Consider the following 141,718-nt stretch of genomic DNA (forward strand, 5'->3'; position numbering starts at 1 on the left):
ATAACATAGGAAAAACGCACAATAAGAAGGTTCTGTGTACTTCAAACAATAAATCAACAAACGAGATCAGAGACGACTGTTATGATTACAGCCACATCCACCAATTCATTCAATGCAAAACATTAAGTGACGTTGGTGAATATCAGTCGTCGCAGTGAACCCACCTGTCTGATAACGTTATGTTTTACCAGAGGTTTATGCATCATTGTTGTAAATCCATTGAACCTCTTTTGCAATTTTAACCATTACTATTCAGTTGTAAGTTTTAAGAGAATACCTTTGATTACTACTTATCCCCGTCGTCGTGAATCCACACTGATAGGTGATAACCAGTGGCGTAACCAGCGGAGGGTTGTGTGGCAGGATGGGAGCTCTCAGTTGATATGTCTTGCCCCCCCCCCCTTCACTCACTTGACCCTCCAAATTACATTTGGTGCGGGAAAATAGTAGACGACACTTACAAAATGCATTTAAAAGTATAATATGTTTTAATATTGTTAAAACTTGCGGTTATTTTATCAGATTATTACATTTGAATATTAATTGAACTGTAGTATACTTTCTACTCACTATTTGCAATTTGGCTAACAAGATTTATTAAACTTTCGTTTATATGTTCAAAAGTCAGATATTTCTTTATAACTTGAAGACGTTTCCACTGTTTGTTTTTAGATTGACTTAGTTAATGCAATCGTTTTGGCAGCCTTTACTTCATCGAAGAGTACTACACTTCATGTGAATGTCTATAAACGTATTCACTTCTTAATTATTTTGATTATTTTACTCTAAGTCAACAAATTAAAATGTCTTACCAAGGTCGTCTATAGAGAAACCAAAAGTTTAAAATATTATCTTTACTTGACGTTATTGAAGTGTGTATATCCAAACATTACAACAATTCTCTTGTTAACGAACTCAACATGCAGGAGCAGAGTAACTTTATGAGTACAGCAAGAACATTCAGCTATTTATTTAATGCAAAGAATTAAAGTCTCAATACGTGATTGCTGATGAATCTCGGAAAACAAACTTCCGAAGCATATTCAATGTTTCTTATTCTAAATGCACTCTGACCGGGTGGGTTTAATGTCGAAAAGCTGTCGCAATCGACAGGAAGCCATTTATTTTGTTGCCCTTGTGGCGCGAACGATTTACCGTGAAATCACTGTGACCGCCCATATGAGCATGTTCATTACACAAATGTAACTATATATACTCGTATCGTTCAATTTTTTTACACATGAAAACACCTGTTCATTCATTGCAATGGAAAGAAATGACACAATTTCGCAAGATACATCGAGATACTATTCAAGTGAAGGGACCTAACACAGGCTAGCCACGAAAATTCAAATTTTCCTAGGCCTAACGATCGTAAACAAAACAGAGAGATTTGATTGATGTATGGTCTGTTTGGCGGAGCTTGCAAATTTGATTGAAGTATCTAGTATCCACGGACTCGTTAATATATCTGGCGAATTGTATGCAGCACAAAATGTTTAACGACAGATAACTCAATACAAATACTGAATACTGATATGGAAATTGTATAGAACAGTGTCATTTTCACTTAGCATTCATTGCAATAAGCTGGAAAGTTCGAAGCTTAACTTTGGCGAACACGTACTTAGACTTTAAGTGACGTCGGTATATTACCGCCGTCGTACAGATAGGTGATAACCGTAATTACATGAGTGTACATTATCGTTTGTATCATGATTTCCGGGGTACTTTCACATATCGTCTACTCAACATTATAACTTTAGTTTAACAATTCAATTTTGGCAGCATTTACTTCTTCAAGGGGTGCTTCACTTCATGGTCATGTCTAAAGAAATCTTATTTCTTAATATTGTGTGCGACTTAAAATTAAATTGCTTACCTCCGACTTCAATAGAGAGACAAAAAGAAGTCAAAATATTTGATTTGAGTTTACGTTACTGAAGTGTATATTGTTTTATGGTACTGCAAGTCTATTGTTAAAGTACTCAACATACCAGAGCAGAGTATAGTGCTATGAATACAGCCACAACAATTGACTGTTCAGTCAGTGCAAAGCATTAAGTGACATGTGTATTTTAACCTAGTCGTCGTGAATCCTCACATATAGGATATTATTATAGCAGAATATCTTATTTTAGTAATCGCTCAACTTTAGTATGCTTTCACTTTCTACCTTCATAATTGGCTAATAATATTTGTTAACATTGGAGATATATGTGCACAACTCATACGTTGTTTTATCTCATGGAGCCATTACCATTGCTTGTTTATAAATTGACCTAGTTTAACAATTACAATTTGGCAACATTTACTTAATCGAGGGAGTCTTCACTTTATGTGAATGTCTATAGACAATTTAATTGTTTATATTGCCTTTATTACTATACAACTTCAAATTAGAATAACTTACCCCAGGCTTCAATAAGGAGAAAAAATTCAAAATATTATCTAAATAACATCAACTGAGGTGTACATTTCTTTATGGTAAAACAAGTCTACTGTCTAAGTACTCAACACGCGAGAGCAGAGTATAGTTTTTTGAATACAGCCAGAACATATGACTGTTCATTTAATTGGAAAGCATTAAGTGACGTCGGTATATTTCTCACGTTGTGGTACATGCTCACAGATAGGAGACCCCAGTCAGAGGTGGCTGCCTTATCTTATGGAACTGATTGCCGGTCTAACCGCACCCATCATCTGCAAACCATTCTTATTCAGTTGTATAACTTTAAAGAGAAATTCTTTTTTTTCCCTTTTCACACCGTTATCTTATGGGGAAGTACATTCGCAAACTCTGGTTCCTGACATATAAAACATTAACTTCATCAAAGAAATTTTCAGTTCATGTGCATGGCTATACACTTAACACTTCTTAATTATTTTGATGATATTACTCTAAGTCAAAAATATAAATGTCTTACCAAAGTCATCTATAGAGAAATTAATAGAAGAACATATTACCGTAAATTAACTTTACAGGAGTGTATATTTCCACACGTTACAACAATTATCTAGTTCACGTACTCAACATCCAAGAGCAGAGTAATTTTATGACTACACCAAAACAATCAGCTATTTGTTTAATGCATAGAATAATGTGACGTCGGTATATTACCGCCGTCGTCGTGAATCCATACAGATAAGGTGATAACCTTAACCACCACAGGTGTATACATTATCGTTTGGATCCTGATTTCCGGGATATTCTCACATACCGTATACTCACCATTCTAGCTTTAGTTTGACAATTCAATTTTGGCAGCAATTACTTCACGGCATGTTAATGTCTATAGACATATTATTTCTTAATATTTAGATTTTCAATATTCAACTTCAAATACAAAATCTTAATCTTCGACTTCAAAAGAACATCAGGAAGAAAGAAAATAAAGGTGCCAAAATATTATCCTGAATTAACAATATTGAGGTGTATCCCTTAATGGTACAACAAGTATATTGTTAAGTACTCAACATGCCAGAGCAAGAGCACATTGTTATAGATACCGCAAGAACAATTGACTGTTTATTCAATGCAATGCATTAAGTGACATTGGTATATTAACCCCGTCGTCGTGAATCCTTACAGATAGGAAGTTATTATAGCAGAATATCACATTTGAATATTCATTGAACGGTAGTATACTTTCTACTTACTGTTTTGCAAGTTGGCTAACAAGATTTATTAAAGTTTGGTATTTTTGTTCACAAGTCATATATCTTTACTTAACTTGTAGACGTTTCCACTGTTTGTCTAGAGATTGACTTAATTAATGCAATCATTTTTGCAGCATTTACCTCATCGAAGGGATCTTTACTTCATGTGAATGTCTATAAACGTTTAACTTCTTGTTTGTTTAACTTTAAGACAACAAATTAAACTATCTCACCATAGTTTGCTATAGAGAGTCAAAAGAAGAACATATTATCTTAAAGTTACATCACAGAAGTGTATTATTCCACTCGTTACAAAAATTATCTTGTTTACGTACTCAACATGCAAGAGCAAAGTATTTTATTTATAAAAAGACAGATTAATCGGCTGTTCAATAAATACAAGGCATTAACTGACGTTGGTACATTATTCCCCGTCGTAGTGAATCCACACAGGCGATAACTTTATTCACAGGTGATACATCATCGTTTGGATCCTGATTTCCGGGATATTCTCACATATCGTATATTCATCATTCTAACTTTGTTTAACAATTCAATTTTGGCAGCAGTTACTTCATGAATGGGGGTCTTCACGGCATGTTAATGTCTATAGACATATAACTTCTTAATATTTAGATTTTTAATATACAACTTCAAATACAAAATCTTAATCTGTGACTTCAATAGAACAAAAAAGAGAAACAAAATAAAGGTGCCCTTATCATATTAAATATATATAAAATATGTATATTCTTTTTGGTAAAACAAGTCTACTGTCTAAGTACTCAACATGCGAGAGCAGAGTATAGTGTAGTGAATACAGCCAGAACATATGACTGTTCATTTAAGTGGAAAGCATTAAGTGACTTCGGTATACTTCTCACGATGTGGTACATCCTCACAGATAGGAGATCTCAATCAGACATGGCTGCATTATCTTATGAAACTGATTGCCGGTCTACCCGCACCCATCATCTGCAATTATTCAGTTGGATAACATTAGAGAGAAATTCTTCTATTTTCCCTTTTTCACACCGTTATATTATGGGGAAGTACATTCGCAAACTCTGGTTCCTGATATATAAAACATTAACTTCATCAAAGACATCTTCATTTCATGTGCATGGCTATTCACTTAACACTTCTTAATTATTTTGATCATTTTGATCTAAGTCAACAAATATAAATGTCTTACCAAATTCATCTATAGAGAAGTTAATAGAAGAACATGTTACCGTAAATTAACGTTACATGAATGTATATTTCCACACGTTTAATGCATAGAATAAGGTGACGTCGGTATATTACGGCCGTCCTCGTGAAGCCGTACGGATAGGTGATAACCTTAACCACCACATGTGTATACATTATAGTTTGGATCCTGATTTCCGGGATATTCACACATATCGTATACTCACCATTCTAGCTTAAGTTTGACAATTCAATTTTGGCAGCAGTTACTTCATGAAGGGGGTCTTCACGGCATGTTAATGTCCATAGACATATTACTTCTTATTATTTGGATTTTTAGTATACAACTTCAAATACAAAATCTTAATCCGTGACTTCAATAGAAAATCAGGAAGAAAGAAAATAAAGGTGCCAAACTATTATCCTGAATAAACACAAATGAGGTGTATTCCTCTTTGGTACAACAAGTATATTGTTAAGTACTGAACATGCCAGAGCAAGAGCATATTGTTATAAATACCGCAAGAACAATTGACTGTTTATTCAGTGCAATGCATTAAGTGACATTGGTATATTAACTTCGTAGTCGTGAATCCTCACAGATAGGAAGTTATTATAGCAGAATATCACATTTGAATATTCAATAATTGTAGTATACTTTCTACTCACTGTTTTGCAAATTGGCTAACAAGATTTGTTATCGGTTGGTATTTTTGTTCACAAGTCAAATATCTTTAAATAACTTGAAGACGTTTCTACTGTTTGTCTAGAGATTGACTAAGTTCATGCAATCATTCCTGCAGCATTTACCTCATCGAAGGAATCTTTACTTCATGTGAATGTCTATAAACGTTTAACTTCTTGTTTGTTTAACTTTAAGTCAACAAATTAAATTGTCTCACCATAGTATGCTATAGAGAGTTAAAAGAAGAACATATTATCTTAAAGTTACATCACAGAAGTGTATTATTCCACTCGTTACAAAACTTATCTTGTTCACGTACTCAACATGCAAGAGCAAAGTATTTTATTAATATACAGACAGATTAATCGGCTGTTCAATAAATACAAGGCATTAACTGACGTTGGTACATTATCCCCCGTCGTTGTGACTCCACACAGGCGATAACTTTATTCACAGGTGATACATCATCGTTTGGATCCTGATTTCCGGGATATTCTCACATATCGTATATTCATCATTCTAACTTTGTTTAACAATTCAATTTTGGAAGCAGTTACTTCATGAATGGCGGTCTTCACGGCATGTTAATGTCTATAGACATCTAACTTCTTAATATTTAGATTTTTAATATACAACTTCAAATACAAAATCTTAATCCGTGACTTCAATAGAACATCAGGAAGAAAGCAAATAAAGGTGCCAAACTATTATCCTGAATTAACAATACTGAGGTGTATTCTTTTATGGTACAAAAAGTCTATTGTACTCAACATGCCAGAGCAAGAGCATATTGTTATAAATACCGCAAGAACAATTGACTGTTCATTCAGTGCAATGCATTAAGTGACATTGGTATATTAACCCCGTCGTCGTGAATCCTCGCAGATAGGAAATTATTATAGCAGATTATTACATTTGAATATTCATTGAACGGTAGTATACTTTCTACTTACTGTTTTGCAAGTTGGCTTACAAGATTGATTAAAGTTTGGTATTTTTTTCCACAAGTCATATATCTTTACTTAACTTGAAGACGTTTCCACTGTTTGTCTAGAGATTGACTTAGTTAATGCAATCATTTTGACAGCACTTACTTCATCGGAGGAATCTTCACTTCATGTTAATGTCTTAAGACGTATTCACTTCTTTATGATTTTGATCATTTTAGTATGTCTTTAAATTAAAATGACTTAAAACTGATATCAATAGGGAAAACATAAGAAGAAAACTATTATCCTAAATTAACGTTACTGAAGAACTTATTTCCGCACATTAAAACAATTATGTTGTTTAGGTACAAAACATGCAAGAGGAAATTAATTTCATGGACTTAGTTAATGCAATCATTTTGACAGCACTTACTTCATCGAGGGATCTTCACTTCATGTGAATGTCTATAAACGTTTTAATTTTTTAATTATTTGATAATTTACTCTAAGTCATGAAATTAAACATGGCTTACCACTGTCTTCTATAATAGAGAAATCAAAAGAAGTACATACTATCGTGAATACATTACAGATGTGTATATTTCCACACGTTACAACAGTCATCCTGTTTACGTACTCAACATGCAAGAGCAAAGTATTTTATTAATATACAGACAGATTAATCGGCTGTTCAATAAATACAAGGCATTAATTGACAATGGTACATTATCCCACGTCGTATTGAATCCACACAGGCGATAGAATTAATCACAGGTGTATATATTATCGTTTGGAGCATGATTTTCGTAACATTCACACATAACGTATACTCACCATTCTAAAGTTAGTTTAACATTTCAATGTTGGAAGCATTGACTTCATCAAAGTCTTCACTTCATGTTAATGTCTATAAACAAATTACTTCTTAATATTGAGATTGTGTACTATACAACTTCAAATTAACATATTTTAATCCGTGACTTCAATAGGAATGTAGTGTTATGAATACAGCCATAACAATTGACTGTTCATTTAGTGGAAGCATTAAGTGACATTGGTATATTAACCCCGTCGTCGTGAATCCTAACATATAGGAAGTTATTACAGCAGATTGGTATGTGTTTTGCAAAAGTCATATATCTTTTAATCTCATGAAGACATTACCATTGCTTGTATGTACATTGGCATAGTTTAACAATTATATTTTGGCAGCATTTTCTTCATCGAGGGGGTCTTCCTTCATTTGATTGTGTATAGACATATTACTTGTTTGTATTGTAACTTTTTACTATATAACTTGAAAATAAAATATCCTACCCCTCACTGTAATAGAGAGAAAAACACAAAATGTTATCTTCAATTAACATTACTGAGGTGTTTATTTCTTTATGGTACAACAAGTCTCTAGTTTAAGTACTCAACATGCAAGAATAGGAATGTAGTGATGTGAATACAGCCAGAACAATTGACTATACATTTAGTGGAAAGAACAGGGCGACGTCGAAATATTTCCCACGTTGTGGTGAATCCTCACGGATAGGAGACCATAATCAGGGGTGGCTACATTATCTTTGGAACCAATTCCCGGTATACTCTAACCCATCGTATGTAGATCATTCTTATTTAGTTGTATCACTTTACACGGAAATTAATTGTTCATACCGTTACCGTCTGTGGAAGTCCACTTGTAACTCTGGTATATGAGATATACACTATATCACTAATTAACGTTTTATTTAGACAATACCTTTCGTTAAAACTTGAACCTTGTTTTGTCAGATTATTACATTTGATTATTCACTGAGCTGTAGTATACTTACTACTAACTATTTTTGCAAGTTAGATAACAAGTTTTTTTGAAAATGTGGTATATTTGTTTCTTTTGTTTCTTAAGTATTTTGATCAGTTTACACTAAGTCTTCAAATGAAACTGTCTTACCAAAGCGGTCTATAGAGAAATCAGTAGAAGAAAATATTGTCGTAAATTGACATAACTGAATTGTATATTTCCACATGTTACAACAATTCTCTTGTTTACGTACTTAACATGGAAAAGTAGTTTTATGAATACAGCAAGAACAATCAGCTTTTCATTTAATTCATAAAATCAAGTGACGTTGGTACATTATTCCCCGTCGTAGTGAATCCATACAGATAGGTGATAACGTTAATCGCAAGTGTGTACATTATCGTTTGGAGCATAATTTCCGGGATATTCTCACATATCGTCCTCTAACCATTCTAAAGGTTGTTTAACTAATTAAATTTTGACAGTAGTTACTTCATCAAGGGGTGCTTCACTTCATGTTAATGTCTATAGACGTATTACCTTTAAATAGTGTGTATAATTAAATTATGTTAATCATAATAAATTTAATTATAATAATATGTAACTTTTACAATACAAATAAAAATAAAAATATCTTACCCCAGGCTTCATTAGAGTAAAAAAGAAGCCAAAAGATTATCGTGAATGAACGTAAGTGAGGTAAATATTTCTTTATGGTACAACAAGTCTGTTGTAAAAGTACTCAATATGCGAGAGCAGAGTATAGTGTCATGAATACAGCCAGGACAGTTAACTAACTGTGCATTCAGTGCAAAGCATTAATTGACATTGGTATATTAACCCCGTCGTCGTGAATCCACGCATTTAGGAGATTATTACAGCAGAGTATTATATTTGATTATTTGCCTAACTGTAGTATGCTTTCCACTCACTATTATGCAAGTTGGCTAAGAATATTCGTTAACATTGGGCATATATGTGCACAACTCATACATCGTTTTATTTAATGAAGACATAACCAATGCTTGTATGTATACATTGAACTACTTTAACAATTCAATATTGGCCGCATTTACCTTGTCGAGTGGATGTTCCCTTCATGTGAATGTCTATAGTCATAATATGTCTTAACATAGTAATCTTTTACTATACAACTTCAAATTAAAATATCTTACCAATGGCTTTAATATAGAGAACAAATCCAAAATATAATCTTCAATTAATATAACTGAGGTGTATATTTCTTTATGGTATAACAATTCTACTGTCTATAAGTACTCAACATGCGAGAGCAGAGTATAGTGTTTTGAATACAGCCAGACCAATTGACTGTTCATTTTAGTGAACAGCTTTAGGTGACGTCGGTATACTGCCTTCCGTCGTCGTGAATCCTCAAAGATTGGGGACCTTAATCAGGGGTTTGCACACCATTTTATTTAGTTTTAAAGAGAAATGTATCTTTCTCCTTTTCACACCCGTTACCGTCATGAGAACTCCATTTAAAATAACTATGTATCATGAGATATACAATATATCACCAACGTTTTACTTACACAATATCTTTCCCAACTATTTATGTTACTACTATCTTTAAAACTTAAGCCTTGTGTTATCAGAATATTGAATTTGATTATTCACTGAACTGTAGTATACTTTCTACTCACTATTTTGCAAGTTGGCTTACAAAGTTTGTTAAATTTGTGTATATTTGTTCACAAGTCATATATTTTTATATAACTTGAAGACGTTTCCACTGTTTGTCTGTAGATTGACTTAGTCAAAGCAATAATTTTGGCAACATTACTTTATCGAAGGAATCTTCACTTCATGTGAATGTCTTAAGACGTATTCACTTCTTTATGATTTTGATCATTTTAGTATAAGTTTTTAAATTAAAATGACTTACAAATGTCATCTATAGGGAAAACATAAGAGGAAAAATATTATCGTAAATTAACGTTACTGAAGAAATTATTTCCTCACATTAAAACAATTATGTTGTTTACGTACAAAACATGCAAGAGGAAATTAATTTCATGGATACAGACAGAATAATCAGCTGTTCATTAAATACAAGGCATTATCTGACGTTGGTGCATTACCCCCGTCAAAATGAATCAACACAGATAGGTAATAATCTTCATTGCAGGTGTATACATTATCGTTTGGAACCTGGTTACTGTCAACTCTCATATATTGTCTGTGAATAATTCTGACTCAGTTGTATAAACTTTAAGAGGAATTCATATTTCTCCTTTTTACACCCGTTACCGTCTGGAGAAGTCCATTTGTAACTCTGGATCATGAGATATACAATAAAACACTAATAAACGTTTCATTTACGCATTACCTTTCCCAACTATTTATGTTACTTCTATCTAAAAAACTTGATCCTTGTTTATTCAGATTATTGCATTTCACTATTCGCTAATTTGTAGTATACTCTCTAGTTAAACTCACTTTCATTTTGCAAGTTGGTTAACAAGATTTGTTAAAGTATATATGTTTTACAAGACACAATTCCTTTTATAACTTGAAGACGTTTCCTCTGTTTGTCTGTACATTGATTTAGTTAATGCAATAATTTTGGCAGCATTGACTTCATTGTAGGATGTTCACTTCATTTGAATGTCTATAAACGTTTTCCCTTCATAACTATTTTGATCATTTTACTATAGGTTTTCAAATTAAAATGTCTTACCTTTTTCTTCTATAGAGAGAACAAAAGAGGAAAACTATCATCATAAAGCGACGTTACTAAAGAGCATATGTCCATACGTTACAACAATTATCTTGTTTACGTATTAACCAGCAAGAGCAAAGTAATATTATTAATACAGACAGAAAATCGGTTGTCCATGAAATACAAGGTGACGTTGGTACATTATCCTGATTATTATTTATCATTATTTGTTGAACTGTAGTATACTTTATACTAATTATTTTGCAAGTTGGCTGAGAAGACGTTTAAAGTTATGTTTATATGTTCACAACTCATATATCGGTTTATCTCATAAAAAAATTAATATTGATTGTCTGTACATTGACCTAGCTAAACAATTCCATTTTGGAAGCAATTATTTTATCGACCGGGTCTTCCCTTCATGTTAATATCTTTAGACATATTACCTCTTAATATTGTCATTTTTACTATACAATTTTAATAAAGATATCTTACCATAGACTGCATTAGAGAGAACATTAGAAGCCAATTTAGTATAGTTAATTAACGATACTGAGGTATATATTTCTTAATGGTGCACGTTTATAGTTAAAGAACTCAACATGCGAGAGCAGAGTATACTGTTATGATTAAGCCATAACAATTGCCTGTTCATGTAGTGAAAAGCATTAAGTGGCATCGATATATTAACCCCGTCGTTGTGAATCCTCTAGGAAAGGAGATTATTATAGCAGATTATAATATTTCATTATGCGCTGAACTGTAGTATGGGTTTTAATCATTATTTTGCTAGTTCACCAAGAAGATTTGTTTAAATTTGGTATATATGTTCAAAACTCATACATCGGATTATCTCATGAAAACATTACCACGCCTTGTCTGTACATTGACATAGTTAAATAATTCCATTTTGCCAGCAATTATTTCATCGACCGGGTCTTTCCTTCATGTTAATATCTTTAGACATATTTCTTCTTAATAGTTTCATTTTACTATACAACTTTAATTAAGATATCTTACCATAGACTGCAATAGAGAGAACATTAGAAGCCAATATATTATAGTTAATTAACGATACTGAGGTATATATTTCTTAATGGTGCGCGTCTATTGTTAAAGAACTCAACATGCGAGAGCAGAGTATACTGTTATGATTAAGTCAGAACAATTGACTGTTCATTTAATGAAAAGCATTAAGTGGCATCGATATATTAACCCCGTTGTCGTGAATCCTCCAGGGAAAGGAGATTATTATAGCAGATTATATCAGATTATAATATTTCATTATGCGCTGAACTGTAATATGGGTTTTAATCATTACTTTGCTAGTTCACCAAGAAGATTTGTTTAAATTTGGTATATATGTTCACAACTCATACATCGGATTATCTCATGAAAACATTACCACGCCTTGTCTGTACATTGACATAGTTAAATAATTCCATTTTGCCAGCAATTATTTCATCGACCGGGTCTTTCCTTCATGTTAATATCTTTAGACATATTTCTTCTTAATAGTTTTATTTTACTATACAACTTTAATTAAGATATCTTACCATAGACTGCAATAGAGAGAACATTAGAAGCCAATATATTATAGTTAATTAACGATACTGAGGTATATATTTCTTAATGGTGCGCGTCTATTGTTAAAGAACTCAACATGCGAGAGCAGAGTATACTGTTATGATTAAGTCAGAACAATTGACTGTTCATTTAATGAAAAGCATTAAGTGGCATCGATATATTAACCCCGTTGTCGTGAATCCTCCAGGGAAAGGAGATTATTATAGCAGATTATATCACATTATAATATTTCATTATGCGCTGAACTGTAATATGGGTTTTAATCATTATTTTGCTAGTTCACCAAGAAGATTTGTTTAAATTTGGTATATATGTTCACAACTCATACATCGGATTATCTCATGAAAACATTACCACGCCTTGTCTGTACATTGACATAGTTAAATAATTCCATTTTGGCAGCAATTATTTCATCGACCGGGTCTTCCCTTCATGTTAATACCTTTAGGCATATTACTTTTTAATATTTTCATTTTACTATACAACTTTAATTAAGATATCTTACCATAGACTGCAATAGAGAGAACATTAGAAGCCAATATATTATAGTTAATTAACGATACTGAGGTATATATTTCTTAATGGTGCGCGTCTATTGTTAAAGAACTCAACATGCGAGAGCAGAGTATACTGTTATGATTAAGTCAGAACAATTGACTGTTCATTTAATGAAAAGCATTAAGTGGCATCGATATATTAACCCCGTTGTCGTGAATCCTCCAGGGAAAGGAGATTATTATAGCAGATTATATCAGATTATAATATTTCATTATGCGCTGAACTGTAATATGGGTTTTAATCATTATTTTGCTAGTTCACCAAGAAGATTTGTTTAAATTTGGTATATATGTTCACAACTCATACATCGGATTATCTCATGAAAACATTACCACGCCTTGTCTGTACATTGACATAGTTAAATAATTCCATTTTGGCAGCAATTATTTCATCGACCGGGTCTTCCCTTCATGTTAATATCTTTAGACATATTACTTCTTACTATTATCATTTTTACTATACAACTTTAATTAAGATATCTTACCAAGGACTGCAAGAGAGAGAACATTAGAAGCCAAAATATTATAGTTAATTAACGATACTGAGGTATATATTTCTTAATGATGCACGTCTATTGTTAAAGGACTCAACATGCGAGAGCAGAGTATAATGTTATGATTAAAGCCAGAACAATTGACTGTTCATTTAGTGAAAAGCATTAAGTGGCATTGATATATTAACCCCGTCTGCGTGAATCCTCTAGGGAAAGGAGATTATTATAGCATATAATATCAGATTTTAATATTTCATCATGCGCTGATCTGTAATATGGGTTTTAATCATTATTTTCCTAGTTCGTCAAGAAGATTCGTTTAAATTTGGTATATATGTTCACAACTCATACATCGGGTTATCTCATGAAAACATAACCACGCCTTGTCTGTGCAATGACCTACTTGAGCAATTTCATTTTGGCAGCAATTATTTCATCGACCGGGTCTTCCCTTCATGTTAATACCTTTAGACATATTACTTTTTAATATTTTCATTTTACTATACAACTTTAATTAAGATATCTTACAATGGACATCTGTAGAGAGAACAATTAAAGCCAAGATATTATAATTTATTAACGATACTGAGGTATATATTTCTTAATGGTGCACGTCTATAGTTAAAGGACTCAACATGCAAGAGCAGAGTATAATGTTATGATTACAGCCAGAACAATTGACTGTTCATTTAGTGAAAAGCAGTAAGTGGCATTGATATATTAACCCGTCGTCGTGAATCCTCACAGATAGGAGACCTTAACAGTCAGTCCCCAGCGATGTGAAAAGTGCTTTCTTTTCTTACAGAATATGCACGACTTTTCATGACCTCACACCTAACTAATATATAATTAGGTATAACGTGCCATTTCCGAAGATCTATTTCGCAGTCATTTACCATTTTTTATGTATGGTAATAGTTGAATTTGATAACCGGAAGGTGTAAAATCCAATCCAATATCCAAAAATTAAGGAGTGGAATGGGAATTTCGCCCGTATATTCCGAACGTAACTTAACCACTTTCGAACTTTCTTATTCAGTTATATAACTTTGAAGTGAAATTAATTTTCTCTGGTTCACACTAGAGTCCAGTTGTAACTCTAGATCATGAGTATACAACGTAACACTATTAACGTTTTATTTACACAATTCCTTTCCCAGCAATTTATGGTACTACTATCCTAAAAACTTGAGCCTTATTTTATCAGAATATTAAGTGTGCTAATTCACTGAACTGTAGTATACCCTTTTCTCACTATTTTGCAATTGGCTAACAAGCTTTGTTAAAATTTTGAAAACAAGTTCACATTTTATACATTTTTCCAAAACATAAAAACCTTTCCATGCACTGTTTGTCTGTATATTGACTTAGTAAAAAAAATCATTTTGGCAGCATTTACTTAATCGAATGGTTCTTCATTTCATGTGAATGTCTATAAACGTATTCACTTCTAATTATTTTGATCATTTTACTATAAGTCGTCAAATTAAGATATCTTACCATCGTCTTCCATAGAGAAAACAACAGAAGAAAATATAACGGTGAATTAAAGGTTACTGAAGAGTATATTTCCATAGGTTACAGCAGTTTTCTTGTTTACGTACTCAACGTCCAAGAGCAAGGTAATGTAATGAATACATCCACAATAATCGACTGTTCATTAAATACAAGGCATTAAATGACGTTGGTTCATTACCCCCGTCGTAGTGAATCAAACAGATAGGTGATAACCTTAATCACAGGTGTATTCATTATCGTTTGGAACCTGATTTACGGTCTACTCTCACATATCGTTTCACATATCGACGGGATCGCCACTTCATGTGAATGTCTATAAACGTATTCACTTCTTAATAATTAATCATATTGCAATAAGTCGTCAAATTAGATGTCTTACCGGTCATTCCTATAGAGAAATGTTTCCGTAAATTAAAGTTATTGAAGTGTTTATTTCCTTATGTTACAATAATTCTCTCTTTTAAACTACACAACATGTGATAGAAGAGGATACTTTTATAAATACAAGCAGAAACAAGAGGCTATTTATTTAGCGGAAAAAAACATTACGATACGTTAGAACATTACCGAGTAGGTGCACTTTTCCTTTCCTATTTATCGCCTGTATCTTACATCAGAGACAACTGAAGTTATCTACATTCTTCCTACTCTGACTTTAAGCTGACATCTTTGTATTACTATAAACCTTTAGTGTCATATACGATGAGAGGAACCTTTCTAGGTCTGAATAAGTGAATAAGTCGAGGTTCTATGCGACTGCCGCTAGCTTCGTGTGCGTGATTCATTTTAAAACCTTGTGCAATGTTTCAGCAGATTATTACATTCGCTGAACTGTAGTATATACCTTTTGTTCACTATTTTGAAAGTTGGTTAAGACTATATTTAGTTTTATAACAATTTTCTTGTTCAAGTGGTCAACATTTGATATCAAACAGATACCGTTATAACAACAGCTAACACAATTAGCCATTCCGTCATAACAAAGCATTGACAACAGTACCTTAAAGCTGAGGTTTATACATACTTGGTGTTTGAATATATGGTGAGAAAATCTACAATAACTTTGCTTTGTCCATGTTTTAAGGTATTTTCATTACCATTAACACAAATTATTCACAAGCCTGCACAAGCCTGCACAAGCCTGCACATCCCTGCACGATGTCATAAACACAATCCTGGACAATGCCCTGAGAACAGTGCTTCACCATCATGCGCAATCCTGTGCAATGCTATGAAAATAATCCTGCACAATGCCATTAACACAATCCTTTACAAAGCCATGAACACAATGCTTCAAAATGACGTCAAATAAAAGCCAGCATATGACCTTTGTTAACTTACTGCAAGATTCCGGAGCTGTAGATAATCCGAAAAGAGTTACATCGTTATATTTTCATTATGAGGTCACAGTGCATTGTTACAAGACCAACGACGGAAATATAATTTAAAACAATTAATATGAAACGTATTCAATACAAATATAAAAGACATTTCGGGGCGCCTTAAAGCATTATTTAAACTTTCCAAACATAGTTCAATGCATTATATCATTAAGTATCCAACATTCAATAATCGAATTCTCACACAATTTAATATGATCTTGTTTTATTAACTAAAAATACGCACATATTTCGCAGAGTTGACGGAAATCTAATTGGAGCAAAGAAAATATAAGAATGGCAAAATAATCATTCCAATTTACTTTCCAAATATTCCATATAGTTATTACGCCGTGTAGACCATTTTCTGTTTTTTGCTCAACATAATGAACTTTTGAAAATAAATAGGATCGTAGAACTGTATTTCAGGGTTTTGCGCAGCTGAGACGTGACATCACAAACAGAGCCAGCAAACTGAAATACCATTAAGTCGTGTGATAGATCCAGGAATTCTTCAACATAATGGGTCCTTTGAATTAAAAGTTCGAAACGCTGTTTTTTCCTATCGACATTATTAGCATCATTGCTTGGAATCTTAACAGTGACATTGTCAAAATATTAAATTATATGGAATGTGGTATGAATAAGAAATGCTGCAATAAAATATTTGCTTATTATTTCATCTCCCTACTTTAATGTATAGGGAGAAAAGATATTGTACTTCACCCCACAACACTAATGTGTGGAAGTGTGAGTGGGTGGGTTGGTGCGCGCGTATCTGTGAGTGAGTAAACCTGTGTTGTCAACTCCGCCTAGACCGTAAGTCAAATCATGTACAATCTCGGTGGGTAGCTACTTGACCATGTAAAATCGTGCTTTTGTGATTGATGACGTCATAGGTCACACGCCCAGAGGTCAAAGATGAAGACACATAAAAATTGGTTTTTAGCCATTTCCTGCTTGTCAACATATATGTAAAATGCAGCAAACCACACGAAATGTAGAGAATGATGAAACGAATATTATAATATAACAGATTTAAGTGTTTAGGTTCGATAACAAAGGTCAGTTGAGGTGAAAGGTCAATTTGGCCTAATAATAGCAACCAGATGCATTCAGAAGAAACCCAACAATCACAACCGTCATTGAAGGGTGAGATCTGCAACTCCATCGATTGCCCTCTCGTTTCTTATTATTTGGAATTCCTGAAAGCGACAATAAATACTAACTTCATGAGGAAATGAAAAAAAAATACATTGATATTTCTGAATTCATTCTTTGTTATGAGTAGGAGGTGGTAAGGTTTTTGATTTAATATAAAGTGTAGTTTGGTATTGTCACAAAGACAATTTCCATTACAATCGATGTAACTTTTTTAGTGAACTTGTAGCTGTAGTGTCGTCGTACTATCGTAGGAATGGATGAAAGCACCATTGGATAGAAAAAATAAAAGACATAATCATGAGTAACATACCACAACCTGCACCTGTAACGAAGGCCGCAATGAAAAAGAACACAAACGTTATAGTTTTATCGTTATTGTTAGAGCTACCGTAAGTAATATTACGCTAAACTTTTAAGTGGAAACATTTAATTGACTTCACACATTAAGAAAAATATGTGGTAAACGTGGTACCAGAGTAAAAGGGTGCCCCGTGGTAGGGACTTCACAACTTAAGTATAAAAAAAAACATGAGCAATGACTGCAACGTTAAGTTCAAGGGTTACAATGACAAATATTGTTTCGTTCAATGCGGGGTAATGAATGAAGGGTGTACGTGAATATTACAACTGTTCAAGAATAGTATTTGCGACTCAATTCGTGTGATGCCGTCTTAAATATTCAATTTAATGAAAAATCTGATTACCTGAGCATGGTCCGCAACTTTCATACAACTCTGTAAGGACCAAATTAAACAGGTGTCACCATCATCATCGTCATCGTCATCGTCATCATCGTCGTCGTCGTCATCGTCATCGTCGTCATCGTCATCGTCATCGTCATCGTCATCGTCATCGTCATCGTCATCGTCATCGTCATCGTCATCGTCATCGTCATCGTCATCGTCATCGTCATCGTCATCGTCATCGTCATCGTCATCGTCATCGTCATCGTCATCGTCATCGTCATCGTCATCATCATCATCATCATCATCATCATCATCATCATCATCATCATCATCATCATCATCATCATCATCATCATCATCATCATCATCATCATCTTCGTCGTCATATTCTTCATCATTTACCTTTACACCAACGGGGATCTGCGAGAATCACCGAAAGAGATAGAAAGAACGCAATATTACGATGTACCAATTTAACTTAAAGGAATTGTCTTCTGTAAGATTCTGATACATTGTCCTCATAGTTCCTATTTTTCATTTTCTAACCTTGTGAAAATTGTCCCCATTAGACGTTCTCTTCTTGTAGACATCTGTTTTTTCAAATTCACCAGCTTCTCACCAAAAGCGCCGTTTGTTCGAACGCATCAATTTGGTTATTGACGTAGTGTAGGCAAAAATAGGCAAAACGAGCGACTTGAAGTTAGCCCTCCCATTTCCTCAGCAAATAAACTCTCGCGTGTTAACGCACAGGTGTTTGCCTATTATATATTACGTACACATCGCGAACGTATACAACCTACCATGCCCATTTGGTATACGTACATAGCGTTGCACATAATACACTCTCACACTCAAACCACAGTTTATTAACTGTTCTTCGAAATCACTGAAATAAAATTCATGGATCAACTTTACAGTAAAAAGAAACTTGAAAAGTATTTAAGTCACCGACAAATGAAACTTTGCGGAATCGATAGCAGAGCAGAATGTAGTATCGAGAAGCTTAGGCTTCGCAGAACTGTCAGATTGTAAACGTTAGAGTAGCCACCTTTCGAACAATCTTTGCGTTGGAGCTGGACAGCGCGATGTATAAACAACAAAGAGTCTGCTGTTCAAACTTATCCTGTGTTACACAAAAATCACGAAATCCCAGATGCACTACATATATGACGGCTTAACGATTTTTTAAAACGTATATAATTTATAAGAAATTTAACCGAAAATTAGGGAAGAAATTAATCTGTATTCAAACGCGGTTTATATTGTGATCACTGTAGGAACTCCATGGAGCGTGGGTTATGTCGCAATCTGCATTTGCGAAAATGACGGCACGTTCTGTACTGTTGAAAGTATACTTGACATATCCATCCTACACGAAAAAATTCTCTGTCAAACGCAACATAAGCGTTCTCATATTTTGAAAACATGTTTGAACTATTATTTATCGTTTTCAAGGTTACTTCTAAGGGCTACCAGACACTTCTTTTATGGACATTAATTTAAATACGTATCAATATTTGGTTTATCGCTCGTACAGACTATGTATACAAGTATTACCTTTGTCATGAATTCAATATCATTATTTTACACCACCTTAGAAGATGTGTTAACATTCTATCCAGGAAGGAAATTCACAATATAATATTGAAAAAGATAATATATATATGCAAGACTTGAAATTTAATAACATATTTAGCAATGTTATATATATATATATATATCTTTTGTTTTCGAATCATCAAACCGTCTACTTTCAAATGATAAATTTAAATATCTATACTAATAATAACATTATTAAAAAGACTTAACGTACTTAAGTCACAGAGTTTGTATATGTCTGTCAGAATCAAGAGGAAAACAAATTAACAATTAAACCATAACAAATAGTATTCTTTTGAAACATTTCAAAATTATATTAGATTATATATTGGAGGGTGGGGTGGATCGGGAGAGGGTGGGGTAAGGAAATAAACCATTTGATTGAAGCCTCCAACGTTTAAGTTTGCGAGATTTATATGAAAGGCAACATTCGAATTCGATATCCATTGCTTCTCCTGCACTACGCCCAGCCACACACATGGAGCACAAGGTATTATTTAGTAAATTTACATAATAAAAAAATGTGAACTGCACATCAACCCCGACTCCATTCTGCAGAATTTCCCAATAGCAGACTGACTAAATTAATCGATTTGGTTTTTACTCTTTGGCTACTTCTAATAATAGCGTCCTTGTGTTTAAAATTTACTGCAGAGCTTCTGATTGGTTCGCAACCTTTTAAATTCATATTTAATGAACCGTTGGGTATTTCGTTTACTAGTGTAGTAGAATACAGTATGCTTAAAGGCACGACATTTTCCAACACGACAATGTCATATAGGTTGAGTCACACTTAACGTATGATTACTTTAGGCAAAATTTAAATCTTCATACGTTATAGAAAAGAAAAGAAAAAGTTAAGAGATAATATTTTTTGGCGCAAGCTGTTGCATATTTCACAATATTTAGTTTAATAAATTCTAATTCTCTGGTGGTCCCTTAAGGCTAGATTGATAATGACGTCGGGAAGAGCATGTCTGAAATTTGATAGTGAAGCCATTGTTTTACAAATTCTAATAGCCTAACGAAAATATGTTCTTTTGACATTATACATAGAACACCCTCTAGTGATATCCAACATAATAGTTCTTGAGTGCATTGTGGAATGTTATTTGAGTTGATGAAAGCCTTATGTTTTCCTTTTGAGCTTTGTGTTGCATCTGAGAAACTGACCTGATGATCTGTTAGACTAAATATACCAGTTACTTTAATCGATGATCCTCGTGATTTTTAGAGGCATATTTTTAATTAAACAGTGCACAGAAATACAACATGGAGTGACAATGGAGCTTTTTAACGAACTGTAACCTATCAACATGAAATATCTGCCTAAAGTCATTTTTCAAACAAAGAAAGCGACTACAAATACCATCAATTGATATTAACATACCGCATTCCTCCTGCGGACCTGTAGACAGTTGGAAAAAAAAACATGGAAAAGGGAATGTTTTGAAGTCATCGCTATACAACTATGCAATCACATTGCTAATACAATTCAACAAAACCTACTGTTCATTATAAATTATACGACATTAATTTACACACAATGCAAAAAATACTTGTGGAATTAAATTGAAGTAAAGAAATGATAAGCTTATTATTGTGAATTCATACTATTCAGGGTGAAGAATACAAATGAGGAAAAATAGCTGTGGTGGGGGTAGATTTAGATGATATGTAACGAATATAACGGTTACCGAGGTTATTACTATACTAGTATACGGCGGACACAATTAACAATTAAAGTGGGTATCTACATGTACGCTGTGTAATATGATTGCACATTTTTCAAGCATCTCTACTTTTCTACTTTTGAATATTTTTCATAAAAACCGCCAAAGCAGCACTTTATCAATACATTTTTTCTACTGTTCAAGAAAATGGTATACTTTTAACTGTCATGATTTATTTCTCAACAAACGCATTTAGCAAGGAAAGAAAATGAAAGAGTGGACCATTTATTGACAAGAACAGCACTTCTCATTTATTTGCAGGAGGCTCTTTTCCTTCTCTTTGTTAAGAAGGCTTTGGGTGGGGTGATGTGAATTACCAAACTCATGTCATGAATGAAAACATATACGCAGATAATATACGCACTTTTTAGGCAGCTTAATGGGAACTCTGTTAGGATCAAGACAAAGAGTGATACAGAATAATTGTAACAGTTCACATTTAAAATATTTCATTCTCCACTTTCATGCTATCATGTATGTTATTATTTTGAATATTCTAAATACCAAAATTTATATTAAGTTTTCCAAAGTTTTAATATCAACTTAAAACAACTGCATGATCGGCTATCAATGGGTTTCTATAGAAGCCATTTTCCCACGTTGGTATGCTCGTAATGATCAAAATGACCCCTGACCTTTGAACCTATGTAGGCACTAGATCCAATGACCGGGTACATACTAAGTGTTTGAAGTTAACCGATGGTGAAGGAGTAGTTCGCGAAACGACACTTCTCCCTAATGTAGGCCATACGTTGTTATGACAGTATAGGTACAAAATCATTGGTTAGACGTGAAACGTTAATAAAAAAAAACATCTATTTGGTCATGACACGTACACCAAAATGACCGAAATCCTCAAACCCATCTACGATATTGGAGTATAAACGTTTACATAACAATAACACGTCGAAAGCCACATGATCAATGGAGTGATCAAAGATCAAGGTAGGTTAGATTCATGCAAGAAAGAATGTGGCGAACTACTCCTCATTTCTAAACCTCAACCTTGATTGTTGAGTGTATGACAATCGATGTGTCCCCAGATGGAAGTGGTCACATACCCAACTGTGGCCTGCAACTCCATGGATTACCTATTTCTTACAACCTTTTAAAATGATGAGAATGTTAGCAAGGCATACCCTAGTGAAAGTGAACAACATCATCCACCATTCCCAACCACACCCCACACCTCCCTTTTCACTTTCGTCCCTCCATGTTCCGCCTGTCTCCACCTCTCTCCACCTCTCCACCTCTCGCACCACCCCTCTCTCTCTCTCCACCTTGTTTATGTCCTAGCACGCTTCCTTTTTCACAATATTTTAACATATGACTTCGTATCCTGACTTGGACAAACTTGTGTGTATAGTATATAGTGGAAGATCACCATATACTGTTATATCAAAGGAGCGTTTACATTTTTAACTTTTAAATATTGACGTTTCACTGACTTGTCAACTTGGCAACGAAAATAATCAAACCAAACGAGCATACGTGAGCAAAAACGGTTTTTATGTAACCATTACATACATTGCATACATACGATGTGTAAGTTGTAATCCATAAACCCTTGCGGGTGTCTCCCACAGTTGTGGTCGCTTAAGCGTCGTAAAACATAACTGCTGATTATTATCATTAGTATGAGAATAATATAGAGAATTAAGTGAATACGTACTTATGCAATCACTCGCATAGCAGCCAGTCAGTGTGATCCATAAGAACGCGTACAGTTTCATGATTGGTTTTGTCGAATAGTACGTCGACCTGTAATAAATCAAAAAATAAATCAAAAGTGGAATCCGAATGAGAGATAAAGAGTCGGTACCAAGAAATTTGAAAGGAGAATGTCTACAAATAATGATAATTAATAACTTAGTCTACTGATTAATCAATGCAGATCAAGCAATTAATATGAAAAATATTATCCACGTCATATTGAAACAAACATACATCAGGCATATTAATTTGTCAAGTAGAAAACCACAAAATTTTACATAAAAGCAAAGAAGGTATTACTAGTATGTAACAAGTGTTTTGAAAGACATATAAGGAAAAGTGAATCTGTATTTGAGTGTGTGTGTGTGTGTGTGCTGGGGGGGGGGGGGGGGGTATCTGCGTGTGTCCATGTCTAAGCCTGACAAGTGGCGATATGGGAAATTCTTGTCACCAAACAATAGCGAACAATAGTCATGGGGTTGTATATTTAAAGAGTTGTATAAGAAAGTAAATGGCATTGCTTGTATAGCTAATTCAATACAAAACATGTTTTGGTTTGAATGTGTATGGAGAGGTGGGGGGGGGGGGGTTCGTTTGTATGTGTGTGGAGAGGATGGAAGCTGGTGGTGGTGGCAGGTTGAACTGGTCACATCATTCAAATTTAATGAGGACTTAGATTATGATCTTTCATGGGCAAAACATCGACAGGAAAGCCCACATGGCTCAGTGTATTAATTTTAGCCTATACTACGACGATTGTAATCCACCAAGTAAAGGATTTCTCAAAAAGTAGGGAGAAGATATATTCGGGTGCCAATTCATTGAATTCACTCGAAATATTAATAAATAATAATAAAAATGACGTTTGGCAATATATGTTGAATTGTTTGTAGTATATGTGATGGGAAATGTGCAAATATAAAACCACACTGCATTTGAGAACCTCGTGTAAATTGTTAATCACTGATCAGTGAATGTTTGAATTCACTGATCGAAAGATCTATATAGCTGCTGTCCTATCTAAATATCTACTGTGTTGGTGGTGTATGTTTGCGCAATAAGTATCACCTAATACGATGTTGCCAACAGTAAACATACTAAACTATTGGAGACCGTCCTTAAGTTAAATGGATTCTGATATTATGGAACAATACAGATGATTTATTTACAAACTTGAAAACACCTGGTGTAACTTCAATCAACCCGTGTAGTATTCACATAAATGTATCTGACGGAACAGATGGATGCAGCTGTATACCGATTTCGCTTATGTCAGTAAGCCTTTAGTACTTACTTCAAACAGTCTTGTCTCAAGAATTGAATGTTAAAATGTTTTGTTGTTTTTCTTCATTTACAATCATTTGTAGTTTATTACACATTTCAATTTACCTTATTGGTGAAGACTATATTATACAACCTGTTTGCCTAACAAATACTACACAAATATAGGTTTAATAAGTGATCGTTACCATGGATAGCTGTAAACTAGTGGAATGCGATGTTTCTCTCATCACCTCTCCTTTAACCCCCAACCCCCTCTTCACTCTCTCTGATTAAAAATTAGATGATTTTAAGAATTATTAATACACTTTTTACACTATATTATAGCCTACAACCTGTTTGCCTAACGAATACTACACAAATTTAGGTTTAATTAGTAATCGTTTCCATGGATAGTTGTAAACTGTCTCTATAGTGGAATGCAATGTTTCTCTCATCACCTCTCATTTAACCCCCCCCCCCCTCTCCCTTCTCTCTGATTAAAAATTTAATTTAATAATTATTTAATACATCATTCCTATTACTATTGCCTACTATTTATAATTCATAATATTCACTAACTATAACTTTGATGATTGTTAATATATCATGCATCATTATTATTACTATAGTCTACTATTTAGAATTCATGGGATTCACTAATTATAACTTTGATGATTGTTTATATGTCGGTTTAATGCATCATTCTTATTACTATGGCCGACTATTTATAATTCATAAGATTCACTTATTATAACTTTGTTGATTGTTAATATTTCTGTTTAATGCATCATTCTTATTACTATGGCCTACTATTTATAATTCATAGGATTCAATAATTATAACTATTAAGATTTGTAATATGTCGGTTTAATGCATCATTCCTATTACTAAAGCCTACTATCTAAAATTCAAAAGATTCACTAATTATAATTTTGATGATTTTTAATATGTCGGTTAATGCATTATTCTTATTACTATAGCCTACTATTTAGAATTCAAAGGATTCAATAATTATAACTTTGATGATTTTTAATTTGTCGGTTTAATGCATAATTCTTATTACTATAGCCACTATTTAGAATTCAAAGGATTCAGTAATTATAACTTTGATGATTGTTTATATGTCGGTTTCATGCATCATTATTATTACTATGGCCGACTATTTATAATTCATAAGATTCACTTATTATAACTTTGATGATTGTTAATATTTCTGTTTAATGCATCATTCTTATTACTATGGCCTACTATTTATAATTCATAGGATTCAATAATTATAACTATTAAGATTTGTAATATGTCGGTTTAATGCATCATTCCTATTACTAAAGCCTACTATCTAAAATTCATAAGATTCACTAATTATAATTTTGATGATTTTTAATATGTCGGTTTCATGCATCATTCCTATTACTAAAGCCTACTATCTAAAATTCATAAGATTCACTCATTATAACTTTGATGATTTTTAATATGTCGGTTTCATCCATCATTATTATTACTATAGCCTACTATTTAAAATTCATAAGATTGAATAATTATAACTTTGATGATTGTTAATATGTCGGTTTCATCCATCATTATTATTACTATAGCCTACTATTTATAATTCATAAGATTGAATAATTATAACTTTGATGATTGTTAATATGTCGGTTTAATGCATCATTCATATTACTAGTCTACTAGACGATTGGAAATATGTTCGTATTATTGAAAAATAGCGTGTTTCAAGTTTCAACTCAAAATGTCCAAGTCATATTATTCTTTTGTTGATGTTTGTACTGTGAGTATTTGGAAGTTTAATTATAAAAACTATATATGCCAATTCAGCGAGAATCTTACAATGTCATGTTAAAGCCATCTCTTCGATCTGAAATGTCAGTTAAATTTATAATCATAAAAGACAATACAGAAGAAGTGCTTTTCGTCTGTGTTATTTACTCAGAACAGTAATGCTTACGAAAATAGTGTCGTTTTTACAGTGATTTAATATTACTGGTACTTTGATATTATAAAAGGGATATTTAACAAGTACATAAAGGCAAACGTTTCTAGTTGATATAAAAAAGTGAGTCGTAATATTGCCATCAAAAATGTTTATATCGATTAAGAAGTGAATAATTTGTGTGTTTTGTTATACTGCCTATTTGCTTCTTGAAATTCAAGTTCAATTCTTACAATTTATGCAGGATCATTTCCCCTGTTCCTACTTACTATATGGAATGAAAATATTGATTTATCAACTCCTCAAACTATTTAATAATCACATTTTGTTGCTAATTTTATTTAATCTTTATTTAAATTTTTAAAACTTACCTCAAATATAAGGAGCTGTAATTTCTAGGTGAAGGAAAGTCACAATTTGCTTAATTCCAAGAGTATTACGCAGTAAGGTTTTGTAAGTTCTGTAACGTATGCTTGTTCTTTAATATATATCTACTATTACCAAATCTATTTATAACCTGTGTCGTCAGCAAAGCAAAGTAAGAACGTCAAATTAGATTGGCAAATAGCCTAATCATACGATTATGAAAATATGATTTGGAAATGAAACAATATTTGTTTTTCCGTTACCATAACAAAAATTTAAAAAAAATATTTGGAATAAATATACAAAGTGTCTGTCAAACTTGGTAGGTTAGGGTGCAGTAGTGGGTGAGATCACATGACATACCGCGATAACACGATGTGTACTTATCATGAGGGTCAAATATGTATGTAAACGTCTCTCTATTTGTGTATGTATCATGAAAGACCATGAATATTAGGGGAAAATCAAAGTTAAAATATCAGTTGTCAATGATTATTCTAATCTAACAAATGGACTAAATTCATCAATCCCAATCAGTTCCTGCCACTACTGTAAGTCTTACCTTTATATAGATAAAGATAGATAGATAGATAGATAGATAGATAGATAGATAGATAGATAGATAGATAGATAGATAGATAGATAGATAGATAGATAGATAGATAGATAGATAGATAGATAGATAGATAGATAGATAGATAGATAGATAGATAGATAGATAGATAGATAGATAGATAGATAGATAGATAGATAGATAGATAGATAGATAGATAGATAGATAGATAGATAGATAGATAGATAGATAGATAGATAGATAGATAGATAGATAGATAGATAGATAGATAGATAGATAGATAGATAGATAGATAGATAGATAGATAGATAGATAGATAGATAGATAGATAGATAGATAGATAGATAGATAGATAGATAGATAGATAGATAGATAGATAGATAGATAGATAGATAGATAGATAGATAGATAGATAGATAGATAGATAGATAGATAGATAGATAGATAGATAGATAGATAGATAGATAGATAGATAGATAGATAGATAGATAGATAGATAGATAGATAGATAGATAGATAGATAGATAGATAGATAGATAGATAGATAGATAGATAGATAGATAGATAGATAGATAGATAGATAGATAGATAGATAGATAGATAGATAGATAGATAGATAGATAGATAGATAGATAGATAGATAGATAGATAGATAGATAGATAGATAGATAGATAGATAGATAGATAGATAGATAGATAGATAGATAGATAGATAGATAGATAGATAGATAGATAGATAGATAGATAGATAGATAGATAGATAGATAGATAGATAGATAGATAGATAGATAGATAGATAGATAGATAGATAGATAGATAGATAGATAGATAGATAGATAGATAGATAGATAGATAGATAGATAGATAGATAGATAGATAGATAGATAGATAGATAGATAGATAGATAGATAGATAGATAGATAGATAGATAGATAGATAGATAGATAGATAGATAGATAGATAGATAGATAGATAGATAGATAGATAGATAGATAGATAGATAGATAGATAGATAGATAGATAGATAGATAGATAGATAGATAGATAGATAGATAGATAGATAGATAGATAGATAGATAGATAGATAGATAGATAGATAGATAGATAGATAGATAGATAGATAGATAGATAGATAGATAGATAGATAGATAGATAGATAGATAGATAGATAGATAGATAGATAGATAGATAGATAGATAGATAGATAGATAGATAGATAGATAGATAGATAGATAGATAGATAGATAGATAGATAGATAGATAGATAGATAGATAGATAGATAGATAGATAGATAGAGCTTGGGTATAAATCAAAATGCAGTTTTGACATATGTTACTTATGATAGTCACCGCCTATTTCTATTAAGAATCTTTTAACTTTACACTATCATTCACTTAACCAAAGTTAACGTATTGAAGCTCTGATCAAATATCCCTTTTTCATGTAATATTATATTACTTTAGCTGGTATATTGCTAACACACAAATATTAACCTAGCTAAGACTTGTCTTCCTTCTTGAAGATATACTTGATATGATAGGTCAGAGCTGGCATAAACTTTTGTGTGTTGTTTTGTATTTTATTAAAATTATATATTTCCAAATATATCTTAATATATAATATTTTGCTTTATTTGAACCGTATTCAGATTTCAGGAAATGAATGACTATATACGGGTCTACTACATACAAAATTAACCGTTATTCTTTTCCTTCTTGAGATCTCGTTGAGCAAATACAGCATGCAGTGCTGGCATAACATTTGATGGAATGTCTTTACCTTTTTTTCACTTTATCTTTTTGACGACATTTTGGTTGGTTTATAGTACGTAAGAACTGCAGGAAGCATGCGACTGTGTTTCAGAATTGATGTAGTAATCCATTCTATTATATCCTAATATATTAAGGTTTTTCTTTATTATAAAAACAGCTTTGTGTGATGCAACTAAACCATACGTAGGCTTTATCATTTCATGACCTCGACCCATTCAACCTTTTTAGCTTAATCATATTATGGAGCATGTGTTGATCATGTACGCATTGGGCGTGTGTTGAACATAATTTTGTTCATGGATTGAGCACATATTGATCATGTTTGCCTCTTAAAATGTACAATCAGAACCTGATTGTAAACCAAAACCATTGTCTGAGTTTGAAGTAGCCAGGCTGGACTGGAAGGGGTCTAGGCGCTTCATGATCGGTTTGGAGGACCAGATTAGTATGGGAATAGGAAATAATGTATTCTGATTTTCATACTATACTTGAGAAAATTAATTAAAAATGAGGCGTCGTGACATATAGCAGTTATCCCCAGGCCCCAACCTGGCTCTCGGTGCCCTGGAAGGAGCTGGTCGTGATTTATTATTCTTTGGCCCTGTTTAGCGTTCAACTGGTTTTAAAACTACTATTTCACTAGTTTGCCACTTTCTTAAAAATAATGTTGAAGCCTTCACAGAATAAGGGGGATGGTTGGTGTGAAGGTGGGGTTGAATAAAATATTTACTCTACAAATTTGGTACTCGCCCCCCCCCCCCTGCCACCCATGTATTTATTTCTCCAGTAGACTTCAGTTGACTTGAGTTAGCTCCCAACATTGCAAGTGGTTGGGTTGCGCAATAGTAGTACACATATAGTAACCATATAGTTTTTCCCAACGTAACCAATTCCTACCCGCAAGGATCACATTTCTTTTGCATACCCACGTGTACAAACATAATTCGTCACCACGATGATATAGCAACTGCTGTATACGAACGCTATACCTACCAGATGGGGTGGGTCAGTAGGACTGTTATAAAAGCCACAGAATATATGCGGTTACGTGAGCCTAACGCTGTGCGGTTAACGTTTTCATTTCGAGTAGTTTATCATATACAGCTTTGGTGTATTCTCCAAATCTCTAAGAGACAGAGGATATATGAAACGATTACAAAAAAAAATGATCAATTAAATTGTCTGCCGATCATTTTGCATATTCAAAGGATCCAGCTTTATGATTAAATTAACCGTCAATTAGACCCATATATAGAAAATTAAGGGGCATACTCCCCCCCCCCCTCACCCTGATGCTGTCGCTGTAGCTGTACCATCCATTGTTCTTTCCCTCGATAGGTCCCTCAGATACTCACTAAAGAGACCAGTCCTAGTTCTAGGAACCTTTGCAGCCACTGAAATGAATCCCTTTAGTCCCACCTCTTTCATAATGGCCTCCCTTCGAACCGTATTTAAAGCAATCGCAGTGATTGACAGGTGATGTGTTTCATTAGCTCATGGGACAAAGACCCTTTTTCCAAATGATGGAGCATGAGGCTGAATGGGCCTGCCACTTCAACATAGTTCCTTAATTGATTTTGCAGATCAGATTCTATTGGACGCCGTTGTTTGAGTTGGTCACTATTACCAAGGCACTGAAACAACTCTTCATATTATATCTTGTGCAGTACCCTTTGTATCATTCCAATTTTAATGGCAGTTACAAAGTACCTTGTTTAAATTGGATTTGTGTTTACTATATTGTTGTAAGTGAACGTAAAGCGAGATGTGGACAACAAAAAAAAGCTCTAATTTGTTAACAAGCAATATCGAATTGCCATAATTGCGAAATGTGCCACTAAAATAGACTACACAGAAGCAGGTATCAGAAAGCAGTAAATATAATCTGCCTGATTCGATTATATGACGCGCGGTTTAACATCTGTGAAGACTCAACTGCCGGATATATTGCTGGCCATCGTTTTAATTATTAACAAATCATCATTACAGCCAGTTTTTCTTCCTATTCGCTCACGGATGCTCCATGCTTGCTCCACTAGTGCCCCGCTTTTGTCCTTTTGTTGCCTTTAAATGAGATAAGCAGATCAATCAAATTTGGTACAAATATATCCGGTGTTTGTTTATTTGGATCGAATGTAAGAACCTTAAAAAATACTCCTTCGGAATGACTTAATTAAACTTAAATGTAATCTGTGATGCCGATTCATCCTGGCATCAATCAAGTTGTTTCCAAAACCAACGAATATCACAAATAAACCTCACTTCTCAATTCACAAATCAAAAATACCACAAATCCACGAAAGAGGCCCCTCGACCCATCTGTATCATGCCTCCACGGTCTAATCGTAGAAAAATTTTCACAAATATTTACAAATTTAATTGATTTGGCAATATATGGATATTTTAGCCAAATCGGAAAGAAACCGTCGGTCGCCGGTGTAAGAAATTATAGTTTGTCAGAATATATAGACCTTGTAGAATACAAATGGTAGTTACCCTCCCCCTCCCCTCTCTACCCCATTAGGACATACTTTTTTATCCGTAACTGCTTGTGCCACCCTGATTAAAATTCCTATGTGATAGAATTTCTTTCGTTCTTGTAGTGATCAGAGATTGTCATATATCATTTACTACAAGGCAATGAATCCAAAAGGGGTTGTGGCCGTCAGTTCTTTGAAGCCGATCCACAAATTGGGGGCGCCCCTCAGAAAAAAATGTGGGCGTAAAATGGCTGAATGATGCATTCTAAGGTATACTTAAACTACATACACTAGGTATATAATTTGGTCTAACCGCAATATTGAGGGTAATGATCACTGTTTAATTTTGTGGGGTGAGGGTGTGTGGTGTGGGGTGCGGGGTGCGGGTGTTCACAATTTCCTAACGAATTATTTTATCTAAACTGTGCGTAACACCATTGTTGCACATTTTGTTGGGGGAAAAAAAAGGTCAGATCATCAATCTTCTGGAAGTAAGATAGAATACAAGCAAAATCTTGTTTGGAAATAAATATTTAATTCTGACGGCATCACTGAATTGTTCGATATCATAGTCCCACAAACAAAATATCCTTGTTTTATATATTATTTTGAAGAAAATGCAATTATCGTTTAATATGGTCATAAGTGTCGAACATGAGGGCATTTTAAAAAGAATTATGTCCCATCCCGCAGCCCCCCACCCCCTCCCAACCGAACTGGCCACCATCAATTCCACAAAAATAACGTTTGTCATAATATAAAATAGTAGCTATAAGTGAGATAACTAAATATTGAACAGTTAGAGGACGGTTAAAAGAACTAAATCACCCTGAAATCGCATATTGATTATCTTTTTGAATAATCTATTTCTGGGAGGTGACAGATGCGGTGACATTATATAAAGTTTCCGTCCCCTGATTAGAGCAATACGTCGTATTCGTTCCATTTTTAATTGTTATTTAGACAATCGAGAATTATGTATTACAATGCCTTTCTAGCTTTCTGTTGTGTGTGTGGGGGTAGGGTGGGGGTGGGGGTGGGGTGGACAGTGCTTAAGATGTAAAATGCGAAACCCAATAGTGTGCGAATTTAATTATAGTTATACTATGATGATATATTATTATATTAAACCACAACTAGCAAGAGTTTTCGTGTCATTGAAACTTGATTTCATAACCTCTGCCGAACAAAAGAGAGGAAGGGGATTTGTTTCTCAACTTATTATTTAATTTCCGTTAACTCATAACTTATTACACTTTTGCCCACATAGTAAGAACAAAGGACCTGAAACATACACATTGTCATTTTTTTTTTCCATATTGATCGAACACAAGTCTTGCTTTAAAAAAGAAAAACTTGTAACTATATTGACTTGTACTATTTTACTTTAAAAGCACATTGGAAAAAAATTGGTAATTTGCAGGGCTGCGTCAAATTCTGTTTTTTGTTATTTTTTACGATATTTTATATCCTTACGCCACTGAATATTCTTTAACGATCTTATTTGGCTTTTTAAGAAAGTTCGACAAATAACTTTGAGCAGTACAGTTTTAAATGTCACAAATGAATCATATGGCAAATTGTCTAAAACAACAGAACCTAATGAGGTCCTCAAAGAGACATGTAAGACATCATGTGAAGAGGAACATTTAAGGTTCTTGTCTCAAACAGTAATTAACGAGCAGATAAAGGAGAGTTTAAAATACAACCTAACCCTTCTATAAACATTGCTACTGCAAGCTGTGCGAACATCTCTGCATGAATTTACCCTTGACCAAAACAAATACCCACTTCTTGAACATTTTAACTTTCAAGAAACGATCGTTACAATATTATGATATCAATTAAACATATACCGATCAAGTTATTATATTTGTAGTTTACAAGGTATATATAAATAGACCATAGCAAAATGAACGTATATCAATTATGTATTCATGCAATGTCTAGAGAAATATGAACTGTAAGAAAGCCGCTTTATGCTTATTTAGTGGTCAATACAACAAAACGCAAAAGGAAAAAGACAGACAAAAACTATTACAAGTGTACTCGCCGAAGAAGATCAAAGAGTTCGCTGATAATCATTTCATATAAAGACTTCTTTGGATGTGATCATTCATGGGCTTTAATAATTTGATAAGGATGGGATGTTTGTCCACGGGAGATAATACATAGTTTCCTTATAGACAAATATGGAAGAAATTGATAATTCATCAGGAGGAAAGCTGTCTGTAAAGCCTTCCTTAAATTACAAATAAATAAGTTATAATCATCCCGGTGCCAATTTGGTGACAAACGTGGTTTTGTAATCGAGGCAACAAACAGTACTTAAATATTTGTGTTATTATTACAAACTTAATAGTGGGTCAGCTCTTTTTGGATTTCAAACGGTCTTAATCTTAGATGATATGAGGGAGATAATGATTAAATCGAAAACTCTTTTTGAGGACTTCTTTGCACGACTAGATATCATAAGGAGATCTTTCCTATTCATCTTGATCTTTTAATAGTTGTGTTGAAGGAGAAGTCACATGTAAAGTCAATATAACTTTGCAAATACACAATAAATGCTGGTATTCTGTCCAACGTCAAGGGCTAGATTTAGCACAGCGTCATACGAAAATTCTAACTTACAGAAATGGTTGGTAACGTGTTAGAGCAATCATTCAGGAAAAGTTCGTATGTCTAAATTGGCGAACAAGTATCCAATTTCTTCAACTCGCGATAGCATATAGTCTACGACGCATTAGTGGCTAAATTCACATCAGACTTAAAAAGGCATTGATATAACAATACAAGTGAATGTTACAGGGTTACGTAGTTTAATACTGGTGTGAGGGAGCTGTTTCCGTACAGTAAAACACTGAATATTGAGATCGTAGACGACAACATGTGGTGAAAGATAACTAACAAGAAGAGCTGCAGGTCGAAAAACTGCTGGAGATTTCAACGGGGTGTATGTTTAACCAAAAGCTTCTAACTTATAAGGAAATATGTTGACGGAAATGTTCCATTAATTTTGCAAATCTACACAATGGAATCTGTGGCGACAAAAATTATATATTATTACTGGAGCGTTTCGAAGCTGTAAGCAGTTGAGATGTATCCAGACAGGCCTGGGTAAATTTAACCACAATTTGCGTGAAGCAGCTCATATGACATGATAGAATATGCGTCACTTTTATAGACCCTGGTCCCCAGTCGTTGGTTATACGTCACTTTTATAGACCCTGGTCCCCAGTCGTTGGTTATAAAGGTCTATTCTTCACTCAGAACGATGCAGTTAACCGGTCAGTGTAGATATCAGCGGCTTTCTCGTATAATATCAACAATGAAGAGAAAAGACGGTAGAAAGTACGTATGCCTGTAAAATAATGAGAAAATATTTTCTTTACACACTCTTCTTCCTAATTCTTATTAGATAGACTTTTCCCCTAATTATGATTGCCTCACTACCAATTTCATTAACAAGGATACTTGTCTTGTATAAGTGTCACACGAAGAAATTTTACTTTCTGTTGAAATATTTCAGCATCAGATCTGCATATCTCAACCCCGTAAAAAAATCAAACAAACCACAAAGGTTATAAGTGAATTTTCCTATGTTCACCGATCAAGGCTCCTTATCCAAGTTATAAGTAACAAAGTATTGAAAAGGTGTGAATTTTCATTAGTACGTAATAAATATTAAACACAATCAACAATTTAAAAAACAAAACAATGCATTGCTTTCGGTGGTTGCCAATTTGGTGCGATGACCTATTAATTGCAGATAAATGGAGTTTATCTAACGATTTTGATGGATGGTTATTGGTAAATTATTAAAGTGGATTCCCCTTATTTCATGAAACGTGAAATAATTATGTATTTCATTTAATAGGTTTGTTATCTCTACCTGTGGTATGTTTTGTTTTTAAAAGTTAAGATAATATAACATATTTATACTTAGAAATTCAGAATTATGACACTGTGGGTTTGGATTCCAATTCCAACGGATAACTTTGACAGTTTCGATATGTTGCATAAGATTCGTAATCTTTGATTATACAGTAGGGTTTTATTTGTGAAAAGGATATAGGTTTCTTTCTGTCCCAGAGGAATTAAGTGTAACCCTCTCCCGGGTGATTCTCCTTGATCTTCGTTAGTTTGATTCGATTTAAATTATTTTGAAGATCAAAAATATTTCTTGTGTAATATGTACATAATGTACATAACGTACATTTAGATATTTAATGAAGTCATGACTATAATGTTTTAATACTTTTACTTATTATTTTATTGAGCATGGATTCTGTTTATTAACAAATGTTTTTATAGTCATTATTATACGAGCACTCATTACTGACCTAACTAACTGAGTTATGTAATTGTTACAAATCCGTCATAATATCAGTCATTAGTAATGAAGTTTCATTTGAAATAACGAAGTAAAAGAAACACTTATTGACAATACTACCAATGTGAGAATGTTTTTGGGCGAAATAGTTCACTCATTAATGTTCCTTTGTCTTAGTTTGATCATTTCTAATTTAATTAATAACATTAATTTGCTAATAGTATCTTTACTCTGTAGGTTGGACAAAAATCATTAAAGTTGTAGTTGTTGTTTCTGTATGGGAACATTCACTCCATGATGTGGTCTTTTTAAATGATTGAGTCTGACGTCTTTTGAAACATTGTTCCCATATACCGGTTTTTGATATGCCTTTCTAATGTAATATTGTGACGAGCCCGGCTCCTCCGATGGTAATACTACATCGGGACTCGCGATAGAAAGGTACTGGGATATCTTGATGCCGTTTTTATGCTTCTTCAGGAGATGTCTCGAACGGGCGAAAACAATGAGTTCACAGAAAAACAATTTGACAAGATCGGATTTGATTAGTGATTCGGTATAATTTCTTCTCTGTCGATTCTCTTTACAAATAAAACTAAATTACAATGATTTGACTTGACTCCGTCAATTACGCAATTAGAGGGAGTGATGAACTTTCGGCGGAGTGATAAATTTTCTGATCAAGTGATAAACTTTCGGCCTCCTTTTCCTTTTAAACCTTACTTCCATAAAATCCCACTGCGCACAATCAAAAGGCAGCCAATAAACTGACCATCCTGTATTAACTTAACGATATAAAAATAAGTGCACTGGCACTGATCTGCCCTGATTGGTTGGGAGTTTGGAAGTCCATCCCCTTTTCTATGGAAACTTCCATACCACGTGAGAGAACCTTCTCGAATGTTCCACAGACATAATGGAATCTATTTTAGGAAAAGGCCCTGTACCAAGATTCAATAAGATAGTTAAACACTTCTCGTGGGAAAACTGAATCCATGACCTAGATAAATACATGAGGCCCTGTAAGGTGTCTCGATGGAGTGTTTCGGTAACATCAAAGAGATGGTATCACTATTTCATAACATCCCCCTCAATCTTTTAAAATTTTTGGATACTCCAAAATTTTAACATCATACTGCTTTAACTTATCATTATTTCAAGAAGGTAGTGTACTGTCAGCACATTCACTAATATTCATTGACTTCAATAAATGGTCTTCATGTATCTCAAAGGTTAACATCTTGGTTACGAATTATTAAAATGATCATATGGTATATACATTGACACTATCTCCATGACTTTGAAATTGAAGTGTACCTCTTCAATATTGATGACATCATATGATGTAATCTATTAAAAAAAAAAAAAAAAAATGTCATTAAGATATCTTAAAGTTACATGACACAGCAAAATATGCAGTATCTCTTACAAAATACATTTATGCTTTTCATACATCAATAATACATTTATATCAAAAGTGAAATCATGCCGTGATTTGGGGAGAGATCAGAGAATACTAGACTTAGTTATCTTTTAACTGAACGGAACACCTTGGCGTTCCATAAATTTTCGTACACAAAAAAAGAACGTTAAAATATTACAAACTCATTTACAAAACCTCCTCTTTAATGAAGGCATAGTCTCAAAACTGCTTTGAAACCTTGTGAATCATATACATTCACCTCAAGAAAATCAACAAAATGTGACTCGATAGCATGGTGACCCTAGGTATGCACTCCGAATTGATAGTCTAGTAAAGTACCAAAGTACTAGATATTCGATACCATAAAAGAGACCCCATAGACTATGACATCAACAAATCTTTCTTCAAATTTACATAATACTTAACATCTTGTCTTTTCAACTTCATGATGAAATTTACTTTTGCATGAATAATTGAGGAAAAGAAAATATATACACATAATTTCATCAAAACATCTATACTTTCATTTGCTTCGATAACTGTTGCTGTAAGTAAAAGTTGCACATCACCAATGCTGTCTCTGAATAGCCTTCAATATAACATAAATGATGCAATGTAAATATCCTTAAAATATTTCTCAATATATGAAAACCCATGTTGCTAATATTCCGGATATGTTCTAATTGCCGGGTAAACGTTTGAACGAATTCATAAAGAGAAATAAGGTATACTCATTACACATTTGTCATAAAAGATGAAACTAGGTCACTTGGTGGCGTTTTTAACAATAAAGCTTATATTGTTACACCATACAGTACAATGACTTCCACTTAATAGGTATGCAGGTAATTGCCATGACGCATTCCATTCATACAATCGTGGGTAAAACACCTGTTCGTCTGAACTTAAAGCAATATGCAGTTATACTGTACATACTAACCATATAATGTTTGCAACATCCTGCCTGGATTGCCTGTAATGTTCAATCCCTTTTCATGGAGAAAATTTATTATTTCCTCTGTGTTGGAATATTTTCCTACATTCCACCAAAAATCATGACTCTTAAAGCCTGTTGGAAAACATGGTGTCTGATAGGTGACCAGAACTTGTAATTCACCCAATTTGTATCGAGCACGTTGGACTTTCATGTCTCCTTGTGGAGCATTTGCAAAAACTTTCTTTTGCCTTAATATGCTATCTTTCATGGAAGGATATGGAATTGCTAATCCTTCATTATGTGCTCTATTCTCTAAAAAGGATGCAACATTCATTGGCTTAGTGCTCATAAGACACATGACATGATCTGAAGTTACCCCTGGCAAAATGTTACCAAACTCATCATGAAACTCAATATGTGCATCTTGCATGACATTAACATTTTCTGCATTAGAAGTGTTACTACTCAAAACATTTCTCATTCGAGCAAGCTTTTCACTTGATGAACCCTTTGTTTTCAAGACCTGACGCAATTTCTGAATGTTGGTGATATTCTTAGTTTCAGAAGATGCTCTTACAAAACATGGTTTAAGTCTGTTATAATTGAATACATCACTAAGAATTTCTCCTTTGAGAGTGGCCAACAAATAATGAGTCCTATCCAAAACTTGATGGATCACTAATGGTCCACACCATTCTGCAGCAATTTTGCGAGAGTTCGCAGTCAAGGAAGAAGACGTTGGCTTATATAGATACACCAATTGACCCGTTGAATAAATTGCACCCTTGTCCAGTTTTGCACTTATCTTAACATTTTGAGCATCTTGTTGCTTCTTTTGTAAGACTAACATTACCCTTGACAAATGATCAAATCGTTTCTTTAACAATGCAGCATATTCTCCATGAGATTGTGATAATCCTGCCATTGGATTGAATGATAAATTTGTAAGATTTGGTGGCTTACGTCCAAATGCAAGTTCAAATGGGCTATAGTTACCTAACTGAGGAGAGGAAAATGTGTTATATGCATAGGCTGATGTTGGGACAAATCGTACCCAATCCGTACCAAACTGATTTAAGTTCACTTTGAGGAAATTTGAAAGAGTCTGAATGTGTCTTTCAACCTGTAAGCTTCCATGATTGCTTACACTGATGAACTTTTGTTCAATGCCCAAAGCTTTACTTAAGAGCTCCACTAATTTTCCTGTAAGAGAAGCTGCCGCATCACTTATGATACAAGACGGTGGACCAAAAGTTGTGACTACCCTCTGCAATAATGCTTCACATATCGTTTCAGCATCAAGAGTCTTAAGAGAAACACATACAACAAATCTAGTGATCTCATCACAAACAACCATCAAATGTTTAAATCCTGTAGCCGTTGTGGGCATAGTCTTGAAATCCAGACTAAGTCTGTCAAAAGGACGATAAGAATCAGGAATGCGAGCATGATATTGTCTCAATTTGTCCGGTTTCTTACGGAATTCTTGACAACGGAGACATGCCTGAATATAATTACTGATGCGTTGAAACATATTGCGCAGATAGAAATGCTGTCTAATGGTCAAATATGTACGCATTACACCCTGATGATTACTTAACAAGTCATCATGATATCGAGATATTATTTGTTCTACCATAGTCTCAGGTACGACTAACTGAAGAGTCATCTTAGCATCATTAGTCTCATGCAAAAATATCCTGAATAACAAACTATTACATAACAAATAATCCTCTGCTTGAGAACGAACAGTTCTAGCATGCTTAGCATTACTTGGAATAATGTCATGTGCAAGAAAATCATAAATTGGTTTGTAGTAAGGACAAGTTTGTTGTTGAATTTGCAACTCCTTTACATCAATCGGTAGATCATAGTTTTTGATCAGCTTTCCTTGAATTGCCTTCATGACTTTATTCAATTCCTTTTGTTTTGGAATGTGTCCTGTAACCAAATGATCAATGTTTGTTATGACTGGCTTTGGCTGAGAAAATAATTCTGGTGGTGGTTCTCTGATTACCTCTGGCACTCTATGTCTACTCTGATCCACTAATCTTGGCTCTGTAGGTTGAGAAACACTTGTAAAATTTGGCACAACTAACATGTCAGGACTATATGTATGTCTATTTTCACTCGGCATAGAAATAGTAGGCCTTTGAATATATGTTTCTCTCTTATCAGTAGAAATTACTGGTGTAGTCGTCTTTTGTGACTCAGATTGTGGTCTCTGCGTAACATGATCACTAGAATGTGTTGCCTTGGGAACGGATGTCCTTTCAACTCTATTTGTCGATACTTTGGCTGTGGAATCCTGCTTGGACTCCTTTGTGACTTTATTCGGAAATAAATCTGGAACTTTGATTCCCATTGACCTTGCCTTTGACCTTGTCATGATTGGATTAAATGTCTCCTTAGGTGGAGTTGAAATATCCTCATAAGAACTGACCTCTTGAGCAACCTGATCTATTTCAGAGTGAAATTCCTGTGGTGCTCTAGACAAATAATCTGCCAAAACCAATTCTGAACCTTTCTTATAACCAACCTGAAATGTATATTCTGACAATTTGAACAGAAGCTTACGTAAGCGTGAAGTTGCTGGTTCTTGTTTCGATTTAAACAATTCAACAATGGCTGAGTGATCAACATATGCCTCAAATTCTACATTTTGCAATAAATGTTTGAATGCTGTCACATTAATAAATAGACCCATCATTTCTAATTCAGTTACACTATACCTCTGACATGCTGGTGGTAATATCTTAGAGTAATATGCAATAATATTCTCTTTGCCATTAACTCTTTGTGTCAAATATGATCCTGTTGCTACTCGTGATGTGTCGCTATATAATACAAAACGACCATATTTCTGTGGCATATGCAGTATAGGTGGATTACACAACAACTCTTTAATACTTTGAAATGCACACTGATGTTCCTCTGTCCATTTAAATACCTTTCTCTTACGACTCAAATGATGTAATGGTCTCAATAGTGCTTGAATATTTGGAAAAAATGAAGCCACATAATTAACTGCACCTACAAATCGTCTTACTGACTTAACATTGTGTGGTTTCGGTGTGTTCCTAATCGCTGCACATCTATCATGCAAAGGTTGGATACAAGCCTCACCTTCTGGGGTTATTGAGAGCAAATGTCCCATATATCGGACTGAATTTTGAAAAATGCTACACTTTTTCGGAGAGATTTTCAATCCGTTGTCCATTAAAACCTTAAAAATTGCCTTTAGGTGTTGTTTGTGCGATTGTTTGTCTGCACTGTACACAATTATATCGTCATGATGAGCAATACAGAACTTATTTGAATTTGGGATCGTTGCCAAAATATCATTAATTTGCGACTGAAAGATCGCTGGAGATAAATTCAATCCCTGTGGTAAGCGTTTATAATAATAATGCTTTCCTCCATGAAATGAAGCAATACCTGTATATTGTTGTGCATGAACACTGAGTGGCAGACAGAAGAATGCAGACTTTAAATCAAGAACACCCAAAATTTTGGCTCCAGAGTACCCTATGGTACGTATAGTCTCATTCAGTAATGGAAATGGGTGATTGAGACGTTTTATCCTACTGTTCAAGTAGCGAAAATCTGTGACAACCCTTTTGTCTTTTGTTCCCTTCTTTGGAATGAGGAAAACCGGTGAGGTATAAGACTGATGTCCTACTGCTAAGATTCCTAATCGCACTAATTTGTCAAGCTCACTGGCGACAATGACTTTGTCCTCATCTGAAAGTCTATAGGGACGTATGTAAAATGGCTCATCATTAGTAAGCGTAATATCAGCCTCATAATTTGGACAGTGAGATAATTCACCATAAAGAGAAAATGCATCTCTATGTGAGTCTAGAAATTCATAAATGCTTTCTGTTTCTGAAGCATTTAGAATACTTTGTTCCAAATTAATGTTATCTCTCATGATTTCCTGTTCGGATTTGGAAACCAGGGGATCATCGGCTGTCAAATGTGGATAACGATGTAAATTATATCGTGTAATTTCATCACGATTCTCTTTAGAGTTAGAATTGGTTTGAAAAAGAGACGGTTTTTCGATGTCTCTCATGACATTTAGAAAATCTAGAGAATCAGTAGGTATGTCTTCTGTGACCGTAATGATATCTGCTAAATCTAAATGAGCCACTGTGCGAGAAGGATGCAGACAAAATTTCTGGTTACCCATGTTCCTTAGTAGAATCTTTGTTCTACCTTTATGCATTTTCACTAACATTCGTGATGGACACATACGAGATATTAGAGGAAACGGTTTAATAACCACATCTGCATTTCGTGCATATAGTGGAAGATGTCCCTGTACAGTAATGTATCTCTGCTGACCTGGGTAAATAACAAATCTCTGCACTGGCCTAAGGAAAACTTTGGCTTGTTTAATTCTAAAACAGTTTGTGGTAAAGTCCAAAGAACCATTCAATTCCTTGAGAGTTTGACTACCTAATATTAAGTCAATACCTGTCAGGTTTGCAGCAATTAAAGCAGAAAGCTGAAATTCATGACCCTGAATTTTGACCTGAAATGGTGTCGTGCTATACGCATGAATAAACTGACCATTACCCAACTTTAGGTTTACTACATCAACTGAGACTGGTTGTATAGAGGATAAATACTTTGAATTTTGCACTGTAGAAGAAGAAATGATAGAGCGTGTCGCTCCACTATCAAACAACAATGAAATTCCTTTACCATCATGTAAAGTACCTCTTACAAAATTACGTGTGTCCAGTTGAATATCCACATTACGGTCGTTCCCTGTATATTTAGAACTAGGAATATTACTATTCTTCCAAATATTATTTGCTTTACGTTTCGATCTTCCTTTACTTGGTACTTTGTCTGGAGTCACTGTATGATGAGTGCAATCATAAGTGCTCCCTACTGAAAATTCTGTGTTGGTACTCTGTTTACATTAGCCTCCATTTCATGGCTTAGGCGAATTTGACAATATTGTGCAAAATGACCTCGATTTTGGCAGTAATAGCATGTGATTGAAGGATTAAAATACGGTAACCTTCTCCTGTTATTATTCTGACCTGTCCTAGGACCACGAGAATCACGAGAACTATATCTTTGCCTCATATCTTTTGGATTGTCTTGCGATTCTGACCTACGTGACTGATCAAACTTGGTCTCTAACTCCTGAATTTTATTACACAACTCGTGTATCTCAGAAGATGCAGAAATAGTAGGAGTCTGAACAGAAGATGCTTTGTCGTGCATTGCCATAAATAGTTCGGAAGAAGCTGTGGGTTGACTTTGGATTTGCAAGTCAAAACAGCACTGTACTTTCTTGACCAAATCTGCAATTGTTGCTTCTGGTGATGCAGACATTAACACTGCTAAACGGCATTGCAAAGGCAGGGTCGAGATGAATTTATCTCTAATTTGGTCCTCGCCATAACTTAATTGTGCTGCAGCTTTGGAAATTTTGACCAAATGTGCTTGAGCTGTATCACCTGGCGTATAGCTTAATGCGTGAAATGCCTGTGATTTAGCGTAAGAAGAAGTCCCTGGACTGAAACGAGCAAGGAATTGCTTGCGCAGATCATCAATAGTTGAAAAATTTTTGTTTTCAATCCAGAGTCTGGCTTGGCCTTTTAGTGTTCGCTTAAATATGCGACATATTTCATTAAATTCTTCCGCTACAGCCTCAGGGGTGGTTTGGGACGGCAATTTATGCACCTCTAAATAATCCGGGTGCCCCGCTCCTCCACCATGTAATATTGTGACGAGCCCGGCTCCTCCGATGGTAATACTACATCGGGACTCGCGATAGAAAGGTACTGGGATATCTTGATGCCGTTTTTATGCTTCTTCAGGAGATGTCTCGAACGGGCGAAAACAATGAGTTCACAGAAAAACAATTTGACAAGATCGGATTTGATTAGTGATTCGGTATAATTTCTTCTCTGTCGATTCTCTTTACAAATAAAACTAAATTACAATGATTTGACTTGACTCCGTCAATTACGCAATTAGAGGGAGTGATGAACTTTCGGCGGAGTGATAAATTTTCTGATCAAGTGATAAACTTTCGGCCTCCTTTTCCTTTTAAACCTTACTTCCATAAAATCCCACTGCGCACAATCAAAAGGCAGCCAATAAACTGACCATCCTGTATTAACTTAACGATATAAAAATAAGTGCACTGGCACTGATCTGCCCTGATTGGTTGGGAGTTTGGAAGTCCATCCCCTTTTCTATGGAAACTTCCATACCACGTGAGAGAACCTTCTCGAATGTTCCACAGACATAATGGAATCTATTTTAGGAAAAGGCCCTGTACCAAGATTCAATAAGATAGTTAAACACTTCTCGTGGGAAAACTGAATCCATGACCTAGATAAATACATGAGGCCCTGTAAGGTGTCTCGATGGAGTGTTTCGGTAACATCAAAGAGATGGTATCACTATTTCATAACACTAAGGTCAACAAATGTAGCTAACTAGTCTGAAGCAACCTCTGAGCAGAAGTTGGTATAGGCTTACCTCAATTTGCATGTAGCCAACGAAGCTAAAGATATTTTTGTCGTTCAATAGTTTGGATAATTTTCAACTTATAGCATCTTTTCGAACATAGTTTCTAGTGAAATTGCGAAAGCTCTGATTTATTGCCGCAGAACGAAGTAATATTCATTTTCATCCAACATTGCCATTTGATCAATAAAACAGAATCTGATGGACTGGTATTAACAGAGGAATTTAAATAGCTTTAATTGATTTCTAACATTAAAATTAATCGCGAAATTCAGAAGCAACTGTGGGCTGTGTTTTTTTTTTAATTATTCTAGCATAATTTCTTACTTTAGCAATATGGTGATGGTTTGAAACATTTCTGACTGAAGCTCCGCACCTTCCCCATAATAAAATTAAACTCTGATATTTACAAATTAAGAAACAACACATAACGATTTTGGCAGTAAGTAATTAGGCTCCGCCCCGTTCCACAAATAAAAAAAACCCTCTGATATTAACAAATTAAGAAACAACATATAGAGTATTTGGCAGTAAGGAATTATGATTGATTAAATTATTCTTACAGAAAATAAATGTATCGCTCTAGCAGAAAGGAAGAAAGTTTACTCCCTGAAAAAGAAAAAAATATCAATCAATATAAAGCAATCAATACCAAAGAGTACATTTTGTCTACGGTATTAATATTTTTTAAACAATTTCACGCTGAAAGTCTCAATATAATATTTTATTGCAGTAGTATCAATTAAGATACCACACCCCTCCTCACCCATCCCAAAGCAATGTTCACACTTTTGTTGCATTTATTTCGATAGTTTGAAATACTTAGTATTGACCATTTGCAAGAAATTGTTGAAGTCACAAGTTGTATCAACAACAAAATATCGTAATATTTTGTTGTAGTTGCATAAAACAGTGATCAATAGAATATTTTTCACTTTAATTTCAGTTTATTTCACGATTAATATAACAAAGTATTTTATAAATAAAATGTCATACAAATGTCATACAAAAGAAAGAAATATTATCATCTGTTTGAAATATTGAACGTAAGATGAAGCCGTAGGAATTCTATAACAAGGTTGCTTATGACCCCAAAAATTGGGATAAATGAGCAGGTCTCTATACACATCGGGATTCTGAAGAGAAATATTCTAACATTGGACCTTATTGTACTTTGTGTTAAGAGAGAGAGAGTCAGAGAGAGTTTAATTCAAAATAAAGATTGATTTTCATTTTTTTTTAAAATTGATATTCATCAACATTTGAAAAGTTCTTGCAAATCATTTCTATATTAAGTAAGTTAGTAAGTAAGTAAAACTTTATTGCTCCATAAAATCGGAAATTTCGATACTCGCAGAATATAAGAAATACAAAAATATATATAAAACTATATTCATATTACAATTAATAACTAAAGAAGGTAAGATCAAGTTAAATAGTTAAAGACAGAGAGCCTACCCTTCCAAGGACTAGGCAACCACCTAACGACTCAAATTGCTGTTGTAAAGTTTCATTGCACGAGGGATAAATGAATTGCGGTGCCGGTTAGTCTTAAGTTGAGGAAGTCTTAGTCTACCAATGCCTCTATCTATTAATCTGTCATGGAGTTGATCATGAAATGGGTGACTACAGTCGCCCCAAACGGAGTTGAGCTTGGACTGTAGGAAACACTGGTAGACAAAATCAACAGCCGACTGAGTCCCTCTACTAATATTTCAGCTTTTTTAATGATGTTGTCAACACGATCCCTTTCTTTCTTACTAACATTACCACCCCAACAAATGAGCCAGTATCTCCGACCTCCACAGATGGTAGCATTATAGAACATATCTAAAATTTCCTAAAATTTTCTAAAATTTAATATATATATATATATATATATATATATATATATATATATATACATCATACACGGAATGTGAGGATGCTCCCTACACTGAACATTATCAACATTAAACTATCAATCTAATTTCATGTGAGGATTCATTTGTACAGTGTAAGATGGTCAGCTCTTACATAAAGTTTTGTTTTGTACCATAGGTTTACTCGTTTATTAGTGCACTGTGCAGTGCTCACTGTACAGAGCTATACATTTGTACAGTATATTTGTATGTTGTCTTGTGGCAGCAAAAGGGTGGTTAACACCTCTCTCTTCTGGGTTGCTGGGCAACTATCTTGTTCTTCCTGGAAATTAGCCCTCATAGGAAATGGGGTCTGTGTGCATATATTTTAGGAACAAATGAGTTTTGTGAGGGTATCGGGAGTTAGGCAGTCACAGTTGGCTATGAGTATCTGAGCAAGGCAGTTGTAAAAGAGGAGAAAGATAGTTTTAATGGCTGGATAGTTTTTTTAAACCTTAATTTACATAGTCAGCCTCAGCCACATATCTATCTACATCATACATAATATATCTACACCATACATCATATACATGTATATATATATATATATATATATATATATATATACATCTTACATAAGGCCTATATATATCTACACCATACATCATATATATAAATATATATATATATATATATATATATATATATATATATATACATCTTACATAAGGCCTATATATATCTACATCATACATAATATATGTACATCATATATATATATATACATCTTACATAAAGCCTATATGTATCTACATCACACATAATATATACACCATACATCATATATCTATCTACATCATACATAAATTCAACTTCAAATTTAAATTCAAATACAATTTATTAAGCACCAAAAATGGGCAATTAAATGCTCGCAGTAAGACAATACAATGATAAGATGGAATAAGAATAATACAAATAGTATACATGAAAATACACAAAAAGGATACCAAACTATGAATTGCACATATTAATTAATAGGATAATAAGAATTCAAACTATTAAGAAAAATAAGAATTGCAACTGATTGAAGGAATAAGAATCAAAACTCTCGAAAATGGTCAAACTATAAGAATCGAAACTATAGGAATTTAAGGCATAAAACTGAAAAATTGAAAAACCTATATGACAATCTAACGGATCAAAATACAATTTTGAAAACAATTAAACTTTAAAAGGCACCTAAAAAGCAATATACTGCTCCTAAACAGATACAAATGATGATAATATGCATAAGAGAAAAGAGACTATATAGTCTAGTACGCTAAAAGGTGACCCTAAAAACATTGCACATAGCCTTGTTTATTAAGAGTGTATAAGAATCGTAATTATGACTATTGCACAATGAACCTAACGAAACGCTGCCTATCTGGTGTAAGTATTATTAAAATGTGTGACAGCCATCGGAACGAATGTATGTTTTTAGCGGTTTGTACCAGCAGCTGGGGGCATCATCCTACCACACCGCCCAATGTATCGTCCAACGAGGTCACTGTGTAACGGGTGATCGGTGTCATCAAGCACGGTGCGGAGCGTACGTTGAAGGCAGGAATTATTAGAAAGAATCGAGCGGCTGCTGATGATTCCCAATCAGACGTTCAGATTTCCTTATTATGCTGTTGATTCTCTTCTTGTCCTGTTCAGTAATGCTAACACCCCAACACAAAAAACAATAAGTGAATATGCTGGTAATGACGGAACGGTAGAATAATGACAGAAGGGTATGTTCAACATGAAATGATTTCAATTTCCTCAAACAGCATAGACGAGAATTTAACTTTGACATAATTAGATCTATATTATCTGACCAGCATAAGGCCTATATGTATCTACATTATACATAATATATCTACACCATACATCATATATCTATCTACATCTTACATAAGGCCTATATAGGCCTATATATATATATATATCTACATCATACATAAGGCCTATATGTATCTACATCATACATAATATACAACATACGTCATATATCTATCTACATCATACATAAGGCCTATATGTATCTACATAAAACATAATATATCTACACCATACATAATATATCTATCTGCATCATACATAAGGCCTATATGTATCTACATCATACATAATGAAACCAAATATATATTCTTAACACGTGAATAAGAAGCAACCGACTAATCCTCATTACGAGAAGGGATTAATTCCGTGAGAAATGAAAACCTGTCGTCCCGTAGACCGATGCTCTTAATCCCTGATAGTCGTTTGTTCTAAATCAAGTCATTCTTGCGGTAACATCAGCATACAAGCTAATTCGTTAAATGCTGGGACTTCATGCTTTCAACCACACATGTTATTTACTCGTATCGTGAATAAAACACGTAAGCCTATATGAGCAAAGGCGATACTATCAGTCACATGCCGTGAGCGTCACAAGTTAAAGTAAACTTTGGTCGATATCATAAACTATATGTTAAATTACAAGTTGAGAGTCACATGCTGCTAAACTTGCTAAAACAAATTCCCGCAAAAGGAAGTAGAGTACTTAACTTTTGTAAGACTTAGTTTTCTTTAGTTTCAAAGGCTTCGTAAATAATATCAGTGTCAGCTGTTAATGAGAAGACGTTCCATTCTTCAATGACCTTTGACATCTTATATCATTATAATCGCAATCATGAATATGCATTACATGACGTCGTTTCCTTAATGCTTTCGGCAATAACACAACAGCTGTCCACCTGTTATCAACTAATATAAAAGCTACCTGGTATGATTAAGAGAGATATTAACGATTCTTTAAAACTATCAAACAGTTTGTCAATCCATTGAACGGAGAGGATCAATTACAAGACTTGAGATTTCATTAGAGAACGAACAGGTCTGCATAAAGTCTAAAAATCAGCTCTATAGTACTAGCAGTATATATTTCCTCTGAAGAATTGCCTTTTCACCAATCACATGTAAGTATAAATCAAACTGTCGTTTACCTATTGAAAAACTTCAAGTTACATTCTGTCTCCGTCACAGTATCTTAATACATTACTGCACCTTTTAAATGGATGACTTTAGTCACAGAATTAATTCCGCTATTGTAGATTTTTAAAAACGCTACTCTCAGACTAGGTTTAATGTCTAATACAGACCAGAATATAAATATCGATTAAATCAGTATGAAATATATTAAAAATATCAGTATTAATAATGTGTGTATTCAAATGTCAGTATAAATATGTCAGTATTAATATGTCAGTATTAATTATGACCGTTGTAATATGTCAGTATTAATCATTAATTATGTCAGTATTAATCATTAGTTATGTCATTATTAATTATGTCAGTATTAATTATGTCATTATTAATTATGTCATTATAAATATGTCAGTATTAATATGTTAGTATTAAATATATTACATATGGCAGATTATTTTTAAGGCCTGCTAACAAAAGGAACGACTACCTAAAACGCGACTTCCCTGTACGTCTTTATACCGTACATTCTGTGTTAAACGGTTCTATGTATATCTTGAAAATTGATAACATTACATACAACAACAAAAAAAGGTAAAATAATCCACAGAAACAAATTGAAATCGATATTTATAAGTATATTATGAACGATTATTATATGTATCTATATTTGGATGTATTTACTTTACAAATCCGTTACTTGAATTCTTTCTTTTTTTCAGAATGCAACCTTCCATTTTACTCTTTCATCTCTGTTTACTTCTCGGAGCAAATGTTGCAACTCCGACACCACTTTCCCGTCATCAAAGATACATAGTTAAACTTAAGGTAAGTTCTATATTTTGGTATTCATATCGTTTTGTAGTCCGTCATTCCTGTAAGACAGAAGGGAGGGGATTGATATACAAAACTATCAGGAAAATTAAGGGCCTCACGAATCATTTTGAGCGGGTCAGGGATATTTAAGTATGGGGTAAACATAGTGTATCATCAACTTCATAATATATTATGTAAGAAAATATGGAAATAGCGGGTCCGGTGAGCTAATTGTCCCGAGTCCAACCTCTGACCCTCGACACGTCTGTTTAAAAAGAAAAACAGTCAGAGCAAGCATTAGCATTTCATTAAACATGACACTAAATATATTTTATTATCTTATAGAAATAAGACACCGATCTTGAAAGATGATTTACTTATATGTTTCGTAAGATTTGCTACCACTTAATCCTGTCGAACGAATCTCTTTACGGCCCTTTCGATTCAAAGTTAATGTACAATATGCTCTGATTTCAGTCGCATGTGGTCCTAACGTACATGGGCGGCAATCATGGGGTGGGGGGGTGGGACGGGGGGACATGTCCCCCCAATTTTAAGGTTGGGGATATAGTATTTAATATCCCCCCAATATTTGGTGGCATATTTTTTATTGTGGCTAAAAGAACATATTTCTATGATATTGCTAGTAATTTCAAAATAGAAACTCATGGTGGCACCACGCTTAGATAGTTTGCCTACAAGCTTCGCACCTTCCTCGGCAAATTCCTCGCTACGGGCATGTCTAACTGTGTCACAATTTGTTACTAAATATCACCAAAAAACGTCACAGACTTTCACCGAGAGTAGTTTATACTTATTTTCGAAATGAATTAGCTAGACGGACCATGGGCGCAGATCCTGATGGGGGACATGAAAATATCATGAAGCGCGAACATTTTGGAGATGTAGTTGCTACGCGCCTGCACCCAAGCAAATGCCCCCCCCCCCCCATGTTTGAAACAAATCGCCGCCCCTGCTAACGTATACCACAAGTAATCGTTCCATTCACTTCGTTCCCCGTTAGATATCAGGTCGAGTCCTGGCAGGGTCGCATCAATAACTTTTTTACATTATATAATTTACTTAAGATTGTATCAGTGTTCGGATTTGCGCCTCTTGTTAGGGACTAGGGTAGCTAAATGTTCCTATCGCAAACTAAGTGAAATATATTGGCCCTGTGGCCCAATGAAAAAGAAAGTCACGAACGGTTGTGAGGTTATAGACCTTTCCAAGGTTGCGTAATATTGTTAGCCAAATCCCTAGGGGGGGGGGTGGAACCCATTGGAATCATGAGGTTGGCGGTATGGATTTTGATAATCAAAGTAAATGAGTCCGAAGTGTTTTCACGATGCAGATAATTGGCTTGAAAATCATGCATACTATTTATTCTCTATACGAACAATAAACTCTACAAATTTAACATCGTTGACTCTCCGCGGATTATATACGTTTCGTGGTACATCCATTAAAACGGTCATTCATTTGTTCATCGAGTGCCCTATTATTTCCCCGTTATGGAGAACCTTAATCAGGAAGCATAACTGCATTTATAGCATTGACGACGTTAATCAATTGAAAGATATTATACTCTTCTCGGACTTGAGCTTGGCAATAGTTACAAGGAAGGAATTATTTCTTACTTCATGTTTTGAAATGTATGAAATGTACAACAACCGATTCATTTACTGTAGCAATAAATTATCATATCAATAAAGAACGTCTGTTTCATAGCAGTTTGAAGGAAACATGGTACCTTGTTTATAATGTGTACAATGGGAAGACTACACTCTTAAAATTGTTGGGCAAATTATTGCCCAACCTGGGCAATTATTTACACAACCGTTGGGTCCGTATGCCTCCTGGTTGATGTTGGGCAAAAAAGTGCCCAACTAAGTTGGTTAATGATTTTGCCCAGCAAACGGTTAAATAAATACCCAACACCTTTGCCCAACACCTTTGCCCAACGCCTATACCCAACAATGTTGGTCAGCGATTTGCCCAATGGTTGTGTAAAACCTTTTACCAATGGATTTTTCTTTTCCCAATGATTCTTGCCCAACAGCTAGTTAAAAATAATAGTGGTTGGTTAACTAATACAATACCAACATTGGATTGTAACATTTTTCATACAACTGGGTTTATTAGGTTATAAAGCTTAAACAGAGAATGATAAAGAACAAACAAGTAATACATGTTTTTCATACTTTTATTTTTTCTGGTCTTAGCCGACTTCAGATTGTTCCTCCAGTATGAATTCTCACAGCATTCAGTGCTTGACTTCTATTTACCTAGTTAAATGATCTGTGACTTCCATCCAAAGCAATAATTTCATAAACTCACAATGGGGATAAACACATATCAACAATATTAAAGCTGAAAATATTAGCTATCCATATTTTGCCATTGTTTACTATATTCAGTTCTTGAAATGTGTTGACCACAGAAGACCTCCTGTATGTTGACATCAACTACACAAGGTACAGGTGCAACACACAATCATGTACAGCTTAATGTTGGTCTCTTTCAAGCAACTCTGGTCTTAATAAGCGAATATAATATCACTGATAATTTCCAACATAAAGTCAATTGAAGCTAACCATTTTATGTTTTAAACAAGGACACACAAACCGAAAAATATTGATACACCATTGTATGTGCAATTGCTTTAACAAGGAGCCAAGGCATATTTTGCTAACATTTTGATTGTGCTTAGATGATTGATGAACTGTAAAATTTAAACATGTTTTCAAACAAAAGCCAAATGGTTACACATCCCACATTGATTCTACATACTAGAAATAAAAGCAGCTTCAAGATCACAATTATAAGTGATCATAGGGACACTGCTGGCACTGATCTGTTAAACACACAAAATTAAATGTTTGTTTGATATACCAACCCTGCCTCAACCTTTCACAACTGTATACAATAACAAATCTACCCCCCCCCCCCCAAAAAAAAAATACAGATTTTTTGTAGGTACAGTTTGCCAAGGCAAACAGTTACTATTTCCCTTTAATATGTAAATATATATGAAACTAAAGCAACCTTAAAATGTAAACATGTCAGGTTAATACCGAGAAACCATTTGAAAAGTTTGTTGCAAGACACTTTGACCCTTAAACACTTCTGTTTGCTACGAAAGCTCCAAAGGCACTCAGTGAACGACTTTTGATAAAACCAAGTTCATATACCTCAGCATGGAAAAACTCCCAAACCCCCTTACATTGAGTTTGGAAGTTAATATCCAACACATAATGACTTTAAAACAAATAGTCTACTGCCGTTAGGAGTGAGGACTGCATTATTGGATGTCTCTCAATTATCACAAAAAAATGCTGAGGGGAACCTTTGCTCTCTCCTAAGCACAGAATGAATGGCTGTGGTCGCTCATCCTTCGATATTGTCTTGCAGTAGTCCTCTAACACTTGTCACCGACTGCAAATTAAAGAAAATAAACTCCTCGAGTTGCAAATAAAATGTAACAAAAACAGGTGGATAGACAGAGTTTTAAGACCTCTGCACAATGCTATGATACTGTGGACCAGTATAATTAAAAGAAAAAACAGGTTAGGAAAGTCAACATAGTTATCTTGACAAGGTTTTCAAAGTGTAACGCCGACCCCATTAATGTCAAATGACCTTTCCCTTGCACTATCAAGTACCGGATCACTTCATTATTATGACCAGGGTTTACATACCAACGATGAAATTTATTGAACCTTCCCCCATTTCATCACTGGTGTAATTTAAAAAAAATGCCCTGGTGGCTTCTAATGACCTCTGACCTCTACTATAATCAATGGGATTCATGTACTCATGTTGGCAAACCTATATGCATCACATATGAGATTCATCTAACTTTCACTCTTTAAGTTAGCATATTTACAAGGTTTTAAGTGTTTGGCCCTTGTTAACCTCAAATGACCTTTGACCACTAGCACAATAAGTAGCATTCTTCTGCTCACTATAAACAACAACACACCAAGTTTATGAGGTTAAACAAACTTTCAGCTGAGCTGGTATGAACCAAAAGGTGTACCACCAAAAGAATACAAAAAAATATATATATAATTAATGATTTTGCTTACTGGCTGATCGTCTATGAATGCTTGAAGGCAACTAGTCACCGTAGTAGATCCGCTTTTCTTTGCCCGTCCTCGAAAAAGCAATGGCAACAGAAAGAAAGCTAAGTTCTTCTTTTCATCTGTAAAAGAGATTAAGGCAAGAAATGAGAATGCTTGCAGATATAAACGACAAAAACATTAATAGGGCACACTATAGTCTGACCATATAAAACTTCAAGGACTGAGGATAAAATTCAAGGGATCTACACCGCCCTAAATGTGTTCCACAACTTTATGCTCATACACATTAATAACAGCAACATGAAAGTTAATGTGGCATGTGTACTCATAGGGGACCTACACATTTGTATTAGAAGACTTAATTACCTACCCTACACACTAATTTCAAGCCAAATTTTATAAGATTTTGAAGGAAAAAAATGAAAAAGCCCATAGTATGTGCTACTGTAACCTTTCATTGACACAGTCGTACTAAAATCTGAATACAATTGTCCAAAGATTTTTGGAAAAATCAACTTTTAGACGTTTTAACATGTTTAATCTTCCTGCTCATAAAACATCTTGAGAAGAGTACACAACACAACAAGCTAATTTCTTTTCCTCAGCATTGGAAAAGTATACACATAAGGAATCCATCTCATTGGCCATTTTCAAGTTTGTGCTTATCGACAGTAGAATTAATCCAAATATTATATTCAATTGAGCATTAATGAGTAAACAAGGCTAATAATGAGGTTTTCAGTCATTTCTCCTGCTGACAAAAAAACATTTCACTTGTTGAGAAATCAACAGGAATTATTCAAACCCTTTGTGGAACCTACAAACAACACTGATACATGTCCAAGTGACTGTCATTGAGTTAATATTATCACAGGGCTGGGTCTCACTTCAACCACACACAAACCCGAACGCGACTACAAATAAAATAGTAGCCAATTAATCATAGTGCAATGTTTGGAGAAAGTTTGCAGAAAGGTTCAGAAGCCACCATTTGACATTAACCAGCTGATTTGGTCCTTTCAGATCAGTTGATTTTGATAGATTTTTAAAAAGTAACAAACCACCAAAAACATATTTTGAAGGTTAATCCAAATATTGACCCATCTTTACAGACATACTGGAAAGAGAAACTATATTGTCATGGCATAAGCTCTGAATGAAGCTAGCTATGAATTCACAGGCCATGACTATACAATAAATTTGGCTTACCATCAGTCAGTGCATCCAACGTCTTCTCTAAATGCAAAAAGTTCGGCCAGCTTGGGATGATCGCCTGTATAGCACAAAATGTCCATTGTCAAATATCCCACTCTGTTGTATAATTTGTTGGCAGTTGTTTTTTGTAATAATTCGAAGTCCTGTTCTACCTGTAGGAAAGAGAAAAATATGCAAACAGCATTATAGGCCTATAACATTACTAGCGCTGATGTTCTATGCTATACTAATATTATTATAGCCTAGAACTCATTAAATGCCAGGCCTAACTTAGGCTACTTTGAAGTTTGAAAAACCCTCGAAGTTCGGACACCCCTAACGAATGCATAATTTCACCATGGCACAAATACAATAGGATCAATTTGACGAAACCTATGAAGCGACTTTTTTTCTAACGAGAATGTTTCTTCTGCCATCGATAGTATAATTTAAAAGAAGTGTGAACAGATACAATTCTGGTGCATTTTAGTGCTAATTGTTCGAACTTCGAAGGGTCCATTATTATACTACTGTATGTACGTACTACTACTAGCATTAACAACGTACGTGTAAGTCTAACATAAGGCCTAAGTTATGACAGGCTAGGTCTAACGTTAAGCTAATAAGGGTTCATGTGGTCATTTGCCGTATAAAACTTAAAAGAAAAAAAGGGAGTACAATTTATTATTTACAACGAAAATGTGCTACAATGAAACCTTGTCTAGCCAAGATATAGTCCGGAGAGACCTGGTGCATACGCATAGCTTACCGTAAGTTGACAAGGATCTGCATTACACAGGCGTTCGCAACGTTAATACAATGTTCCTGCTTGCGGGAAGATCACTATACATACATACATACATACATACATACATACATACAATGTGAGTAACTTAGGCCTAGTTACACACTTGCGGGCGCGCCTGTGGCGCCTGTCAATCGCTTCACTATAAGCTAGCCTAACGTAATACAACTATGCTGGAAATACAATTAGTATTAGTAGCCTTTACGTATGCCTGGTATAGCCTACATGTAGCACCGAGAGAACGAACGATCATTCGATACCACTGATATGTAGAAATCGCAGTGTTCGATGCACACACCAAGCAGAGGATTGTTTTTCTTTACGCTCACCTTCAAATGTAGCACATAACTCTGGCATTTCCCACCTCTTGAGTACTGCGCTAACAAATTCGTCAGCCATTGTGTAAGTTATAACACGTTCACTATATACGATCTACTCATGATGCATGCACATCGCGCAGAGTACCAGTATAGTAATGGCGCAAAAATGCTGGTTTTTGCACAACATTGGGCAAATCAAGCTTGTTTGCCCAACAGAAAGTAACAATAAACTACATCTTAATTTTTGCACAACAAAGTTTACCCATATCAGTTGTGTAATTTCTTTTACTCAGTTGTTGGTTAATATTTACTCATTTTGGGCAATGCTTTGTTTGCCCAACCAGTTTTGCCCAACAGTTTTTAGAGTGTAACATTGAAGTCATTTCACAATATTTTTCGCACAAAGTGATGTGCTGCTTTCTCAAAGCATCTTCACGACCTATAGCCTATAATTGCGATAGGGGTTAGGAAACTCAGCGTCCTTATACTGGAAATAGATGTAAACTGCTTGTCACTTTAACGTGGAGTTTTGTTAGCTTTATATTTACATCATTACACATTTTCAATTTCGCGATTCGCTACTTACTTAGTTGATGAATGCACCGGGAGCTTACTTCGTAATTCTTTATTCGTATTGATAGTATTTTCATTTCAATCGTCGCTTTAAAAGCAACACTTGAAAGTTATTACTTTTTGGAAGACTTCCTTCACACTGTAAATTTACAGGTGAAAAACAAATAAATCAAATCAAATTTTTAACAATTTTTATACCGTAGTTTCATAACATTTTCTGTATAAGAAAATTAATGCGAACGGGTGATCCAGTGGAATCGCCTACCAATAAAGAAAAAAAAACAAGGTATATGACGACGAAAACACATCAAGTCACAGCAAGTACTTTTTTTTAAAAGATTTTAACTGTGTTCAGAAATTTATTGAGTCTCATTTGAGATACTAGCAAAGCCGAATGTACTTACAGCAAATATAGTGTCATTTATCGGCCCTGAGGCTCAATGGATAAAGCATCTGACTACCAATCAGGGGATTCCAGGTTCGAGTCCTGGAATGGTCGATTCACGAACCTTTTCACGAAGCACAATTTTTTAAGATTTTATCATATGTTCAGATTTCCGTCACATTTGAGATACTCGCAAAGACGTATGTATATTATGCCCAATTAATATCATATATTGGCCATGTGGCCCAAAGGATAAGGCATCTGACTACGAATCAGGGGTTTCCAGGTTCGAGTCCTGGCAGGGTCGATTCACCAACCTTTTCACAAAGCATAATTTTTTAAGATTTTATCAGATGTTCAGATTTCCGTCTTTTTTGAGATACTCGCAAAGCCATATGTATATAATGCCCAATTAAAGTCATATATTGGCCCTGTGGCCCAATGGATAAGGCATCTGAATACGAATCAGGGGATTCCAGTTCGAGTCCTGGCAGGGTCGATTCACCAACCTATTCACAAAGCATAATTTTTTTAAGATTTTATCAGATGTTCAGAATTCCGTTTCATTTGAGATACTAGCAAGGCCAAATGTACATACCGGACGTTTTTGCAATATATCGGCCCTGTGGCCCAATCGATAAGCATCTGACTTCGAATCAGGGGATTCCAGGTTCGAGTCCTGGCAGGGTCGATTCACCAACCTTTTCACAAAGCATAATTTTTTAAGAATTTATCAGATGTTCAGATTTCCGTCTCATTTGAGATACTAGCAAAACCAAATGTATATGCCCAATTAATGTCATATTTTGGTCCTGTGGCCCAATGGATAAGGCATCTGACTACGAATCAGGGGATTCCAGGTTCGAGTCCTGGCAGGGTCGATTCACGAACCTTTCTTACATTTGATGTTATCATTTATTTTTGTTTGCAAGTCATATTAGATTCTAGAATAGCTTGGGCTGAAAGAAAGGGTAAAAATTTCATTTCGTAAGTGAAGAGAAATATATCAAGTCGAATAAAAAAAATGTGTACGATTTTGTGAATTGTTATCTAATTGCACACACATTTGTCCAAACATAGAAATGTGTGTGTGTGGTACCTATTACGTAATATACATTAAACTTTAAAAAAAATTGTTTTATTGTTTTATTATTTTATAATTTATTACTCTTTTGTACCGTAAACTTGTCAATAAAGTAGAAGAAAAGAATTTCTTTCTAAATTCAGATATTAGACCGAAAATACCTGTCAAGTTACACTTTAGAAATTTGTAGATGGTTTGCCTGTCCTTTAATTTCTGACCATTACTTTCAAACTTCTTGTGCAAATAGGCAAACTAGTGGGTTTGTTCTGAAATAAAAGAGAGGCATTTTGAGAAATAATTAAAGCATCTGAATAAAAGTCAGGCGATTCAAGGTCAAAATTAGGGCTCGAATTAAAGATAGTAGTAGCGTCGTTCTTATGGACAACTTAGAGATTGTATTGGATTTTCATTGAAAATGACAGGGCAAGACGGCACTTTTTTCAGCTCTCAATATAGATCACCAAGGCAACTTTCAAACTTTGGATGGGCACCGAGGCATTTTTTCCAAAGTGCGAGAAACAGAAATACAGAAATGACAGAAAACAGGAACGCAACGCTTTCATCTAGCCCACACTTCTTTTTAGCATGTCAGAACTCCGATCAATAAGTCGAGAGCACATACGAGAACATGACTAAAGGGTGCGGTTGTTATCAGATTGCCTTCGTTGGCGAATGCTTTTTAAGGGCAATACGGCAAGTGATATACTTGCAGTCTGTGACACCGGTTAATTCAAACTTTGGTCCTAGTGTTTCATGTCTGCATGGCAACTTTATTACCTTTATCTAATCCTTAAAAAAAAGCTTTCACGGTGCGAAGTTTCGCAGAGTTCCAATATGTTTTGCTTTTAAAAAAAATTAATATTACCCAGTGATGAAGAACGTTTTTGAGATAGTTCTCAAAAATATTGAAACCGTTGCTGTTTTGCATATTTCTTTGAACGAGCATATTTAGCACATATGATGCATTGACGTTTTGTTTGTTTGTGTTTTCCTCTTCATATACAGGACTCAGCTGCTGCGAAATCATTCATCGAAAAACTCGAAGGACGAAAATTCTTTGATTATCTCGATTTTGAAGTGATTTATCAATATTCATCTGTTTTCAATGGCTTTTCGGCTTGGATATCTCCCGAAGGAATCACGAAGGTAAGTGTTTCACAGAAAGGTATAAATTATTCCAAAGCTTAATTGTATGTAAGCATAGGCGTAGGAGGCGGGGGCTGCAGCCCCCCAACCAAATATTTTTGGAAAATTCGGGCAATATGCTGAGAAATTTTCGGGCACCTACTGAAAGAAATATAATTTGCAATGTGTTTTTCAATGGTTAAACTGATATTCGTATTATCATTATTATTGTAACGACTTCCCCAATAATTATAACCAATATGGAAGGGTAATAAGACGGAAAATGATTGTATGTTATTGGCATGCGATGTAATAACCGATGCACACGTATATGATATGCAAATTAACGTGTTGAACGCGAAAAAAATTTGGTTGTATTTTTCGGGCAAGTCGTTACAGCCTCCCCCCCCCCCCCCCCCACAAATCAAATTGGGCTCCTACGCATATATGCATGTAAGTATATGTAACGTAAACAGTAATTGGCCTTTACCTGTTTTCATAGTAATTATATATAACACAATGCCCTCAAATTCAAGAAATGGATACAAATACTTCTTTTTATGCTTTTATATTGACTTACAAAGTTACGCAGTTTGGACTTCGTCGATTACATTGAAGAGGATCTCTTAATGTGGACCTCCCAGATGACGTCAGTCTGGGGATTAGACCGCATCGACCAAATACAACAACCATTGGATGGCATCTACAACCCAGTTGGTATGATGCCTGTTTACAAAACAATGTTTAGCACTTATAATTGTCATAGTGTAATTATTTAACGTCTTTGATTTGAAGGAAGATTTGAAGGACGAATTTTGATGTTAATGCGTCAAACATTCTAACAACAATCAGAAAGAAAATTTACATTTCCGATCTTCTTATTACATATGTTGTTTGATTGCTGTTGTTGTTGTTTTTGTTTGTTTGTTGTTAAATATTCGAATTTAAAATAAATTTCTTCGATGTTTCTTTAAGGCTAACATCGTATCTCATTGACCTTTGACATAGGAAACGGATCTGACGTCAACATTTATATCGTGGACACGGGAATCAATGCAGATCACGTTGACTTCAACGGGAGAGCCTCCGTGGCGTATGACGCACTCGGAGGAACCGTGAGTAGTAATGTAACTTTTTCCTGGAAAAGCGACCTAGCCAGTGAGCACGCGTGTTGTGATGCACCCGTCATCTGGAATGACGAGAGGTTTTCAGGGGCTACAACTTAGAACCTGGGGTCAATAAAAGGGCCTGCATGGAGAAATAAGGCATAAAGAAAATTTCAGTCCAATTGTCATAATAGTGAAGGGAAAGTAGAGACCATACTTCTCTTGCCGGGGATGTGGCAGACCGTGGTCACGGACCTACTTCTAAACGCCATAACCAGTCACGAAAGTGTATTGTCCGTCGATGTCGCAGCAATATTGAACAATATGACAATGAAATTGTTCAGAGTATCGCATACGGTATTACTAGATATACGTAAAAAGCGAACGTTCCGAAAAGGGTGTAGCTATATAATATAATAAATTTAAAAAACACACACACGTGCACGTTGTACATAGCTCTGTGTGAATACATCTATAATAGGTCGTTGTATAGTAGAGAAACAAGTTCAAATATCATTAATAACGTAATTACTAATAATAGTATATTTATTAATTTGATATATCCCTTTAACCCCGGAAAATTTAGGTTGAAACCTCATTATAATTATTAATCTTTATTCTGTTCTCAGGGAAGTGATTGCAATGGGCACGGTACACACTGCGCAGGCGTGGCAGCAGGGTCTGTGTATGGCGTTGCTAAGGGTGCCACAGTGCACGGAGTTCGTGTCTTAAACTGTCAGGGATCCGGATACGTCTCGGCAATCATAATGGGTAATTATGAAAAGAAACATTAAACAAAAATCCTGTCATTAATTTAATAATGTATGGGCTTTACTTTATCTGGGTGCAACAGTTGTGCAATAGATTAATAAATCCAAATTTTCTTGTTCTTATTTGAAACTGAACAGCTTTGCCAATCAAAAAGAGACGAATATAATATGTATGTGCATTAGGTTCTTTGAAAACATACAACTCATTGTCATATGGATTTGCTATTATAATCAACCCACCCCTCCCCCTTACCCAGCCCATGTACCAATAAAGGGTTTTATAGATTCAAGCAACTGTCTTTTGTTTTGTTTTCTATATGCCTTATTGTATTTGTATGTTATGGAACGACCTCTGGCATATATTAATTAACAGGTGCTGATTGGATTGTGCAACATGGAAGGCAACCCGCAGTGGTCTCTTTTTCTTTAAGCGGAGGAGCATCTGACGCACTCGACACGGCGGTTGAAGAAATGCTTTATGCAGGTACTTTGGATGTTAGCTGAAAAACTAAACCTTCACTATGATTGTTTTTGCCTTGTTCATAGTATGATCTTATTTAAAGAGGCCATGACACGAAAAATCCAACTCATCGAGAGTAACTTCCTCTGAATCTATGAGAAAATCTATGTTCAAAACTATCCTCAACAACTTGAAAACCTCAAGGACTAATTAGTAATTAACGTTTTAATATTCGCATTCGAAAATAGATATCTGAGAATGCGATTTCACAACAAGACAATGATGACGTCATGTTAGGAACACACGTGCAAAGCCCAGGCATGTATCGGATGCGCGACGATCATACCTTTCCATATACAGTACACGCACATTTACACTGATAGAACAACCACTGTATTACGCTATATCGTTAGTAATTTCAAGTTTTTTTTACAACTGTTGTAAACTATCCGAGAGAAATGCCGGTCCGTTGTGTTGTTGGGGGCTGCATAAATATCATTACCCATGCAATTAGCCTTCATCCATGGCTGAAGGACGAAAAAAACACGGCGATTATGACCAAGTTAGTGCACAACACCAGCGCCGATTTCACTGGGCCTAGCCAGTATGCAGCTCCGAATGAAGCGAACACTTCACGGAAGCATACTACGATCCCTCCTTTTTGTTATGAAATAAAACAAATGGACTTTAACGGTTCGACATAAAAGAGTCATTCTTCTGTCAAGTAATCCACAAAAAACTACTCTGAAGACCAGATCGGGGAACAGGAAACCTCCAATGGGGCAAGTGGCGATCCTTAGGAGGTAGCGCGCTGAGCACTAGTAGTACTATAGTATTAGCGTTACTACACTGAAGTCGCAATAGACGAAGAGATTTTACTGTATCATCTAAATTAACACCCCCTTCATTGCTCTATTGTATACTAATAAGCTATGAGGTTAGCTTCAGAAGCGATGGGTTACATCTTCTTGTGAACAAATCTCAGTGCCCCAATTTATTTCTGGAATATGCTGGACCAGTTAGTTATAGCAATAATTTCTTATTCCTATTCCAGGAAAACCATTTTTTATGTTGTGGAGGGAGTGGGGGTAATGGGGATGGGTCAAAATACTAGGTAGGTAAAAAGATTTTATTCCAAAGGGTGTTTAATTAAATCTCAAAGCGATTTATTTTAAAGTCACAGAGCCAAAAATTCACACAACATAGTTCAAGTGTTGAATCATTGAACAAAATTTATTCAATATCAGTTCTAGACAGTCATTCTGGACAATCTGAACTAACATTAACAACAATCATTGTATTATATGACATAAAAGTAAAACTGTACTTTCCATAAACATTATCATTCTTAAATTACACTAATGTAATTTGTGACATCAAAGGAGGTTAAAAGAAAACAACTTACATGAATTTTTTGGCTTTAAGCCTACAAAGCAGTTGCATGTCCATCGCTATCAATCATTGTTGTGACAAATTAATTAGAATAATCCAGAAGCAAATACAATAAAGGGTTATTTAAACCAAGAAACACTGCACGAAGTAACTCACATGCAAAAATGTTACACAAGCACGACGACACGTACAACACTGATGGGCAATGTGAAACACAGCATCACACGCATTAAAACAATCGAAGACCATTAACAGGGTGTACTGCTGAGTTTTTGAAGAAAGACTACAAAACAAACCAACTGCTGCTGAAGAAACAAAGTCTAAACATTCAAGAGTTCTGCTGCCTCCATTGGTCTTTATTATGACTTTTCTGTCAAATATCATTGGTGATATGGATATTTTGGCTTCCAGATTAAAGGTACGAATCAAACGTCTGGGAGGTAAATGCCCCTAAAAAGGTCAATGTCCGTTCCCTTATGCACATATTATATGACATCACGGTCACGCCAATACTTGTGTCCAAATGCTTCAAAACATGCCTTTTCTTTCATTGTTGATGTTGGGTCTGGAAAATAACCTTTTCATCCTGAATTAAAAGTCTTGAATTTCAATATATCAACACTGAGGGAACCCTGACGGATTGATAATCCAACACAATCGTAGTTTAGAAAAGGTGTTTCTGGAGGAATTTCTCAACCAAGGCTTCCTATACAATGAGTTTTCTCCTGGCAACTTGAATCCAGTGTAATGACCATTGGCTGGAAAATCACTTCTGATCCTTTGGACTGCACATGATGGTAGCACAACCCTGACGTGTCTTGCTAGGAACCCCAAGTATCATTGAACCTGTTGACCGTAGGCTATGTATCTGTACTGCCTGGGAAAAAATTTATGAAAGTTCAAAATGTATTAATGTTGGCCATGATGTCCACAATAACAAGCAGGCATACAATGTACAGTTATGATTACATTTGTTGTGATTTTACACCTTCCGTGTATCTGAAACATTCTTTTGTTTCAGAAAATTGATTTGCAAAACTCCAGGCCAAAGTACTAGCCAAGTAATAATGAGTATGAAATAACATATATGCCTACCTAGCATGGCTGCATAATGCAACTTACATCCCCGAGCCAAACTTTCAGTATGCAACCAACCCTACTAGTACTACACACTCTACATATGGGTTGTAAGTTACCGTAACACAACGCACAATACGGTTTAGGGTGTTCCGCGAATTCCAACAACACATGCACAAAATGGACTGGATTTTGTTTTTAAATGCTTCGTTAATAAATTCTTACCACGTTGTATGTTCCTTGCAATGGTTTCGAACGGATGTCTTCTTCGATATGTTGTGGAGCTTCAATTTCGGCTCGTTTAACAGGCTCGAACTGATACGGTTCTAACACCTCCGCTCCACCCTCAACGTTCGGTTCAATATTGGAACGATCATCGCCTTCACTCTCTGCTTCGAATATGAGAAAGGGCACTCTAATTATAGCCCAATTTGACTGCCTAGTGAAGAACCATTATCACTTTGAACTTCGGTTGCCGCAATTGGTTCTGAATCCGCCATTTCACAGGAAATTTTGATTTGATATCGCACTTGTGATCGGTGTTTTGTTTAGTAACTACTAGTGGTATGTGTACTTGTCTACTTTGTACGTGAATGGTATGTTCGGAGGATCGTAAAGCAGCGACAACAAATGTGTTCAAAACGTGACGTCACATGACGTCATGCGAATAGGAAAATTTTCGAGTAAACAAAGTTTCAAACGCCGAAAAGGGTAAATTCATTCTCAATTTTCGACTTGAAAAATCAAGTTTTAAACTGGCAGATTGGTTGATACATGTTCTAGAGAACATTCTTTGATGGATCCCAAAAATATAGGACTTTGAAATTTTCGTGTCATGGCCACTTTAATTTATAATACATCTGCTAGATTCAATCAATCAAATGTGTCCACGGAGCATTCTGCGTCTGATATTTCTGATCAGAGAGCTGCTGCCATAAACAGGTCCTTGGTCTATTTATAAAATAACAACAACAACAAAACTGATACATATATAATAACGTACGGCTATGGGGAAAAACGTACGGCTGTGGGTAAAAAAAAAACTTGGTAGAGTTCAAATGATAAAAGAGACTCCGATACTCTTCACAAAAAAAGGCGATGTGATGCTAAATTATGAACAATGTCAGTTAGTTATATTATCAAGGTACCCAACGGGTCGGGTGTAAGTACTTGACGAGGCCCCTTCGAACAAAATTAACTCTACCTTACATGAAAACATCGGTTTATGTGTATTTTATGTGTGATGTTTCCTGGAAACGTCATGTTCAAAGTTCGTCGGTATCCCTAGCAAATTGGAAGCAGGTTGCGATACTGTTTCTATACCTAAGACTTACAATGCGTGGAGGGAGGGCACTGGAGGATGTTGGCGACATAATTATATAGCGGCGTTTCCCCACCCCCTCCCCTCCACCCGTGGGTGTAAATGTTGGCGTGACCCAGTACATATCTAGCCGTACGTTATCATATATGTATCATTGTACTTATTTTCACTAGTTCCATATGTGTGAACATGAGCTCGTTTTTTCTTCTCATTTAAAACGATATAGATTTAAATCTTACCAAGATGACGTTACGCCGCATATGTGTTTACTTAATTTCCATAATAAATAGCTTTAAAATGAGCTTACTTTACATTTAAGCTTTTGATCACATAGTAATATACATACTTTAGGGTAACATGTACCATAGTTTGCAGTTGTTCCTACTTTCCATGCACGCAGGTTTTGCTGTTACTGTCGCAGCGGGAAATAATGCTGCAGATGCCTGTACCTATTCACCGGCTCGTGTTTCTGAGGTTAGGTTATCTTTGTTTCATCCAAAGGGGGTGTACTGGGCAGGGAGCTGTCACTTGGTGACATCAGGATCGGTCACTTGGTGACAGCTCCGTGGGATGTTAATCTTTATGTTGATAGGTTATGGTCAAGTGACTTCATCCAAATTAAAAATAAATTAGAATAATGGAATGGTTCCTATTCAACAACAAAAATAAACTTATCCAATGAATAGTTAATCATTACACAGTATACTCTTCTTATTTAAAAAAAAAAATCAAACGACTAAATTTCAATTTTAATATATCGGCATCAGAGTCAGCTGTTAAATCAAGAGCAGTACCGATGACTATGAGTATGATAATTAAGTAATAATTATTAAGTAATAATAATTAAGTCATAAAAATTAAGTAATAATAATACAAAAATAATAAAGTAATAATAATTAGTAATAATAATTAAGTAATATTAATAATAATAATGATGATGATAATAATAATAAAGTATTTTAGTATTATTTTTTGCTACAAGTTTATCAAATTGAAGTCTTAGTGTACAGATTCTTTACAAAATGGGAAACAAAAATCAACTGAAAAAAAGCCGCAGATAGGTTATCGGAAGAGGACTAAAAGTATGAAATGAAAATTACAGAAATGTTGTTTTTACATTGTTTGAGGAATTGTATCGATCTACTGTAGGCCATTACGACAGCAGCTATCGACCAATCAGACCAAAGAGCTTACTTCTCCAATTACGGGTCATGCGTTGACTTATTCGCTCCAGGTGTGTCGATTGAGAGCGCCTGGGTTGGGGGCGACAGTAGCACCAAGGTCATCAGTGGCACGAGTGTAGCCAGTCCACATGCTGCTGGTATGAATAACTTTTGATATTTATTATGAAATATTGTGTATAAATGTAAGTCCAGTGGTTCGTACCCTTTCCTCCAATTTTTCAAGAAATAAAAACAAATGTGGTTACATCTATTAAAGGCTGCATGTTGATACGAAGAGTTTATCAAAATTCATAGGTTGGAGGAGGGGGAGGGGAAGGAGTAGGAGAGGGAGAGGTGGGGAAGAAGGAGTGGGGAGGTAGAGGAAGAAGAGGGGGGATTGGCGGAGGAGGGGGAAGAGGAGGAGGGGGAGATGAGGATTTACTCAATGTCCTCCAAAGTATATATTGCCAAAAATGCCACAAAATTGGTTATGAGATGGAGTTAATATAGGGTACGAGAGGAATTTGTTCCTGTACATTTACTCTCAGTATCTTTCCGTGTGAGATTTTCGATATCCCATTAACCATATCCCTTCTTATTTTTGGGGGGAATTGTTTGACAGATGCCAATGTAACAGATGGTCAACTGGTCGGGTAAAGGGGAGGGGGTACACAATTTCACCTGTTTTCACATCTTTTCATAGAAACGTCAATGTTTTTTTTTTTCAAAGATTGCTGAGTTTACTTATCTATCACAGTACGTAGAGAAATGGTAGGCTATATAAAACAAGCTTTTCATTTTCGATCCATGTTACTTTTTACCAATGTAGAGTATTTTACAAAGAGACAAAATAATTTAATCAAATACTACATTTTCTTTTTTTTTATTATGATTTAGGTGCTGCCGCTATTTACTTGAGTCAAACTCCTTCGCTGACACCATCAGAGCTGAAGACTACATTACTCAATACAGCTGTTAATGGTGTTGTACAAGGCGAAGGAGTCGGTTCTCCGAACAGACTATTATACGTCGGACAAAGTGAAAACGAAATGAATACGCCCCGACCAGAGGGTAAAAAAAATGATTGATTATTTCAAAGTATGTTACAAAACTTCGTACTTGAAAGATGTAGGCTTGACGAGAAGGGGCCAGGGGCGCAACAGCCCTTGAGCCGTGTTTAATTCGAAGGGCTGAATCGGGGTTCTCCTATTGCGAACGAACGATCAGAGGGCGCGGCCATATTAGTCTCATCTAGTTTTGCTGTTGCTATGACTACATAATCACCAGTAGTAGAATGGTGGTACCATGAGTTGTGATCACTACAATTATATAAAAGTTCGTTCTTATAATAATTAAAGAGAAGTTCTTTTAAACTATTATGCCCGACGTTTCTAGTCAAACTAACAGTTTCATGTATCTTTACTCGTGTTTTTCTAAATCATGTTGTTCGTTCGACGAAACTGCACAAGTGGAAACGTGAAATATAGTGGCGCTGTTTCATATCTCTGGAACTAGCCAAACTACCCATCGAGTCTGTATGCGTTCCTTATCAAGTTTAAAGCGCTTTCACGCGATTGTAAACACCACGGAACGCACATATTACGACCAAAGATTGTGTAAAGCGCTGTAACATGCCTCTGGTTAGGAAATATAATGACAGTGCCGACCACTGGAGTATCCCACATTGCATGTACATGCCACGCAGATACGTACACAAAACATACGTACTGTCTGCAACTTATGCGCATAAGATAAATGACTCAGTTCTCAATGAATCGTCAAGCCGGGTCGTGTTCTGTTATTATCCTTCATGAACAGCGGCGGAACTAAAGGTTTTGGTCAGGGGCGGGAATGGTCTGTAAGGGCGCTTTCGACAGGACACTATCTAAGTGGAGCGCCACCACAGGTTGGCGCGGAGCGTACCGATATGTTTTGAGTAAAGATACTCCCTAGATCGCCGGAAATGACCCTTACCGGGCCTTGCTAATTTAAAGATAATGTGACAAATGTCAATAGGTAGATGAGAGCGCAATAAAAATGTCAACAATCGCGAATTAGTAAAAATGGTAAAAAGCTGAAAAGGACGCCAGCAGTTTATGTGGGGGGGGGGGGGGCATCCGCCTTGACTATATGGACGCTCCGCCACTGTTCATGAACTGAGTAGGAAATTGTCTGTGAAGAGGAATTATATAGTGTTTGATAATGTATAAGTTGGGAAATCAATTGTGTGCATTGCCTATAAACCAAATGAAGAAGACTAGGAAGAAGCATTACCCCCAACCCCCCCCCCCCGCCCCTACCCCCTTATAAGAATGGCACTCCAACCAACTCGCTGGTTGACAAACTTGCGTTGTTAATCTGTATTTGTGTTTCAGCTTACTGGCAATTGTACTCGTTATATTGGATTTGTAATCATATCTTTATCCCTAAGTTTTTGTTTTTTTAGGGGGGGGAGCTAATATTGATCCAGCTGCAACGTTAAGAACACATGTTTATCAACTTGTATTCGAACTCATATCAAAGGGGAAGTGATATTACGAGGTTACATCACTCGTGAGTACCACCTCAACAAATAATTTCCCCATTGAATTCACCAAGATAAACTTGCAACAAGTTATCGACTTTGGAATATCTTGACATCCTTGAACTTATTTTTGAATAGGCCTTAGAGATTCGGATTCGAAATTTGTATAACCCCTTCCTCGTTTGCGGTATTTCTATTATATAATAACGAATTTAAAATTATTGATTTTTATTTTAATGCATGTACAGAAGCTTGTGGAGGATACTTCAACACAAGTGGGAGTGAGTTTTCATCTCCAAACTTTCCCGGCGAATATGATAACAACGAGCAGTGTTCATACCGAGTTGAATCAGCGGCCGAGAAATTCGTCCTTTTGCAATTCGAGAACTTTGACCTGGAAAATGGAGAGAGTTGCTCCTATGATGTTGTTAAGGTAACGAAAAATTGGTAAAAATTATTGCTGGTTAATAAAAATGAATAAACCACAAAACTATGTACTTCTTTTTCTACTTTTCTTCTTTTTGAATATTCGCAAAATGACGAGTTTCTATTATTATGAAAGATTTGATAATTCCATGTTGGTGCCCAGAAATATCTATCGCGGAACTAATTATGTGACAAGTTATTACCATGTATGTTGCGTACATAATTTTACATTTTTATTTTATTTTCTCAACAGGTTTATGACGGTTTATATACTTCAGATAACTTGCTTGGTTCCTATTGTGGAGGGGAATTGCCCGGTCCAATCTACTCTAGTGGAAGTGCAATGCTAGTAACGTTTGAATCCGACGGGTCGGAAATAGCAAGCGGTTTCAGCGGAGTATTCACGTTTGTTGAAGACGGGCCAACGACAACAGCAGCGCCAACACCAGCACCGGACGGAAGTAAGCTCGTTTAGTTTGTGATTTCTATTTTAAGGTCGATTCCTGGAGGCACAGTTGGGGCCTCTCTCTATACCTTCAAAACATTGTGCTGTATAGAGACTGAGAAATGCTAGGTTATCTCTTCGGTCACAATTGCGTCACGTTAGAGTGAACATAAATCCACTCTGTCAAGCCCCGAATTGTTCTGGAGATTCGCACCAAGGGTCGCCATGATACGTGAAACTAAGTCGTGCACATTTCAAAATATGTGTTGCCATATTATGATTTTATTCAGTGTCATTAATATTTGAAGAAAAAGAAGCCTGGCCGATATAATCAACCTGCTACATATCTCCACATCCTTTTAGTAGCAGTAATTTCCTAAGTACTTACATGCTATAAGGGTGTATTATTGTTGTGATATTGACTCTTTGTACATTCCTGTGAGACAATGGCATTTCCACACTAGGTTTGTAGCTTAAGTAATCCTACAAATATGCTAGATAAACGGGCCTCGCCTTTTTTTAGTACATTGTCGTCTTGATTTATAGCACATTTACTTCGAGAATACCCTGATGCAGCGGGAAAAAACATTACAGCGCATGCTCCGTAAATAAAAGTTACCTTTGTAATTAGAGGGGGCTATGTCACTCATGAAGTGGAGAAATAGTTTCGACATACGTTTTGACAAAATGAGCACGCACTCTACTTCCTTCCATCCCGCAATTCCCCCACAAAAAACTTTCAAAGAACCCCTTGATTCATGTAGGCCTACAGTAAGGTTTCTTTTTGTGTTAATAATGCGGCGCTATATGAATATCACATGACCATTTGGCGTTCCACACCATATTTAGTGTACTTGAAGCATAGTAAAGTAGAAGTAACGTTACACGCTCACCTTAGGTTATGACCACCATAGAGCGTAATATTACTCTCGGCCTGTTGGCTAAGATAATGTGTAGTATGCTCCCTTTCGAGGGGAATAGTGATGCACACCCGACGATGATCACACAGTCACAGTCCCGAAGTAAGGGGACTGGGGTTGAGAGCGGATCAGTCGTTTGGTAGTTTGGTTTTCGTGCCCAGGTTCTTTCCTGGGCGACTTTTCCTTAAAAAAAAACATAATTTTATGCTCTATGATGACCACCTACTTTAGGAAAGACAAAGTTGGTGGGTTCTCCTACTTCTAGTTTGGTGTTATACATGAATAACCGGCTAAATTACTCCCAGCTATAGGTAAAGTGTGAACACCTACGTAAGTATAAAACAATAGTTGACGAATCGATTTGGTAGCGAACTGAGTGTACTCAAATTTCATACAAATCTTTACAGGTTTGTTTTGCTGGTACATGGCTGGCCCATCAGCATGTCCAACTCGAGCCTATAGGCTAAAGTTAGCCATAACTGTAGCCTATAACAGTCATTAGCTTGGGCCTAGGCATTCCTGCTATTAACTTAAAAAAAAAATAGTAGGTTCATTCCATTTGGTCATTCCATTATAAAATATGCACAAACCGATGACTATTCTCAGTGACTGGCTTAAACATCTCTTTATGTCTGGACAGGGTCCCTTTGCTCACATTTTAGGGCTATAGGCTAGGTCTATCCTTTAGACCAATAACATTTTTCATGTTTTCTTTCTTCATTAACAGCTCTTCAATATGTTTTCAATGGAAAGAATAAAAGAAAAATTTCCCAAACTATTCTGTCTTGACTTTTGTAATTGTACATTACATCTTATACATGTTTTTTTTTTCAAACAAAACAGTATTAGTAAATGAATCGAGTCCCAGACGTAACTTCCAATTGAATTCCACTCTTTTAGTTATAAGCAGACTGTGTCATAATAAGCCTATGCCTATAAAAACTACGGTAGGTCAGTATTAACGAAGATACTGTGTTACCATTAGCACAGGAAAATGCCCAAAATTTGCATTAATATTCCGTCAGGACATGCAAAACATAGTGTAGCTTGTTTTCATTACAAAGGGTAGATACAGTATTTAAAACTGAGAGAAATATATGAGCCATTGGGTAAAAATGTTCATGCTCAAATTCGTAATTGCATTACATATAGAACCCACCATGCATGCAATATACGCTATCAAATGGTTCATGAGACTAGCCAGTTTTGTACCGATATGTCACCAGTGTAATACTCTACAATCGTTTTGAAAGCTATCATGAATTTGGAATTAAAAAATGTCTAGAACAATTACCTTGCCCAAATTATGGAACTGTACGCAATATGCATCATTTTTATTCAGTTTGAGAAAATTTGGATAATGAAAAGGAAAAAAAAACAACAAGAACTAGATCTACAGAATTATATGTTATCTTGGGAATTTATGATCAAGAAAATTACAAGGGGAGCAATTTTAGTCAGAAACATTTTGTCTCTAACAAATCATGTTAAATAATTCTTGCTATAGTGAGATGCACATGCCCGAATACCTGTTCCAGTTCTCATATTTATTCGCGGAACTATCCCGATGACTACAACAATGATGAAGTGTGTGAATATTACTTCACTGCTCCCTTGGGCTACTACGTCTATATGGCATGGGAGGACGTGGATATCGAAACTTCCCTCAACTGTCGCCAGGACGGCCTGAAAGTAAGCTCTGTTTGAACAGTATTTTTACTGATGAATGACTGTAATTGATTGCCATAAGAAATTACTCCATTCCTTATGGTCATAGTTCATGAACTTTAATAACTAGATGTATAAAAATACCGATTATTCTGCACAAAGATTCCTCTAATGTCTAGTAATTGAATCCTGGGTATAATGAGAACTTACTGTTGCTTCTGTTGTCAAGATTAAGTCTTGTCTTGAGGAGTTCTGTCAGTAGATTCCTTAAAAGAAGCATGCCTGTATGCTTGTTTAATACGAATGATGGAAAAACTAACATAAACGAAATTCAACTAAATGTACGGTAGAACAAGAAAGATACATAGCCTTCTCATTCATATAATGTATGTCGTCCAGTTACAGAGTTGTTGACAATTAACAATTCATAATCATGGACGTTTAGTATGAATGTAAGAGACTGACTTGGGTCAGCTTGCGGCTTTGATAAGGCAATGAGTCTTTTTCGCGAGTTCCTGCTCAAAGGAGGATCTAAAATACAGACAACCACATTATTATAGCTATATATGACATACTGTCCTTTTCTCTTAATGCTATGTATAGTGCATTGAGATATATGCTTTTGCATAAAGCACTATAATTATTAATATAGATGGTGACAGGCAAGTAACATAACCACCATACAGGGTTTCTTCACTCATGATACCAAACAACATTTATTCTTAACTTCCCATCAAGACAACTAAATTGACTAAAAGCTTCAACAACATTTTTCTGAAATTGCTTACCAAATGGATCTTTTTTTTTTTATCGTTTCTTTATTTTTGCCTTTCATTTGTTCATAGGTGTTTGATGGTCCTACCCGTCTTGATGATGTCCTAGCAAATGTTTGTGGAAGTCGTTTACCATCAGCCATCGCAAGCTCAGATCGACGAATGCTTGCCCGGTTTGTCACAAACTCAAACACAACCGGAAGTGGATTCTATGCAAGATATCGTTTTGTAGAACAATGTGAGACAATTCACCATTCTTAATTTTGTGAGGAGGGGGGGGAGGCAGAATTTCTTTCATTTAATACCATTTAGGCCAATTTTAAACTATGTAAAAGCACCTGTACTTTACTGTACAGTGTAAATAGCATTATCCTAAACATTCTTAGAGTTGATTCTATTTAAACTCAAAGACTAATATAGGCATGAGTTACCATAGAGTGATGATTCCCTAGGAACCTTTGCAGTGCAACATTATAGACTTGTCTTAAATTAAGTCTTGAATAATGCTAAAAGCAGTAAACAGGCAAAGTACACAAGAAGTGAAAAACACATCTGAAACAAGTGTATGGAATTTAGTTTGATATTCTTGTACAGATTCTTGTAACATCGTTCATTGATCTTTGGGGTTAACATCTGCTCAAAATTCCTTTTATTTTCTGGGGGGGGGGGGAGGAGGGATGACCTGTCCAGACAGATTCGTTAGTTACATAATCTCAAATTATTGTGCTATGCATGGCATCACCAAACCATCATTCATGTCACCTGATCAAAATGAAAATATTATAAACACAGCATAGTAAGAAGGCTAGAGGGCTGCAAGCAGATTTGTGCCTGACGCTGGCTCCTTGATGAATCTCATTTTAATGTGATTTTCACGCAAGCAAGCAGTTGATCGTAGAGTAACAGTGATGGTTACGGTTCACATGATGACCAAATTTAAACAGGTTCGGTTTGGTTTGGTGTAAACAAATATTAACAGGCACGGCACAGCATGATGAATATATCCATGTGTAGCAGAACTAGTCTTTTAAGATGATGTATTTTTACTGTTTATCATAAAGATTGCAATGAAGTATTCACAGCCAGTGGAAGCCAGTTTTCATCTCCAAATTATCCTGACGAATATGCCGACACCACAAATTGCTCTTACAGGGCTGTTGCCGAACTGTATGAATCGATCACGTTGACTTTCACAGCGTTTGATTTGGAAGATGGCAACTGCGAATTCGATTCTGTTAAGGTATGGAGAAACATGTACTCCTAGGAAGTATTGTTTTAAGTGAAATTAAAATTAAATTAAAACTGAAATTAAATTAAATTAAATTAAAACTGTTAGCAAACTGCTTATCCACTAGAGAGCGTGTGTAAGAAAGTGTGTAAAAATAAGTTGGCCTGACGTTTCGATCCTAGCAGTATCTTCTTCAGGGGCTGAATGACAAGTAACAGTTACAGAAGGGACAAAAACACACACAGAATACAGGCAGGTTAATGAGCATGGTGAACACAAAGAGATAGATGTAAGGGGATTAGTAGACAAGGGATGGAGAGAAGAAAGAACGAAACCAACAGGGGAAGAGGAGAGGTAGGAGATAAACAGTGGTGGGACAAAGAGAGGATTAAGGAAAAGGGTTAGGGAATAATCTGGAGAAGGACAAAGACAGAAAGGTGTGGAGAAAAAAAGGTGGAAGAGAGCTATGAGAAGAGGTGTGATGGGGGGGGGGAACAAATATGAGGTTTGATGGGGGGGGGACAAAAATGAAATTAAAAATACTTGCCCATCAGATTTGTACAGGTATAGTATGGGATAAATGCCTAAATGTATGCTATGATCTAGAATACAGCTTTCTTTGGAAGGTACCAACCACCTTTTAAACTCTTTATTTTTCTTTTTGTATTGTTTTTTTTTTTTTAGTTCAGTGCATTGGCCTGATGCATGGGAAAGGTCAAAGGTTGGATAGGTTTATTTTTCCTCTGCTGTTTTCACAGATGATCGAATACCTCAGAGATTGCAATTTTCATTTTCATGTTGCTTGCTTTATCTTGGAAAACAGCAGAGGAAAAATAAACCTACATGAAAATGAAAAATTGCAATCTCTGAGGTATTCGATCATCTGTGATATGAATAAATATGCAACAGGACACGCCCACACATCCAAGTACTTGATGGTTTCGAGCCTTTAAAGAGGCTTTGCATTTTGTACAAATTTATGATTTCTACTAAAACCTGTACATGAGGAGTTAAAACCCTTATTGTTCTTCTCATTTTTCCATCCTTGTTCATGGAGTAATTAACGTTGGTAATACCCTCATTAACGTAACGATTGTTATGTAAACTCAAAACTAATGAATTAATATCAAAGAGTATAATGTGATCCAGGAGCCTGTAAATGTTGCAACATGACATAGATATTAGACACACGTAAATCCGCCATCTGGCAACACCATATGTAGCCCAAAGCAGTGTGGAAGTATTCAGCATAATCTTGATATGAAATTATTTTTTTCCTTTTCTATATTTTTCGTTTTATTTTTTAAATGTGGGAAATTTCTGATGTGATATTTGCATGAGATCACCGCTGTTAAAGTGTTTGAGCAAGTCTTGCTTTTTTTTAATTGGAATGAATTAAAATGAATTAAAAGTAACATTCAGTCAGTTAAAACACCTCCGCTGGTCTGGTAAAAATTGCAGATAATTATCCATTGAAGATAAACCAACTAAAAACTTTCTGTCACAGTTTTCCACATATAAAAGATCAAGCATTAACACTGTGATGGGTTTTGCCAATAACCTCAAGAACGACTGGTTCATTTTCTTTCAGGCGTTTGCTTCTTGACAGCACATATACTAGTGAAATTGTATTTTGACACAGCGATTTCTATTTTCAACCGTAAAACGGGACTTTCCGAATGAAAATTTTACACTGTGTTTTGATACGTTGTTATTGCACGTGTAGAAAAATCCACCTTTTAATGAAAGATGGAAATGTGTACCCCTTCGTTTTTTCGTCATAGTTCAAATTGAATTTAAACTTCCACTTTCCTATTACAATGAGATTTACGATGGCAGTACGACAGACGAGACGCTATTGGCTGTATTTTGCGGTTCTGAAAATCCACCTCCTGTGACATCATCAGGGTCATCTATGCTTGTGGTATTCCAGTCTGATCCATCAGTGGCAGCATCTGGATTCTTGGGGGTGTTTACCTTCAATGGTCCAATCAACGTACCAACTACAACTACCTCTGTGACAACACCAGTGGTTACAACACGAATGGTGACTACACCAGTGGTTACAACACCAATGGTGACATCACCAGTGGATTCAACACCAATGGTGACGACACCAATGGTTACAACACCAGTGGATTCAACACCAATGGTGACAACACCAGTGGATTCAACACCAATGGTGACGACACCAGTGGTTTCCACACCAGTGGTGACTACACCAGCGGTGACAACTTCGATTATCGTGACTTCAACACCAAAACCGGACACAACCATCTTGCCTGAACTTGGTGAGGGTTTCTTTGCTTGAGGGTGGGGGAATCGTCGATCAAATTCAAATATTTGGTAAAATTTAGCAGAATTCATACGGCTTTTAATTTTTTAATTTTTTTAGGCTGCGATATATAACCGTATTTCAACTATAAATTGAATGTTTAAGTATAGGTATGAAACTGTCTAAATTCACATCTTCTTATTTTAAAGATTCAAAACTTTAATTTAATTTTAATTTACAAAGGCTTAGTAAATGTAATTATGTCTCTCCATTCTCTTTGTTTCTTTCAGGTCCAACACTAGAATGTACCTGTCAGTCAACCTGCAATGGAACCAATCTAAATTCCCCAAATTACCCTTCTGATTACAATAATGACGATGTCTGCGAATACCGAATATCAACGACTTTCCCCGAAACGTTACGATTAAGGTGGATCACGTTTTCCCTACAGACGAGTGTGACCTGCAGACTCGATTCTGTCACGGTCAGTGAACACATAAGATCATTGTTACCTTACATAACCACATTACACTTCAGCACCTAATGAGAGTGGAAGTAGGATAAAGGCCTATATATGTATATATGTATATATATATATATATATATATATATATATATATATATATATATATATATATATATATATATATATATATATATATATATATATATATATATATATATATATATATATATATATATATATATATATATATATATCGTAATTCAATAAAGAATAACACACCAGAAAAATTCCACTTCACGACCGGTTTCGTCCTTTTGAGACTCATCAGGCGAAGGTAGGAATCGAACCCCGGATCTTCGTGTCACGAACCGAAGTCCGTATCACTCGACCACAGTGATTCTACTGGTGTGCTAAAGCGTATATATTGGCTTTGAATAACTGTGATTAAGGGCGTAATACCCAAGTTTTATGATTGTACAGAGTGCACTCCTGGCGCTCTAAATCTGACAATTTTTCTGTGCTAAAACGCGTGAAACTCCGAGTTACAACTACTAGTGTTGCACTAGTCTCAACTAGTATCAACGTATATTCCGCTCTGTCCACTGGACATAGAGCACTCTGCGCCAAGATAGACGCCAACCAACCAACTCTCTCTCTCTCTATATATATATAAATATATGTATATGTATATGGAGGTACAAACAATGGCTTTTCTTTTCAATATCAGGTGTACGACGGGCTTACCGATTCCGAGCCCCTTCTAGGAAGTAGTCTTTGTGGTACAGACTTACCAAATGACATAGTCTCTACCGGAAGTGACGTATTAGTAAGGTTCATCACAAACGACGCCATCACAAGTTCTGGATTCTTGGCAACATATGCATCGGAGCCGTTGGGTGAGAAATGTGATAAATCAGATCGTCATATTGTCAAATATATTCCTTTCAGTCGGTGCTGTTGACTCGGGTTTGGATTGAGTCCCCTTTTTTAACTTGTGACTGGACGTGCAGTGAAATCTAATGACTTGTGACCTGGCCTTGACCAATAAAAAAGACTTCTTCACAATGTTGCTTTCAGTTTCAAACGAGTTGTTTTGCAATAATATGTCAGTGATCCGTTGTACATGATCAGGAAGTTCCTTGCTATAATAAAAACCAGTCAATCAGTTGAGTTTAATGATATTTCTAGCATTGAAATGTCAGTGATTTGTTGTGCCTAAAAAGTGCTTTGCGTTGAAATTGTAGACTGCTTAATACACTTGCAAAAGTGGTACTTCGAAATACATTAATTTATTACAGAACCTTTTAATTTCCTGTCATGAAATAGCTGGTGAGTGTGATCAGTACATACATAGGCATAAGTAGATCATGTTTATATAGTATTATTGTAGTATTGCATTCATAGGTTCCGCGATGGGAATAACGAATTCTCAAAGGAAGAGAACAATGTGTAGGCCTGTATACATGCAACTATCGTTTCATTCAGTGGCGGAGCGTCCATATAGTCAGGGGGGCGAATGCCCCGCCCCCTGACGGACTCAAATTTACTGCTGTCGCCCTTTTCAGCTTTTAACGACTTTTTACTTATTCGCGATTATTGACTTTTTTATTGCTCGCCTCATCTAAATATTGACATTTGTCACATTTTCGTGCTGTAATTTTCTGTCAAAATGATCTAACGGCTATTTATTCTTCTTTTATCTGCAAACTAGCAAGGCCCGGAAAGGGTCATTTCCGGCGATCTAGGGAGTATCTTTACTCAAAAAACTTCTGTACACTCCGCGCCAACCTGTGGTGGCGCTCCGCTTAGATAGTGTCAAAAGCGCCCCTACAGACAATTCTCGCCCCCTCTGACCAATACCCCTAGCTCCGCCACTGGTTTCATTCATGAGAAATTCTGGTTGCATTTTGTCCACAATTCTAAGCAATTGAAAATTTTTGATGTATGATAGGATTGACATATAAATCGCTGCTGTTTTATGTCATAAATATCTGACCACCTTCAGGATGGCATAATTTCCAGCATGTTTTTCTCCGCAATTGGAAGTATAAGTTTTATAGTTAAAATGCTATTGTCCAAGCTACCGTACGCTGGATGTATTGTTGATACTGCAACACTGTATTTAAATAATATTACCTATTATTTTATATATTATTTTATATTTTATATAATAAATATTATATATTTCTTTATATGACCGGAGTGCTAGCTCAGTGGTTAACGCCCGTGCCTTTCAATCATAATGTCCCAAGTTCGAGTCACTCCAAGATTAACGTTTAATGATTGGTCAAAGTTCACGAACTTTAATGACTAGATGAATACTTAACCGATTATTTTGTACAAAGATTCCTCTTATGTCTAGTTGTTGAATCCTGGGTATGATAAGAACTTACTGTTGCTTCTGTTGTCACGATTAAGTCTTGTCTTGAGGAGTTCTGTCAGTAGATTCCTTAAAAGAAGCATGCTTGTTTAATACGAATGATGGAAAAAACTAACATAAACGAAATTCAACTAAATGTACGGTAGAACAAGAAAGATACATAGCCTTCTCATTCATATAATGTATGTCGTCCAGTTACAGAGTTGTTGACAATTCATAATCATGGACGTTAAAATATGAATCTAAGAGACTGACTTGGGTCAGGTTTCGGCTTTGATCAGCCAATGATGGCTTCTTCGCGGGTTCCTGCTATCTACAATACAATACAATACATACATGACATCTTCTATAGAAGCTATGTGATTGGCTGTGACAGTCTTTCCCTTTCCTATTTCTGCGTCTTCAGGTTGTAACGAATTGTATACAGCGCCATCAGACCAGGTGATGTCACCAAACTATCCTGACGAGTATGATATTCTTCTTGACTGTGAATACCGTATCGTGGTCGCGCCAGGGACATCCGTTGATTTAACCTTTGTAGACTTCTCCATGGAGGGCGGTTCTAGCTGTCAGAATGATTACTTGGAGGTAAATGTTTAAAATGAGGGAAACAAAGTTATTCAATTATTCAATAATGAAAAGCTATATTAACCTTAATAATCATATATATATCGTTTTCAAATGTCTTTACCAAACAGAATTCTGTGTCTATTATAGAAATATGAAAGGAGAATCAAACCCAATTATTATCTTAAACATATATGGCGGATGTCTGTGTGATGAAAAATCGCTACAACATGTCTATATATTAATCTTACTTGGTTCAAGAGATATCAAGGTAAACTTGTCTCAAATAATAAAAACTAAATAATAAACTAATTTTACATCTCTCTCTAATTCTTCTGCTCGTATTGTAATGGCGATTGCAAACAGTGATGACATTAAAACATCATTCGGTCATATCCAGAACTTCAGTATAAACTTAGGTTCAACATAAGTGAACCCTCTATCTACATAAATATTGTAATCATTTGAAGAAAAAGAACATAAAAATATTGAAGCACTTTTTGACTCGATCACGTCATATTTTAGACTTGCTTTAGTCTTCTTTCGTGAGTATATGAAGGAACAGAATGACTTTGACATTTCCCAATTAGAAGAACTTCTTTCCCTTAACTGTTTGGATATAATCAATAATAATTAATTAATAAATAAATTCATCGCATGTATCTCTATTATGCAGATCAATGTTGACGGTTTGGGTTTGCTTCTTATCTTTTTGAATATTCAAAATTCTCTTTGAGTGAAAAAAATATCATTTCCTCTCATCTACCGTTCCAGCTATACGATGTCGTTTCCGGTGTGCCGGTGCTCCTCGGTGTATATTGCGGCACCGATGCACCACCAGACACCACAAGTACGGAGAACGAGCTACGACTGGTCTTCCATTCTGACAGCAGCGTCGGGGATAATGGATTCTTAGCTAATTATGTCACAAACTCATGAATATTCAGTTTCATTACATAAAAGGTTTTTGAAATCAACTGTTGTTTGATATGACTCTTTGACATATATTCCTTTTGTCAGAGACATAAAGGCATTCTGATATATCTGAATTAAACAACCATGTTGCATGCTATCCTCTTTTCTTTCTTCCTTTTTGTTTTGCTCAATTAGTGTAATTTAGCTTTAACCAATTAACAAAGAAACTCACAAAAATCATGATAATTTTGTTTGAATTATATTGATCAGCTAGGTTAAAATTGCAATTATACAAACTAAATGTTCAAACGTAATGCACAAGAACGACCCAGAAGATAAGAGTAAGGGGAGGGGGTAGGGGTGGTCAGGGTGAGGTTAAAGCCAATAAATGAAAGCGAAACTAGTATCGTAGTGTTGATTTCTCCACAAATTGTTGCAAAAGTCTAGTGCATATTATCAATAAATATTGTTCATAACAATATATCATTTTTGATATACAAGGGATTTTCTTTCTGTTTACTGATTTTTGATCGCTCTAGATCAGGGGTGGGCAACCTACCGCCCGCGGGCCAAATGCGGCCCACCAGTGATTGTTTGCAGCCCGTGATATGTCTCAACGGAAAGAAAAAAATCAATCTATTTTACATCATCACAAAAATCGAACTAACTGCTTAGAATTTATCTGCACTAATGGTACTGTCAGGTAGTCCTATTATCACCATTAATTATCAACTGTACTGCATTGACATTATGTTTTTTTGAATACGGATTAAGTACACACACCTTATGCTTGAAAGTCCTCGGAATCAAAGGTTTGAAATCAACAGCAGGTCGTTGGGTAGGTGCGGCCCAGTCAATTTATCACTCCTTATATCTGGCCCATTCATTCAAAAGGTTGCCCACCCCTGCACTATAGATGGAAATCTGTATGGAACACTTTAAAGCACAAGCTTGTGTGTACACATAATGACAAGTCTAATTTATAGGCTAAATATACCTCAGTATACACTATTTGAAGTCTAAAAGTTTTATTTTTGTAGTATGCCTCCAATCCCCCAAGTATAGGATGGTAGGGAATAGTGCCCCCCCCCCCCACCCCCTCTCCTTCAAAAGAAAATCTGGAAACTGCTATGAGTGTCTCATAGTTTTAGTAGTATGCTAATACCGTTCATCAGTGTGCAAATATGTTAATTCGTCGTGCTTTGCAACGTGTGCATACACTTAGATGAAGCAGGACGATTCGGGTTGAATTCGGAGATATCACAATGTAAAGCAAACCAATTATTATAAACACATACACATTTTTTTAAGTTTTATATTATTAATTTTCTCAATTGTTTTCAAATTTAATTTCTGATGCATATCATTATTTAAAGGCATCATATTAATGCTCACAGTTAAGATCTGTACATAAACTTACCGAAATTGGTGATTTTTTCCCCTGGCTTTTGGAATGACATGACTGCATAAAAATTTAAAATATTGTTTAGCCTGCTAGGATCGAAACGTCAGGCCAACTTACATTTAAACATTCTCCGACACAGGCTCTCTAGTGGACAAGCAGTTTGCTAACAGTTTTATTTTATTTTGAAAAATATTTTTAGCAAAAGTCTTATTGTGTTTTCTCCATAAATGAGCTGACCATATGATATTGTAGTACAATTCTCATGATTCCAAGCGATCCTTTCCACGATATTAACCGTCGGAGCTGTAATAGAAACATATGTATTTATCTTCATTATCGGATGATCCTGTTGCTGATCTGATCCTCTCTCCGAGACCGCAATCTTGACATCTTTACCGATGTGAGAAATGAGGGTCTGCAGCTGATTGTTCACATTTTACTCACACACTATATATATATATATATATATATATATATATATATATATATATATATATATATATATATATATATATATATATATATATATATATATATATATATATACACACATATACACATATAGTACTATGTACTATGTAGGACATGATTAGGACAAACTATACATAATATAACATGCGTAACATATATCAATAGGCTCAATGATCTACAGCTGATGTCTTAAACAGCTTCCAAGTAATCTCTCGCTAGTAGAGCATCTATGTCAGTTGTTTGGTATCTCCGTTCATGTGATCACTGGAAATTGACCTTTCGTTCACCAAAAAGCTAGGCAATATCTCATGCATGATAACTACGGAGACAAATTATCCAACAACACTATCTTATCAGCTGATTCCTGTAGTGAACGGTATATTATTCAACCTCTCGGCACAGTCACGTCAGCTTCGAAAATAGCTGTCTTCGTATATGTGTGACGTCATTTCATTTTTGATCTGATTGCTGTATAGTGTACGTTATTTTATTCTACCTCTCGGCCCGGACGGAGGTACAGTGCCGCCAACTTCTACAACAGCATTCTCCATGTGTTTGACGTCCATTGTAGTTGCAGTGTAGCGAGAGCAGACAAGACGTTCACATAATTAAAAAAAAAAAAGTAGTTTCAACATTTTACTAGAAAAGAATTGGAATTAGTATGTGAGTTTTAACAGAAATTCTGCGCTCGCCCATGGGTGTGAGAATATCCGTATTCCATTTTACAATCTTTTTTAGGATCATGGTTATAGTACAAATAATACATACGTATCATTATTCCACCTTGTTTTTCTCCCTAACACCCACTCACACACCCAACGAGAGACGTGTTGAACGAGAAAGGAGGCCTTAACCATAACGTTGTATTTGACCGTAAGTTTTGCAATATGAGAGAAAGAATCAGCAGGTTGCAAATTAATGACGAATTGAATATATCTAACTATATGATTAGAGAGTAGAGTCCACGCCCCCCTCCCCCCTCCCACTAAATTTGTCCCTGGATAAGTTATAAAAATCTACAAACGTTGGACCATAGAGGCCAACAGAAGTGGACACATTTTCCTGTACTTTTATTATAGTAATTAACATCTTTTAGTGAATTAATTGTATTTTTTATTGATAGGGGGCCTGGCCTGCTAGACCTAGCATTAGTAGCTAACATTGCTCCTTGCATGCCAGTCCATGTCATTAGTTCAAAGACACATCAAACAGTAATTCTAACATACAATGAAGCATCAGCCTATTGTTAGACCTTAGTTTTAATTACAGTAGAGGGCCTAGCACTAACTTACGCTGTGTGATTTATGTCCTAGCACTTAATGAAAATAAAAGGTTCACCTTATTATATGTCATATGAAAGTGAGGGAGGCAGGGGTTGGGTGTGAAGAAACTATTTTCTTGATTACTTGCATGTGCAACCCTGTGGTGTGGCAGCTTTAAGCATTTTACCTCATATACAATTGATATAGGTTCAAGCCTTAGGCCTAGCCTAATGAATGTCTCCCATTGGCATTGCCTGAGCTTGGATTGGAATATGGCGGTGGCATGAAAACAGATTTGTGAAGGCCTAAAGGTCATGTACTTAATCCATTTAACTTTGTCGGCATTACACATCAAAACGTTATTAAAATAAAAGTGATCAGATATGATGCCAGCAGGGTGGTCGGATTTTAGTACAGAAAAAGTCAGAGTTCGCTGACAACCTTTACTTAAAATTCGACCTATTGTACAAATTTATGCAGCTTACGTAGTCAAGCATTCCACCGATATGAATTGATTGAAAAAAATGTGTCTCACCTCCGGAATACATTTAAGGTTTCCGAAGAACGTCTACAATTTGCTTCAATTTGAGAACAAAACTTTGCCAAATTGTTCACAGCATGATGCCTTGTCGTTCAAGAGCAAAAACGTGCATATTATACCACCATGCGCCCACTGGTTACTGTATACATAGCTCGTTAACATATATGTAGGCGCCAGTCGTGACATCCCAAACAAAACCTGGAAACCTTCAGCACCAAAGAAATCAAATGTCTTTCTTACTCAGCGCATCTATAAATTTTACTTCAATTCGCACCTTTTTCAGACTGTATGGTTTAGATCATCAAAATTATGCTCAGTATTCTGTCACACTGTATGACTTCGCACAGCCTGTTTTAACTGGTAAATTTTTTCAACTTGGGCAAAACAGAGGAATTTTTCTTTAATTATTATGCAACCATTATCACTACTTTCATTTTATCAATTAAATTCCATGCTTATAAAATCATGACGGCACTATACCTAAAGGCACAATAATTCAAATCTTACCAAATGCTAGCCAGGTAGCTGAGCGTGTGGCTCAATGTTAACTGTAATTACAACAATATAACTGTTAAAACTCATTAAGCCTATGTATGCGTTTTCATTATAATAATTAGCATATTATTATTGTTTAAGACCAACAAACAGTTATGTTTTAGTACTGAATTGGAAATATACGTTAATCACTAACCCCCCCCCCCCCCCCATCCTACCCCGAAAAAAATCAAAAGAATTTAATACATAAAACTAAAACCAAAGGAAACAGATTTCAATAAATGTCATATTGCGAGGAAATGCGTATAGGGTTAGTTATAACAATAAAAAAGAACGGATATACCATACTTTTCTTATATTTCCCCCGGTAATTCTAAAATGAAGATATTTTAATATAGATATTTGCAGTATTACAATATAATTTTAAATAAAAATAATGAATCTCTGAGGCAGACTTTACAACGTGCAACATTTGGATACCGTAACCACTGCATAAACTATACGTCAGCCTATAATATTGACTCCAAGTTATTGTCGCAAATGATGAAAATATAGTAATCAAACCTGATCCAAACTTGATATTACGTTTCATTATGTATGATGTAGATATATACATATAGGGCTAAAACTGACAACCTATTTACACCATCTTCAACACGATTACACACAAATCCAAAGTACCGTAGCTATTAATAGAATCTTGCATTTATATACCTATAGTTCTATTCCTAATTTATAGTCTAAAAATGCCTTTGAAATGTACCATTTCATGTCTAAATTGTATGATTTTATCTGGTAGAAGGGGGGGTTATGGTGGGGGGTGGGGGTAGGGTGGAGGACTCCTTGAACCTTGACACCATCAACACGGTAGTTCACTCCAATGACTTAAGGGCGCACTTTCCCTTCTCCAAAGTGCTGGATTCGCCTCTGACGTAATCAGAACCAAAGAAGTGAGGCTTGTACGCTTCACAGTTGTTTAGTAATTTAAAAAAAAGAAAGATTATATAAAATTGTCCGTACTGCATTAAACTATTAATATCTTGATATATTAAGAAGTAGCTAAATGGTTCTAACCACTCTTAAAAACATAAATTACTTATAGTAAGATCTAAGATTGTTTGAATATTTCATGATTCCATTAGAATTATATAAAGTTATATCTATCAATACAAAATTTAGCTTTAACAAGTGAAAAGATATAACCGTTAAAATAGAATTCTCAATTGTCGCTTGACGTTGCCTATCTCGCTTGTTAATCTTACTATTAGCTTTCGCTTGACAGTACCACTGAATGCGTCATATATTTTGTTTGCATTTGGGTGGCGTGGTGAGGAAAGGGAGAAGTGAAGGGGTATATCATGACAAGATAGATAAAAAAGGGAAACAATTTCTTTCTTATTAATGTTTCTATATTATCGTAACATTGCATTTCGACTTTTGTTATAATCATAGCAATTTTATGTATATGAAACAACAATATTTGTTATATATTTGTTTCAAGTGATCGTTGTTACAGAGACATTGGTAATGATCCGCGCTGATGTCGTTACACATGTATTTGTCGTAATCATAAGATGCTCTTTGTTGTCAATCTCCGAGACGGCAATCTTGGCAATCTCGGCGTACATACCACCCTCTTTTTTATGACGTAATGTTTTTTTTTATCATAAGATACCTATGTATGTCGTCAGTAACATCAGGACATTGTCCATTGTTGATCTTTGAACAAAGTTCCTATTCACGCACATTTCGCCAGTATATTTCAAATATGGAATCTGGTTTCCTGCCATTTGCATGAACATCATACCGAGTGAATATATCTCTGAATATTCAGTGTATGGCATTGTCCCTGAGATGACCGCCGTGTCAATATGGTAGCACCTTTTAAGAACTTCTGCTTGTCTCTTTGGTCTGAAATGTTCATATTTTGGCTTATCAGCCATATTTACTGCCTTTCCAAAATCGATAATTTTGATTTGAGGATCTTTCTGGTTTTGAAATCCAGGCATCAACATGATATTGTCAGGTTTGAGATCACAGTGAAGGACACCTCTGGAGTGAACATCAATGAGGGCTTTAACGATGCTCAGAGCAATACGGACAATTGCAGCAGTGGAAAGGATCTTCTTCTTGAGAGCGGCTTGGAGAGTCCATGTCTTCAAAGTGTTTTGTTCACCGATAAATTCTTGAACGACAGAAGGAACCCCGGTGTTCCCCTCTGCTGGTACAATACCGAACAGTTCCGGGACGCACTTTAAACCGCGTAGTTTAGTTAACATCTGAATCTCCAACTTTGCATTCTAAAAAAAAAGCAAAAGAAAAATTAGAAAATGATTTCATTTTGAGCAATATTTGCATTAAAGAAGCAAATATACTATGACACTATGACGTTTACTCACTAATTCTATGTTTGACTCGACTGCATAGCTATCTTTGCAGCAAAATCTTAAAAGAACATTTGTGCAACCCTTGGGTTCTCTTCAACCAACACAGTTTATAAGCGAATAAGTATAATGTTAATATCTGCTTTGACATTGCGATACAGAATATGGAGAGGGCTCGGTGAAGCGTGTGGGGGAGGGGGATTTTAGAGAGGGGGCTTTAAGGGAGGGGGATTTAAGGGAGGGGGGTTTAGGGGAGGGAGGTGGTTGGTCTTAAAGTCAACGGAAAATAATCACTTACTCTACCGTACGTGTTTTAGGAAAACGTAGGTGGTAGCAAAGAGAACACACCTAATTGCGCTACATTTGAGGGCGATGGGTTTGGGTGGTTAACAAAACAGGCAGGGATTGGTTGGAGAGGGAAGGGTAGGCGGGGTATGCATAACGTCTTTCCCACTCATGTCCCCCTTCGCCATCATATCTATACGGTATGACTGCAGTCGATTATAGGTGTTTTTATTTAAATAGCGTATCTGTTTTATTAATTCAGTTGATACCGATTTGCTGACGACCAAATAAATTACATGTTAACTTGTTGATACAATAATAAATATATGAAGTCGATGTTGATACATTATGTATCAATATTATTTGATACATTATTATATCAAATAAAAAAATATATCATGAATTTTTAATATAATTTAATTGGTTTGCTAACCTTGAATATTTTCGCATTTCTAAGATGATTTTGAAAGGTTTTGACCGCGCACAGCCTTCCAGTTTTCATGTTTTTCATTAGTGTTACTACTCCATACGCTCCTCTGCCAAGGGTAATCGGTTTGTTGACCGTTGGATGTAAAACATGCTGAAAATCACTCTGCAATAACAACTCACATTCTGGAGACGTTGCAGCCTTAGCATTTTCTTTGTCTTCCTAAATGGAAATGAAAATTAAAAAAATTGATAGCTAAATGTGCCTTACATTGAACGTTTATTATTACCGTTTTACAAGTACGCGTAAACGTGGAATTAATTGAGTGTGAGTCTTAACTAAACATATATTAAATTCATTGTCGATTTCGAATAATCCTTTCTCGCTGTCGAATTATAATCAATGGGAAATTATCATTTATTCCACACATTAAACCACCCTTCAATCACTCCTCCTCTGCCCACATTACCCCTCCTAAACCCCTCCTCCTCTTATTCGACATGAATTTACGGAAACAGTATCTTAGGCCTGGTCTATACAGAACATTCCCAGCTGGTACCATTTTGTAGGTTTGAAACATTGATCTTTATGTTTTTTTATTGAAAATAAAGTCGATCTTTCATGTTTTCCAATCCGTATTAATCACTAATATTTCATCATAATCCACAATCGATCATACGAAAACAGTTTACAGTAGCCCAGTATGTATTCTGCATTTGTTTTAGTTTCCTATCTCCAAGTGTCTGGCGACAATTTCACTGGGAATTTATATACTTGTTATCTACAGCTGTGGATAAACATTGCTCTTCTCTTCTCTAATGTGACAACACATGTCAAAATACTACTTAACTGAATGAAACCAAATCTTTGGTCTCACCTTACAACAACTTTCTTTTCCTGAGTCTGTTTAGGCTTGAACATCATTGGTTCAGATAGTGCTTTAACTGGCTTAGTCGTTGCTTTGACTATTTCAGCCGTGCCTTTGACCGGTTCAGCCGTTCCTTTGACAGGTTCAGCCGTTGCTTTGACTGGTTCGGCCGTTGTTTTCTTTGGTTCAGTCAGATCGATACCATTTAGCTGGCATCTAAGTTTGGTCATCTCTTGTAGCTTGGTGAGATGACGGCGTCCTTTATTATTTACGAGGGTGTTAGTGGGCTGGATAAGGGTGACCTCTGGGGAGGTCTGAAGCTTTCTTAATGGGCTGGAAGATTTCTTGACCTTCCGTTGAACCTTTGGTGTTGCGTTAAGAGGCGACTTGGCCTTGATAATACCGCACTTTGTTTGAAAGCTTTGCGGTGCCAAGGGTGAAGATCTTTTCCCTTGTTGATCGGTCACGTGACCGATTCTCTGTTGCGAGTTGTTTCTCGATCCATGAGATGAAGTTTGGGCAGTAGATGATGGTCTTGGTTCATACGGTTCACAAACTTCGTAAGTATTAGATCGAAGATGGCTACAACAGTTCAAGGTCGAAACGACCTTCTTCCAAACCGAACGTCTGCAAAGAAATTACGAAACAAGAGTTAACAATTTTACGTCGGATTTTTCTCTTTCTTAAATTGTAATTTTTCTCACTTCCCTAACGAATGGTTAATTAAGATGACTCTTAAAATTACAATGCAAGATGGGGTGACAGGGGGAGGGGCTTTAATTTCGCTTTGTGGCTGTCTCTATTATATTGATTCAAACATACTTTAACTCAAGGACCTAAACAAGAATACACAAACACGTTGCTAAATGTTCCCCCTTTAATAATGAAATTAACGAGTAATTAGTCGCAATTTTCTAGTTAATGACGAAGTAAGTACCACCCTGATTCTTATATATGTAAATCAGTACTTTGTTTTGGAACATCTGTTGTGACATAAAAGTATGAACATCCATTTATGACAGACCACATTAAGTATTGCACACACGGAGCCCCTTAAGGCAACTGCAAATGTATATACAGACCTACATTTAAATACATTTAGGTTGTTTGTCGCCCCTATTCATAGTCAAAGCTTTATTGAACTTACCTAAGGAGAGCCGGTTGGGTTTGCTGGTGTTGAAATTCGTTCATATGTCTGGATAACATTGTCATCAACTGAATAGTAAAGAAAAATGTCATAGTGTTATACGTAAATATCATAGTTTTATAGTTTATTTTTAGTTTGAAAACGTCTCACTTTTTCAAAAATGTAAACAAAGTAAACAAGACAGGCACTTTGCAAGAATGAGTGGACTATGCAAGGGCTATAGTCTATGCTAGGATAACCTATATCCGGCATGGAAGTTATTCTCAACAAGGTCACACATTGGCCTATAGTGTCAGCGTAAATTTGTAAATTGTAAAGTATAACATTTTTGTTAGCCTCATAGATAATTGAAATATTACAGTCCACGAGACCGAAGGTCCGAGAGACCGAAGGTCCGCGAAAATAAAAAAAGGTCCGCGAGACCGAAATGAAAAAAAGGTCCGCAAGACCGAAATTACAAAAAGGTCCGCGAGACCGAAATGAAAAAAATGTCCGCGAGACCGAAATTAAAAAAAGTCCGGGAGACCGAAATTTAAAAGAGGTCCGCGAGACCGAAATTGAAAAAGGGTCCGCGAGACCGAAGTTCCGAGAGACAGAAGTTGGTCGTGGTAGTAATAGTAAAGGCTCGCGGACCTTTTTTCAATTTCGGTCTCGCGGAACTTTTTTCAATTTCGGTCTCGCGGACCTTTTTTCAATTTCGGTCTCGCGGACTTATTTTCAATTTCGGTCTCGCGGACTTTTTTTCAATTTCGGTCTCGCGGACCTTTTTGTAATTTCGGTCTCGCGGACCTTTTTTCAATTTCGGTCTCGCGGACCTTTTTTTAACTTCGGTCGCGCGGACCTTTTTTCAATTTCGGTCTCGCGGACCTTTTTTCAATTTCGGTCTCGCGGACCTTTTTTCAATTTCGGTCTCGCGGACCTTTTTGTAATTTCGGTCTTGCGGACCTTTTTTCAATTTCGGTCTCGCGGACCTTTTTTCAATTTCGGTCTCGCGGACCTTTTTGTAATTTCGGTCTCGCGGACCTATTTTCAACTTCGGTCTCGCGGACCTTTTTTTAACTTCGGTCTCGCGGACCTTTTTTCAATTTCGGTCTCGCGGACCTTTTTTCAATTTCGGTCTTGCGGACCTTTTTTCAATTTCGGTCTCGCGGACCTTTTTTCAATTTCGGTCTCGCGGACCTTCGGTCTCGCGGAATTCCCCCAATTGAAAGGTATGGGTTATTTACTTTTTTATTTATGACAAACCGGGAGAACCAAACAAATAGACTCAAAACGCTACATACATACAAAATTGAAATAGCGCGATAAAACAAGGCTGAACAAAAGATGATTTGTTAACAAAATATTTTTAATGCATTCTAATATTAAGTTTATTGTTCTTGAAATATGTTTCTTTTTGTAATGTGTATCAACCATCCAATGACCACACATTGTTATAAATCCGAGAGACCTCCCTCCACCCCACTCCCCAAACCCCCAACCCCAACCCCACTCCTCCACAGTTTTCACACTGCTGAATCAAACCATCCGATATGTTAGCATCGGCCATTAATTCTTAGAATTAATATGGTGGAAATATTTAGTTTTAAACAATGAAGTATTGGAAAATCGTACGCATAATGAAACCCCTATTACACACCATATAAAGGTGTACATTTACGGTAAATAAGCTAAGTTTTCAATATTTTCTGGTGGTAAATGGTGAACAAAATGATCTAAAGAAACTTTATACTCACCAGAAATATAAATTTGAGGCAGTGGGTTCCAGTTTCTGGATATAAATCGCTGTATTCGCTAGGTAAAGCAAGTACTATGTGTTCGTGATGCTAGGCAAATTGAACTTAAGGGTAAGTTGCCACGGTATTCAATACTCGTAGTTTTCGTCTGTGTGACGTCATGAAAACCCTGCGTGGCGACCACGTTGTCTTGTGCGCGGTGGAGCGCACTACGCATCGTAGTGCTCAACACAATATACTTGTAATGCGTTGACATGGTCATTGATACGCATTGATATAGCGTCTTCGGAACTTCTGGAAAGTTCTGTACAGTGCAGTGTCAGATATATATATACAGCGCGTGAAACATCTATGGGTGTAGTTATAATGTTAGCTGAGTACGGGTATGCACTATATGCTTACGGATCATGTTACAGCAACGCGAATAAGGATATTTCGTAAAGCGTCGATTGCGCTCAATTCCTAACTACTATACTTTCCACCAACAAGATGTTGCAGCTTCACGCTAGTGTATGCACACGCAATATTGATCTTGCAGCGCCCATGTATGATGAGGGAAGCTATGATACGCATGCGAATGATATGATTTTGCTATTGGCTTCGTTAAACTGCTTTGGATAAACTAACGAAACTATGTCTCTTTGGTAGTTCACATAAAGAGCCGTACAGTATGGTAAAGAGGAAATCAGATACAATTCAGATAACTATTCCCAATTAATGAAAGTGAACTATAGTGTCACTTATCACATGTTTTTTTTTTTTTTATATGTGTTTTATATGTTTCTAAGATGTACCTTATAAAGTTATATGTTATGCACAGCCCCCCCCCCCCACAAAAAAATAAAATAAAATAAAACAAAATTCAGTCAGGTATCTTTCGGCGACTTGATTGTCAAGTTGCGATTTAACTCAGCGCATGATTCAACTCGTCATACAAATGAAAGTTAACTCGCGCGCTGGGACACACAGCCATCACTGCAGCAACTGTACCATTTTGTGCATCGAAGTCGTAAAATGCTTCACAATATCTACTGTTTGTTAACTATTCTTAAAAAAAAAGATTAAAACTGAAAAAAAAATCCATTGTTGCGAACAATCTTACACATTTAGTAATTTAATGCAAATGAAATCGTGATAACTTGACAAAAATATCAAATAGTTGAAGTTTTGTCCTCAGTACAGATCAAGACTTGTGGTACTCGATTCTGTACTCGTTCTTGAGTACATTTTTTTTTCACACTCGTACTCTTACTCCTACTCGTGGGTTTGTATACTGGTAATCACATTTAGCAAATTTCAAATTATGTACTCATACTCGGAAACTTTAACTCTCGTACTCGACTTTTAAATTGTTCGTACTATGTCCCAAACACTTTATAAAGTTTACTCTATAGTGTAACTAAAGTTAGTTTATTTTGTCAAGATTCCATGAAATCTTTCTGCGCTGAAATCCATAGAGTAAAACAATCTCTTCAGCATATCTGATGGTTTTCAGTAACGATGGACAAGGACAGTGTACAGAAGAGGCTACAGTACTTATATAAATCAAAGAATAACACAAGTGATTAATTACATGCACGAAATCATTATAGCGCCAAAGCTATTCACCAGTTTCAATGGAATCAAAGATCACAGTGATATTTTGGTGTGATATTGCTTTGTTGTTCTTATTTCCTGCTGAGTGTATTTTTTGTTTCATTATGTAATATAACTGGGTGTTTTATTTACAAATGTACTGTTTGTTCAGTTGGTCAAGGTTATGAACTTGGTAGATTTTCTGTGTTAGCATATATATTTTCCTTTAAGGACCACAGTGGTTGCAGGACTTACAGAGACTGTAGAAGTATTCTATCCTCCTGCCTTTAAATTTAATTCTTTTTATTCAAAGTTGACTATTAATTTAAATAGTTCAAGTATTTCTGGCTATCTGCATCATAACATCACCTTGCTTGAAAAATGTTGTAAGTTTTATGAGATGAACATGTTTTATCACCACGGGAAATATAGACAGGCATATTTCCCTTTATAGATCATATTGACAGAAGGACTTAGTTGTGGGGATATCATATCCTACTGCTTTAAGTGATTTCTTTAATGTAACGTTTACTTATTAATAGTTATAGCACATGTGGCTGTCTGCATGAATCAGAACTATGTTTTAAGGAGATGCTGTTCTATAAGATTGCTCCACAACCTGTGTGCTATCCATTGTATATACCTATCTGTTTATACATCAGTAACACTCCTACAATGACCAATTGTTCCGAGATCTTCAAAGAGATTCAAAACCTATGTGTATTACCACCTTGGAGGAAATTTTGCTTTATATAGATATATACATACATACATACATGTGGGGGCAGGAGTTTGTACGAGAGGGAGGGGTAACAGACCCATGTGCCCAGGCTTGGCTATATACCACCACAGATCTCAAGAAGTGATTTTGTAAAGCTACTGAACGATATTGTTAGGGGTGTATCGTAGGCCAACTTTCTTTAAGGAAGTGACAGCTGCCCCCTTCCCCCTCCCCCGTCTCCCTTCCCGCAAACAGGTAAAGGCCGTACGGTTCACATAAAAAATAATCACAAAGAAACAAATGCGGAGATCAACTTTATTCTCTGTATACAACTTTATACATGCTCAATATACATGTTCTGGCTGTGTTCAACTTTGTCACAAACAAGTCCACGATATCAACAACTCAAGGATGAACATGTAAAAAATATTAATATTTATTCTTAAAAATACTTTTAAATCACCAAAGCACACAAAACATCGCGTCGAAAGGAAAGCGGAGATTGTCGTTGACAGGTTGAGTTCCCGCTTGCCGGGTCACGTAAAGAGCACCAGTACTAGATGAATAGAAGAGATACTTGATACATGCTTAGGAGTTAATGTTTGCCAGCCTGTCTATAGGAGTGCAAAGAAAAATGTTTCCACGAAGGTATATACGTCAGCAAGTGTTTGTGGGTTTTTTTTTCAAAAGGGTCAAGAACGAATAGGTATGCTAAAGAAAAACCTATAATCAACGTCTTCATGAGAACCATTTGATCTCTGTACTTAAATGAGTATTGAGAGGTCTGTTGTAATGTATTTTGAATCTGTTGCCTCAACTTTTTCCAGAGATACATTTGGTATTGGCATAGTCCCCCTCCCATCACCCTTAAACTTAGAGGTAATACCAACTCTATTGGAATAATCAATGATTACTGGGTTTGTATCTGTATTGTCAATAAAATAAAGTGAATATGTACATTTCTTTGAAAGCCAGATATTTCATCAGCTTTACATACATGATAAAGATACTATGATGAAAAACAGAAACACGTTCAGCTCAATTACCATGATGATATTCATTCTGTTCATGCCAGATGCATTCACAACTCACTAGGATCAAATTTAAAAAAAATCACATCTTTCAACAAAGATAGGCTATTCAGATGTGGTTTGACCAAAGGAAGCAGTAAATATCTTAGAATAGTTTGAGCCACCAGAATATACCTTTCAGAAGTAGCGAATCTTGATGGGAATTACTGAACATCATCTTTAAGTAACAGATTGATGTACAAACTGACACATCAGTCAAAGTGTGAAATGTTATTCAATATCATCAAATGACAGAGAAATCTGTATATAAGATGTCTAGAAGATTGAAAATTTTTGAACTTCTTAAGACACCATGTTTTACAAAAAATTAGACCTCAACTTATCTTCATCAAACAAAACTGTTAAATATCCTAAAAAACAATGCACCTTTCATAATGAAAACTCTTTCAAAGTTACTATTTTTTCTGATATAGAACATTCTACATTTTGCCATCTGCTGAACTTACATGACCTTTGAGTGCCACCAAAACAATCACAACCTTGTACTCATAATAGGGAAGCAATACATTTGTAGTACAGGTGTGTTAACATTAATACTGTCGTTGAGATATTATGTTAACCAAGTAGGGCGACGTACACACGCAAATACAAATGCCGACGTGACTGCATATGTTACTGTCATTGTTGGCCTATTATAGGCAAGTATACCAATATGGACGTAGTCACATAGAGTATATATATACATTTATACATATTATACAGAGAGAAGAATATTTCATGTAACTCCTACAGGTGTAATTACACTTATAGTCCTGTTTTTATAAGCTCTGACTGTAAATAACAGTTTGCACAAAATGCCTCACAGACTTCTGCATCCCCTCTCAAGTGAATAAATTCCTGGGTACAGCTCCACTTGTGATATGGTGTTCGTATTCATCATTATTTGTTTATAATAAACCGCAATATGATTTCAGTCATTATTCTAGGCACATTGTTGCTTGAACTACAGGATTTTTACTTCTGAATTCTCTGACGAGTTTTGCACATTGTTCATTCCCTTGTTCTGTTAGGGCATTTTCCAATTTTGTGATGTTTGTGGGAGATATCAGTGATTTTTGGGTCAGCTTCTCTAACAAAAAGGTTCCTGGTTTGTTGTGCTTCTTGATATCAGAGATTCCTTCTTCTGGAATATGGAAAATAGTTGCCAGCAGGGTAGATTGGTCTACATCAAGAATTCCTGATACGTTCTGCTTTAGCTGATCAAAAGATTTGATGATGGCTGTGAGGTTGAAAGAAAATGAAATTGTTAATATTGTATATAAATATTACTCTACATACAATAAATTCAGAAGAACCTGTTTCATGCAAACAATATTCAGAATTGTGAGACAACAGTGATGTGTTTCCTACACACACTGACAAAATAAACCTTAAAGGCTCAGAGTTTTCAATGAAACCAAAATTTGAAATATGATTAACTCCAGAATATATATTTTGAAAGGGTGGCTGTATTTCATTTAGTTTTATTTTTCACTGCAGTGATACTTTATTACAGAATATATACCCAGTCTTTAAGTGTGTTGCTTTGGTGTCAAAACTGTGGTTTTTTTCATATCAAATATTGCAAATAGCTGATAGTTGGTCCACCAGTTGACATGGCAACTGCAGCCCAGGACTCCTCTATGCAAAGTAGGATTAGGTTTACACATTTCATATGTAAAGATTGCAAACAAACATCAACACTATACATATGGTCTACAATTAATTAACAAACCTTTAAATGTTAATAATGTTTTTAATTACTCACATTCAGGTAGGGCGAGCTGGAATGGAGATGTGATTTGGTCATTATGTAGTAATTTGTCAATCTGTGAAGACGAAATGAAAAGGAAAGCTTGATGATTCTGCTAGAAAATTAGTTTGTGAATATCTCACCTGTATCAATTAACAGTGTGTATCAAAACGTGATTTAAGTGATAATGTTAAGATATGCTAAAAAGTACTAACTGTTTAGGATATTTTATATGTATTACATTTGTAATATGAAGAGAGATTGTCACAAGGCTTTATTTTTTGTAAAATTGTAACATTATATTTCAAATCGTATAATGGAAATTAGTTCATTAATTTAGGCAAACGAAGAAGAGATTTCAATAGAAATAGAAACATGACCTGAACTAGAGAATTAAAAAACAAAACAAGTATAATACAAGGTAAGCATAAAATGAGTCTCATTAGATAAGATAAATCCAAAGTGAAACGTTAAGTTCCTTGTATTCATTCAACCAAATATCAAGTTACCTGTAACTGAATATTAAGCTGGAAAAGATTCTTCTCAGACATTCCATATCTTGCTTCTATTTCCAGATTAACAGTATCGTTGATCCCTTTATTCTGAAGATGGAATTCTACCTTGTGTCTGTTCTTTAACCATAGGGATTCCATAGCAACATCCTTTAAAAGAGAAATTAAGAGATGATTACTTATTCATCTATAAACCTTTTGAGAGTCTTGAACATGATGGTCAACTTGTAAGGGCAATGGGCTTGCAATTGAGAGAATGCAGGTCCCAGTACTGGTCGATTGGAGTGCTACGATATTGCCTTGGGCAGGAAAATAACTTCAAGTGTCCGTTTTCATCCAGGTGAATACAATCACCCGATACTCATAGCTAGTACAGTAACTACTATTCATGTTCCACAACCGTGCATCAGTAACTACTGCACTGTGTTCGCAACACGGTAAAACATGTGTTACAGTTGGCACAGTAATTACTGGTAAGCTGTTACACGTTGAACTACGAGTCCGACATTTGAAAATTTGCAGTAATTTAAGAAGAAAAAACATAAATGTTTATTTTTTTAAATTTTTTAAAACTTATAATTTTAAAAATTAAATTTGAATTTTTGATATTTGCAGTAAGAACAAACTTGCAGTAATTACTGTGCCACCTGTAACACATGTTACCGTGCTACGAATACAACGCAGTAGTTACTGATGCACGGTTGTGAAACATGAACAGTAGTTACTGTACTAGCTATGAGTATTGGCTGATAGATTGGAAAATGCAACGTTATTTGTAAATATAGCTGTGTCCTTGAATTTGACTATACCCATGTCCCCCAGTGGACAATACATGGTAAACTGAAGTACTATATGACCAACTAATGGAATTATGCATATTGAAATATATGAGCATTGTAAAGTAATTTGACAAGGCTTTGGTATTCAGGAAAGACTATAAACTATCAACTTCATATTCTATTCAGCTCTTATAAGCTTGAACAGAATGATTATTTGTATAAGCAAAACAAATAAGACACCATAACAGTTACTCACATTACAAAGTACTTGTATAATCAATACATGGACATTCAATGAGGATGGAATGAAGGACTAGTCCAGAATGAAATCAACTGTGTAGACAACTGCAGCTGGGACCATCTCCCCCCTTTTCATTCATTGAAAATCATATGAATGACAGGAGACAAGTTTAAAACTATATGTTTATTTGTATCAAAACATATGCTAACATCATATACTGTACGTGTCACGCAACAGATGCATATAACTATTCTTCCAGCAATGCAAATTACTACCTGTGGAACAGGAAGTAGCTTCTTTCTTTACATGTTGCACACAAATAAATAAGTACATTTAACAAATATTACTAACCACTATTCTAGGATGTGGGTGACACTGTGATGTGCTGGAGTTAGTGCTAACATGTAAAGTTGAAGTCATAGATTCGAGTAGAAATGACACAGGATCATGAATTATGGTTCCCTTCTGCTGGTAGATTTCTTCATGGATAAGACTCTATTAATATAAAAAAGGAAACAATTGAATAGTACATTATTATTTATGTAATATTAACATAAATTCACACACTGCTTAGGTGTCCTATGTATGACATTTAACCAATAACTGCTCCTCGATATGACCCTCTCTGGGGTGGCCATTCTTCGATAAATAAGGGAGCTGTTATAAGTATTTAGTATGATGGAGTGTCTGATAGGATGCATTATCAAAGACTATTAATAGCCTGACAGCCTATGTTTTGAAATATAAATATTCGCTGTCTAGTCTTGGAAACCTCGTCAAGGTGTGTATACAAACTTGTTGTCAGTCAGTTGTCAATGACCACCAATAATATATTATTGAACATTCAGTTTTGTTATAGGACATCTGATCAATGTGTTTTTGATCACTGTAAAGTTCTAATTTTTAACAATTAGTGACCACAGACAGCCTTAACCAGCTTATCTCACTTGACCCTTACCTTAACTATATCATTACAGTTATGAATGATATAAGAAAGGTTTGAGCCTATAGGGCATCAAGCTAGAACTTTATCATTTTCATCGCTAGTAGCTATGGTTAACCAACAACTCACTGGGTTAAAAATGTATAAACCCTGTACACTTCTGTGTATGACCCATGTGTCATTCAGAAAGGCAGACAGCTGGAATGCATGAGATAATTAACAATACCACTTAAGCTGATAAAATCTGCTACTTACTTCATGTTCCAGTGTATCATCATTATGAAACCAAAGATGTATTGTCAATTGATCACCCGAATCAGAAACTCTGTTAACGATCGGTAAAATAGAAACACACTTCCTCATCTTAGGTATGAAATGGATATGAAGACCAATGAGAGAGGGTTGCTGAGCTTTAAACTGCAAGATGCTGGCTATTCATAGAGCAGCTGAAGTGTTTCCTATCTAAGCTCCATTTGACGGATTTATCTGAAGAAAAATTAAAAAACAGTTTGCTAGTGAGTGTTTATAAGATGATGAAAGGTAGAACACCAATCCTAAACTATACCATAGATGACTTTAAAGGGACAGTCCGGTGGTAGAAAATGCAGCACTGCATATATAGTGCATCAAAATAGCACAGTATCATGTTTTTAACTATAAGTATGGATGCAAAGTCACTAGATAAAACCCTGAAGTTTAACTTAGCTCGATGGGTATTATTTCCCTTTGTAAATGTTGCTAATTTTTCCCTAAAATGTGCAACATTTAAAATATTTGCTCTCAAGGTACAACTAAAAGGTTCCTTGATATGGAAATGATTTGTCTGAACCTTAGCTCCTTCTTAAGATATTGACTTTTACATTACACAGAACCAGAAAGCTTAATGATTATTGTTTCAGATGTCTATTGTGTTTGTTCTACTTAAATGGTTTCAGATGTCTATTGTGACTTTCCTTCTTGCTATACTTTAGCAGTTATGAAGGTTTTGAAAGTTATTAGACTTTGATACATATTGACCTCGATTGACCTTTTAAGCAGCGCAAAATACTTTAAAATTTTTTTACATGCCCCAGTGAATCCGAATAGTACATATCAAGTTCAAAAAACCTTTGTTGAATCATTGTGCTTACAAATGTTTCAGACTTTGACCTCAACAGAAAGGCATGGATTTGTATTCATTTAATATGGCACCACACTTCCAGTGTTAAATAACACCATAATGCACTTTTTGGCATATCTTGTCAAGAGATGGTACACAATAGCTCATATACATACTTCTGTTAATAAGACAAACGTTATTGACTATGCATAATGCTCAATGGAGTAGAAAAAAACACAACAAAACACAGAATAATGAAACAGACCTGTTTGTAAGACACCAGAGCACACGTCAATACCCATCTGGTTAGTTGTAGTGAAAGCACAGTGTGGAATAATCAAGGTGACAGGCTTGTGTAACGTAAGGCTTTCTGGACCAAATTTCACAAAGGGGGTCAACCTCAGACTCTTGTTTGAGAAAGGTCCTTTAATGGCAGGTTCAGTAGAAACCCACAGACTAACAATCCTTCCAGTGTGTAGTGCCCCAGCTGGTACACGCAGGCTAACACCTGCGATAAACATCTCTCCTCCACGCTGATCAAAGTATTGTTCTTTATAAAGATTTGACCCTGGGAACAAAGGAAGTCTCTCTGTAGAAGAAAAGCAATATATTTCATGTGAAAGGAAAGTATTTTGCCACTATCATTAAACATCTGTTGATTACATATTCTGTTTCAATTCACATTATGAAAATAGCCTCTCTTACCCAACGCTGCTTCTATTGAATATTTGTCTAAAATAATGAAGAATCAAAACCATACTTGACTGTGGAAGAGTGAACATTAGACATGTTTGATGCGATTCATGGAAATAGATAAAGAAGATAATTTTTCATTAACGGTAACAAGAATTAGGTTTATTTACCGCATCTAGAGTATATTTCTATTTTTCAGCTATTTTGTACGTAATATTCCTACAAAAATAAATAACAAAATCCTTTTCCTTCCATGAACACTGAAACAGCCATGGGCATGAAATGTTGTCCTAGAATGTCATATAAGACTGAGGTTAAGTATATCAGGAAGACATAAATAAGAAATACCCATGTAGCTGAATATATGGGTACTTTACCATGCTCTTCCTTAGCAAGCAGTAATATCCGTCTTCCCAAGTCCAGTTTTCCATGAGACAATTTCAAGGCTCCTTGGACATCCAGTCTCTTGTATCCCTCTTCTATCAAAATTTTGAAATTTACTGACAATTGTGCTTCCCTTTTTGACATGACTACCTGTTTCTCTGGAAATTTCACCTGAAAAAATAATGTTGAAATATTAAAAAATGTTTATAAAATTCACATTTTTCATCATTAAAAAACTAATTACTGCTGTTGATTTGGTTAATACATTTCTGCACAGACTTCCTTAATTTGATCTATACAAACGTAACTTCATGTAAGCAGAAACTGTTACAATAAGTGAAAGGAAACATTTCAGACAGACTTGCATGAGAGAAAAAAAGATACTTTTTATATCAGAAAGTACAGTCTGTAATAAGCCTTCTAACCTGCTAAGATCTTGATTTTATGCAAGAGTGACATTTTGTTTTGCTTTCACGCCTTAAGTATTATGTCTTAACAAGTTTTTACTAAGCACATACTATTTTCTTATCATCTTTCACTCCTTCCTTTTCCTTTCCATTCTTCTTCTGTGACGTATCAATGTACTTCAGCACCTTTGTTGCCACCTTATTAAAGTGAATTGCTTTCAATCCTTTATACAGTCCAATCATTCTATCTGGCATGATGAGCTCTCTTTCATCCAATATTTTCATCAGTATCTCTCCAGATTTTGCTGCTTCCTGAATTTTTTCTTTTTCTGCTGGTGTGAGCCCAAAGAACATGCCTAGCTGTTCACAATGTTGTTTATCCAGAAGCTCTGCAATCTCTCCTCTCAACTCTTCATATTTGTCTAAGTCTGAAGTGAGGACAACAACATTCACATTACATTCAAATGAGAGAAAAGACTAGATTCGCATGTATAACTAAGAGTGCATGCCGTACTTGTGTGCCAGGTTTGAACAATAAATTTGTTAATTATACTGTCCAAACCTTCCGTGCAACTTTTCAACTTTTAGCCCTCGTCTTGTACATAAATTCTAGTCTTGTTTACAGTTTCACCTTCAAAAGTGGCTTTGAGCTACAAAGTAGTTTTTGATTAAATGTTTACCAATAACCTTAATTGTTAAAAGTGACACTCAGGTGAGTCTACTTGTAAAACCAAATGGTATTACATTTTCACGTCTACTTAGACACTCACATGGGTCCATGTTCTGTTTGTTTGCTTACTTTTTCATCTCCACTAACACACGCTTGCCTGGTGCATGTCTAGGATAATGAGCATTCATTTTAGTTTTTGTGCCAACTTCACTTTAGATGCAGGTCAGGGAGGACTTTTAAAACTACCTAAATCCAACCATTCGTTAAAATTCCACTTAAACACTTACCTAGATGTAGTTCTCTGAAAAGAATTTTCTGACTTTCGGGAGATAAGAGAATGTTTTTCACCTGAAGAAAAACACAAAATATATGACCGATAAAAACGTTTAATGTATGAATTTTTACATACAATATTGCAGACTATCTATCACACCCCTGTGGATGATACGGTTTAAAGTAGAAACGTAATGTAGAAAAATAGGGCTGAAACAGACATTGAACAACACATAATAAATGTGTGAAATTCCAAGGAAACGGATTATGTTTATGACAACCTATATCTATCACTTATGGAGTATTTAATTGGTACCTAAGATACCCACAAAACAAAGTTTCCAGTAACTGTTGACCAGTGCATAGCATAAAACACTTGTGATATGTACTTTGTTTTCAGCATTTCACTGCATTTTGAGTTAAATATTGTTTACAAAGCAACACCAAAGACTCGGAAAACGGTATCAAAATAAGAAACCGAGGTACACCAGCGAGCGACTGAAAAAGATAATAATTGAATAACAGACTATTATAATTCAATTAAATTCAATTGTCGTCGACCATCAAGTTTACAAAGAAAATGATTCATGAGAGAACATGCCAAAGAATACTAGAATTCAGTCACAGCAATACATTATTCAGTGAGCCTTCAAAACAGTTGAAAGACTTCCAACAGACAGGACATTACTAAGCAAAGAAATGATCAGAAGAGAGAAGACGCTACTTAATATTACATAATGAAGAAACATATGAGAACCAAAACAGCTGGAAGACAATCAGCAGACACAACTCACATTTGCTTTCAGGATAAGGGCTGTCTGGTTCTTCTCATGTTGTGAAACTTTTAACTTCACATCAACCATAACAGTATGTCCATTGTTCTTTCTTTTAAGTCTGAACTGATGAGATACTCTACTGGCAGCGCAGAGGTGATCAATGTCTACATGCTAATGGATAAAAGATATTGGAGATTAATTATACTGAGGATGAGAATGCTTGATATGTATTCAAAGAAACAATGCCACAAACATATAAAAGAATTATGGAAAAACTGGTCAGGAACCCCCAAGACATTTGGCCATGTAAAAAAATCCTTAGATTTCATGGGCAGGTAATGAAGATTACACTCTATATTTTAATAAAGAATTCCATAACAACAGTCAGCTTTATTATGTCCAATGGGATAGAAACCCTTCAGAAATATAGTCGAGCCATGGATGTTCATGTGATTGTAGATGTATACCAGCTATGTCAATCCTTCTGTTTTCGATGAGTGTTCAAAGAATTACTAGGAGGGCATGTAATTGTCTCACTCATTCCTGCTCACAGGACAGCCACCATATTAACATCCCACTCCAGCAAATGAGAGTTTGCCATATAATCTCAGCAATACTTTAAATACAAAGTGAGGTGAATTAAAGACATCCCAATTGATCATCACCATTGTGCAGTGAGTGAAGCTTTTTAGGAAACCATTTGAAACAGTATAGGACCGAACTTCACAATTCATGAACCGATAATACCAACCCTCCAACCCAAAATTCTGCTCAACAACACTGCCCACAAGAAGTTCTGCATAGATTCTGGTCCCTGTTGGATTTTTTTTATAACCAGAAAGTAGTAGTTGTAGGGCCAAAATTCTAACCACTACAACATTTTGATCCACTTTATGTAACCAATCCTTAACTACAAGTCTTACATATAATGTTAGGAGACAAATTTGAATAGCATTGGTGATTACAAACCTTCGTTGATTCTTCCTTAATCAGATGGTAACTATCACCGGGCGATGACATCATCAGATCAATGTAAGAAGCAGAATCTCTGCCGTCCTTCAATGTCCGGGTAACTTGAAATGTTGTATAGTTTCCTAGACTCAGTTTGGACTGGTAGTCCTTTAACAACAACTAAAACATAAGAACATGGACAAGTTAATTAAAAAACAAACAGAGTCAATTATGCAATTCGTTGTGAGGCTTCACTATTCTTCATCAATACTGCTATAGCAAGTAACAGCAGCTTCTGTTCCCTTAAATGAATAAAATTACCAATTAATGTTGCTTGTTTCTATCTGATCCTCTTCCTTGTTGCAAATTAAACGCAAATGTTTGCATTTCAAATGTAACATTGTTTTCCTTTTTTATGTGCTATTATGAATCAATAAATATGTCACACAAATGCACCCTTATCCAATCACTTCATAATTTGCCAATACAACATGATAAAATTCATCTTACAAATCATGAAAGAAAGCAAGATTCCCAGTATCCGACTTATAGATCACAGTACAAAGCAGAATTCACCTCAAATTGCTACAGATATCACCATAGTAACAGGAAATTATCCCCACCTTGTAATCTTCATCACTGTCCTTACAGAAACAAACAGTTATTAAGACATCATCTTTGGTATCAAGTATCCCATCGATAAATGGAACAATACGGAATATATGCTTCTGTTCCGTTTCTTGGATGACTAAATTAACAAAGACGTAGCTCAGGATGTTAATATCAAGACTGATCTTCTCCGGGTCTAGCTTCGAATCAACAGACTTCTCTTCAGTCCAAGTGATTTCACCTATGATAAGTAATATTATACAAAATATATTACTTGGTAATCCTAAATACAGTAAATATCAAGCGATTATTAAGTAAGATATATTTTACCATACTGATTCTGAGTACTTAACTGATTTTACTTCTCTTGGTAAATTCATCAAATGCATTTAAAGTGCTCTTTGTTCACCATTTTTACCTTCTTGTAAAGTTTCTTCATCTTTCAGACCAGTGAAGATGATAACATCATGTCGATCTGGCTCAGGGATAATAGCCGAGTGAGGAATAATCAGCTGGGCTGGCTTGTTGAGGGCCAGTCCTTCTGGCTCTAGTTTTATCAGGGGTGTCATTCTGCCTCTACGAGCACTACCCGGGAGGTGTATGTCAGGAACATAGATCACTTTAACAGAAATTACATCTTCACATGATAAAGCGTCTTCAGGAATAGTCAGATGTACCCCCATGATGCTAATAGTTCCACCTTCACACTTTATCCTGTGTTCAATGTATGAGTGATTCTGCCTCATTTCAAGTATTTTGGAATGTTTTCTTTGTTTTGGTAGTTCTTCTCTCTCTGATCTCTCCATCACACATTCTTTACTACGGTCATGATATTCCTCTCTTTCTTCAGAACCTTGTGCTGGTGTCGATTTGTCATCAGGGACAAATGTGTCATTTTCAGCTAAAAATAATATAATGGAAACACTGGTAACTGAAGCCTTGACATACAAAAAAAATTGCCATACTGGGCCTCGTGAATAAAACCTTCTTCAACAATACAATAGCCTTGCTACTGATTTATGAAAGAGGTATTATTGAAGGAATCATAATAAAAAAATTGTAATAGATATGTTACACAAGCTTTACGTTGTTAGAGAATTTGACGAGTGGCAGCAGACAACATGAGTATCAAAAGAATCCAGCATGGTGTCTGAGGGTCACCAGATGGCTTAAATGGATCCTTGGCTAATCCTTGGGACCTAAACTAGGGATAATCTTTGTATTTTCAATCTTATTTACAATAAAGATATGAACCAAATGGCAACAAATAATTGGTCCAAAGATCTACTTGATTCCTTTAACCTGACTTACACCGTGATAGTTAATACAGTAGTTTAAATCAACACATTGCCTGAAAGCTGAATATTAACTCGTGACTAACACACATTTCTAGAGTTTTACTGTACTTTACTATTTTTGTTTATGTATTCTGATTGCATCCTTACATTTGTTCTTACCTGGCCAGTCAAGCAGTTGTGGTGATTGGTTTTCTTCAAACTGAAAGAGGTCAATTTTAGCCTGATATGGAGCTAATATGTATTTATTTGTTTGGTTTCGCTGAATATAAACCAAACCCTTTTGTAGGTTAGTGACATCGTACATGTTGATGATGTTTCGTGTTTGCAGGAATTTAATTAGAGTGATTCCTGGTGTCTCATACTGAGAAACCCGGCGTAGCATATCAATTTCTGCTGGTGGTAGAACAAATAGAGTTGCTAATTTCAGAGTGCTGTCTAGAGTGAGATTGTCAGCAACATCGACCAATAATCTGCCGTAATCAGCTGAAACGTAAATAAAATGAAAAAAATAAAATGTAGTTAAAGATCACACTCAGCACAACAAACCAATTCATGAAACCGATTAATAAATAATGGATAAGATTACATTTTCCTATTTATCATTTGATTATTAGATTGCTTTATATCGCATTAATATATTTACAACAAAATACATTTCTTTACCACAATGCAAAAATGCATAGTGGTTTTGATGATGTAGCATGAGCAGTTCTCTTCATGAATTTGAAATAATGTATAGTGAGGGTGTACAACAAACTTGATCTGAGTAATACAGTGAAAAGCAGTATGATGTGACAACAAAAAATTCACAATGACACAGGCTGTCCTGAAATGATCATTGACCTCAAAAATGTGGCTTCTTTTACTTAATGAGATAGATATATATATATGAATATATATATATATGAATATATATATATATATGAATATATATATATATATATAGGCTTTTATTTTTTTAAATATTTCACAAGAAATACATTGCATATATATATATATATATATATATATATATATATATATACATATATATATACATATATACAAACATATATACATATATACAAACATATATATATATATTGACTAATTGCAGTAAACATTTATAAGTGCATCACTCTGCTAAAATTCTGGGTTTGCTAAGTTTTTTCAGGACTGTGGCAGTTATCTGATGATGACATTAGTTGTAGAAGGGATACATTTATACAATAAATATGATAGAAGTTATAAGTCTTACCATTGAGCACATACCATGACCCTCCGTGGTTGTTATGTTTATTTTGAAACATCCCATAATTGACATATTAAAGTGGTCTAGTCTTCCCTAATATGTCTATTGTCTACAAAAATTGTTTCAGATATACAACAGATACCTGGATGTGTTATTTTGCTTGTGTTAGATAGTGATCACGTGACTACCTAAGAAGAAGTGCAAAATTTAAAGTTTCATAGCAGTTTGATGATTAAACCCAAGTGAACATGGACACATACCTACACTTATTGTTTCCATCTTCATAAACGCTCATCAATACACAGTAGAGTAATGAGAAACGGACAGTAAGTAGTAAATTAGTACCAGTGTATTGCTTCAATGATCTCAGGTAAGAAAGAAGATCCACCAAAACCAGGAATAGATTAACAAGGTAGACTACACATCTTGTACAATCATTTCCGTACCAAGTCCACATTTGGCATATTATGTCACAAATTAATTGATCTCCGGACTATCCTTTTAAAAAATATTTAAACTTTTTTCTGTGATACCCCTTAATTTATTTACACCTGTTTACAATACACACTTATTTAGACATGACTTTCAATATCTCAACATAATTGACAGTATAACAATGCATTTACACTAATTAAATCGACTCAAAGCTCACTCCCACCCCCCCCCCCCCCGTCCCTCTTCCTATATCTCCCCTGAAAGCTTTGAAGGTCTGCAGGTAGGACTAGTTAAGAGCAAAAAGACATATTTAGGAAACATTGTACTGCCTCCTTGATATTCACATCGAGCAACAGTAATTATTTTTTCATTGTGGTCCTACCTGCCAAACTTGATTTCTGTGATACGTCTGAAGTTACATTTTCTTCAAGTAGGGTTTCTTCCCCCGTAACAGATGCATATGAAGCCTGCAAATAAATACATAGAAAAGATATCTTATTTCATGAACTGAAACTTTAAACAAGAGGGAAACGCCTCCCAGCGGTTACTTGCCTTGACCTCCACCCACAATAAAACGGTTCTTGTACTCACAATAAAGAAGACACATGCCAGATATGAGCTATGTCATGTAACACATTTTGTTATATCATGTTTATGAGGTTTGTTATAAGGCTTTAAAGAATATGACCTTTAATGACCCCCAATGACCTTTGACCTCCACCACAAGCAATAAGGTTCTTGTATTCATTTAAGGAAGCCACCAAATAGAACCACCAAAGTTTCCTATTTTGAAGATATTTTACCCCTGGTGACCTTAAATGAACTCTTGACGTACACCAACTTTTGAAGAAAAACATTTCAGCTACGTAAGGCTATCATACCATGCATATGAACTCCTTTGATGTTCAAGTTCTGGAGATATTTTGAGATTTTCACATTTTACATCTGCTGACCCAAAATGACATATTAATCTCCACCAAAACCAATAGGGTTATTTTTACTAATTGTGTGGAAGCCACATGCCAAATATAACAACTGCAGAGGTTACCGATCTTGAGATATTGTGTTTGCAAGCTAGGGCGTCACATGTACACAGCACACCCTTGCACACCCACGCACACGCACAAGCCAACTTGACTGCGTTTAGGTTAATTGCATGCCTATGGCAAGTAACCAAAAAGAACCTGTTTTCCTATCTATCAACTGTCAAGTTACACCAGTTATGCCTTCAGCTGATATAACCAACTGATTTTAGCATAGATAATACACCCGGGAATCTATCTCTAACAATCCTTATAAAACCGTAACAATGCCGTAGTAATCCTTACTGGACCCGTTACAGCCCGTCCTGAATACGCATCATCGCCTTGGGCTATGGATCGTTCCGAACCGTCACCCAATCTGGGAAAGTATGAAAGGGGCATTACCAATTCTTGCTGATTCAAGGCTTCGGTAGTCTGTTTCAAGACCTCTTGTAAGGCCATGGATTCTTTGGCATATTCCAGTTGAGACTTCACAAGTTCATCTTTGGTAGCTCTCAGACTTGATTTAGCCTCTTCTAGCTCCTGTAATGTAAACAACACAGTGAGTGATAGAAGAAGGATGCACCTCCCAGTAATTACTTGCCACATATTAAAATTAATACTAGCAGTGAAGCATTGTAGCTCATGTATGAATGGAACATATTCCCCACGTTGACAAATTTCCTCACATTTATTTTCAGGCAGGCTGAACTGATAATATTTTGATCTTTACTTGAGGATGTGACTACTGCACGTTTCTCAGAGAAATGACGTGTTCAAAGTAAATTAATGCAGAGAACAGTGACCTAACTTCCAAAAGAAACTTACAGGAATGGTGGCCGAACAACTGTCTTTGAAAAATGAATGAAGGCCTATCACATTGAAGGACATACGTTCAATTATATCAATGTTTTTGATTAATTTTATGTTTTGATGGTCAATGAGTCCCATAATATGAGTTAATCTACTACATATTGTGCAATAGCACATACATAGTTTTGCTAGTTAACTTAAACAATTGGGACAATGTGGTATAACTTCAGTTTAGTAGAGAACTTCCAAATAAGCAAAACATTTCACCATACATTGCATCCCTCTGAAAGATCTGTCACTGCTATAACTTGCTTAACCCCCAATGACATTTGACCTCTATTAATATGTAAATACTAAAATTTACATCATATGAACCAAATATCACGCTTGCACAAAAATCATTGAGACAAAGAGCTGTTAATATGTTTATCATTAGACCTCCTCTGTTGAACATCATAAACATTCCCTAATTTCTGAAAGTACATGTTGTATTTGTAAATGGTAAACTACAAATTCACTGTTACACCACTAGATCAAACAGAATGGTCATCTTGTTGATAGTAAATAAGTTTCTCATGACCCAAATTAGGTAACTTGGTCATCAGATATCTATAATCACATGATATGTGAAGTCTAACCCCTTTCTTTTGCTGAAGTAATTCTTCCTTCTCATCCTTCAATGTCTTCAGTTTGTTCTCAGCTGTAGTCAATGTATGCCTGAAGTCTTTGTCTGTTGCCTTCAATGCATCTTTGAATTGTTGTTTTTCCTCCTCTGTTGCCTTTAGTATTTCTAGCAGCTGTTGCCTCTCTTCCTCTGTTGCCTTCAACGTATCTTTCAATTGTTGTCTTTCCTCCTCTGCTGTCTTTAGTCTTTCAGACAGTTGTCTCTCCTCCCCGGTTGCCTTCAATGTATCTACCAATTGCAGTCTTTCCTCCTCTGTTTTCTTGAGTCTCCCAGTCAGCTGTTGTCTTTCCTCCTCTGTTGTCTTTAGTGTTCCTTTCAACTGTTGTCTTTCTCCCTCTGTTGCCTTTATTGTATCTTTCAATTGTTGTCTTTCAGCTGTTGCTTCAGCTAGTTTGTGATAGAGTTCCTGCCTTTCGTATTCTAATGCCTTTAGTTGATCCTTTAGTCCTTTTTTGGTAAACTTTGAATCTGAAACAAACATATAAGATGCAAACATATTTAAAGATTGTCTTCAACCCAAGAGATTTGGTTATGTAAATATACACAGTTCAATGTATTTGAATTATTTATGCTTCCAGGAAAATATTGTGACAAACTTCCACGAAATGTAGTGAGCTCAAACTTTTAGTCCAACTTTAGCATGTTTTTTGAGGTGACACTGCAAATCTTTCACTTTCATTGGTTTTGATTTTGATCCTGCTTCTGAGCAAAGTCAAACCCCTTCAATGAACCTCCAATCTATCAAAGATATTAAATTAATAATTATCAATTTCAAAAGGAAAGGAAATTCCCAAATTTTACCAATCTTGTCTGAACATATCCCAAATCAAACTTTTGAGTATATCCCATTATAAGTTACAGACATATTCAATGATTTGACTGTAATGTAAGACCGTGACATTGAATGAAACATGTAGTGTTGAAAAAATTACACTTGTTCTGTTATACACATACCTTGAGCATGTTGGTAGACAGTCAATACTGTCATCAATTTACTAAGTCCTTTGTCAGAGCATGCTGTCATTAAATAGTTTATGTCATAAGAAGAAACCTTCCCTGCCTCTCTGAGATGGTGGACAAGGGATGAAAAAGGTGTATAACTCCCAATAATGTAATTTGATTCCTTGGCGGGAACTTTAAGGTAGGCAAGTAGCTTCTGACAGTCATCTTTCTCAATCAATGACTCTGAGCGCATCAGGAGGTTAGCAAAAGTAAATATGTCACTCTACAACAAAATGGGGAAAAAAATCAAATAAATATACTGGTGGTAGCAGGCCATAAAACAAAATAGAAGTAGAATTTTGAAATTTGAGAACATGTTGAGGACCAGGTGGCTGATATGAGCAAGAGTTGGTTTTTCATGCAGAACTCACAGAATCATCCTAACTGTACTTATTAAGAATTTTAACAAAACCAAACAAACCCTTGATCTCTAATAACTTCGCACACAAAGGTTTCAAAGGAATCAACTTGTCATCGACAATTTAGATCGGGATATGGCCACGAAATTTCAAATAATCAACTTGAAAGAAACTGATACAGGTCACTGGAGGTCAACCAAAGGTCACCAAAATGCAGGTTGACTATTGGATTACAATAGCATAACTCGCAACCTTGACAGAAATTTAAGTCTCAAGTTATTGCAAAAATACTAGTTTTTGACCCCTAATTGACCTTTGGTGACCTTGGATCATATGACTGTTATGATTGGAAACGATTCTTTACCCTATTAACAATCAACTATGTCGGACCCTGTCAGTGGGAGTTTCACATTGCACAAAAAAAAACATTTTGACCCCTAATTGACCTTTTGTGACCTTGGATCACATAACGGTTACTTTGGAAAACGTGCCCCTACTTCATTCACAACCTGTCCCAACTCCCAATATATCAGCCATGTCAGACTTCGTGACTAGAAGTTGTTGCAAAAATTAGCATTAGTTGGCAGTTTTTTGCACATAAGCAACCTTGAATGACCTTGGATTATAACCAATTTGTTTTATCAAAAATGTTCCCCTTGATGATGTGAAATCTGTCCTAAAATTGTATGTGCTCCAATGTACACACACACGATGTTATTGCTAATAAGGTATCAAAACCAACCTTTGGCCCCTCTTAACTTGAGAACCTGGTGTCTGATTGAAGCGTGAGTTGGTTTTCTCTATAGAGCACAAAGAGCTCTATCATGTATCAAAATATTGACGAACTTTTTGTTGTTTTGCCCTGTATCTCCTAAAATGAGCATATTTTTCAAGATTTGACCTTTGACCTTTTGACCTCACGGTCAGAGGTATTTTGACATGCTGATCCAAAGAACAACATGACAAGTCTGTACGACCATCCTAACTGTACTTATTATAAAATAAGAGCCCAAGGGCACTGTGGTTCCTTGCGTAGGAGTACTGTATATGACAATAAACATAATATTATCGATCATAGCAAGATTGGGCTCAAATAGTCCAAGTAATTGTGGTCCTTCATGTACCCATAAAGTAACCAACACTATATCCAACACTTTTGTGATCACAAATTGTGATCGGAATTTTGATCGGAAGGCACTTTTGAGATCTGAATATGGCGCCGAAAATGTAAGAAATATAAGATCACCTACAAGCGGGTCAAGAGATAAGATAACATTGGTGACCTCAGATCACATGACCGTTAAGTTTGAAAATGTTCCACCACCCCATTCACAACTTGTCCCAAAATATCAATCGTGTCAGACCTTGGCACTGGGAGTTATTGCATTAAATGTCTGAAAATTAACTTCGACCTTGTATTACTTCACACACAAAGGTCACCCGGGTGTCAACTCATTGACATTTTTGATCAGTGAGACGTGAATATAGCATCAAAACTATAAAAATTCATACATTTTTTCTTTGCCCATTTTCTCCCCCAAAATACTAGGTTTTTAACATTAATTGACCTGTTGGTGACCTTTGATCACATGTCCGTTAAGTTTGAAAATATTCCCCTATACCATTTGCAACTTGTCCCAAAATATCAACCGTGTCACACTTTGGCACTGGGAGTTATTGCACTAAATGTCTGGAAATTAATTTTGACTTCATATAACTTCACACACACAAAGGTCACCTGGGGTCAACCCATTGACATTTTTGATCGGAAGGTACCTTTGATATCCAAATCTAATGTGACCTTTCACCTTTTGACCTTGGTTTCAGATGTAGTTCGATCTTATGATTCTAAAAATGAACACAAGTCTGCACAGCCATCCTAACTCCGACCGAAAACTTTGACCCCATAATAACTTCAAACACAAAGGTCTCACAGGGTCAACCTATTGACATTTATGATCAGAAGGTACCTTTGACATCTGAACATAGCATCGAAACTTTAAAAATCCCCAAAACACTCAAAGGTCACCAGAGGTCAAATTGAGGTCAAGGGTCACCCAGATGCGGGTCGACAATTGGATTACATTGAAGCAACTCCCAACCCTAACGGACAATTCGTTCTCAAGTTATCGCAAAAACACTTGTTTTTTAACATTAATTGACCTTCATGGTGACCTTGGATCACATGAATGTTCAGTTTCAAAATGTTCCCCTAACCAGTTCACAACTTGTCCCAAAATATCAACCTTGTCGCACATTGGCACTGGGAGTTATTGCAGTTTCAATATTTTGGGTTTTGGGCCTCTAACTGACCTTTGGTGACCTTCAAAGGCACCACAAACAATAGGGCACACCTTCTCACTATGGCGGATCTATATACCAAGTTTGAGTTAAGTCCAACTTTCCGTTGTTGAGTTACAGTGTACCCATGCAAGTTTCACAGACGCACACACAGACACACGCACACACACACGCCAACCTGACTACATAAGATAGGTTCCTTTTGCTAAAGCAAGGAACCAAAAACCTTGACCTCTGCTAACTTCGCACACAAAGGTCGCACAGGGGTCAACCAGTGGACAATTTTGATCGGAAAGTACCTTTGAGATCTGATTATGGCCACAAAAATTCAAATAACCAAAGAAACTACTACAAGTCACCGGAGGTTAACCTGAGGTCAAAGGTCACCTAGATGGGGGTCCACTACTGGATTACAATAGCGTAACTCCCAACCTTGACGGACATTTTGTTCTCAAGTTATTGCAAAAATACTAGTTTTTGACCCCTAATTGACCTTTGATCACATGACCGTTATGTTTGGAAACAATCCCTTACCCCATTCACAACTACTCCCAAAATGTCAACCATGTCGGACCCTGTCAATGGGAGTTATTGTTTTTTTTTTTTTTTTGGTTTTGGGCCTCTAACTGACCTTTGGTGACCTTCGAAGGCACCACAAACAATAGGGCACACTTTCTCACTATGGCGGATCTATATACTAAGTTTGAGGTTATTCCAACTTTCCCTTGTTGAGTTACAGTGTATCCAAGCAAGTGTCACAGACATACACACAGAAATACATACACACACACCAACCTGACTACATAGGTTCCTTTGCTAAAGCAAGGAACCAAAAAGCTGACAGTTGGATGGATCGATTTTTAAGACTGTACAGGTACATGCTTCAATGCATGAAGCTGTTTCAGTCAGATTGTTGTGGATTTATTTATGATGCCACCAACTTAAATTTTATTTAATTAGTGGGCTAAACATTATTCTCCAAATGTAACCAATAAACGCTACATTGTGACCCATGTTTGCATGATAATGTAATCAGGACTTGGAACTACTTAAATTGTCTTCTACTCTAGGCAATGTAGGTGGTCAGTAACATTAAAACACACACAAAAAACCACTTCCTACCCCCATTCTTACCTCTAACATTTTCCTTAATTATTACACACTGTTGTTTTACATAAGTTAAAATATTAATAATTACAGTATGTCAATCATTGATGCAGTGTTTATTTTATGCAGTACTTACAGAAGATTCTTTTATTTAATCCTTCAATCTTGCAATAGACATGTACTGAATGAGTACACAACTAACTATACTGTAGGCTGGAAAGTGAATAATCAAAGTCAAAATGCACTGTGCCAGACTTTTTTTCAAGATTAATGTATGCACTAAATGTTATGTGCAGCTACAGCACTATGAGCTATACACAGCTTAATGACAAAGAATGCAAGCATGTGAAACATTTAATTATTGAACAATATGCGCAATTATCAACTCTAATGCTAAATGAAGTTTCCTGTTAGTATAATTTACTAGTATATATATGGGTGTGGCCTGATGACATGTATAAAAAGGCCTTCATCAGGCAGCACATTGTTCTTACACTGGTTGACATGTGGTACCACATGTCAACCAGTGTAAGAACAATGTGCTGCCTGTTGAAGGCCTTTTTTACACGTGTAAATGCTTTCTCATGCATTGGATAGCAATGATCATGTTTTATCCATGTGCATAGCAATTACATACATTACTGTGTGCTTGGTGACAGCTAATAAATGGGAGTCTTCACTACAGTTAATTAATGTACTGCGTTTTTAGAAGATTGAGTAGGATATTGTGTATCGTCACTTACACAAAGTGATGTCTATAATCGTTGCTGTCACAAGATTGACAGGAGTACAATGCAATAATACACTACTTTCTTAGTTTTAAAAAGTAGAAATCGACATAATTTCAAAACAGTTAATTATATACCTCTTTATTCGTACTTACTCCCATGTGACCTACATTATGAGTGCAGTACAGCTAAATTACCTACTTATTGTACCTAGTATTGTCAGGAATTAATCCTAAAACCTGTTTACTTGTTACTTATAAGACTACATAACACCGAACATTCTTCATAATGGAAATCATAGGCCATCCGTGAAATGAACCACTTGAATAGAACGTACAAAAAGACTGTCAACTGACTCGATGCAATCCCTAAAGAAAAGCCTGTAATTAGCTACAACAATTAGCTAAAGAAAAATGATTACCATGGCTGTGTGAATGTTGCAGTCTTTACTGTGTTGACAATGTGAAAATAGCACCACAAGGCCAAGGTCACATTTTCCCCTTCTATTTCTTCATTTTTGACTAATTTGCACCTAAATAAATTGCACTACATCCCAAAATAGAGGCAAGATTGGTCGCTAGCTCGATAAACTACTATTGTTTTTCTAGTGTCCTGTTTATACTATACCACTTTGTTCTTTGTTTTTATGTATAGACGAAATAAATGAAATGAAAATGAAATGAAATATCATTTTATCAAGACTTAAATACTGTCATCAAATCAAGGTATGATCACTGTAGTATTTGCTATACATGTGCACTAGTGTCACTATGGCCTAAATTAGGATAAAATGTTGCCCTTATTTTGTCTTGAACTTTACCTCTTTTCAAGGAAAATTGCACCTGGTGTGTTCTTAACAATAGTTTGCATTGTTTTGTGCATTTTTGTTTTATTTAAGTGGACTTTGACTGTCAAAATTCATGATAAAGGAACTACACTGATTTGTCTGAGCTGTATGCCATGCAACATTCATCTCACATCACTTTTGATAGAATTTTTAGCCTAGGTTTTCATTATATAGATATCATTGCCCAAAAAATAGCACTTATTGCGTTATTAATAATATTTAGCATTCACTAAATATAAAATTTTGTAAAAAAATTAGCAGCTTGTAAGCTCAGAAAATAAGTAAAAATAATTTCCAAATTTTGGGTGTTGCTCTAATATTGCAAAGTGCAACAAGCACTGAATGGCCTAAATAACAGTTTGTACTTTTTCCACGTTGTACGTTTTCCACCATTTTGATTTCCCTCTGAACAAACAAGTAACAATTGTGTTCTAAATAAAATTCCGCATTCACCTATACCAAATTTGTAAAAATTAGCAGCTTGTAAGCTCAGGAAATAAGAAAAACTATTTTCCAAATTTTGTGTGTTGCTCATTTATTGCAAAGGGCAACAAGCATCCAATGGCCTAAATTTCTTTATAAAATTTTGCACACACTTTTCCACCATTTTGATCTCCCTCTTAATAAACAAGTAACAGTTGTGTTCTTAATAAAATTCCACATTCACTTATACCAAACTTGTACAAATTAGCAGCTTGTAAGCTCAGAAAATAAGAAAAACTATTTTCCAAATTGTGTGTGTTGCTCAATTATTGCAAAGGGCAACAAGCATCCAATGGCCTAAATTTCTTTATAAAATTTTGCACTCACTTTTCCACCATTTTGATCTCCCTCTTAACAAACAAGTAATACTTTTGTTCTTAATAAAATCCCGCATTCACCAGTAACAATTTTGTCTATATTTGAAGTAATGAAGACTGCGAAAATAAGGAAAACCAATTTTACTTGTACATTGACAGTACAAAACACTTCCATGACAACCTTACCAGAATCAGCAAAGCCAAAAAAAAAATGTCCTTATTTTTCTTTAAATTTTGCAAAGCAGATCTCAAAACATAAAAGAGTGTCTTCTCCTCACTTGTTCGCATAGAATGATACCCAATTTGTTGAGCTTCAATCAAAGGATTGCTTTAATAAAAGTGATAAATAGTCCTAATTTTTACCATAGGCCTATATATCCTGTATTAGTACTTACTGTGTGATATTCATATATTTCTCCAGTTCTCTCGGTAACCACAAACAATCTGTTTATGTTATTATTGATCCTGATTCTCCATGAATCATCAGGAACATTAAAAGAAGCCAAGATATGACCCCCAGAGATGGAAGAATGACCCCCAGATAGAGAGTAAACAACAACTTGTCTACTCCCATCACCTCCTCTCCATAATTTAAATATTAATCCTTTCTCTTCACTGACTGTTATACTCAGTGCATATCTGTACCGTGTGTTTGTATATTCCTGTTCTATTTCTCCCTCACTATTATACATTAAAGCTCTCCCATCGACTGTACAGATAAACAGTTTATTATTACTAACTGTTATATCATATGGCCAGTTAACTCCTTGTAATCCCTTTAAGGTGATTGTCTTCTTTTTTCTCAATTTTCTCGCATCTAAGACAATCACCTCATTGGATATTACTAAACCGACATAGACTAACCCATCTCTGGTTGTCATACACCTGGCTTGACCGTTAAACTTCCCTTGCTTGATCAGACCGCCATTACTACTATCGTACAATGCTATCTTATTCCTACAACACGTTAAAAACAGACGATCATCCAGTAAACAAACAAACCGCAATTCTGAACCAAACTCGGTAAATTCCTCAGAATAATACGGCTCTGACGTCAGTAATGACGATCTTTCTTGAGAATCAGGATTTAATTTTAACATAAACAGATCAATAAAGCTGCATGTTGTCTTGAGATTATTTCCAGCCACAGCCAAACGGCCTGTATCTAGCACGTCCATCACCGACACAATGTAGCTATCTTGCACAGTGAATCGTGGTATCGTTGTATGCTCTCTGTGTGTGTGTAAGGCAAAAAGTGAAAAGTTAGGTCAGGGTTGGACGGATGTATCCGTGGTAACGAAGGATTTAGAGTTGATTTTTAGATCGAAGGAATGTCGATGAACAGCTCTCAGCCTGCGAAGTAGCTATATAGCCTAGGTCTTACAAACGGCACTAAATTCATTAAAAGCTGTTGATTTATGCATGGAACTACAAAGTCGTGACCCACAATAGCACTAAATGTCTAGAGCAAATTAATCGACATGGTAATCTCGAAGATATAAGAAATGAGACGTTCAAGGCCTAATATAATAATAAGGATACTACAACTTATGCTGTATTGGCCCCAAATATGCTAGATATTCAAATATGGTCACCTTTGGCCAAAATTCTTAAACTGATTTTATTACAACCTTCAAGGACATTTTCCTCACTGGGACATTCAGTCATCTTGTGTGTTCCTTAAAAATGTCTGAAAACAATTTGGATAATAGAGGCCTGCAGGAAAATATTTGTCGAAAACTTCTAGCAATTATAGCGTTTCCCATTACGAACCCTCTCCCGCATAAAACGTGAAGAAATACATTTCCGCATGAATGTTAATATGGAGAGCGGAGTTAAAAGTGCTGGAAATTAGAAAATCGACCGAATAAAATACTTGCCTATTAAAGTATCCTATGAATAGTAAAATATTTGAAATTAATTACTGTGTGTTTATGAAATATTCCTTTCACAAAAGACGACGAAAGCGTGAGAAAATGTTTGAAATTGCGAGAAAATGTACGATGGTCAAAAGTGGAGATTTTCTTTAAAGAAATTTATATTTTTTATCCAAAACAGGTATGTTGTACAATTTACCTATACTTCCCTACACTGGAGTGCTGTTTATAAAAATCAATAAATGTTTTACTTTACTTACAAGGACAGACGTCTGTGTTGGACAGGTGCAGGTGAGGTACAGCTAATATTCTTCGAAAGGTCTTGAATGTAAACTTGTTCTTGATATAAATCGTTTTGTTTTTTTATGTTGAGTCGCTGACACGTCAACAAAGCGAAAAATGATAACACAGATTTCAAACAGAATGCCCGTTTAGATCACTTAAAATGCAACGAAATGCTATGACTTTGATCAGAGAAGGAAACAAATTCTCAACTAAATATTAGGTAGTAAATGCTGAATTGTGGAGCACGAAAGAGAGTTGAATGATGAATAGTTAAATAGGAGGACAGACTTGATCTGAACTAGTATATATAGCAAATGAATAAAATAATAAATTACGCCCACTAACCCTTGACCTTTTAGATATAACCCATATCGCGTGATGTTTGAGTCAATATTGAACTTAAAGCAGTCCGGTGAGATTTTCATGTTGGCTTAACTGATCCAATTTGAGTGTAATTTGAATGTTATTACGTACTCAATAAAAACATCGAATTTCCAAAACTGAAATGAGAGAAGAGAGGAGGGAGGGGGGGGGGGTTCGTAAAGTCAATACAGGTGATCTGCCTGTCTACAGACCACAGACCCTACAGTCTACAGACCATCGAGATAATCACATAACCTGAGATACCCTCTCCCTCTCCCTCAATCTAACTTACATTGAGTAAGTGGGCCACTATTATGTGTCTCTCTAACCAGTCCAACATATAAGTCTGGAAATGGCGAATACAGTTATAGCGTCTTTCATAAATTGCAGCCAATTTGTGTGGAAAACGGTCATGTAGTCTTCTCTAATACTAGCGGAATATTGAAAACTCTATGATTTGCCCGTTATTATTCAAAATAGAAACCTGGCAAAATAACTCAGTATATTGGACTATTGGGATAGGTGGGGGAGGGATTGTGGTTGGGGGATCCAGATGGGAGTAAATAGGGTGGATGAAAATATGTTCAAATTCGGTTCATCGTGTATGTCAGTGCACATGGATGTGAAGGATGCTGAACTTCCTGTATGAGCTACGTTCTTAAATGGGTCAGCCTTAATGTCCATTCCCATTGGAACACAATTCCGGCCTCTAAATAAAATTAACATGGTAAGCCCTGTTCAGGGTATACCGGTTTGTGGAGAAACCTTAAATATATTTATAGGCCTATATATAGTCTACTGCTTTAACATTTAACCTCAAAAGTTCCTAGACAATACTGAAATTATCTAGCACCTTTGACTAACCAACTATACTAAAGGTAGTTTCGTTTTAGCTCGAGCTCGTTGTTAAATCAAACAATTCAAGTCAAACAGTCTGTCAAACAGTCTATGTACGTCACCAAGAATTCGATTTTGTATTCAAATGAAACTGTTTTTGTGTTAAAAGATCGTTATTGTTCCCACTTAAAGTAAATATTTGAGTAGTTGGGTAATGCTGATGATACTAAGCCTATAGGGGTTCAATGTTATTACATTCACACTGCTGTTCCAATGCAGCATGTTTAACAGAATACCATATACACATGGCACCGTTTATGGAAAGTTCACAACGAAGTCTCCTTATTCTGTATCTATAGCAAGGCCCGTTTCACGCTGCGCGTGTACAAATGAACGCATAGCGATAAATGTTAACAGTGACGTAGATTTCTTTTTGACATTGGGGGGGGGGCGGGCTGGGCGGGGGTTGGTGGTGGGGTTATCCACAGATTTTGAGATGAATGTGATCGCCAAACGATCGCCGGGGAAGAGTTTTGAAGGGAGGGGTGTCCTCCTCCCACCCGCCCCGGCCCCCTTCAGAAACTTGAGACAATCGAGATACTGATAATGAAAAATAGTGCAACTTGGAAATGATTTTTTGCACTTTTGACTCATATATACACACAACATGTTCATATTTGAGATATGAAAATGAAATAGCCAACTTAGTAACAATTCAACACAAAATTTAGCCTCTTCAGTCAATGTTTCAATGAGAGACCAAAGGTGTCTGTTATGGCCATCTAATTGGAGTGGAGCTTCTTAAGCAATGAAGCTAGGCTTCCGTTAATAGCCTACCAAATAATGTTTCCCCAAAGACATCGACGTATGACGTATGATGTCTTTTTCAGTTCGAGAATAACGAATCAAAGTAGAGAATTTTAGGTTTTGTTTTGAAGAAGTATATGCTACTCAAGGAGATTTAGTTTCTTTGCGTGTGTAGACTAACTTGTTCGCCTCCACATTTTTTTTCAAATTCGGGTCTGGATTTTTTCCTGCTTCGCCAACCTGTGAATTTGAGATTGCTATGAAAAGTGTATGTTCAGCTGGCAATCAGAAGGATGAAATGGCTTCATCTATAGTAAAGTCCCTACTGGAAAGATCCATGACACCCAATTAAAGAGGCTGTCAAAATGTCTCTAGAGAAACTCTCAAACCTTATGGATCTTCATGAAGGACGAATTCATAATCTGGAAGTTCAGCTTGACAATAATGCCCAGGAACTATCAACATTGACGACCCATAATGAAAAGCTGGGAAGTGGGATAGCTCAACTTCAAGATGAATTTAATGTCTTGGAGCAGTACTCAAGGCGAAACTGCATAAGGGTTTTTGGTCTCTCAGAAAGTGCAGGAGAAAACACAAACGAGCTCGTGCGGAAACTTGCCCATGACAGGTTGGGGTCGAAGTTTAAGATTCAGATATCGACAGAAGTCACAGGATAGGAAAACCCAATAGCAATGGAAATCGGGCCATAATTATGAAACTCACCAACTACTCAATTAAATTACGCCTTCTCAAGGTCAGAAGAAAATTGAAATCGTCTGGTATCAGTCTGCAGGAGGATCTAACTGCCCGAAATCCTGCGCTCCTAAAAAAGACGGCAGAACACCCTAAGATAACATCTGCCTGGTCCATCGATGGGAGAATATACGGACTCATTAAATCAACCAACGGCTCAGATACAAAACGAAGAATCTCTGGTCACTCTGATCTCAATAAACTGTAAGTTATAGCCAATGCTTGTGTGACAGATACATTTCAAAACTTAAAAAAGAGGACTGAGGCTGGAACTGAAACTGATACACATTTTTTCTATATTTAGATATTCTTTTCTTTTTTTTTCTTTAATTCTGCAAAATACTTTGATTAGCATTTGAATTTATGTCTTATATCTGTATCAATTGTAACGAATGTACTTCCAATACTTCAAACTTTACTTCTTGCTTGAACTGCAATCAAAAATTTCATATAAATTGTTTAAGGTATACTAATGGTTTCAACTGGATTTGTAACCATTGTTTAAATGCTTCTTTACCATTCTATGACTGTACTGATATTTCCCTCTCACATGATATTTATAGTAAAGCTTCTTTTCCACTGGATGGTGATGAAATTGCATGTACTAATCCTTTAGATACTGATTCTAAAGAACCTATTCAACAAAATTCGGTATCCTGTAATTATTATACCATTCAAACTTTTAATGATTTACAATCCACTGAAAACTTTTCTCTGTTTCATTTAAACAGTCGTAGCCTTAACAAAAACTTGAGTAATATTTGTGACTTCTTGTCTGTTCTAAAAAATGATTTTTCAGTTATTGGATTTAGTGAAACCTGGTTAAATGATCATAATATATTCCCACTCATATGTCTTAATAATTACAACCTTCTAGAAAAACACAGTGAAAATAGAGGGGGTGGTGTTTGCATGTTTGTTTAAACTGAGCTTACATATCATAAACGTGAAGCTCTCTCCTTATTTAACATCTTTACAGAAAGTCTCTTTATTGAATTAAAAGTTAATGGCTTCAAAAGTAATATTGTAATTGGCATTGTTTATAGACCCCCAAGTACTTCTATTGCATCCTTTAATGAAAATCTTAATTTCATTATAAGCAAAATCAGTGGTGGAAATAAAAGAATGTTTTATAATGGGAGATTTCAACATTAACATTTTAAAAGAATCTTCCTCTGACTTTTTAACTACCATTTATTCACATGGTTTTTATCCTTTGATTACAAAACCCACAAGAGTGAGTCATGCATCATCTACTCTAATTGATAATATAATCACCAATGTATCTCAGAGCAATGCTTTCTTACAGGTGTTTTGATAACAGATTTGACTTACCATTTTCCAGTCTTCTGCAAGAGTCTAGTAAATGATGATAGTAATAAAAAAGGTCTCAAAACCAGAAATTATTCTCAGATAAATATTCATCGTTTTGTATCTAAAGTTGCTAATATAGATTGGAGTATAGTTTATAATGAATATGATGTAAATAATACCTATGATGTATTTTGTGATAATTTGTCGATTCTGTACAAGGGCGGCGGAACCGGGGGGGGCACAGGGGGCACGTGCCCCCCCACTTTTCCTCAGGTTAAAAATGTGCCCTTTTTCTACCAAAAAATTTCTAAATAAAAAAAGAGTTAACAAAGCGAAACCCACGTCGAATGAAATATTTCAGGAATTTTTAAATGTTACTACCACAGGCGTAGGAGCCCAATTTGAATTGGGGAGGCTGTAACGACTTGCCCGAAAAATATTACCAAAATTTTTCGCGCGCTACGCGCGCGTTCAACATGGCAACGTGCATATCATATAGGCATGCGTTGGTTATTACATCGCATGCCAATAACATACAATCATTTGCCGTGTTATAACCCTTCCAAATTGGTTACAATTATTGGCAAAGTCGTTACAATAATAATGATCATAATAATATCAGTTTAACCATTGAAAAACACATAGAAAATTATTTTTCTTTCAGTATTTTCACATATTTCATTTGCTTTCATGCATGTATCGATCGCTTACGTGTGCAGGGACTTGGACTTTATAATGATTTCACCTCATTTTGTCTTTTTCCTTGTTTCCCAATTTGCACATTAGATATTGCAGTGCTAATATGCATTGTTTCCTTGAGAGGGGGGGTGGTGGCGTTGATGGAGTGATGTGTATACGCAAATAAGATAATACAATAAGAGTTATAAAGGGTACTAAATATCAGGCTGCATCAGTCCAATCGAATTTCTGCTAAGTGCCCTTCAACGTTGGTGCCCCCCCCCCCAGATTGGAAGTGCTTCCGCCGCCCTTGATTCTGTATGATGAATGTTTTCCCCTTGTGCAAAAGAAAAATTGTAAGCGTAAAAGACATCCATGGATTTCAAATGGTATCCTTACATCTATTAAAACGAAAAATAAACTTTTGAAGATTTCTTTGAAACAGCCCTCAGATGTTAACAAATCAAATTATCGTTCTTACAGAAACAAATTAAATCATGTTGTTCGTATTGCCAAGAAGAAACACTCTTAAGGAATTGCAGCATGACAACAAGGGTACATGGTCTGTTATAAATAACTTGTTGAACAAAGGGGGAAACAAGTCGAGCATATCTGACTGTTTTATTGATGGTGATAATATTGTACATGATCCTATAGCTATAGCCAATGCATTTAATGATTATTTTGAAAATATAGGACCATCACTTGCTAAAAATATCCATTCTCATTCTAGTGCAAATGAATATCTTGGTGCTGCAAACAAGTGCTCTATGTTCTTTTTCCCAGTTACACCAGATGAAATTATAAAGATAAGTTCACATTGTCTTAAAGTTAACAAAGCTGCTGGCTTTCACAATCTGAAACCATCCATTATTAAGAATGTTATACATTCAGTTGCTTCTCCTTTAACGCATATTTTCAAGATTTCGTTATCAACGGGCGTCTTTCCTAACAAAATGAAACTTGCTAAAATCATACCAGTCTATAAGAAAGGTGAAGTTAAAAAAGTAATTACCGTCCAATATATGTGTGACCTTGCCTATCTAAATTGCTAGAACGTATTGTTTATAACAGGTTATTATCTTTGTTAATAAGCACAATATTCTATTTGATGGCCAGTATGGTTTACGGTCAGGGATATCAACTGAAATGGCCCTAGCTGATGCGGTTGATAAAATATATGATGCCTTGGAGAAAAAAAACTCATAACAATTGGTATCTTTTTGGACTTGTCAAAAGCCTTTGACACTATTAATCATGATATCCTCAACTCTAAGCTGCATCATTATGGAATAAGGGGAACAAGTTTGTCATGGTTCCGTAGTTACATCTATGACAGGAAACAATTTAGTATTTTTAACCGTGTAAGCTCAACACATTTAGGTATTAAGTGTGGAGTACCACAAGGTTCAATCCTTGGCCCTTTATTATTTATTTTGTATATGAATGATATTAGTAAGGTTTCTACTAATTCTTCCCTTGTTTTATTTGCTGATGATACAAACATTTTTTTCTCTGATAAAGATCCGAAAAGGTTACAAGATAATATATGCGAGGAACTTAATAAATTTAATCATTGGTTCAATGCAAATAAAATATCCTTAAATATTGACAAGACGAATTACATGACTTTTGGTAAACCTAAAGATGATTTCAATGTTCGCATTTGCCTAAACAATAAACCTATCATTAGTACTGATAAAATACGTTTTTTGGGAGTCTCATAGACTCCAAATTATCCTGGTGTGATCACATTAATGCTGTTTCTTCATCTCTTGCAAAGTGTGCTGGAATCTTATCTAAGCTCAAACACTTCTTGCCTAGAAATATTTTACGTTCTATCTACTTGAGTTTATTTTTACCACATCTTTCTTATTGTTTGGTTATTTGGTCAGGCACAAGTAATTCTAATCTAAAGAAATTGATATTGTCACAAAAGAAAGCTATCCAACACGTAGCTGGATCTGGTCCATATGACCACACTAGTCCCCTCTTTGCATCGCTTAATTTAATAAAATTACCAGACCTCATTAACCATAGTATTGTCTCGTGTATTTTTAGATGTAGTAACAGTAATTTGCCTAATAAATTTAAAACCTTTTTTACACAAAACAGTCAGATTCACAAATACAATACCCGACAACGCAATGACTTTCACGCTTGTCCTTGCTATACTAACAATGCCCAAAAGAGCTTAAGAAATCGATCAGTTAATATTTGGAATTCTTTGCATTTAAACGATAGAACTTTCTACTTACCCTGTCTAGCTTTAAAAAAAAAAACATCTTAAGAAGAACTTTCTCAGTAAATACTAAATGCATCAGAATTGTATTAAGGTGGGGTGTGGGTAAGGATGGTGGGGAGGGGGTGCAGAGTGTGGGATAAGGGAGAGGAGTGATGGTTAGCAATGCGGAGGGTTGGGTGGGAAGAAAAATTGTTTGGGACGGCAGGGGAGGGGACGTTGTATTTGTGGGTGGGGTTTATATGTTTATATATTAATTATATATCATTATTTGTATCGGGGAGTGTTGTACCCTGTTAAGCTCTCCAGAGCTTTTGTACAACACTTCCTTTCACAATATTATTCATTCTAATTTTTCCTTATATTTATATGATTGTAAATTTTCTGTACCAATGCTATTCTCTTGTTATATGTTATATAAATATGTAAATAATGTTGTGAAGAAACAAATAAAATGAAATGAAATCACCAGTCAGCCATGTAGATGATGGATCGGGCTGCGATTTTTTTCCCCTGCGCGGTAAAGCCCAAGATTTACATACCTCACTCCCATTGGCTGGGGTCCGTGTGCATAAGCCTAATTACAATATCAACTAGCAGCAGCTGCACAGAATCGCTCATCACATACTACTTTTCACAAGGCCACTTTGCTTACACTCAGAATAGTCTAACAGCAGGATGTACGCGTTTTATGTGGCGGTTTTATATTCCACGAGTGTAGAGGGTCTTTGGTTCTGCATCGCACAGCTTTGTTGCTGTAAATTTAGAGAAGTTTAATCAAACCGAACAGTTTGAAGATGATACAATGTATCACCATATAATATAAACGTTAGACAATTTCTGCATTCAATAACTATAATCCAGAGTGGCAGTGGTACTACTAACATGACTAAATACTAGGCCTATATCTTTCGTAATATATTATCTGAAAACCGTGCCAAACGGTCATAATTAACCGTCTCAGAAGATCATAATTTTGAAAGTCAAATCAATGTCTGTGCTCAAAAAGAAGAGTCTATCAGTTTAAAATTTAAAAGCATCTCAAGTTAATAGTCAACCAGAAATGCTAGCTATCCAATGTTTTTATGCAGTTTTGAAGCAAGCAAACGCATGGTACTAAACTGCGTACGTTACATTGCAGTACATTGTTGTCTTCTTAAGACAGTTGCCAGTTCATGTACATACGCACACGCATATGGCGAGCCATCAGTCTCAAATCGTGGGGAATCGACTTATACCGATTTAAATCGACACATACCAATGTCCTTCGACTTATACCAGTTTCCAGCAGCTCAAATTAAATTCTGCCGATTTAAATCGACATATACCAGTTAAATTTGACATATAATCGATTTAAATCGACAAATACCAGCGTAATTCGACATATCATCGATTTAAATCGATATATACCAATTTAAATCGATGATCAGTAAAATAAATTGGTATATGTCAATTTAAATCGACATAGACCAGTTTAAATCGATAATATGTCGAATTAAATCGGTATATGTCAATTTAAATCGACATGTACCAATTTAATTCGACCTATACCAGTCTAAATCGGCATATACCGATTTAAATCGACATATACCAATTGAAATCGATGATATGTCAAATTAACTGGTATATGTCAAATTAAATCGGCATCTACCAGTTTAAATCGATGGTATTTCGAATATATCGGTATATGTCAATTTAAATCGACATATTCCAATTTTGTTGGACTTATACCAGTCTAAATCGACATATACCGATTTAAATCGACATCTACCAGTTTAAATCGATGATATGTCAAATTAAATCGGTAGAAGTCAATTTCATTGGACTTACCAGTTTCTAGCAACTCAAATTGACATATACCTATTTAAATCGGCATGTCATCGATTTAGCTCATTAACATATTCCAAATGTGAAAATCTCCAAAGCTAATAACTCCGCCACGGAAAGTCAGAATGTATTTGTACTTAATATTCATGTGTTGGTTGATAGTGGGTACATGGTAATATATGTTCAAGTTGATATTATGCAATAGGGTAGTGTTCAACCGATTTTATGATAATCGGTTATCACCGATTACCGATTAGTTCATGTGACAATCGGGCCGAGTACCGATTATTTCATCATTTTGTGCAACTGGCCTAATATATGATTAAGTATTATGCATGATAACTTCTAGGCCGATACAATTAAATATGTAAATGGGTGACTTAACGTTTAACACTAAAGCAAATAAAGAACACTGTAAGAAAAAGTTGTAAGAAATAGATGTGGTGCTATATGTTTATAACGATGAGTCGCAATATTGCAATACCACCACAACACAGTAAATGGAGTGCTGTACAGACTACATAAGGGGGAAAACAGTAGCCATTGGCTACGAAATGCAAAAACAAAGAAGTTATGGCAGTAGCGTAACTCCTATGGGATCGGGCCATGCTGAGCCCGGGGCCCTCACCAAAAGGCGGCCCCGCTATACTGATGCACAGAAAGAGGGTGCCTCTTTTGATAGGGAGGGCCCGTTTACTGGGAAAGAAAAACTCATGCAAGACTGAACAAGACAATATAAATATTTTCACGTGATACGTAATACGGACATCATGATCATGGGCTCATTTGAGTATTAATGTATGTATCGAGCTAGTTGTGTTATTTATTATCATAATTGAAACAAAGTATATAATTTAAAACTCGATTCAAGCCAATGTTGTACATGGTACAACATCGGAACAAATGATTTTTTGAAAACTTCTAAAACGATAACCCAACACCCCACAGACTTGAAACTGCGTACATTTGAAAGAAAGAAGGCGGGGCTTTCATATAAATATAATAATAAATTAGGCCTTAGATTATGTTTGATTACTGGTTTTGTAGTCTCCGTTATACTCCCTAAAATAGGATGCTACTATACAACTTTATGATACTGTACTTGTTGCGCCTACGCCCGGCATTAGCTGTACACAATAACACACACGTGGTGTTGAGGGCCATATTCACCCCAACCAACAGTTCTCTAGATATGTTAATTGCATACAGACCCATGATGCATTACTGAATTATTGAAAGTCAAAATCCTAAGACATGAGATCTCAAAATAACCTACGTGTAAATGCAACTTGAAACGCCCGGGAAGTGTTTTTTTCCCGACGATCTAGGAGCATGTTTTGGCCCAAAAAGATGTGTGTTAACTGCACCTCAATGATCTATTGACCACCCCCCCCCATGTGAACATTTCTACCGACGCCCTAGCTTGGCCCTAATAGGGGGCCTCCAGACTCATCGTTACGCCCGATGCCGTTTATCTAACCGATTATCTGTCGAACACCAATCAGGGGGCGGGGCTTAACTTGATTTTCACTAAAATAGCCTGACATGTAAACACGGTTACTGAACAACGGCAAGTTGGATTGAAGTCATACTTGGTACATAGATGCGCCATGGTGAGTAGAAGAGCCCTATTGATTGTGGTGCTCATAGCAAGAGTATTAATGAGGTCACAGGGTCAAATGTAAACATTTTCAGAATTGAATTATACTTTGTGCGAAGGTGTTGTTAGATAGCGGGTACATGATAATGTATATTCAATGTGATATTATGCGCATTTATTAGGAGGCAGGGCTTGAGTTGATTTTTGCTAAAGAAAGCTTGTAAACATGGTAAGTTAACATATATACCAGGTAGGCCCACAGTCAGCGAAAGAACCTTGCTGATCAATTTAATCAACAACTTGCTTGGGATTATAATCTCAATTGGCAAGGAATCACAATAAGCTTATAGTTGCTTTCTGGTTATAATTCCATTCTTTTCGTTTCAGTTTTGATGTTGCAGTTCTTCTTTCGTTTTGGGTGTTTTTTTTTCGTTCGGCATATCATTCAAAGACTTTGTCAGGTCAACAGGCAATATGTTTATTGGTAGGATACCATAGTTCTGAAAGACTGTGGAAGCTCCACGACTTTTAGCGCTTTTTAAAGAAGCCAAAGTACTTAAAATTCATGCTTAACCAGCACCATTTCATAAGTGTTCAAATATTTCACAATAACCATTAACATATCAAACCATTTTAGTTTGAATTTCACTCCTTAGCTATCGAGGCTCAAACGTTTACTGGGTGTCTGGTTGCAGAGGGACCTTCCTCCAATTGGAAAAGTTACCATTGTTAAAACACTCGGTCTTTCAAAGTTGGTTTATCTCTTTCAAATTCTTCCAAATCCCCCACATGACTTTATTCAAGGGCGTAGGAACCGGGGGCTGGGGGCGCCAGCCCCCCAGTGAAAAATGTGGGGGGGCGGAAGTATCATTCCGCCCCCCCCCCCCCCGCTTCGCAAGTCAGAAAACCCCTTTTTCATTTCCAAATGAGAAAACAAAATCTCATTTGGAGCACCAAATTGCATCTAAGGCCTGGTGAAAATACAAAATTAAGTTTACAAAATGGAGTGGGTGTTGAAGTGTGCTATATTGCACCAAATTGCATCTGAGGCTACCTGGAAATGCAAAAAATTCCAAACGGGAGGGGGACACCCCCTCCCCTTAGACCCCTCCCCCGGCCGGCCATCAGTCTTCAGCCCCCCCCCCCTCCACTCAAAAGTACCTTCCTACGCCACATGACTTTATTAATGAACTAGATGCCATCATTTGGAGTCGAAATCCCGAAAAAAATTTGCCTTTCCTCTATGGTTGGTACTATAAGTTCAGGTGGACTAAAAGTCACACATACTAATTTGTGTATTCATAGTCATAAGTGTATACCTGATCAGATATAACGACAGAAGTTATAACTTCTGGAAACTGTTTTTTCGATTTTCATTTGAACAAGTAGGGCAAATCCAATTTGTTTAACTGTATGTATAAAATAGACGATATTAATATTAATGTCTGCCATGCGTGGTGATTGCCGTCTTTTATTACGCCTTATTCCAATTATGGTGAACAGATAGTTTGGAACAATTCGTTCATTAAATTTGACTAAAAGATGGTATTTTACAACTCAATGTTCCAAAACGGGATTAGACAGGTGAAGCATATGTTTGACAATGACAATCGTCCATTTTTCTGTGAATCACCCATATAATTTCTCAATTTTTCACCTCAAGTACTTCATCTTCAGTAAAAACATTACAAACACGGAAATGAGATGTCGAGATTTTTATGGAAAAATTGTTATTAAACTTGAGAAAGAACTCAAGCAAAGAGGCAAAGCTTTGATTTCTTACGAGCAGTTCAAAGACTCATTGAGTAATTGCATTAATTACGATACATCGTTTTTGTATATATGTACATATCATTACTTGTAAAAGGTCTTTGACCTTATTGTATTCAAATATATTCGGATTGGCTCAAGAATGTTACCAATAAAGATACCAAGCCTTTTAAAAAAAAGATATGGGCTCACTAAACCCTGAACAAAATAGTGCCAATATGAAGGCACTGTATATATACATAGGCAAAACGTTTCCAATATAAATGAACTAGACATGGTATTTAAAGAAATGTATATGAAAACAAAAACTCAAGAACCAAATAACTCTATAATTTGATACTTTGACAGTAAAAAATGAGCACAAATACTTACAAAAGTAAGGTTCAATTAACAATATTGAAGCCACATTAGTTGATACGAGAAGACGAAATTGGTAGTATTAACCAAAAGTTTACATACAATCTTAATGGTGTGGAGTTACAGGAGGTCTCTGTTGTAAGAGACCTAGGTATCTACATTGACTCATCCCTTCAACCTTCTAAACATTGTCTTGGAGCTGCTTAAAGAGGTAAAAGGGTTTTAGGTATGATCAAGAGGAACTTCAGTTTTCTGAAAGAGGACATAGTAGTTAGGCTTTATAAGCAGTTGGTTAGGCCTCATCTGGAGTATGCTGTGCAGGCTTGGAACCCTTATTTTGCTAAGGATACGGAAGTACTTGAAAAGGTCAAGAGGAGGGCCACTAGGAAGATTAGTTCCTTAAAGAATATTCCTTATTATAGGCGGTTACAACTCTTGAATCTCACCGTGCCCACACTGGAGCTTAGGAGGTTACGTGGGGACTTGATTCAGGTTTTCAAGATTGTGTATGGTTTTGACAATTTATCCTTTACCGATTTTTTTTCATGTTTCCTAACAGTAGTTGTACCAGAGGTCATTAAACTCCAGAAGTCACATAGTAGGATTAATATTCGGCATAATTTTTTTTTTCTAATAGGGTTGTGAATGAGTGGAATGGTTTGCCTGAGGAAGTTGTACTTGCAAGTAGTGTCAATGGGTTTAAGAATGCTTTGGACAAGCACTTTAAGCATTGTAATCGGGTCTGAGTGTTTGTGTCTTCAGTTTTTTTTCCCTCTCTCTATAGGGTCCTTGATGGGGACTTAAGTGCCCCTCCTGATCCTTTTTTTCTACTAAACTAAACTAAACTAAATTTGACATAAAACATGGCTGATAAATCAATATCAGTAGAAAACGTGAGATGCCAATTAAGAAAAATCCTGAAATCTGTTAAAGCTGCTTTCAATTTGTAGATCGCAGGTAGACCACATACCAAACAAAGGCTTTTGTTACTACCTTTGCAACACCGTGTTATGAATTAAGCTGAAAACGAAACTAACCCGATCCTCCGCGAAGAGCATACAATGGTTCTTATTATCGCCTGATGAATATCTATTGTTATGATGGGGAGTGTAACCCGTTCTTCCATGAAGAGCATACAATGGTTCTTGTTAACGCTTGATGAATGTTAATTGTTATGATGGGGAGTGTTATTGCAATATTTTTTAGTCATTTGAACTTGCTTGGTATTTCTTGTATGACCGTCGATGCATTCCTGGAATATTTTACAAGGTTCAACACGAAACAGACTCAATAATCAATAACGTAAAGGCATGCATGATAAACAATTTAAGGTGAAGCAAATGGTTTGCATATTTGTCTCATTGCTGCGACAATTAGGGCTTACAATGTTATTGTTAATCGAAGTACGGTCGATTCTGTTAGTCGGTAAAATGCATCAAAGAGACACCGGTTTTATTTCGACTTTCTAGAAAGCAACGTCACCGTTTTCTATTTATAACTGTTTCATGGGTGATTTTTACATGTTGGGTGGCTTGGCTAAATCTTATATTTATGTATAGGATAAATTTGTGCACAAATTACATTTTCATATGTTTAAGACTGTTAACAAACTCTGAAAAAATAAATCACAATAACCTATGTGACTGTTAGTATATATAGACTAGTTTTCTAAGTTACGTAGGCTGGATAACTACAGTATTATTTTGTTTTTTTACGATGCAATTGTGACTGTAATGGTATGTCAATATGACTGACAAACTTTACCAGCAGAAATACATAGCCTGTGGCTAATCACAAAAAAGTTGGAAATAATCGCAATATTTTTACTGACACACTAGCGCTGTTTCAATTTCCAATTGTTGCGTCAAAGTCTAATGAACAGTGTTCCAATTACAAAAAGGTGGGAGCAGGATTACCATAACTTACCCTTATTCGCCCGCCTTGTCAGTTGACTACACGTGATTTTAACCCCACATGTCAATCATCACCGAAATCGAGATTTTGAATATGTTAATGAGCTAAATCGATGATATATCGATTTAAATAGGTATATGTTAATTTGAGTTGCTATAGAAAATGGTATAAGTCCAAGGAAATTGACTTCCACCGATTTCATTCGACATATCATCGATTTAAACCGGTAGATGTCGATTTAAATTGACATATACCGAATAATTTGACGGCATATCATCGATTTAAATTGGTATATGTCGATTTCAATTGGTATATGTCGATTTAAACTGGTATAAGTCGAATTAAATTGGTATATGTCGGTTTAAATTGACATATACCGATTTAATTCGACATATCATCGATTTAAACTGGTATATGTCGATTTAAATTGACATATACCGATTTATTTTACTTATCATCGATTTAAATTGGTATATGTCGACTTAAATCGGTAGAATTCAATTTAAGCTGTTGAGACTGATGGCCCGCCATACACGCATACATAGCGTTAGCAAGAACTTCTCAATTCAGCATCAATAGTGCAAGACCCAGCCAATGAGAAGCGTGGTATGCAAATGATGGCCTTTACCGCTCTGGGAAAAAATCGCGAGCGGGCTAGTAACCCCAATAATAACATGCGCACTCCAATAATAACATGCACACAATGTAACCATGGCAAAAGGGTGAACATGTGTCCTGATATTTTCGAGGATGTGAGTTAGGATTTTAGGTTCTAAAATTGGGTAAGTGTGGAGAACTACTTCTATGACATAACAAATGTAATATCTAAATCGTGCCCAAATCCTAGGGGGGAAAAAAGTTTGAAAAATGTCTTGTATATTTGAGAATCATCTGGTCCAACTTGGGAAATATGGGAAACTACAGTAAGTGCTTTTCAAATTGACCGCCAAAATTCTATGAAACTACACAACCTTTATTGTAATGTATAAAATGTCCCTGTGACCAATAAAATAGAAGTTTGGAAGTTGTGTTGTGATACTCTCAAAGAGGCTTAATCAGAATTATGTTGGTCCAACCTCGGGGAAATGTGGCAATGCGGTACCTATAATGAAGGGCGCGCTGCCAAAATCTTAATAGCAATGTAATTCATAAAACGTGCTGATGAAAAATATATGCTTTCTGGTACTTTTGAAGATGCTGAATAGCCACGTGGAAATGTAGATTCTTAATACACGACGCGTTTCTAAAGGGCGGTCGTTTTCTAAATAACGAAAGTAGGCATGATGCATAAAATAGACAGATTTTGTCGCAACGTTTGGCCATCCTCTAACAACGAAATATACTTCGTTGTATTAATTTGCAACAGGGGATTGTATAGCAGCACAACGAGCCGCTGAATGCTTGTAAGTCAAAACAATGTTTCTCATTGGTGCGTAAATTTGATGTATGAAGTTAGTTGTTTGCAATTTTAGTGGTATTGATTTATTATAAGTGATGGGCCAGGGAGAGTATCTCTAGCAGGTTGTTATCCTTTCGTGAAACAACACACAAAAAAGGGAAAGAGTTCAGTTGTCTTAAGTTCCTTTTATTGAAAGAATCCAACGAAATGAGAGGTCAAGCAGGAGGTACTCTGGTAGTAAAGAAAAAGTTAAAACATAAAACTACGTCGAATAAACTCATTACGCTGGATCTAAAGACCAAAACCTAATCATATTTCTCTGCGCCATGAAGACTCATCCCGACGGGAATCACATTTTAACTAGATGAAGACTGCAATGAAACTACCTTCCCTCTACTTCACATGCCAGGATTTTCCATATATTTTTTTATATATATATATATATATATATATATATATATATATATATATATATATATAGGACTTTATGACTACAACAAGAGCCAGCCCGTACAACCCAGCAACAACAAAAACTTGCAACTTGTGAATAGCCGAGAAGTATTATATTCTACTGCAGCCAGGCCTGTGAACCCTGAACAAAAGAAACGGCTAAATGCAGACACTAAAACAAATACTTACTGAGTGCAGTGACGTAGAACGGAAAGCACAGTCTTACTCTATAGGCGCTGACGAATTCACACGTATATTGTATGTGTTTATGAAGGAAAAAAAAAATATATATATATATATATCCATTTGACTTTGTCGTGTACCTCCATTTTTCTCTTCGCGATCCGGCTTTAGGAATCACAAATATGGGAAACTACAGTAAGTGCTTTTCAAATTGACCGCCAAAATTCTTTGAAACTACACAACCTTAATTGTAATGTATAAAATGTCCCTGTGACCAATAAAAGAGATGTTTGGAAGTTGTGTTGTGATACTCTCAAAGAGGCTTAATCAGAATCATGTTGGTCCAACCTCGGGGAAATGTGGCAATGCGGTACCTATAATGAAGGGCGCGCTGCCAAAATCCTAAATAGCAATGTAATTCATAAAACGTGCTGATGAAAAATATATGCTTTCTGGTACTTTTGAAGATGCTGAATAGCCACGTGGAAATGTAGATTCTTAATACACGACGCGTTTCTAAAGGGCGGTCGTTTTCTAAATAACGAAAGTAGGCATGATGCATAAAATAGACAGATTTTGTCGCAACGTTTGGCCATCCTCTAACAACGAAATATACTTCGTTGGATTAATTTGCAACAGGGGATTGTATAGCAGCACAACGAGCCACTGAATGCTTGTAAGTCAAAACAATGTTTCTCATTGGTACGTAAATTTGATGTATGAAGTTAGTTGTTTACAATTTTAGTGGTATTGATTTATTATAAGTGATGGGCCAGGGAGAGTATCTCTAGCAACACACAAAAAAGGGAAAGAGTTCAGTTGTCTTAAGTTCCAATTTATTGAAAGAATCCAACGAATTAAGAGGTCAAGCAGGAGGTACTCTGGTAGTAAAGAAAAAGTTAAAACATAAAACTATGTCGAATAAACTCATTACGCTGGATCTAAAGACCAAAACCTTATCATATTTCTCTGCGCCATGAAGACTCATCCCGACGGAAATCACATTTTAACTAGATGAAGACTGCAATGAAACTACCTTCCCTCTACTTCACATGCCAGGATTTTCCATATATTTATATATATATATATATATATATATATATATATATATATATATATATATATATATATATATATATATATATATATATATATATATATATATATATATATATATAGGACTTTATGACTACAACAAGAGCCAGCCCGTACAACCCAGCAACAACAAAAACTTGCAACTTGTGAATAGCCGAGAAGTATTATATTCTACTGCAGCCAGGCCTGTGAACCCTGAACAAAAGAAACGGCTAAATGCAGACACTAAAACAAATACTTACTGAGTGCAGTGACGTAGAACGGAAAGCACAGTCTTACTCTATAGGCGCTGACGAATTCACACGTATATTGTATGTGTTTATGAAGGAAAAAAAAATATATATATATATATATATATATATATATATATATATATATCCATTTGACTTTGTCGTGTACCTCCATTTTTCTCTTCGCGATCCGGCTTTAGGAATCACAAATATGGGAAACTACAGTAAGTGCTTTTCAAATTGACCGCCAAAATTCTTTGAAACTACACAACCTTAATTGTAATGTATAAAATGTCCCTGTGACCAATAAAAGAGATGTTTGGAAGTTGTGTTGTGATACTCTCAAAGAGGCTTAATCAGAATCATGTTGGTCCAACCTCGGGGATATGTGGCAATGCGGTACCTATAATGAAGGGCGCGCTGCCAAAATCCTAAATAGCAATGTAATTCATAAAACGTGCTGATGAAAAATATATGCTTTCTGGTACTTTTGAAGATGCTGAATAGCCACGTGGAAATGTAGATTCTTAATACACGACGCGTTTCTAAAGGGCGGTCGTTTTCTAAATAACGAAAGTAGGCATGATGCATAAAATAGACAGATTTTGTCGCAACGTTTGGCCATCCTCTAACAACGAAATATACTTCGTTGGATTAATTTGCAACAGGGGATTGTATAGCAGCACAACGAGCCACTGAATGCTTGTAAGTCAAAACAATGTTTCTCATTGGTACGTAAATTTGATGTATGAAGTTAGTTGTTTACAATTTTAGTGGTATTGATTTATTATAAGTGATGGGCCAGGGAGAGTATCTCTAGCAACACACAAAAAAGGGAAAGAGTTCAGTTGTCTTAAGTTCCAATTTATTGAAAGAATCCAACGAATTAAGAGGTCAAGCAGGAGGTACTCTGGTAGTAAAGAAAAAGTTAAAACATAAAACTATGTCGAATAAACTCATTACGCTGGATCTAAAGACCAAAACCTTATCATATTTCTCTGCGCCATGAAGACTCATCCCGACGGAAATCACATTTTAACTAGATGAAGACTGCAATGAAACTACCTTCCCTCTACTTCACATGCCAGGATTTTCCATATATTTATATATATATATATATATATATATATATATATATATATATATATATATATATATATATATATATATATATATATATATATGACTACAACAAGAGCCAGCCCGTACAACCCAGCAACAACAAAAACTTGCAACTTGTGAATAGCCGAGAAGTATTATATTCTACTGCAGCCAGGCCTGTGCACCCTGAACAAAAGAAACGGCTAAATGCAGACACTAAAACAAATACTTACTGAGTGCAGTGACGTAGAACGGAAAGCACAGTCTTACTCTTTAGGCGCTGACGAATTCACACGTATATTGTATGTGTTTATGAAGGGAAAAAAAAAAACCTCTGGACATACAATCAGCGTCCATAGCCTAGTGGTTAGGGTGTCTGCATATAAAGCGGGAGGCCCGGGTTGCGAATTTTCTTTTCCAAACAGGTAATTACGGAGTTTTCCGCCAATCAGATTGCTCGTGACGTCACCATCAATAATGGCATCGCTTCGAAGTTCCAAGACATGCACTGAGTTACACACTGGCACTTAATTAAGTCTAGTTACGGGGTTTCCCATCAAACGCCCTAATTTTACTTTTATTGCTTGAATCACATGTTGACCTTACTTATGATACATACGCTACATAATTGGGTTCGTGTTTACGTTATTCAAGATTTGTGAGCCGTTCTACTGCAATCGGAATTCGTTTCGTGGAATGGGTAGGCCTACACTAAAATCAACTTCACGAGTCTTGAATGAATATACGCAAACAGTTTAGTGTTCAGTATGATATTTTTCCGTCACTGCACTGTGTACACAGTTATAATACATATAGGCCACCAGCGCATGTGTGATGTACCCTGTACGAACATTTCACTGTGCGTTGTTATCGTTAATGCCTTCACAGAAAACTTCGATCAAAGCAGATGATCATACCATACTTGTGTGCTCAATATGTCTAAACCAATTCCAAACACATCTACAACGAAAAGCTTCGGGTAATTTTGAACGGGCATATCTTCGTTGCAACGAATGGATGCAGGCACTTTGGTTACCTGGAAGTGAAGGTTTCTATCGTGATGACGTAACTTTTCCGACCAATCATGAGCGCCTATTTACACGCAATTGCAAACCTGTTTGGAAAAAAAATCGCGCCCGGGTTCGAATCCCGGTGGACGCTGGTGGAAGCTTAAGATGCTCTTACAACCTCAGATTTTCATTGCGTAAAATATCGCTTTGATTTGGGCAGTGTAATGGAGTAATCGTAAACCTTGAAAACATGATTTCTCATGTAAGAAATCATGGATACTTTTCATACATGGTATATGAATTTGCCATATTGAGTACAAGAATCCTGTTGCTTGTGAGGTCAAATCTCATTTGAGGTCACCAGAGGTCACACTCTGATAATCCTTTTACATGATATCTATCGATGGGAATCGTGGATGTATCACATTGAGTATAGACCGTCCTATCGT

At 35.6% G+C, this 141,718-nt stretch overlaps 3 protein-coding genes, 2 long non-coding RNA genes and 1 other non-coding gene across 12 annotated transcripts; 2 read left to right on the plus strand and 4 right to left on the minus strand.

The window, feature by feature from the left end:
• Positions 1-22,013: 22,013 nt before the first annotated feature.
• On the minus strand, positions 22,014-27,066 carry LOC139964731 (uncharacterized). Its single transcript, XR_011792074.1, has 3 exons — positions 26,950-27,066; positions 23,327-23,415; positions 22,014-22,042 (listed from the first exon to the last, which is right to left on the minus strand). It is a non-coding gene; the product is annotated as an uncharacterized lncRNA (long non-coding RNA).
• A 22,592-nt stretch (positions 27,067-49,658) lies between these two features.
• Positions 49,659-82,228, plus strand: LOC139965055 (bone morphogenetic protein 1-like). Its single transcript, XM_071967234.1, has 20 exons — positions 49,659-49,799; positions 50,529-50,634; positions 60,077-60,217; positions 60,781-60,913; positions 61,205-61,311; positions 61,932-62,073; positions 62,446-62,556; positions 66,723-66,796; positions 67,472-67,643; positions 68,383-68,556; positions 70,258-70,442; positions 70,689-70,896; positions 73,308-73,492; positions 74,314-74,479; positions 75,303-75,481; positions 77,295-77,760; positions 78,035-78,228; positions 78,938-79,106; positions 80,997-81,178; positions 81,932-82,228. Exons 2-20 carry the CDS (start codon positions 50,530-50,532, stop codon positions 82,094-82,096), a joined length of 3,258 nt encoding a protein of 1,085 aa, XP_071823335.1. The 5' UTR covers positions 49,659-49,799; position 50,529; the 3' UTR covers positions 82,097-82,228.
• LOC139965063 (uncharacterized) lies at positions 52,813-57,394 on the minus strand. 3 transcript variants are annotated; one of them, XR_011792165.1, is made up of 4 exons: positions 57,039-57,394; positions 55,920-56,077; positions 54,714-54,829; positions 52,813-54,060 (listed from the first exon to the last, which is right to left on the minus strand). It is a non-coding gene; the product is annotated as an uncharacterized lncRNA (long non-coding RNA). The 3 variants fall into 3 exon arrangements; XR_011792166.1 differs by lacking the exon at positions 57,039-57,394 and adding an exon at positions 56,674-56,689; XR_011792164.1 differs by lacking the exon at positions 57,039-57,394 and having other exon boundaries at positions 55,920-56,339.
• On the plus strand, positions 58,796-58,868 carry Trnar-acg (transfer RNA arginine (anticodon ACG)). Its single transcript has one exon. It is a non-coding gene; the product is annotated as a tRNA-Arg (tRNA).
• Positions 82,229-87,650: 5,422 nt separating the features above from the next.
• Positions 87,651-93,410, minus strand: LOC139965062 (extracellular signal-regulated kinase 2-like). Of its 3 annotated transcripts, none has more exons than XM_071967244.1 (5): positions 93,094-93,410; positions 91,358-91,425; positions 90,220-90,837; positions 89,349-89,564; positions 87,651-88,546 (listed from the first exon to the last, which is right to left on the minus strand). In XM_071967244.1, exons 2-4 carry the CDS (start codon positions 91,420-91,422, stop codon positions 89,435-89,437), a joined length of 813 nt encoding a protein of 270 aa, XP_071823345.1. In that variant the 5' UTR covers positions 91,423-91,425; positions 93,094-93,410; the 3' UTR covers positions 87,651-88,546; positions 89,349-89,434. The 3 variants fall into 3 exon arrangements, with proteins under 3 accessions (XP_071823345.1, XP_071823343.1, XP_071823346.1); XM_071967242.1 differs by having other exon boundaries at positions 90,220-90,840; XM_071967245.1 differs by lacking the exon at positions 91,358-91,425 and having other exon boundaries at positions 93,094-93,406.
• Positions 93,411-100,950: 7,540 nt separating this feature from the next.
• On the minus strand, positions 100,951-121,661 carry LOC139965054 (uncharacterized). 3 transcript variants are annotated; one of them, XM_071967232.1, is made up of 16 exons: positions 121,315-121,660; positions 119,573-120,410; positions 112,988-113,258; positions 111,987-112,501; positions 110,941-111,078; positions 109,896-109,980; positions 108,007-108,330; positions 106,968-107,450; positions 106,564-106,790; positions 105,959-106,120; positions 105,008-105,160; positions 104,228-104,288; positions 103,382-103,698; positions 102,857-103,034; positions 102,052-102,375; positions 100,951-101,173 (listed from the first exon to the last, which is right to left on the minus strand). In XM_071967232.1, exons 2-16 carry the CDS (start codon positions 120,353-120,355, stop codon positions 101,100-101,102), a joined length of 4,095 nt encoding a protein of 1,364 aa, XP_071823333.1. In that variant the 5' UTR covers positions 120,356-120,410; positions 121,315-121,660; the 3' UTR covers positions 100,951-101,099. The 3 variants fall into 3 exon arrangements, with proteins under 3 accessions (XP_071823333.1, XP_071823332.1, XP_071823334.1); XM_071967231.1 differs by having other exon boundaries at positions 107,995-108,330; XM_071967233.1 differs by lacking the exon at positions 102,052-102,375 and having other exon boundaries at positions 107,995-108,330; positions 121,315-121,661.
• Between the last annotated feature and the right edge of the window lie 20,057 nt (positions 121,662-141,718).

Source organism: Apostichopus japonicus, chromosome 23, assembly GCF_037975245.1.
Source record: "Apostichopus japonicus isolate 1M-3 chromosome 23, ASM3797524v1, whole genome shotgun sequence".
NCBI classification, from domain to species: Eukaryota; Metazoa; Echinodermata; class Holothuroidea; order Aspidochirotida; family Stichopodidae; genus Apostichopus; species Apostichopus japonicus.

Bases quoted from the DNA above. Each gene is read 5' to 3' on its own strand.
- LOC139965055 (XM_071967234.1), top strand. From the start codon at position 50,530: ATGCAACCTTCCATTTTACTCTTTCATCTCTGTTTACTTCTCGGAGCA. The intron at 60,218-60,780 runs GTAAGTGTTTCA...TGACTTACAAAG, and splicing joins CTCCCGAAGGAATCACGAAG to TTACGCAGTTTGGACTTCGT. The intron at 68,557-70,257 runs GTAAAAAAAATG...ATGCATGTACAG, and splicing joins GAATACGCCCCGACCAGAGG to AAGCTTGTGGAGGATACTTC.
- LOC139965062 (XM_071967242.1), bottom strand. From the start codon at position 91,422: ATGACAATGTTATCCAGACATATGAACGAATTTCAACACCAGCAAACC. The intron at 90,841-91,357 runs GTAAGTTCAATA...GTAATTTCTTTG, and splicing joins ACCCAACCGGCTCTCCTTAG to CAGACGTTCGGTTTGGAAGA. The intron at 89,565-90,219 runs GTGAGACCAAAG...ATTTCCATTTAG, and splicing joins GAAAAGAAAGTTGTTGTAAG to GAAGACAAAGAAAATGCTAA.
- LOC139965054 (XM_071967231.1), bottom strand. From the start codon at position 120,355: ATGGACGTGCTAGATACAGGCCGTTTGGCTGTGGCTGGAAATAATCTC. The intron at 106,791-106,967 runs GTAAAAATGGTG...TACTTATCATAG, and splicing joins TGAAGAAACTTTACAAGAAG to GTGAAATCACTTGGACTGAA. The intron at 103,699-104,227 runs GTAAGTGTTTAA...TCCTCACTTCAG, and splicing joins TTTCAGAGAACTACATCTAG to ACTTAGACAAATATGAAGAG.